General features: G+C 34.8%; 1 protein-coding gene and 1 long non-coding RNA gene across 2 annotated transcripts; one reads left to right on the top strand and one right to left on the bottom strand.

Moving 5' to 3' along the window:
• The first annotated feature begins 60,584 nt into the window (after positions 1 to 60,584).
• Positions 60,585 to 69,441, top strand: LOC148788380 (uncharacterized). Its single transcript, XR_016065279.1, has 5 exons — positions 60,585 to 60,869; positions 60,996 to 61,094; positions 68,206 to 68,261; positions 68,379 to 68,602; positions 68,714 to 69,441. It is a non-coding gene; the product is annotated as an uncharacterized LOC148788380 (long non-coding RNA).
• A 25,654-nt stretch (positions 69,442 to 95,095) lies between these two features.
• Positions 95,096 to 112,791, bottom strand: UNG (uracil dna glycosylase). The gene is made up of 7 exons (XM_011076989.3): positions 112,450 to 112,791; positions 111,334 to 111,551; positions 110,548 to 110,706; positions 109,606 to 109,636; positions 98,148 to 98,283; positions 96,699 to 96,782; positions 95,096 to 95,332 (listed from the first exon to the last, which is right to left on the bottom strand). Exons 1-7 carry the CDS (start codon positions 112,691 to 112,693, stop codon positions 95,266 to 95,268), a joined length of 939 nt encoding a protein of 312 aa, XP_011075291.1. The 5' UTR covers positions 112,694 to 112,791; the 3' UTR covers positions 95,096 to 95,265.
• Between the last annotated feature and the right edge of the window lie 31,388 nt (positions 112,792 to 144,179).

Raw genomic sequence — 144,179 nt, 5'->3', positions numbered from 1 at the left:
CTAGTTTTGTCGTTGGTTTTAGACTGTCCACCCTGCGGAGAACTAAGTCTCCTACTTGAAAGTTATGGGCATTTACCCTCTTATTGTGAGCATTGATCATCATATTTTTGTATCTTGTTATGTGAAGGAAAGAATTTTCCTTAATTCTTTGACAAGGTCAAGGTTTTCCTTGAGGAGTCAATTGATATTTTTCTCTAAATAATGTGAAATCCTATGAGAAGGCATTCCCAGCTCGGCAGTCATGATGACCTCTATTCCATATACCAAGGTAAATGCACTTTTACCTGTAGAACCAGTGGGGGTGGTTCAATATGTTTATAAGATACTAGTTAATAATCCTCCTAATTCCCTCCTACAGGGTCTAATCTTCTTGTGATTCCTTGCAATGCGGTTAGGACTTCTACTTGCCCAATTACCATGGGTGAGATATTGAAGTGAATTTCTATTTTATGTGCAGGTTCTTGTACTAATTTTGTATCTTGCGCCCTTGGAACTATCGGCCGCTATTCAAAATTATTTTCGATGGAAGCCCAAAGCAACAGATGATGTTTTTCAACATAAATTTCATAACTTCTCCTTTTGTATTTCATGCGAGTGGCTTTGTTTCTACCCATTTTGTAAGATAATCAATGGCTATTATGAGGATCTTTCCATGACCTGGGGCCATAGAGGTTCTACTATATCCATGCCCCACTGGGAGAAGGGGCATGACTATGGAATTTTGGTAAGAGGTTTCGCCGATTGATGTATAAGAGTAGAATATTTTTGGCACCATTGCTATGCCTACCACTTGTTTGGCATCTTATTTCGTGGTATGCCAGAAGTAACTAATCTTTAAGTCCTTGTTAGCCAGAGCCCAGGTTCCTGCATGAGCTCTACAACGTCCATTGTGAATCTCCTTCAGTACATGCATGCTTTCTTCTTAGGATAAAATCTGAGCAGAGGATGTGTGAGGGGCTTTTTGTATAAGATGTCCCCTTGTGTCAAGAAGTGGGCTTCTCGAGCCTTCAGCTTGGTGGCCTCCCATCAGTTCTCAAAGAGATGTCCTTCATTCAACCATGCTACTATGGGTGTCCTCCAGTTTTACCTGGGAGGACAATTTGAACTTCTAGGGGGGTTCCAGGCCTTAGTAGAAGTTGTATATTGACTTTTGGGTTTAGTAATCACCCAAGGCACTTGCCAATTTGGATAAGTAGTCCGCCTTGGTATTTTCTTCCTAGCGGATTTGTATAAGTTGGAAACTTTCACACTTCATTTTGAATTCTTCTATTTGATGTAGATGTTGCACCATGTTTTCTTCTTTGGCTTCATATGTTTTGTCCATCTGTCTGACCATAAGCTAGTAATCTGAATAAGCTATTAGGTGTCTAGCTCCAACTTCATAAGCCATTCTCATGCTGGTTGCAAGAGATTCGTACTCACCTTCATTATTTTGAAGATTTAAAATCATACTCACAGTAAATTCCATGTCTTCCCCTTGGGGGGATGTGATGACTAAGTCAGCTCTACTTCCCTAAAAGTTAGCTCGCCTATCTATATGGAGTAGCTATACTTCTTTCCTAGGGTATTCCTCTTGAGAAGGACTTGTCATTTTGGAGACGAAATTGGCTAAGGCCTAAGCTTTAATGGCTGTTTGTGGTAGATAAGAGGTGTCATACTTGCTTACTTCTATTGCCCACTTTATCTACTTGCTTGAGCCATTAGGTTAGCCCACGTTTGCTTTAGAGAGAGGGTGGTCCTTATCCTCATGGGGCGTGAAAGGACATACAGATGTAGTCTTCTGCCCATGACCTCTAGGGCAAGCGCCATCTTTCCCAAGGGAGTATACTGTCGTTCTGCGCCATAGGTATCTACCTCCTAGCGTCCTCGGAGAAGGATAGAGCTGACAGTCCTGGAAAGGGGGTGCGGAAATGTAGAGATATAAGGTATCCCCCGACGACAGCTTAACCACCAACGGGAGTTTGGCTAAGTATTTTTTGAGTTCCTCAAATGCTAGTTGATAATCGGCATTCTATTCAAAATTTTTGACTTTCTTAATATCTTGAAAAATGGTAAGCTTTTTTCGGTTGATTTAGATCTAAAACGATTGAGAGCCGTTATCCTTCTCGTCAATCACCGTATTTCTTTGATATTGATTGGGGCCTTCAAATGTAGGATAGATTTAATTTTGAGGGGGTTTGCCCACTCTCAGTTACCATGAATCCAGGAACAGTCCTCCTTGAACCCTGAATGGACATTTGGCTGGATTAAGCTTTAATTTATATTTTCTCAAGACTTCGAATGTCTCCTCAAGGTATGCTATGTGATCTTTAACTTTATTTTTTTTCGATAAATATAAATTTTATTAAGTAAAAAGAGTACACAAGATATAATACATCAAACGTCATCCATGTGTATTTTCCATAGTCTATATACAGCTATAGTACTAATATTATAATGGAAATCCGAGCTCAAAATACGTTGTATGATTTCTTCAACCACAAGTGCCGCAACTATGGGCGCTCCTCTCTGATTGCTGGAATCTCCTGCAGTTACGTTCTTTGCAGATGTGATAGACCAATAATGCTAACAGTGCTCGATAGGCAGCATTCACGACATGCTTCCCTTTCCATCTGTCGGCCACCCAGATAATGATGTCCTCCGAGGTGCGGTGGGGGATCTACAGTCGCACCTGTCGCTTGATAGTTGCAAGACAATGGCGTGAATACTGATAGTTCAAAAATTGATGGCAGTGAGATTCTAACTGTCCACCATTGCAAAGAATACACTCCTTGTTTGCCACATTCAACCACGGTTTATCCAAATATGGATAACCTTCTCAATATTGCTAGCCAAAGTATGAAGATGCTGCGGGGATCTTCAAAGGCCCTAGTAGTAGTGAACCCCAATCTACTCTAGGGCCTGAAGGGCGAAAGAGGGAGTATGCTATGAGTTGTAGAGAAAGTGCTTCCATAGAATGTCCAGTTAATCATGTCAGGACCTCCTAGTAGATTTGGAAGGGTCTGTGTGATCTCCAAACACTCTATATTAGTGACAGGTGGCCATTGCCACACGCCATTATTGATTGTTGTACTAACTCTCGAGTCCAGGCGGATGCCCATAGCCTATGGTCCCCTAGGGAAATGAACAATGAGAATCCCTAATGCATGCCATGGATGGCGCCATAAGAAAGTCGTGACACTGTCCCTATAAAATATTCAATGTGAGGTTGTATAGTAGGCGTACAAGTTTTCACCAACTCCAAGAACCTACTGTCGCATTAATCGTTCAAATTGAGTTATCTTTAATACGGTACTGCCAAGTCCAGCTTACCTATATCAACGTCGTCCCTCGCGTTATGACGGCCCATAAGTGCTTACTCATCAGGCCCGAATTAAGTGCTTGTTAGTCACGAATGCCTATTCTCCTTCCTGCAAAGGAAGGGTGAGTTGGCTTCACGTTTGTTTTGCATATCCTGTCTCCGAGTGCCTCTTCTAGAGGAATCTTCTCATACGCTTCGCAATTTCCTTGATGACACCTTTCGGGAAAATAAATGCTGAGCCCCAATAGACATGGAACGCCATGATGACTGTCTTTAGCTTTCTTACGCTTCACAGACATATCATCAACATAAACTTCAATGTTTCATCCCAACTGATGACGGAATATCTTGTCCACCAAGCTTTGGTATGTGGCCCTTTTTTTTTAAGCCAAAGGGCATGGCAACGTAGCAAAAAGTGCCAGTGGACATGATGAAGCTGACCTTTTTATGGTCTTCAGGTGCTAGCATGATCTGATGATACCCTGAGAGGCATTCATCATACTTAAATAACTCACAATTGGACGTGGAATCTACTAGCTGATCAATTCTTGGTAATGATTAGAACTCCTTGGGAGAGACTTTATTGAGGTCTCGAAATTCTACGCATATTCTCCATTTGCCCCCTAGTTTAGGGACTAGCACAACGCTAGACAACCACTCTCGGAATTATATATCCTTGATGTGCTTGGCTACCATGAGTTTGTTTACTTCTGCTTGGATGATTTTATCCTTCTCGGGTATAAAATACCTCTTTTTTTGTTTGACCGGTTTCATACTAAGGTCTGTATATAAGTGATGCATAATTACGTCTGGATCTATTCCTTCTAAATCTTGTAGGGTCCATGCGAAAACATCTGCATTTTGTCGGAGACATCTGATCAGTTCTTCTTTGATTGGTTCTTCTAATTGAGATTTGATCGAGTAATCTTTTCAGATTTCTAGGTGATAACCCTACAACGAGCAATTCTTCGTGGATTGAACTTTGACTAGCTCGTCCTTATGGGTAGGGTAGTGTCTTTCTCCACGGGTATGGGCTCTTTCCCCCGTCTTTTCTGGAATTCTTTTATTGGTTGATCTTCCAGAGTTAGGTTTTGCCCCTTCTTGATCAACTCTACATAGCATTTGTGGGATTACAACTGACCTCCCTATACTTCCACTACACAAACAAAACTAAAACGGGGTTTATAGTAAAATTAAAATGAGAAGTGCAAGAAATGTAAATCAAGGATTACCTTTTTCATGATTTGTTTCGAACTTCTTTTGGTTGATTCATTCGCACAATACTTCAACGTAGAAGTCCTCTAAAGATATTCCACAATAGATCGGAATATGGGATCCCTTAATTCAATTTTCTAGAAAAGAACAAGGGAGAAAAAAACACCAAGTGTGCTTGGAGAAGGGGGCGGCTAATTTAGTGCCTAGGGTAAAAAATTAATTTGTTCGGCTAAGTAGTGAAACTATTCAAGCAGGTTCGCGTCGTTGGCAGGGCACGACCGTGGGTTATTTCCTCAGTAAACGGCCTTATTCTCATCATCTTGATAAATTTGTTCGTACAACTTGGCCATGCATTAAGAATGTCACGGGATTTTACTTCTTCCAACTTAAAATGGAGGCGGCTATGGAAGAAGTTATCGAAGGTGGGCCATGGTTGTTTCAAGGAGAACCGATAGTTCTATAGCGATGGGAACCGGGCATGGCACTTCATAAACTTTCCCATACTCAAGTTCTGGTGTAGATTAAGCTCCGACACTTATCGATGGAATTGTGGACCATAGGAGGCTTGAGTACAGTCGCTAGTGGTGTTGGGAAACCCCTCTATCCAGATAGCATCACCATGGCATGCATGAGACTGCACTTTGCTCGTGTTCGTGTCATGCTTGATGTCTCCTCTAAGTTGCCTAACATCTCATTATTATGGCGCCAGATAAGGAGGGGGGCGAGACCCCGTGTAAGATCGATGTGGAGTATGAATGGTTACCACCAAAGTGTACTCACTACACCACTTTGGGTCATTCTAAGACATCTTGCCCTACAACTAAGCCACCTTCAATGAAGCTGGTGCATGTCTATGTTCCAAAGCTGCGGTCTGAGCCGCCTCCTGCTGCTCCGCCTAAACTAATAGTGCAATCGAGGGAGGTGGAGTGGGAGCCTCCGGAGCCGAATAACTGAGGTACTGAGGTAGTCCTTCATAATGCGTGTAATGCTCTTCTGTTTGACGATACTATTGCAGAATATTCCTTGAGGGGTCCTAATCAATGCAGCCCCACACCGCTTGATGATAATTACTGTAGCAGTGTGGAATGTGTAGGGCCTGAATCGCCATGACCATCAGTTATCCGTTAGTGACCTTGTTACTGATTATCGTTCGGCTTTTGTGGGTTTATTGGAAACTAGGGTGACTGCTCCTAATAGTACTTGCATTCAAATGCAGTTGCTTCCTCGTTGGAAATGGTTTATTAATTATACAGGTCCTGATACTCGTATCTGGATAGCTTTGGATGATGATTTTGGGCTGATTGTGAGGTACTAGATGTTGGGACTCAACATATACACTGTCGCATTCTTATTCGTTTGTTGAATATACATGTGCTATTTACCATTGCTTATGGTGCAAATGATTTGGGCATGTGTTTAGAGTTGTGGCAGGATCTCGGTCGCCTAGCCCAAGGAATTGATGAGTCTCCCTGGCTGGTTGGTGGCGACTTTAACACTGTCCTTGATATAAGTGAAGTGTGTGGCAATTTAGGTGACATAGGGTTAGCCATGGCAGATTTCCTCGAGTGCCTTCACGACAAGGGTCTTCTCAATCTTCCTATGCAGGGGGAGACATTCACATGGCACAACTGTAGCATTGACAGTCGCGGTCTCTAGAAGAGACCAGATCGGTTTCTAGTCAATGATCGGTGGTTGGCGCAGTGGCCTTCTGCGCATTATGAATATCTTACACCACGTACATCTGACTATTCTCCATTGGTTATACGTGGTACTCCTGCTCAATCTACGGTAAGTATGTTTCGGTTAGATAATTATCTAGCTCTATCTTCAGAATTCACCCCTTCTGTGCAGAATGTGTGGTGGCACAACATTGTGGGAAGTGTTATGTATGTGGTAACCCGGAAATTGAAGGCCTTTAAACCTATCTTCCGAAAGCAACGAAGGAACAAGGGGGATCTGGCGGCTAACGTCCATATGGGAAGAGCTTTTCTCCATATAGCCTAATCTCTCTTGCAGTTAGACCGTCATGATTCGCTGTTACTTCAATTGGAGCACTGTTGGAAGTTGATTTTACTATTAGCTACTTGGCTTGAAAAACATATGTTACAGCAACATGCAAAGATGGATTGACTGAAAGGTGGTGATCAATGCTCTCAGAATTTTCTTCTGAATAGTGGCATCACGAAGATCTGCCAAACGTTTCCTCCAAATTACGAGCCAAGGGGGGTACATTATTGACGGATCAGACAATAGTTACGCATGAATTTGTTGATTTCTACCAGCGGCTTGTGGGAGGGGGTAGACAGAACTAAGCTTTTGATTCACAACACTTATGTCTGTGGGCTCGACGCCTGTTGTCGGATGCAGAAAGCCATGAATTGATGGCTATTTTTGAGGTTAAAATGGCGATTTTTGATATTGTAGAAGACAAAGCGCCTGGTCTAGATGGCTATACTTCTGGATTCTTTAAAGTGGCTTGGCCGGTAGTGGGGTAGGAGATCACCAGTGCAGTTATGGAGTTCTTTCGCAACGAAAAACTTCTCAAACAAGTGAATGCAACGTTGCTCGCACTTATTTCTAAGGTAAGCAATCCCAGCACGGTTGCTGAATTTCGGCCTATCTCTTGTTGCAATGTGCTATATAAGGTGATTACAAAGATTATAGTACAACATCTGCATGTCGTCCTGGATGATTTAATTAGTCCCTCGCAGAACACGTTCGTGCCAGGCAGATCGATTGGTGACAATGTTCTGCTAGCCCATGAACCTTTTTCTAGCTATAAGCAACAACGCCTTCCACCGAGATGTGCACTGAAGGTGGACTTATGAAAGGCATAGATACAGTAGAGTGGGACTTCTTACTGGCTGTGCTGCATCTGTTTGGATTTTAGGGAAACTTATCAGTTGGATGGAGGAGTGTTTCACCACGCTTGCTTATTCAGCCTGTCTCAATGGCACAACACACGGCTACTTCAAAGGGGAGTGAGGGTTGCGCCAAGGGGACCCTATGTCCCCTTATTTATTTATCCTTGTTATGGAGGTACTACGGATGATTGTACAACAACTTATTGATCAGGAAGGCGGGTTCTTGTTTCATTGGAAGTGTGAGGCGATGGGCCTATTTCAACTTTGCTTTGCTGATGACCTTATTCTCTTTTGTAGGGCCGATGAATCATCTATCAGGTTGTTTAAAAAGGGTTTGGACACGTTTGCAATGCTTTCCGGGTTATGTGTTAACCCACAGAAAAGCCACATTATTATCTCCAATGCGGCACACGGACTCCGCGACAAGTTAGTCTCCCTCCTATCATTCCAAGAGGGAGAACTCCCTCTTTGTTACCTTGGCGTCCCCCTTATTTCCTCTTGTATCACGATCAGGGACTACACTCCACTCTTGGAAAAAATTGTTAACTGAATTCGAGGATGTGAAGGAATTCGATTAACATTTGCCGGTAGGCTACAACTGATCAAATCGGTACTGATGTTGTTTCACACCTATTGGGCAGCGACATTTATCTTACCAAAGACGGTGCTTCGTGAGATTGAGAAACGCTTTATTTTTTGTAAATATAAATTTCATTAATAAATAGTAGTACATCGGTACAATACAATATGAAAGGCTAGGCAATCACCTCGACAGGTCAAGGGATCCGCCATAAATGAAAAAGTTGACAAGTACTAGTAGAAAGAGGTAAATCAACACTAAGTATCCATTGTCGAACATCTCCAATAATAAATTTTTCTACGGAAGGTGCCCCACGTATTTTTTCATCAAATCATCGAAGAGATTTGAGATACGCTTGTCGTACCTTTCTTTGGAAGGGTAGCACAGGAACGAGCTATCTGAAGGTCTCTTCGATACTTATTTATAGGCCAGTGGAGGAGGGGTGTCTTAGTCTTAGAGATATTTTAGCCCTAAATCGAGCTCCCATGTGCAAGCATTTGGAAGATTATTGTGTGACAACAGGACTCCATCTAGGTTGATTGGTTATTCCATACCCGGCTTGGAGCTAACACTATATGGATAGTCAGTGATAGAAGGGGCCATGGGGGTAGCGGTAGATTCTTTCTCTCTGACCAAGGCTATTATCTTATATCGACTTTTGGGTTGGTAATGGGGACCCTTGGCATCAATTAGGGCCATTGATTCATCACTTTCCAATTAGCCCGACCATTACGCACATCCCCCCGGCTACATTTCTACACTCGATCATTGCGAATGGGGAATGGAGCTGGCCGCTAATCATTAATGAATTCGTGGCGATCATTCACCTTTTGCCTATCATCCATGGTGGGGAAAATCATGTTATTTGGCGCTTGAATGGCTGTATTTTAACAACGGCGGCAGTGTACCACCTCTTTTGTCCTCAAGAACCTAAGGTAGGCAGGATTTCACTATTCTTGGGTCCTTTCAAGATTCCCTGAAACCATTTATCTTATAGATTATCATTTTGGGGAAGTTATCTACTCTTGAGAAACCATGGCTGCACCACACCGGTGGGGCATGTGTCCTTTGCCAAGATGGGATCTCTAAGACACATGAGCATTTATTCTTTCAGTGCCATTATGTTCATTAGTGCATTGCAAATATTCGGGGGATTGTATAGGTTCGATGGCGTCTTCGATCGTGGAATATTTCCGTAGAGTGGATGTCGCTTAATTTGAGGGGGAAACACGTTATCAACGCCTCATACTGCACACTGTTGGCTTCGTTAGTGTATCACTTGTGGCACAAATGGAATCAACGGGTCTTTCAGCATACTAGTCGTACATATGACACACTTGCTAGGATTGTAGTTGAGGAGATTAGACATTTCATACTTAGTTACACCCTCCCCTCAGTAGTTAGTACACCTGCTCTTTACCAGCTTTGGAGGATCCCTTGGTTTGACGGCGCTTTGACTGCTTGAACTGTGTTGTTATATTTCTCTTTTTATCTATTTATGCAATTTACTTTATCGGGTAAAAAATTAATTTTTTTGTATTGTGTTATGTTATTAGTTATTCCAAATAACTAATATATATACCTTATATGGATGTATAAAATGTGTATAGGTTCATTCCACAATCCATAAGGAAATAAATCCTTTATTCCAAATAAAGAATGACCAAATTAGAACTTTCCAAAAGTGATAATTGTTAGTCACCAATTTCCTTTCCTAAAATTTTCCAACAATCTTAATTAGGGGTGCTTTGGCCAAATTTATGGAGATAAAAATGCAAGGTCCAACTAATTTTAATTAAAAATCCACCTAATTAAACCCATCATGTCCGAGGACTAATCTAGTACTATCGGAACCAAGAATTCCATGGCGGTTCCTGCGAGTCAGGTCATTCAGTTGACTATCTTGCCAACTAACCCACTAGAATTGCAAAAACGACCTATATTACACTATTGAATATATTGTCAAACACATTTCTCTCAATGTGATGACATCAAGATTGTGTCGTATCAGATGCGTCCCCCAGTACTTGAGCTCCCAAAAGATGCTTTTCTTTGTCCACTTATGTTCGCTAATGTAGTTGGGTGGGAATGGCAACAGTATTTCAATTGCAGGTTTCACTCTGCAACCCAATCGAAGATCTGTTCTCCCGTCAATCTTGGATGTGCAACCTTCCTTTCTACTTAATTCTTAGTGAATGCTTTCTTGTTTCTACGATACGAATGGTCCTAGGGGAGGAACTGTCTATGGCAGTTAAAGTAGTACGCCTTCCTTATGTTCTACGAATAGAATGCACGTGTGTCATCCATACAAACTAGACACCTCATAACACTAGCAGTACTACATCCAGATGTTATCCCATAGACGGGTAGGTTATTCACGGTTCACATCAACGCATCGTGAATGTTTTGTTCTTTGCGTTGTCATGTGTCAATACACCCACATGCCACGAATTCTGCAACTCCTCGATCAGCAACTCCAGATAAACATCAATGAGATGTTTCGGATTGGAAGGGCCAAGGATCACCATCATCAGGAACAGATATTCAGAACTTATGCACATTCCCAGTGGGAGATTATATGGTGTAAGTATAACGGGCCAGCATGATACGTACGACCATACTGCCTATGTAGTGCGAACCCATTCGTGCACAAATCCAGTCTAACATTGTAGGGCTCTATTGCAAAATCGCGATATGTCCGGTCAAAATGTCTCCATGCCTCTAGATCAGATGAATTCACATGGATCCCTCCTCCGTTTGATGGTTGGCATGCCACGTCATTTGCTCAGTAGTCACTTCTGAAGCATACAACCTTTGCAAGCGAGGGGTAAACGACAACTACCTAAGAATGACATGCAGGATCTTCTTGCGGTTAGGATTTTGCTCCCTGGTAAGCTTGTACCTACATTCTCCAGAAAACTTGCAGTAGTTCAGATCAATGTCGTCCTTCCACTACAACAAACAACCATTTTACATGCATCAATCTGATCAACAGGTAAACCTAAGTCCCTTATCAACTTCTTCGTACTATAGTAATCTAGAGATAGGGTGTGGTCTTGGAAAATATATATTATTAGCCCAATGCAATATTTGATCATATGTTCACTCAGAAAAATGAGCCTCGACCTTGATATCTACCAATTCGTCAATAGATGCCAATTGAGATTGGGTGCAACCATTCCACAACAACTATTTGACAACATGCACTACATCGTAAAATTAATCTGCCAACCTAAACACATAATCATAGGGCCCCCCATCATAGAATGAACTAGGCCCGACATCAGTAGGACAAGACCGCGTACCATCATTATGTGCACCATGCTCGTTATATTTAAACTAGAAATTCGGCCCAGATGCAAGGGTTTAGGCCTACTTTTGGTTCAAGTTTCGTGGAATTTTGAGAATGCTAAAAAATTAGCTGTTTTACACGGCTTTATTCAAGAAAGTTTGTTTCCCTTTCATACTGACTTTGTGTTATTACTACGCTTAGAAACTTTACCATACAAATGCAAGGGTTTATGCCTACTCTTGGTTCAAGTCTCATGGAAAATTTTGAAAGCATTCAAAACTTAGATGTTTTACGCGGTTTTAATAAAGAAAGTTTGTTTCCCTTCCATACTAACTTCTTGTTATTATTATGCATAGAAATTTTATCATACAAATGCAAGGGTTAGGCATACTTTTGGTTCATGTTTCGTGAAATTTTGAAAACATTCAAAATTTAGCTGTTTTACGCGGTTTTATTAAAGAAATTGTGTATCACTTTCATACTAACTTGTTGTTATTATTATGCTTATAAATTTACCATACAAATGCAGGGGTTTAGGCCTACTTTTGGTTCAAGTTTCGTGGAATTCTGAGAACGTTCAAATTTTAGCTCTTTTACATGGTTTTATTCAAGAAAGTTTGTTTCCCTTTCATACTGACTTTGTGTTATTACTACACTTGGAAATTTTACCATACAAATGCAAGGGAGACCTACTTTTGGTTCACGTTACGTGGAAAATTCTGAAAGCATTGAAAAGTTAGCTGTTTTATGCGGTTTATTAAAGAAAGCTTGTTTTTCTTTCATACTAATTTCTTGTTATCATTGGTTAGAAATTTTACCATATAAATGGAAAGGTTTAGGCGTACTTTTGGTTCATGTTTCGTGGAATTTTGATAACATTGATTTAGCTATTTTACGCATTTTAATTAAAGAAAGTTTGTTTCTTTTTCATACTAATTTTTTGTTATTATTACGCTCGTAAAATTGCCATACAAATGTAGGGGTTTAGGCCTACTTTGGGTTCAAATTTCGTGGAATTTTGAGAACACTCAGAATTTAGCTGTTTTACGCGGTTTATTAAAGAAAGTTTGTTTGCCTTTCATACTAACTTCTTGTTATTATTACACTTGGATAATTTACCATACAAATGCAAAGATTTAGTCCTACTTTTGTTTCAAGTTTCGAAGCAATTCTGAGAACGTTCGAATTTTAGCTGTTTTACGCGATTTATTAAATAAAGTTTGTTTCCCTTGTATATTAACTTGTAGTTAATATTACTCTTAGAACATTTACCCTACAAATGCAAGGGTTTAGACCTATGTTTGGTTCAAGTTCCGTCAAATTTTGAAAATGTTCAAAATTTAGCTGTTTTACGAGGTTTTTATGAAAGAAAAGTTTGTTAACATTTTATACTAACTTGTAGTTATTATTACACTTAGAAAATTTACCATACAAATACATGGGTTTAGACCTATGTTTGGTTAAAGTTTCGTGCAATTCTGAGAACATTCAAATTTTAGTTGTTTTACGTGGTTTTATTAAAGAAAGTTCGTTTCCCTTTCATACAAACTTATTGTTATTATTACGCTTACAAATTTTACCATACAAATGCAAAGGTTTACGCCTACTTTTGGTTCAAGTTTCATGGAATTCTGAGAACGTTAAAAAATTTAGCTGTTTTACATGGTTTTATTCAAGAGAGTTTGTTTCCCTTTCATACTGACTTTGTTTTATTACTACGCTTAGAAATTTTACCATACAAATGCAAGGGTTTAAGCCTAGTTTTGGTTCATGTTTCGTGGAAAATTCTGAAAGCATTCAAAAGTTAGTTGTTTTACGCGGTTTTATTAAAGAAAATTAGTTTCTCTTTCATACTAACTTCTTGTTATTATTATGCTTAGAAATTTTACCATACAAATGCAAGGGTTTAGGCATACTTTTGGTTCATGTTTCGTGGAATTTTGAGAACGTTTAAAATTTAGCTGTTTTACGCGGTTTATTAAAGAAAGTTTGTTTCCGTTTCATAATAACTTTTTGTTATTATGACGCTTGTAAATTTACCATACAAATGCAGGGGTTTAGGCCTACTTTTGGTTCAAGTTTCATGGAATTCTTGGAACACTCAATATTTAGTTGTTTTACGCGGTTTATTAAAGAAAGTTCGTTTCCCTTTCATACTAACTTATTGTTATTATTACGCTTACAAATTTTGCCATACTAATGCAAGGGTTTACGCCTACTTTTGGTTCAAGTTTAGTGAAATTCTGAGAATGTTCAAAATTTAGCTTTTTTACACGGTTTTATTCAAGAAAGTTTGTTTCCCTTTCATACTGACTTTGTTTTATTATTACGCTTAGAAATTTTACCATACAAATGCAAGGGTTTAGGCCTACTTTTGGTTCAAGTTTCATGGATATTTCTGAAAGCATTCAAAAATAGCTGTTTTACGCGGTTTCATTAAAGAAAATTAGTTTCCCTTTCATACTAACTTCTTGTTATTATTATGCTTAGAAATTTTACGATACAAATGCAAGGGTTTAGGCATACTTTTGGTTCATGTTTCGTGAAATTTTGAGAATGTTTAAAATTTAGCTGTTTTGCGCGGTTTATTAAAGAAAGTTTGTTTCCATTTCATAATAACTTTTTGTTATTATGACGCTTTTAAATTTACCATAAAATGCAGGGGTTTAGGCCTACTTTTGGTTCAAGTTTCGTGGAATTCTGGGAACACTCAAAATGTAGCTGGTTTACGCGGTTGATCAAAGAAAATTTGTTTCCCTTTCATACTAACTTATTGTTATTATTACGCTTGTAGATTTACCATAGAAATGTTGGGGTTTAGGCCTACTTTTGGTTCATGTTTCGTGAAATTCTCAGAACACTCAAAATTTAGCTGTTTTACGCGGTTTATTAGAGAAAGTTTGTTTCCTTTTATACAAACTTGTAGTTAATATTGCGCTTAGAACATTTACCATCCAAATGAATGGGTTTAGAACTATGTTTCGTTTAAGTTTCGTCGAATTCTGATAACGTTAAAATTTAACTGTTTTACGAGATTTTATGAAAGAAAAGTTTGTTGACCTTTCATACTAACTTGTAGTTATTATTACACTTAGAAAAATTTACCAACAAATACATGGGTTTAGACCTATGCATGGTTCAACGTTTAAATTTTAGTTGTTTTACCTGGTTTTATTAAATAATGTTCGTTTCTCTTTTATACTAACCTGTTGTTATTAAACATTACCAAACAAATGCAAGGGTTTATACCTACTTTTGGTTCAACTTTCGTGGAAAATTCTGAAAGCATTAAAAAGTTAGCTGTTTTATGCGGTTTTATTAAAGAAAGATTGTTTTCCTTTCATACTAACTTTTTGTTATTATTACGCTTATAAATTTTACCATACAAATGCAAAGCTTTAGGCCTACATTTAGTACATGTTTCGTGGAATTTTGATAACATTAAAAATTTAGCTATTTTACGCGGTTCAATTAAAGAAAGTTTGTTTCTATTTCATACTATCTTGTTGTTATTATTACGCTCTTAAATTGGCCATACAAATGCAGGGGTTTAGGCCTACTTTTGGTTCAATTTTTGTGAAATTCTAAGAAAACTCAAAATTTAGCTGTTTTACGCGGTTTATTAAAGAAAGTTTGTTTTTCTTTCATACTAACTTGTTGTTATTATTACGCTTGGATAATTTACCACACAAATGCAAGGATTTAGTCCTACTTTTGTTTCAAGTTTCGTGCAATTTTGAGAATGTTCGGGTTTTAGATGTTTTACGCGGTTTATTAAATAAAGTTTGTTTCCCTTTTATATTAACTTGTAGTTAATATTACACTTAGCATATTTACCATACAAATGCAAGGGTTTAGACCAATGTTTGGTTCAAGTTCCGTCGAATTCTGTTAACGTTCAAAATTTAGTTATTTTACGAGGTTTTATGACAGAAAAGTTTGTTAACCTTTCATACTAACTTGTAGTTATTATAACACTTAGAAAATTTACCAACAAATACATGGGTTTAGACCTATGCTTGGTTCAAATTTCGTGCAATTCTGAGAAAGTTTAAATTTTAGCTGTTTTACGTGGTTTTATTAAATAAAGTTCGTTTCCCTTTTGTACTAACTTGTTGTTATTAAACATTACCAAACGAATGCAAAGGTTTAGACCTACTTTTTGTTCAAGTTTCATGGAAAAATTCTGAAAGCATTAAAAAGTTAGCTGTTTTATGCGTCTTTTATTAAAGAAAGATTGTTTTCCTTTCATATTAACTTTTTGTTAGTGTTACACTTAGAAATTTTACCATACAAATGCAAAGGTTTAGGCCTACTTTTGGTACATGTTTCGTGGATTTTGATAACATTAAAAATTTAGCTGTTTTACGCGGTTTAATTAAAGAAAGTTTGTTTCTATTTCATACTAACTTGTTGTTATTGTTACGCTGTTAAATTGGCCATACAAATGCAGGGGTTTAGGCCTACTTTTGGTTCAAATATTTTGAAATTCTAAGAAAACTCAAAATTTAGCTGTTTTACGCGGTTTATTAAAGAAAGTTTGTTTTTCTTTTGTACTAACTTGTTGTTATTATTACGCTTGGATAATTTACCATACAAATGCAAGGATTTAGTCCTACTTTTGTTTCAAGTTTCGTGCAATTTTGAGAATGTTCAAGTTTTAGATGTTTTACGCGGTTTATTAAATAAAGTTTGTTTTCCTTTTATATTAACTTGTAGTTAATGTTACCCTTAGCATATTTACCCTACAAATGCATGGGTTTAGACCTATGTTTGGTTCAAGTTCCGTCGAATTCTGTTAACGTTCAAAATTTAGCTGTTTTACGAGGTTTTATGACAGAAAAGTTTGTTGACCTTTCATACTAACTTGTAGTTATTATAACACTTAGAAAATTTACCAACAAATACATGGGTTTAGACCTATGCTTGGTTCAAATTTCGTGCAATTCTGAGAACGTTTAAATTTTAGCTGTTTTGCGTGGTTTTATTAAATAAAGTTCGTTTCCCTTTTATACTAACTTGTTGTTATTAAACATTACCAAACAAATGCAAAGGTTTAGACCTACTTTTTGTTCAAGTTTCGTGGAAAAATTCTGAAAGCATTAAAAAGTTAGCTGTTTTATGCGTCTTTTATTAAAGAAAGATTGTTTTCCTTTCATATTAACTTTTTGTTATTATTACACTTAGAAATTTTACCATACAAATGCAAAGCTTTAGGCCTACTTTTGGTACATGTTTCGTGGAATTTTGATAACATTAAAAATTTAGCTGTTTTACGCGGTTTAATTAAAGAAAGTTTGTTTCTATTTCATACTAACTTGTTGTTATTGTTACGTTGTTAAATTGGCCATACAAATGCAGCGGTTTAGGCCTACTTTTGGTTCAAATTTTGTGAAATTCTAAGAAAACTCAAAATTTAGCTGTTTTACGCGGTTTATTAAAGAAAGTTTATTTTTCTTTTGTACTAACTTGTTGTTATTATTACGCTTGGATAATTTGCCATACAAATGCAAGGATTTAGTCCTACTTTTGTTTCAAGTTTCGTGCAATTTTGAGAATGTTCCAGTTTTAGATGTTTTACGCGGTTTATTAAATAAAGTTTGTTTCCCTTTTATATTAACTTGTAGTTAATTTTATCCTTAGCATATTTACCCTACAAATGCAAGGGTTTAGACCTATGTTTGGTTCAAGTTCCGTCGAATTCTATTAACGTTCAAAATTTAGCTGTTTTACGAGGTTTTATAACAGAAAAGTTTGTTGACCTTTCATACTAACTTGTAGTTATTATAACACTTAGAAAATTTACCAACAAATACATGGGTTTAGACCTATGCTTGGTTCAAATTTCGTGCAATTCTGAGAATGTTTAAATTTTAGCTGTTTTACGTGGTTTTATTAAATAAAGTTCGTTTTCCTTATATACTAACTTGTTGTTATTAAACATTACCAAACAAATGCAAAGGTTTAGACCTACTTTTTGTTCAAGTTTCGTGGAACAATTCTGAAAGCATTAAAAAGTTAGTTGTTTTATGCGGTTTTATTAGAGAAAGATTGTTTTCCTTTCATACTAACTTTTTGTTGTTGTTACGCTTAGAAATTTTACCATACAAATGCAAAGGTTTTGGCCTACTTTTGGTACATGTTTCGTGGAATTTTGATAACATTAAAAATTTAGCTGTTTTACGCGGTTTAATTAAAGAAAGTTTGTTTCTATTTCATACTAACTTGTTGTTATTGTTACGCTGTTAAATTGGCCATACAAATGCAGGTGTTTAGGCCTACTTTTGGTTCAAATTTTGTGAAATTCTAAGAAAACTCAAAATTTAGCGGTTTTACGCGGTTTATTAAAGAAAGTTTGTTTTTCTTTCATACTAACTTGTTGTTATTATTACGCTTGGATAATTTACCATACAAATGCAAGGATTTAGTCCTACTTTTGTTTCAAGTTTCGTGCAATTTTGAGAATGTTCAAGTTTTAGATGTTTTACACTATTTATTAAATAAAGTTTGTTTCCCTTTTATATTAACTTGTAGTTAATTTTATCCTTAGCATATTTACCCTACAAATGCAAGGGTTTAGACCTATGTTTGGTTCAAGTTCCGTCGAATTCTATTAACGTTCAATATTTAGCTGTTTTACGAGGTTTTATGACAGAAAAGTTTGTTGACCTTTCATACTAACTTGTAGTTATTATAACACTTAGAAAATTTACCAACAAATACATGGGTTTAGACCTATGCTTGGTTCAAATTTCGTGCAATTCTGAGAACGTTTAAATTTTAGCTGTTTTGCGTGGTTTTATTAAATAAAGTTCGTTTCCCTTTTATACTAACTTGTTGTTATTAAACATTACCAAACAAATGCAAAGGTTTAGACCTACTTTTTGTTCAAGTTTCGTGGAAAAATTCTGAAAGCATTAAAAAGTTAGCTGTTTTATGCGTCTTTTATTAAAGAAAGATTGTTTTCCTTTCATATTAACTTTTTGTTATTATTACACTTAGAAATTTTACCATACAAATGCAAAGCTTTAGGCCTACTTTTGGTACATGTTTCGTGGAATTTTGATAACATTAAAAATTTAGCTGTTTTACGCGGTTTAATTAAAGAAAGTTTGTTTCTATTTCATACTAACTTGTTGTTATTGTTACGTTGTTAAATTGGCCATACAAATGCAGCGGTTTAGGCCTACTTTTGGTTCAAATTTTGTGAAATTCTAAGAAAACTCAAAATTTAGCTGTTTTACGCGGTTTATTAAAGAAAGTTTATTTTTCTTTTGTACTAACTTGTTGTTATTATTACGCTTGGATAATTTGCCATACAAATGCAAGGATTTAGTCCTACTTTTGTTTCAAGTTTCGTGCAATTTTGAGAATGTTCCAGTTTTAGATGTTTTACGCGGTTTATTAAATAAAGTTTGTTTCCCTTTTATATTAACTTGTAGTTAATTTTATCCTTAGCATATTTACCCTACAAATGCAAGGGTTTAGACCTATGTTTGGTTCAAGTTCCGTCGAATTCTATTAACGTTCAAAATTTAGCTGTTTTACGAGGTTTTATAACAGAAAAGTTTGTTGACCTTTCATACTAACTTGTAGTTATTATAACACTTAGAAAATTTACCAACAAATACATGGGTTTAGACCTATGCTTGGTTCAAATTTCGTGCAATTCTGAGAATGTTTAAATTTTAGCTGTTTTACGTGGTTTTATTAAATAAAGTTCGTTTTCCTTATATACTAACTTGTTGTTATTAAACATTACCAAACAAATGCAAAGGTTTAGACCTACTTTTTGTTCAAGTTTCGTGGAACAATTCTGAAAGCATTAAAAAGTTAGTTGTTTTATGCGGTTTTATTAGAGAAAGATTGTTTTCCTTTCATACTAACTTTTTGTTGTTGTTACGCTTAGAAATTTTACCATACAAATGCAAAGGTTTTGGCCTACTTTTGGTACATGTTTCGTGGAATTTTGATAACATTAAAAATTTAGCTGTTTTACGCGGTTTAATTAAAGAAAGTTTGTTTCTATTTCATACTAACTTGTTGTTATTGTTACGCTGTTAAATTGGCCATACAAATGCAGGTGTTTAGGCCTACTTTTGGTTCAAATTTTGTGAAATTCTAAGAAAACTCAAAATTTAGCGGTTTTACGCGGTTTATTAAAGAAAGTTTGTTTTTCTTTCATACTAACTTGTTGTTATTATTACGCTTGGATAATTTACCATACAAATGCAAGGATTTAGTCCTACTTTTGTTTCAAGTTTCGTGCAATTTTGAGAATGTTCAAGTTTTAGATGTTTTACACTATTTATTAAATAAAGTTTGTTTCCCTTTTATATTAACTTGTAGTTAATATTACACTTGCATATTTACCCTACAAATGCAAGGGTTTAGACCTATGTTTAGTTCAAGTTCCGTCGAATTCTGTTAACGTTCAAAATTTAGCTGTTTTACGAGGTTTTATGACAGAAAAGTTTGTTGACCTTTCATACTAACTTGTAGTTATTATAACACATACAAAATTTACCAACAAATACATGGGTTTAGACCTATGCTTGGTTCAAATTTCGTGCAATTATGAGAACGTTTAAATTTTAGCTGTTTTACGTGGTTTTATTAAATAAAGTTCGTTTTCTTTTATACTAACTTATAGTTATGAAACATTACCAAACAAATGCAAAGGTTTGGACCTACTTTTGGTTCAAGTTTCATGGAAAAATTCTGAAAGCATTAAAAAGTTAGCTGTTTTATGCGTCTTTTATTAAAGAAACATTGTTTTCCTTTCATATTAACTTTTTGTTATTATTACACTTAGAAATTTTACCATACAAATGCAAAGGTTTAGGCCTACTTTTGGTACATGTTTCGTGAAATTTTGATAACATTAAAAATTTAGTTGTTTTACGCGGTTTAATTAAAGAAAGTTTGTTTCTATTTCATACTAACTTGTTGTTATTGTTACGCTGTTAAATTGGCCATACAAATGCAGGGGTTTAGGCCTACTTTTGGTTCAAATTTTGTGAAATTCTAAGAAAACTCAAAATTTAGCTGTTTTACGCGATTTATTAAAGAAAGTTTGTGTTTCTTTTGTACTAACTTGTTGTTATTATTACGCTTGGATAATTTACCATACAAATGCAAGGATTTAGTCCTACTTTTATTTCAAGTTTCGTGCAATTTTGAGAATGTTGAAGTTTTAGATGTTTTACGCGGTTTATTAAATAAAGTTTGTTTCCCTTTTATATTAACTTGTAGTTAATATTACCCTTAGCATATTTACCCTACAAATGCATGGGTTTAGACCTATGTTTGGTTCAAGTTCCGTCGAATTCTGTTAACGTTCAAAATTTAGCTGTTTTACGAGGTTTTATGACAGAAAAGTTTGTTGACCTTTCATACTAACTTGTAGTTATTATAACACTTAGAAAATTTACCAACAAATACATGGGTTTAGACCTATGCTTGGTTCAAATTTCGTGCAATTCTGAGAATGTTTAAATTTTAACTGTTTTACGTGGTTTTATTAAATAAAGTTCGTTTTCTTTTATACTAACTTGTTGTTATGAAACATTACCAAACAAATGCAAAGGTTTGGACCTACTTTTGGTTCAAGTTTCATGGAAAAATTCTGAAAGCATTAAAAAGTTAGCTGTTTTATGCGGTTTTATTAAAGAAAGATTGTTTTCCTTTCATACTAACTTTTTGTTGTTGTTACGCTTAGAAATTTTACCATACAAATGCAAAGGTTTTGGCCTACTTTTGGTACATGTTTCGTGGAATTTTGATAACATTAAAAATTTAGCTGTTTTACGCGGTTTAATTAAAGAAAGTTTGTTTCTATTTCATACTAACTTGTTGTTATTGTTACGCTGTTAAATTGGCCATACAAATGCAGGTGTTTAGGCCTACTTTTGGTTCAAATTTTGTGAAATTCTAAGAAAACTCAAAATTAAGCTGTTTTACGCGGTTTATTAAAGAAAGTTTGTTTTTCTTTCATACTAACTTGTTGTTATTATTACGCTTGGATAATTTACCATACAAATGCAAGGATTTAGGCCTACTTTTGATTCAAGTTTCGTGCAATTTTGAGAATGTTCAAGTTTTAGATGTTTTACACTATTTATTGAATAAAGTTTGTTTCCCTTTCATATTAACTTGTAGTTAATATTACACTTAGCACATTCACCCTACAAATGCAAGGGTTTAGACCTATGTTTGGTTCAAGTTCCGTCGAATTCTGTTAACGTTCAAAATTTAGCTGTTTTACGAGTTTTTTATGACAGAAAAGTTTGTTGACCTTTCATACTAACTTGTAATTATTATAACACATAGAAAATTTACCAACAAATACATGGGTTTAGACCTATGCTTGGTTCAAATTTCGTGCAATTCTGAGAACGTTTAAATTTTAGCTGTTTTACGTGGTTTTATTAAATAAAGTTCGTTTCTTTTTATACTAACTTGTTGTTATGAAACATTACAAAACAAATGAAAAGGTTTAGACCTACTTTTGGTTCAAGTTTCATGGAAAAATTCTGAAAGCATTAAAAAGTTAGCTGTTTTATGCGGTTTTATTAAAGAAAGATTGTTTTCCTTTCATACTAACTTTTTGTTATTGTTACACTTAGAAATTTTACCATACAAATGCAAAGGTCTAGGCCTACTTTTGGTACATGTTTCGTGGAATTTTGATAACATTAAAAATTTAGCTGTTTTACGCGGTTTAATTAAAGAAAGTTTGTTTCTATTTCATACTAACTTGTTGTTATTATTACGCTCGTAAATTGGTCATACAAATGCAGGGGTTTAGGCCTACTTTTGTTTCAAATTTTGTGAAATTCTAAGAAAACTCAAAATTTAGCTGTTTTACGCGGTTTATTAAAGAAAGTTTGTTTTTCTTTCATACTAACTTGTTGTTATTATTACGTTTGGATAATTTACCATACAAATGCAAGGATTTAGGCCTACTTTTGTTTCAAGTTTCGTGCAATTTTGAGAATGTCCCAGTTTTAAATGTTTTACGCTATTTATTAAATAAAGTTTGTTTTCCTTTTATATTAACTTGTAGTTAATATTACACTTAGCATATTTACCCTACAAATGCAAGGGTTTAGACCTATGTTTTGTTCAAGTTCTGTCGAATTCTGTTAACGTTCAAAATTTAGCTGTTTTACGAGGTTTTATGACAGAAAAGTTTGTTGACTTTTCATACTAACTTGTAGTTATTATAACACTTAGAAAATTTACCAACAAATACATGGGTTTAGACCTATGCTTGGTTCAAATTTCGTGCAATTCTGACAATGTTTAAATTTTAGCTGTTTTACGTGGTTTAATTAAATAAAGTTCGTTTTCCTTATATACTAACTTGTTGTTATTAAACATTACCAACCAAATGCAAAGGTTTAGACCTACTTTTTGTTCAAGTTTCGTGGAACAATTCTGAAAGCATTAAAAAGTTAGTTGTTTTATGCGGTTTTATTAAAGAAAGATTGTTTTCCTTTCATACTAACTTTTTGTTATTGTTATACTTAGAAATTTTACCATACAAATGCAAAGGTTTAGGCCTACATTTGGTACATGTTTCGTTGAATTTTGATAACATTAAAAATTTAGCTGTTTTACGCGGTTTAATTAAAGAAAGTTTGTTTCTATTTCCTACTAACTTGTTGTTATTATTACGCTCTTAAATTGGCCATACAAATACAGGGGTTTAGGCCTACTTTTGGTTCAAATTTTGTGAAATTCTAAGAAAACTCAAAATTTAGCTGTTTTACGCGATTTATTAAAGAAAGTTTGTTTTTTTTGCATACTAACTTGTTGTTATTATTACGTCTGGATAATTTACCATACAAATGCAAGGATTTAGTCCTACTTTTGTTTCAAGTTTCGTGCAATTATGAGAACGTTCGAATTTTAGATGTTTTACATGATTTACTAAATAATGTTTGTTTACCTTTTATATTAACTTGTAGTTAATATTACGCTTAGAACATTTACCCTACAAATGCAAGGGTTTAGACCTATGTTTGGTTCAAGTTCCGTCGAATTCTGTTAACGTTCAAAATTTAGCTGTTTTACGAGGTTTTATGAAAGAAAAGTTTGTTGACCTTTCATACTAACTTGTAGTTATTATTACACTTAGAAAATTAACCATACAAATACATGGGTTTAGACCTATGTTTGGTTCAAGTTTCGTGCAATTTTGAGAACGTTCAAATTTTATCTGTTTTACGGGTTTTATTAAAGAAAGCTCGTTTCCCTTTCATACTAACTGATTGTAATTATTACGCTTACAAATTTTACCATACAAATGGAAGGGTTTACGCCTACTTTTGGTTCAAGTTTCGTGCAATTCTGAGAAAACATTCAATATTTAGCTGTTTTACACGGTTTTACTCAAGAAAGTTTGTTTCCCTTAGATACTAACTTTGTGTTATAACCACGCTTAGAAACTTTACCATACAAATGCAAGGGTTTAGGCCTACTTTTTGTTCAAGTTTCGTGGAAAATTCTGAAAGCATTCAAAACTTAGTTGTTTTACGCAGTTCTATTAAAGAAAGTTTGTTCCCTTTCAGACTAACTTCTTGTTATAATTATGCATAGAAATTTTACCATACAAATGCAAGGGTTTACGCATACTTTTGGTTCATGTTTCGTGGAATTTTGACAACGTTCAAAATTTAGCTGTTTTACGTTGTTTATTAAAAAATGTTTGTTTTCCTTTCATAATAACTTGTTGTTTTTATTACGCTTTTAAATTTATATACAAATGCAGTGGTGTAGGCCTACCTTTCGTTCAAGTTTCGTGGAATTCTGAGAACACTCAAAATTTAGCTGTTTTACGTGGTTTATTAAAGAAATTTGTTTCCCTTTCATACTAACTTGTCGTTATTATTACACTTGTAAATTTTTACCATACAAATGCAGGGGTTTAGGCCTACTTTTGGTTTAAGGTTCGTGAAATTCTAAGAACACTCAAAATTTAGTTGTTTTATCCAGTTTATTAAAGAACGTTTATTTACCTTTCATACTAACTTGTTGTTATTATTACGCTTGAACAATTTACCATACAAATACAAGGGTTTAGGCCTACTTTTGTTTTAAGTTTCGTGCAATTCTGAGAACGTTCGAATTTTAGCAGTTTTATGCGGTTTATTAAAGAGAGTTTGTTTCCCGTTTATACTAACTTATAGTTAATATTACGCTTAGAACATTTACCATACAAATGTAAGGGTTTAGACCTATGTTTGGTCCAAATATTATCGAATTCTGATAACGTTCAAAATTTAGCTGTTTTACGACGTTTTATAAAAGAAAAGTTTGTTGACCTTTCGTATTAACTTTTAGTTATTATTACACTTAGAAAATTCACCAACAAATACATGGGTTTAGACCTTTGTTTGGTTCAAGTTTCGTGCAATTCTCAGAATGTTCAAATTTTAACTGTTTTACTCGGTTTTATTAAATAAAGTTCGTTTCCCTTTCATACTAACTTGTTGTTATTATTACACATACCAATTTTACCATAGAAATACAAGGGTTTATGCCTAATTTCCATTCAATTTCATGGAATTCTAAGAACGTTCAAAATTTACCTGTTTTACGAGGTTTTATGAAAGAAAAGTTTGTTGACCTTTCATACTAAATTGTAGTTATTATTACACTTAAAAAATTAACCATACAAATACATGGGTTTAGACCTATGTTTGGTTCATGTTTCGTGCAATTTTGAGAACATTCAAATTTTAGCTGTTTTACGGGGTTTTATTAAAGAATGTTCGTTTCCCTTTAATAGTAACTGATTGTAATTATTACGCTTACAAATTTTACCATACAAATGCAAGGGTTTACGCCTACTTTTGGTTCAAGTTTCGTGGAATTACGAGAAAACGTTCAAAATATAGTTGTTTTACAGTTTTATTCAACAAAGTTTGTTTCCCTTTCACAGTAACTTTGTGTTATTACTACGCTTAGAAACTTTACCATTCAAATGCAAGGGTTTAGGCCTACTTTTGGTTCAAGTTTCATGGAAAATTCTGAAAGCATTCAAAAGTTGGTTGTTTTATGCAGTTTATTAAAGAAAGTGTCTTCCCTTTCGTACTAAATTCTTGTTATTATTATGCTTAGAAATTTTACGATACAAATGCAAGGGTTTAGGCATACTTTTGGTTCTTGTTTCGTGGAATTTTGAGAATGTTCAAAATTTAGCTGTTTTACGCGGTTTATTAAAGAAAGTTTGTTTCCCTTTCATAATAACTTGTTGTAATTATTACGCTTGTAAATTTACCATAAAAATGCAGGGGTGTAGGCCTACTTTTGGTTCAAGTTTCGTGTAATTATGAGAACACTCAAATTTAGTTGTTTTACGCGGTTTATTAAACAAAGTTTGTTTCCCTTTCATACTAACTTGTTATTATTAAGTTTGTAAATTTACCATACAAATGCAGGGGTTTAGGCCTACTTTTTGTTTAAGTTTCGTGAAATTCTGAGAACACTCAAAATTTAGTTGTTTTACGCAGTTTATTAGAGAACGTTTGTTTCCCTTTCATACTAACTTCTTGTTATTATTACGCTTGAATAATTTACCATAAAATGCAATGGTTTAGGCCTACTTTTGTTTCACGTTTCATGCAATTCTGAGAACGTTCGGATTTTAGCAGTTTTATGCGGTTTATTAAAAAGAGTTTGTTTCCCTTTTATACTAACTTGTAGTTAATATTACGCTTAGAACATTTACCATACAATTGCAAGGGTTTAGACCTATGTTTGGTCCAAATTTCGTCGAATTCTGATAACGTTCAAAATTTAGCTGTTTTACGACGTTTTATGAAAGAAAAGTTTGTTGACCTTTCATACTAACTTGTAGTTATTATTAAACTTAGAAAATTTAGCAACAAATACATGGGTTTAGACCTATGTTTGGTTCAAGTTTAGTGCAATTCTGAGAACGTTCAAATTTTAGCTGTTTTACGCAGTTTTATTAGATAAAGTTCGTTTTTCTTTCATACTAACTTGTTGTTATTATTACACATTCAAATTTTACCATAGAAATTCAAGGGTTACGCCTACTTTTGGTTCAAGTTTCGTGGAATTCTGAGAACGTTCAAAATTTAGTTGTTCTACACGGTTTTATTCAAGAAAGTTAGTTTCCCTTTCATACCGACTTTATGTTATTACTATACTTAGAAACTTTACCAAATAAATGCAAGGGTTTAGGCCTACTTTTACCTCAAGTTTCGTGGAAAATTCTGAAAGCATTAAAACCGTCACCTGTTTTATGTTGTTTTATTAAAAAAAGTTTGTTTCTCGTTCATACTAACTTCTTGTTATTATTATGCTTAGAAATTTAACCATACAAATGTAAAGGTTTAGGCCTACTTTTGGTTCATGTTTTGTGGAATTTTGATAACATTCAATAGCTGTTTTATGCGGTTTAATTAAAGAAAGTTTGTTTCCTTTTCATAGTAACTTGTTGTTATTATTACGCTCGTAAATTTGCCATACAAATGCAGGGGTTTAGGCCTACTTTTGGTTCAAGTTTCGTGGAATTCTGAGAACAGTCAAAATTTAGCTGTTTTATGCGGTTTATTAAAGAAAGTTTGTTTCGTTTTCATACTAACTTGTTGTTATTATTACGCTTGAATAATTTACCATACAAAGGGAAGGGTTTAGCCCTACTTTTGTTTCAAGTTTCGTGCAATTCTGAGAATGTTCGAATTTTAGCAGTTTTATGCGGTTTATTAAAGAAAGTTTATTTTCCTTTTATACCAACTTGTAGTTAATATTACGCTTAGAATATTTACTATACAAATGCAAGGGTTTAGACCTATGTTTGGTCCAAGTTTCGTGGAATTCTGATAACGTTCAAAATTTAGTTGTTTTACGACGTTTTATGAAAGAAAAGTTTGTTGACCCTTCATACTAACTTGTAGTTATTATTACACTTAGAAAATTTACCAATAAATACATGGGTTCAGACCTATGTTTGGTTCAAGTTTCGTGCAATTCTGAGAACGTCCAAATTTTAACTGTTTTACGCAGTTTTATTAAATAAAGTTCGTTTTTCTTTCATACTAACTTGTTGTTATTATTACACATACAAATTTTACCATAGAATTACAAGGGTTTGTGCCTACTTTTGGTTCAAGTTTCGTGGAATTCTGAGAACGTTAAAAATTTAGCTGTTTTACACGATTGTATTCAAGAAACAAAACATGATTGTATTCAAGAAAGTTTGTTTCCCTTTCATACTGACTTTATGTTATTACTACGCTTAGAAACTTTACCAAACAAATGCAAGGGTTTAGGCCTACTTTTGGCTCAAGTTTCGTGGAAAATTCTGAAAGCGTTAAAAACGTCAGCTGTTTTATGCTGTTTTATTAAAGAAAGTTTGTTTCCCGTTCATACTAACTTCTTGTTATTATTACGCTTAGAAATTTAACCATACAAATGTAAAGGTTTAGGCCTACTTTTGGTTCATGTTTTGTGGAATTTTGATAACATTCAATAGCTGTTTTATGCGGTTTAATTAAAGAAAGTTTGTTTCCTTTTCATACTAACTTGTTGTTATTATTACGCTCGTAAATTTGCCATACAAATGCAGGGGTTTAGGCCTACTTTTGGTTCAAGTTTCGTGAAATTCTAAGAACACTCAAAATTTAGCTCTTTTACGCGGTTTATTAAAGAAAGTTTGTTTCGTTTTCATACTAACTTGTTGTTATTATTACGCTTGAATAATTTACCATACAAAGGGAAGGGTTTAGCCCTGCTTTTGTTTCAAGTTTCGTGCAATTCTGAGAATGTTCGAATTTTAGCAGTTTTATGCGGTTTATTAAAGAAAGTTTATTTTCCTTTTATACCAACTTGTAGTTAATATTACGCTTAGAATATTTACTATACAAATGCAAGGGTTTAGACCTATGTTTGGTCCAAGTTTCGTCGAATTCTGATAACGTTCAAAATTTAGTTGTTTTACGACGTTTTATGAAAGAAAAGTTTGTTGACCCTTCATACTAACTTGTAGTTATTATTACACTTAGAAAATTTACCAATAAATACATGGGTTCAGACCTATGTTTGGTTCAAGTTTCGTGCAATTCTGAGAACGTCCAAATTTTAACTGTTTTACGCAGTTTTATTAAATAAAGTTCGTTTTTCTTTCATACTAACTTGTTGTTATTATTACACATACAAATTTTACCATAGAATTACAAGGGTTTGTGCCTACTTTTGGTTCAAGTTTCGTGGAATTCTGAGAACGTTTAAAATTTAGCTGTTTTACACGATTGTATTCGAGAAACAAAACACGATTGTATTCAAGAAAGTTTGTTTCCCTTTCATACTGACTTTATGTTATTACTACGCTTAGAAACTTTACCAAACAAATGCAAGGGTTTAGGCCTACTTTTGGCTCAAGTTTCGTGGAAAATTCTGAAAGCATTAAAAACGTCAACTGTTTTATGTTGTTTTATTAAAGAAAGTTTGTTTCCCGTTCATACTAACTTCTTGTTATTATTACGCTTAGAAATTTAACCATACAAATGTAAAGGTTTAGGCCTACTTTTGGTTCATGTTTTGTGGAATTTTGATAACATTCAATAGCTGTTTTATGCAGTTTAATTAAAGAAAGTTTGTTTCCTTTTCATACTAACTTGTTGTTATTATTACGCTCGTAAATTTGCCATACAAATGCAGGGGTTTAGGCCTACTTTTGGTTCAAGTTTTGTGGAATTCGGAGAACACTCAAAAAGTTAGCTGTTTTACGCGGTTTATTAAAGAAAGTTTGTTTCGTTTTCATACTAACTTGTTGTTATTATTACGCTTGAATAATTTACCATACAAAGGCAAGGGTTTAGCCCTACTTTTGTTTCAAGTTTCGTGCAATTCTGAGAATGTTCGAATTTTAGCAGTTTTATGCGGTTTATTAAAGAAAGTTTATTTTCCTTTTACACCAACTTGTAGTTAATATTACGCTTAGAATATTTACTATACAAATGCAAGGGTTTAGACCTATGTTTGGTCCAAGTTTCGTCGAATTCTGATAACGTTCAAAATTTAGTTGTTTTACGACGTTTTATGAAAGAAAAGTTTGTTGACCCTTCGTACAAACTTGTAGTTATTATTACACTTAGAAAATTTACCAATAAATACATGGGTTCAGACCTATGTTTGGTTCAAGTTTCGTGCAATTCTGAGAACGTCCAAATTTTAACTGTTTTACGCAGTTTTATTAAATAAAGTTCGTTTTTCTTTCATACTAACTTGTTGTTATTATTACACATACAAATTTTACCATAGAATTACAAGGGTTTGTGCCTACTTTTGGTTCAAGTTTCGTGGAATTATGAGAACGTTTAAAATTTAGCTGTTTTACACGATTGTATTCGAGAAACAAAACACGATTGTTTTCAAGAAAGTTTGTTTCCCTTTCATACTGACTTTATGTTATTACTACGCTTAGAAACTTTACCAAACAAATGCAAGGGTTTAGGCCTACTTTTGGCTCAAGTTTCGTGGAAAATTCTGAAAGCGTTAAAAACGTCAGCTGTTTTATGCTGTTTTATTAAAGAAAGTTTGTTTCCCGTTCATACTAACTTCTTGTTATTATTACGCTTAGAAATTTAACCATACAAATGTAAAGGTTTAGGCCTACTTTTGGTTCATGTTTTGTGGAATTTTGATAACATTCAATAGCTGTTTTATGCGGTTTAATTAAAGAAAGTTTGTTTCCTTTTCATACTAACTTGTTGTTATTATTACGCTCGTAAATTTGCCATACAAATGCAGGGGTTTAGGCCTACTTTTGGTTCAAGTTTCGTGAAATTCTAAGAACACTCAAAATTTAGCTCTTTTACGCGGTTTATTAAAGAAAGTTTGTTTCGTTTTCATACTAACTTGTTGTTATTATTACGCTTGAATAATTTACCATACAAAGGGAAGGGTTTAGCCCTGCTTTTGTTTCAAGTTTCGTGCAATTCTGAGAATGTTCGAATTTTAGCAGTTTTATGCGGTTTATTAAAGAAAGTTTATTTTCCTTTTATACCAACTTGTAGTTAATATTACGCTTAGAATATTTACTATACAAATGCAAGGGTTTAGACCTATGTTTGGTCCAAGTTTCGTCGAATTCTGATAACGTTCAAAATTTAGTTGTTTTACGACGTTTTATGAAAGAAAAGTTTGTTGACCCTTCATACTAACTTGTAGTTATTATTACACTTAGAAAATTTACCAATAAATACATGGGTTCAGACCTATGTTTGGTTCAAGTTTCGTGCAATTCTGAGAACGTCCAAATTTTAACTGTTTTACGCAGTTTTATTAAATAAAGTTCGTTTTTCTTTCATACTAACTTGTTGTTATTATTACACATACAAATTTTACCATAGAATTACAAGGGTTTGTGCCTACTTTTGGTTCAAGTTTCGTGGAATTCTGAGAACGTTTAAAATTTAGCTGTTTTACACGATTGTATTCGAGAAACAAAACACGATTGTATTCAAGAAAGTTTGTTTCCCTTTCATACTGACTTTATGTTATTACTACGCTTAGAAACTTTACCAAACAAATGCAAGGGTTTAGGCCTACTTTTGGCTCAAGTTTCGTGGAAAATTCTGAAAGCATTAAAAACGTCAACTGTTTTATGTTGTTTTATTAAAGAAAGTTTGTTTCCCGTTCATACTAACTTCTTGTTATTATTACGCTTAGAAATTTAACCATACAAATGTAAAGGTTTAGGCCTACTTTTGGTTCATGTTTTGTGGAATTTTGATAACATTCAATAGCTGTTTTATGCAGTTTAATTAAAGAAAGTTTGTTTCCTTTTCATACTAACTTGTTGTTATTATTACGCTCGTAAATTTGCCATACAAATGCAGGGGTTTAGGCCTACTTTTGGTTCAAGTTTTGTGGAATTCGGAGAACACTCAAAAAGTTAGCTGTTTTACGCGGTTTATTAAAGAAAGTTTGTTTCGTTTTCATACTAACTTGTTGTTATTATTACGCTTGAATAATTTACCATACAAAGGCAAGGGTTTAGCCCTACTTTTGTTTCAAGTTTCGTGCAATTCTGAGAATGTTCGAATTTTAGCAGTTTTATGCGGTTTATTAAAGAAAGTTTATTTTCCTTTTACACCAACTTGTAGTTAATATTACGCTTAGAATATTTACTATACAAATGCAAGGGTTTAGACCTATGTTTGGTCCAAGTTTCGTCGAATTCTGATAACGTTCAAAATTTAGTTGTTTTACGACGTTTTATGAAAGAAAAGTTTGTTGACCCTTCGTACAAACTTGTAGTTATTATTACACTTAGAAAATTTACCAATAAATACATGGGTTCAGACCTATGTTTGGTTCAAGTTTCGTGCAATTCTGAGAACGTCCAAATTTTAACTGTTTTACGCAGTTTTATTAAATAAAGTTCGTTTTTCTTTCATACTAACTTGTTGTTATTATTACACATACAAATTTTACCATAGAATTACAAGGGTTTGTGCCTACTTTTGGTTCAAGTTTCGTGGAATTATGAGAACGTTTAAAATTTAGCTGTTTTACACGATTGTATTCGAGAAACAAAACACGATTGTTTTCAAGAAAGTTTGTTTCCCTTTCATACTGACTTTATGTTATTACTACGCTTAGAAACTTTACTAAACAAATGCAAGGGTTTAGGCCTACTTTTGGCTCAAGTTTCGTGAAAAATTCTGAAAGCGTTAAAAACGTCAGCTGTTTTATGCTGTTTTATTAAAGAAAGTTTGTTTCCCGTTCATACTAACTTCTTGTTATTATTACGCTTAGAAATTTAACCATACAAATGTAAAGGTTTAGGCCTACTTTTGGTTCATGTTTTGTGGAATTTTGATAACATTCAATAGCTGTTTTATGCGGTTTAATTAAAGAAAGTTTGTTTCCTTTTCATACTAACTTGTTGTTATTATTACGCTCGTAAATTTGCCATACAAATGCAGGGTTTTAGGCCTACTTTTGGTTCAAGTTTCGTGGAATTTTGAGAACACTCAAAATTTAGCTGTTTTACGCGGTTTATTAAAGAAAGTTTTTTTCGTTTTCATACTAACTTGTTGTTATTATTACGCTTGAATAATTTACCATACAAAGGCAAGGGCTTAGCCCTACTTTTGTTTCAAGTTTCGTGCAATTCTGAGAATGTTCGAATTTTAGTAGTTTTATGCGGTTTATTAAAGAAAGTTTATTTTCCTTTTATACCAACTTGTAGTTAATATTACGCTTAGAATATTTACTATACAAATGCAAGGGTTTAGACCTATGTTTGGTCCAAGTTTCGTCGAATTCTGATAACGTTCAAAATTTAGTTGTTTTACGACGTTTTATGAAAGAATAGTTTGTTGACCCTTCATACTAACTTGTAGTTATTATTACACTTAGAAAATTTACCAATAAATACATGGGTTCAGACCTATGTTTGGTTCAAGTTTCGTGCAATTCTGAGAACGTCCAAATTTTAACTGTTTTACGCAGTTTTATTAAATAAAGTTCGTTTTTCTTTCATACTAACTTGTTGTTATTATTACACATACAAATTTTACCATAGAATTACAAGGGTTTGTGCCTACTTTTGGTTCAAGTTTCGTGGAATTATGAGAACGTTTAAAATTTAGCTGTTTTACACGATTGTATTCAAGAAACAAAACACGATTGTATTCAAGAAAGTTTGTTTTCCTTTCATACTGACTTTATGTTATTACTACGCTTAGAAACTTTACCAAACAAATGCAAGGGTTTAGGCCTACTTTTGGCTCAAGTTTCGTGGAAAATTCTGAAAGCGTTAAAAACGTCAGCTGTTTTATGCTGTTTTATTAAAGAAAGTTTGTTTCCCGTTCATACTAACTTCTTGTTATTATTACGCTTAGAAATTTAACCATACAAATGTAAAGGTTTAGGCCTACTTTTGGTTCATGTTTTGTGGAATTTTGATAACATTCAATAGCTGTTTTATGCGGTTTAATTAAAGAAAGTTTGTTTCCCTTTCATACTAACTTGTTGTTATTATTACGCTCGTAAATTTGCCATACAAATGCAGGGGTTTAGGCCTACTTTTGGTTCAAGTTTCGTGAAATTCTAAGAACACTCAAAATTTAGCTGTTTTACGCGGTTTATTAAAGAAAGTTTGTTTCGTTTTCATACTAACTTGTTGTTATTATTACGCTTGAATAATTTACCATACAAAGGGAAGGGTTTAGCCCATCTTTTGTTTCAAGTTTCGTGCAATTCTGAGAATGTTCGAATTTTAGCAGTTTTATGCGGTTTATTAAAGAAAGTTTATTTTCCTTTTATACCAACTTGTAGTTAATATTACGCTTAGAATATTTACTATACAAATGCAAGGGTTTAGACCTATGTTTGGTCCAAGTTTCGTCAAATTCTGATAACGTTCAAAATTTAGTTGTTTTGCGACGTTTTATGAAAGAAAAGTTTGTTGACCCTTCATACTAACTTGTAGTTATTATTACACTTAGAAAATTTACCAATAAATACATGGGTTCAGACCTATGTTTGGTTCAAGTTTCGTGCAATTCTGAGAACGTCCAAATTTTAACTGTTTTACGCAGTTTTATTAAATAAAGTTCGTTTTTCTTTCATACTAACTTGTTGTTATTATTACACATACAAATTTTACCATAGAATTACAAGGGTTTGTGCCTACTTTTGGTTCAAGTTTCGTGGAATTCTGAGAACGTTTAAAATTTAGCTGTTTTACACGATTGTATTCGAGAAACAAAACACGATTGTATTCAAGAAAGTTTGTTTCCCTTTCATACTGACTTTATGTTATTACTACGCTTAGAAACTTTACCAAACAAATGCAAGGGTTTAGGCCTACTTCTGGCTCAAGTTTCGTGGAAAATTCTGAAAGCATTAAAAACGTCAACTGTTTTATGTTGTTTTATTAAAGAAAGTTTGTTTCCCGTTCATACTAACTTCTTGTTATTATTACGCTTAGAAATTTAACCATACAAATGTAAAGGTTTAGGCCTACTTTTGGTTCATGTTTTGTGGAATTTTGATAACATTCAATAGCTGTTTTATGCAGTTTAATTAAAGAAAGTTTGTTTCCTTTTCATACTAACTTGTTGTTATTATTACGCTCGTAAATTTGCCATACAAATGCAGGGGTTTAGGCCTACTTTTGGTTCAAGTTTCGTGGAATTCGGAGAACACTCAAAATTTAGCCGTTTTACGCGGTTTATTAAAGAAAGTTTATTTCGTTTTCATACTAACTTGTTGTTATTATTACGCTTGAATAATTTACCATACAAAGGCAAGGGTTTAGCCCTACTTTTGTTTCAAGTTTCGTGCAATTCTGAGAATGTTCGAATTTTAGCAGTTTTATGCGGTTTATTAAAGAAAGTTTATTTTCCTTTTACACCAACTTGTAGTTAATATTACACTTAGAATATTTACTATACAAATGCAAGGGTTTAGACCTATGTTTGGTCCAAGTTTCGTCGAATTCTGATAACGTTCAAAATTTAGTTGTTTTACGACGTTTTATGAAAGAAAAGTTTGTTGACTCTTCGTACAAACTTGTAGTTATTATTACACTTAGAAAATTTACCAATAAATACATGGGTTCAGACCTATGTTTGGTTCAAGTTTCGTGCAATTCTGAGAACGTCCAAATTTTAACTGTTTTACGCAGTTTTATTAAATAAAGTTCGTTTTTCTTTCATACTAACTTGTTGTTATTATTACACATACAAATTTTACCATAGAATTACAAGGGTTTGTGCCTACTTTTGGTTCAAGTTTCGTGGAATTATGAGAACGTTTAAAATTTAGCTGTTTTACACGATTGTATTCGAGAAACAAAACACGATTGTATTCAAGAAAGTTTGTTTCCCTTTCATACTGACTTTATGTTATTACTACGCTTAGAAACTTTACCAAACAAATGCAAGGGTTTAGGCCTACTTTTGGCTCAAGTTTCGTGGAAAATTCTGAAAGCGTTAAAATCGTCAGCTGTTTTATGCTGTTTTATTAAAGAAAGTTTGTTTCCCGTTCATACTAACTTCTTGTTATTATTACGCTTAGAAATTTAACCATACAAATGTAAAGGTTTAGGCCTACTTTTGGTTCATGTTTTGTGGAATTTTGATAAAATTCAATAGCTGTTTTATGCGGTTTAATTAAAGAAAGTTTGTTTCCTTTTCATACTAACTTGTTGTTATTATTACGCTCGTAAATTTGCCATACAAATGCAGGGGTTTAGGCCTACTTTTGGTTCAAGTTTCGTGAAATTCTAAGAACACTCAAAATTTAGCTCTTTTACGCGGTTTATTAAAGAAAGTTTGTTTCGTTTTCATACTAACTTGTTGTTATTATTACGCTTGAATAATTTACCATACAAAGGGAAGGGTTTAGCCCTGCTTTTGTTTCAAGTTTCGTGCAATTCTGAGAATGTTCGAATTTTAGCAGTTTTATGCGGTTTATTAAAGAAAGTTTATTTTCCTTTTATACCAACTTGTAGTTAATATTACGCTTAGAATATTTACTATACAAATGCAAGGGTTTAGACCTATGTTTGGTCCAAGTTTCGTCGAATTCTGATAACGTTCAAAATTTAGTTGTTTTACGACGTTTTATGAAAGAAAAGTTTGTTGACCCTTCATACTAACTTGTAGTTATTATTACACTTAGAAAATTTACCAATAAATACATGGGTTCAGACCTATGTTTGGTTCAAGTTTCGTGCAATTCTGAGAACGTCCAAATTTTAACTGTTTTACGCAGTTTTATTAAATAAAGTTCGTTTTTCTTTCATACTAACTTGTTGTTATTATTACACATACAAATTTTACCATAGAATTACAAGGGTTTGTGCCTACTTTTGGTTCAAGTTTCGTGGAATTCTGAGAACGTTTAAAATTTAGCTGTTTTACACGATTGTATTCGAGAAACAAAACACGATTGTATTCAAGAAAGTTTGTTTCCCTTTCATACTGACTTTATGTTATTACTACGCTTAGAAACTTTACCAAACAAATGCAAGGGTTTAGGCCTACTTTTGGCTCAAGTTTCGTGGAAAATTCTGAAAGCATTAAAAACGTCAACTGTTTTATGTTGTTTTATTAAAGAAAGTTTGTTTCCCGTTCATACTAACTTCTTGTTATTATTACGCTTAGAAATTTAACCATACAAATGTAAAGGTTTAGGCCTACTTTTGGTTCATGTTTTGTGGAATTTTGATAACATTCAATAGCTGTTTTATGCAGTTTAATTAAAGAAAGTTTGTTTCCTTTTCATACTAACTTGTTGTTATTATTACGCTCGTAAATTTGCCATACAAATGCAGGGGTTTAGGCCGACTTTTGGTTCAAGTTTCGTGGAATTCGGAGAACACTCAAAATTTAGCTGTTTTACGCGGTTTATTAAAGAAAGTTTGTTTCGTTTTCATACTAACTTGTTGTTATTATTACGCTTGAATAATTTACCATACAAAGGGAAGGGTTTAGCCCTACTTTTGTTTCAAGTTTCGTGCAATTCTGAGAATGTTCGAATTTTAGCAGTTTTATGCGGTTTATTAAAGAAAGTTTATTTTCCTTTTACACCAACTTGTAGTTAATATTACGCTTAGAATATTTACTATACAAATGCAAGGGTTTAGACCTATGTTTGGTCCAAGTTTCGTCGAATTCTGATAACGTTCAAAATTTAGTTGTTTTACGACGTTTTATGAAAGAAAAGTTTGTTGACCCTTCGTACAAACTTGTAGTTATTATTACACTTAGAAAATTTACCAATAAATACATGGGTTCAGACCTATGTTTGGTTCAAGTTTCGTGCAATTCTGAGAACATTTAAATTTTAGCTGTTTTACGCGGTTTTATTATATAAAGTTCGTTTCCCTTTCATACTAACTTATTGTTATTATTACACATTCAAATTTTACCATAGAAATACAAGGGTTTACACCTACTCTTTTTTCAAGTTTCGTGAATTTCTGAGAACATTCAAAATTTAGCTGTTTTACTGGATTTTATTCAAGAAAGTTTGTTTTCCTTTCATACTGACTTTATGTTATTACTACGCTTAGAAACTTTACCAAACAAATGCAAAGGTTTAGGCCTACTTTTGGCTCAAGTTTCGTGCAAAATTCTGAAAGCATTAAAAACGTCAGCTGTTTTATGTTGTTTTATTAAAGAAAGTTTCTTTCCCTTTCATACTAACTTCTTGCTATTATTACGCTTAGAAACATTACCATACAAATGAAAAGGTTTCGGCCTACTTTTGGTTCATGTTTCGTGGATAATTTTGAAAACATTCAAAATTTATCTATTGTATGCGGTTTAATTAAAGAAAGTTCATTTTCTTTTCATACTAACTTGTTGTTATTATTGCGCTCGTAAATTTGCCATACAAATGCAGGGGTTTAGGCCTACTTTTGGTTCAAGTTTCGTGAAATTCTGAGAACACTCAAAATTTAGCTGTTTTACGCTGTTTATCAAAGAAAGTTTGTTTCCCTTTCATACTAACTTGTTGTTATTATTACTCTTGAATAATTTACCATACAAATACAAGGGTTTAATCCTACTTTTATTTCGAGTTTCGTGCAATGTTGAGAACGTTCGAATTTTAGCTGTTTTACGCTGTTTATTAAAGAAAGTTTGTTTTCCTTTTATACTAACTTGTAGTTAATATTACGCTTAGAATATTTACCATACAAATGCAAGGGTTTAGACCTATGTTTGGTTCCAGTTTCGTTGAATTCTGATAACGTTCGAAATTTAGCTATTTTACGAGGTTTTATGAAAGAAAAGTTTGTTGATCTTTCATACTAACTTGTAGTTATTATTACACTTAGAAAATTTACCATACACATGGGTTTAGACCTATGTTTGTTTCAAGTTTCGTGCGATTCTGAGAACATTCAAATTTTAGTTGTTTTACGCGATTTTATTAAAGAAAGTTCGTTTTCCTTTCATACTAACTTGTTATTATTACGCTTAAAAATTTTACTATACAAATGCAAGGGTTTACGCCTACTTTCGGTACAAGTTTCGTGCAATTCTGAAAACGTTCGAAATTTAGCTGTTTTACACGATTTTATTCAAGAAAGTTTGTTTTCCTTTCATAATGACTTTGTTTTATTACTACGCTTATAAATTTTACCATACAAATGCAAGGGTTTAGGCCTACTTTTGGTTTAAGTTTCGTGAAAAATTCTGAAAGCATTCAAATGTTAGCTGTTTTACGCGGTTTTATTAAAGAAAGTTTGTTTCTCATTCGTACTACTTCTTGTTATTATTATGATTAGAAATTTTACCATACAAATGCAAGGGTTTAGGCATACTTTTGGTTCATGTTTCGTCGAATTTGGATAACGTTCAAAATTTAGCTGTTTTACGCGGTTTATTAAAGAAAGTGTGTTTCCCTTTCATACTAACTTGGTATTGAATACCTCCCACAAGGCTTTTACTATGTAAATCGTAATAGTGGGGCATGAAAAATTCGCTTGTGGATCCCAAGCCCACTAGGAAAGGCTATTCCGGAAACTCCATTTGAGAGTGATGGGTTTTTGTATAAATAGTTGGAGAGTTATAGACTAAAGACTATATCGTTAAGCTTAATCGTAATATTACAATCATTCGCTGATTTCTGTTTAATTTTCTATTGTCAAGAAAATGCCTAAGAATCTTTTAACCATATTAATGGAGACTAATAAATTCAATGGCACAAACTACAACGACTGGATGCGAAATTTGAGGATTATTCTAGATTTCGCGAACTAGGGTTATGTCTTAAACAAGCCACTGCCAACGGCCTTGCTGGAACGGCCCTCACCCAAAGAACCTGTCAAGTTCGAGAAGTGGTTCGGGACAACCGCTAGGTCCGGAGTATCATATTGGCTTCGATGTCCAATGACATCCAAAAGCAATATGATAGGGTGGATGATGCTCCCTCGATAATGCTCAACATGAAGGAAGTTTATGCGGTTCCTGATAGGCATATTAGATATGCCGCCACAAAAGCATTCTTCAGGACCAAGATGGCCGAAGGATCATCTGTACAAAGTCTTGGGATTAAGATGCTATCCCTAGTGGAGAAGCTCGAAGACCTTTAAGCTGGGCTTGATAATGACACGTACATTGATGTGATTCTTCAGTCACTTCCTCCATCCTACGATCCGTTTATTATTAACTACAACATGAACGAACTTGAAAAGTCTCTTCATGAGTTAATTAATATGTTGGTCCAATACGAGGCAACGACCCAAAAGGTAATTCTTGATTTACGATTTTTGTTCCTTTCATTTTTCATTATACCAATAGCTCGGTAATTTTATTTTTGTTTAATTTTAATAACTACATCGAATGTCCGAGAGCTCCAAGGGTACACCCCTTAGAATCATGGTTTCATTGCGATTTCAATTTATTTTACGCAATTTATTTTAACCGCTTCTGCTTGCGCATTCCCGCGTTGATCCACTCGCACCTGGCGGTGCCTTTCACCATTAAGCTAATTACCCATGTCACTCAGAACCTTCTGAGTATGAGCAATCTATGATATTGGCTCACTTTTGTGGGTCTATATTTTCTACTGGGTCTAAATTGTGACGCCCCAAAGATTATAATATATAATTGAGGGATTAATTAGTAAATTTTTATAAAACTTAATTAATTGGTAAATAAATTATAGGTCATAATTGGAATATAATAAAATTTGAACGAATTAAATTGAAGTTCGTTATAATATTTGGGGACAACTTACATTAATTAAGAAAATTCAGGAGGGACGTGATGGGTATTTTGAGAAAAAATTTAATTAATTAAATAAAATAATAATATTATTATATATATGTAAATAATTACATATGTATATTACTAACTAATATAATATATATAAGTATATATATATTAGGAGGTAATATAATATTATATAGATAAATATATGAGAATTAGAGGGAAGACCCACCAGCCCACCGCCTCACCTCTTCATTTTTCTTTCTTTCTTCTTTAATAACACACGTACACAACACAATGCAGTAAATTGCGATTCTTTGGGGGAAAAAGAAAAAGAGACAGAGGTAAGAAAATTATAATTATAATTTTTATTAATTTATATAATTATATTATTTAGTTAGTCTGCTTATTAAATATTTTTTATACGAAGCGATGTACTATTTAACCGGAATATTTCACGAGTTTGGCTATTTAAAATAGTATCGAATTAAATATCAAATCAGATATAAAAATATATCGTTGGTTAATTAGATTATTAAATTTATTAGATTTGAGTATTGATATAGCTGATTTATACAATTTCATCGAAATTATTAATCAAATACGCAATTCTGTGTATTATTGTTTAATTAAATTATATAATAGCGAGAAAGTGATAGAAAATCATAGAAATATTCCGAAAATTATATTTAAGAAATGGTATGTTAATAAAGAGGAAAAATGAAGATTTGTATTTTGATAGAAATGGAATATTAAAGAATTATTAGAAATTGTACGAATAATATTCAATATTATATTTAAAAGAAATTATGATATTCTCGATATATTAATTGTATGTGGTATAACTCATTATAGGATACGGGGTAAAGTGAAAAGACTGAACCACTACCTATTGGATAGATAAAAGCGTTGTAAGGTCGAGGTAAGTAAATAATTAGTATTATCTATATATGTCCCCTTTATATATGGTATTATTGTTATATTAATTTTTTGTTCATGTTGACATTGATTTATCTGAAAGTATATGAGTGATGGATGATTTGATTTGATTGACGGTATTGTGTACGTAGAATGAGGAAATGCGTTGAAATATTATGTTTGTTGTTTGATGTGTTGTGGATGTCTGGAATGAGAATATGTTGATATATTGTTTTACGTTACTAGTTGCTTACAAGAATGGTGATATGTGGAAAGGAGAGAGTGGTGGAAATTGAATATAATTGCGGTGTGAATACCCCTTGATGTGTTGAAAAGCCTATAAGGCGAAAATATGATATGAAAATAGCAATGTTGCGATATGAAAAAGATGTGATATGAAAGAGCTATGTGCGAAATGAGATTGATAAGCTGGTTGTCAAGGGGATTCACTTAAATTTATGTAACGGTGAGATTGAGTTGATGAAAAAAAGATGATATCACCTTTTGGTAAGCAAACTAGGAAAAAGGAAGTTTAATTGATTGTCTTATGTGAGATAGCTATGTGGTGTATACAGTTGATTATGTTGAAATTGAATTGACTGTATTCCATGCATGTTGCCTACTTATCTTATTTTGGGTTGTATTTGATATACATATATAGATAGGGCTGGTTATTTATTTACTGAGTGGCAGGCTCATTCCTCTGCTGACATTTTCTTTCAGTAGTAGATTTTGAGGTGTATGACTGTTGAAAAATAAGTCTACGCGTTATACTCAGGCAGGTCGGGCCAGTATGCCGTTTTCTCCTCTTTGTCAGTTAGAGTACAAAATCATATTTTGTTTGTATAGAGAGAATATAAGCGTACGGATTACTTGTGATGAATCACCTTGTGGTGTTTGATGTGCATATATGATGTTATAGGTTGATTACGCCTGTTATGACGTTGGGGCTACGTATGCATATGGATTAGATTATTATGTGCATTTATATATATAAACACAAGGATTACTATAATTATGACGTTTAGGGTAGATATAGCCCTTGTAGCGAAGGGGTGCTGCATACATGGTCTAACTGTATATTTCCTTCATCATTACTTCTTGTAAATGGTTGTTATTGTTAGAAATGGTGACTAGAAAGCCAATTGGATTGACAATTTTGGGAACCATTTAGTAATCTTTATGAATGTAATATTATCTTGATGAATGTAGAAAGCATTCATCTGTGGCACAATGTGTTTATTGTGCTTACTATTTTCGCTGAGTGGTGTTTTAACGTCAAAAAATGCGCACAAACCAATTGAATAACCCATATAGTTGGGCTGCGCATTGGATGGCAGCTATGGAACCAACTTTTGGGGGTTGGTTTGAAACGTTTCAAGTCGAGGACCTCGAGACTAGGCATCGAGAGTCCTAAGGAGACTTGCACTAAGTATTTGATTCATTAGATGAGTATCGTGTTTCATCGACGACAAACATGGGATGTCTATGGAATTTTAGTGGATTAGTTAACTAGGTTGTTAATTGATTGAACTGACTTGCGGGAACCGTCATATGGAAGCCTTGGAGGCATGGTCGGTATAACTTGAATTCCTGGTTTCGATAGTATAGGATTAGTCCTTGAACTTGAGAAATCATGACAGTCGCATGCATATGATGGCTATATCCCGGATCTGGCGAGAGATGACTGTGTCTTTGATGTGGTCATTATAAGCCTTGTCCAGTGAGTCGGATTATGTATCGAGGATGATGGATATCAAGATAGAATCCATCCCCTGTCAGTATATGATCGATATATCTCCTATGCTCTGAGATGGTTTAAACTCTCAAGTCGATGGTCATAGCAATTGGTCGAATAAAAAATAGTTTCCTTTGTGGATCAATAGAGTAAAAGCATATCAAATATTCAACGTAGTTGCCTTGTCCAAGATGGGAACCGATGCCCAATTCCATTCCTAGACTAAAGTCAGGAGAAGGTCGGCGGAATGAACGTACCTATATGGAACTCGAGAACCTATTCCCCTAGTCTCTAGTGCCATGGACCATTGCTAAACGGTCAGCCATGATGACGGGCGTGTCCGACTAATGGTTAATTGAAAATAATTATTTAAATTAGATTTAATTAATTATTTGTGTTTGACATAATGTCCAAGTCTAGCTGAGGGTGAACCAAAAGAGTCACACACAAATCACTATGAAATTGGTGTAATTAATTTAGAATCAATTCGAGAAGAAACAAATTAATTTTTTTGGATTACATTAATTCAAAGAGAATATATAAATGATTGAATCATTTATTTAACAGTCCATTTGATGAATGGCTCAAGAATTAATTGGATTAATTAATTTTGGGCCTAATACCTTTAAATTAATTGAATCAATTTATTTGGTTTAGCTTAATTAATTGATTGGATCAATTAATTAGAGTTTGTGCTTAGATTTATTTAATTGGATTAAATGAATCTTTGTACTTAATTGGGATAAAATTAATTTAATTAATTATTATCCAATGGACTTTGATTATGCTTAATTTAATTTGATTAAATCAAGTTTGGTCCACACTTGAAGTCCAAACCCATTTGAGGGAGGCTGGAGCAAGTTAAGAAGGAGTTTAAACTCAATACATGACGAAGATAATGGAGTGGTTATTTCATCATGGTTGAAAGCTATATGCATGTGTGTGAATAGGTTGCCTTAGAGGCAAGCGTGGTAGTTATTGAATTTTGAATTTAATTGTATGTTATATACAAAATTACACACATATCATGCATAACCAACACCTAAGCCCCGAAATTTGCTCTCTTTTCTTTCCAAAAATGTTCTCCTTTTTGTTCTATATTGAAATGGATTCAATTTAGAACATAAAATATTTCAAAAGCACTAAACAACAGTGTTAGTTTGGAATTATTTTTCTTCTTGTTCTTTATTCTATCTAGCAATAGAAAAAGAACTATATCTATTCCTTAGTGTGGTATGGACAAATTAGAGGAGTTCTAATTTTGGATCCTAAAGTGAATGGGAGAACGTAAAGAGAACAACGCACGTTGTTGCTCAACTATGGAAACAAAAAAGGTAAAGCTTCATATTTTGTTTCTATGGTTTTTGTTTCGCTCTCTAGCCACTTGTCTAGCATGTTTATACGTTTATGATTATGTTTTTGATAAACACCGAACGTGTAGCACCCCATACTCACTACATTCAATTGTCACTATTTCATTCTTTCCTTAATTAGAACTCATTCTATAAGTAATTTCTTTTCAACCCCATAAAATAAATTCTAATTTATCAATATAATATATATAGCACAAAAGATAATAGATACCACCAAAAGTTTATATTTACCCTCACTAGATGTCCTCATGTACATAACCTCAAGAAAAATAGTATCACAATTCTAAACATAAACCCGATAAAAGACTAGAATATTTAACAACCAAACAGCTAAAAACTTTGGCTTTAGATGTCACGGCTGACCCACCTAATAAAGACCACGGCACACCTCGATGTTCGATGTGGCTAGTCAATGTGACCTATCTCCTGAAAAGTACGTGGCAAGGAATGAGTTGCCTACACAATAAGTATAGCTAACCAGTCTATATATATACACGTAGACCGCAAGTCATGTACAATGCAATCACATCAATTAACAATTATTTGTCATATAGCAACAGCAAATATAAAGAGTAATGCATGTCCACGATTGTACATCAACGCACGATATAATATTTGACGCTATCGCTTATTAAATAAGGGCCCTACTTACTCTAATTGGAGTAGATTAGTCAATGGTTTTACTGGCCATCATCATCTCATCAACGTCATATCATATATAGCACAGGATACCCGTTGTATGTGATATCCCCACACTCTCTACTCCAGTATGTAGCAATATCAGGACAGGATATCACAACAAGTATGGCATCCCCACACCACCCCAGTGTGTAACTAATAGCACACGATATTTCCCGCTACCCGGAATACCCCTATATCTTAGGCGCCACGGTACCTAGCTTAGTTCATATATTTTTCGTATTACATCATCAATCACATTATCGTAAACTATTGACTATGTTCTCAATTAGGTAAGCACCATCTTTTATTTCAATTCACGATATCATTGTATTCTTTATAATAACCTCAATAACAACTCCCAATTTGATTTCATACAACAATCAATTATACGATCATCACATAATCATATCCAGCATGTCCCTACATTACAATCACACAACACATAGTAACAATTTTTCTGATATTATGGTAATCTGACAAATATTCCACAACTAATTATATAAATAATCAATAAATGAAATCCTCGTATATAAATATAAAGTTCACGATTAAATATAAGAAACCATTATATATAATGTATAATACTAAACATATCACTATATATATATAAATCCAATTAACTATACTTACCTTAAATCTCAAAATGCTTCGATTTCAGGAGGGATTGCTCAACCCTCTACTTTGTCGTCACGTCCTATAATAGAATATAATACGTATAATCAATATATTTAGAACATTATAAACTCTAAATAAATATTATTTAATGATCGTATATTTTCCACCAATCCTTTAATATTCCATTTATATTTGAATTGCAACCTCTGTTTCCTTTTATTTCGGACAAAATGCATAAAATCCCCCTGTGTTTTAGAAAGTATGCAAAAAACACCCTCCTGTTTTCAGAATAGGCTAAAACCCCCCTCCTGTTTTGTTTTAGTCAGCAAAGAACCCCCATTCTGTTAGCAACTAACAGGAAGTGGAGGAGAAGTGCGTCTACTGCGTTTGGTAGTCATTTTCTGTGGCTGAGGTTCATATTTAATGACACTTTGGACTAAAATACCCCTCTATGGGTCTATATAACATACAAAGGGCTTTTTGGCTTGTTTTGTGTGTTCCTTTTGTCATTTCTCACCTTAAAAAACAAATTAAATTTTGCCATATTAAATTTAAATTGTAATATTAAATTAAATTATATTTAAATTCAAATAATTTTATAGTTGTTAATTATTAAATCTAACTATTAATTTTAATTAATTAAATATATGTTTAATTACAATAATTATTATTAATTAGCCAAAATATTTAATTATTATAATTATTTAAAATATTCTTAATTAACTAAAATGTATTTTAATTAATATACTTAAAATTAATTAAAAAATTAAAAAAATGGAAAAATCGCGATTTTCGTTCCTTTTTCGCCGGAAACTTAGCCGTCCAGTACGAATTTTCGACGGCCAATGGTACCATTCGAATCCTCTCTTCAAGACAAATTTTTTCATACCTTAAATTTGAGTTTTCGTCAACATAGAGAGTGGGCTCAAGTCACAATCTTCGAAAATATTTGCCATCAATTCATCTCCGTCTGGTCGAATCTTGGTCTCAAACCACCACCATCAGACTTGTCTCTTCAAGACGATTCTAACGAGACCGGCCTCACTCAATTTGGTAAAAAATTTACGGAGATATGACGATTTTAATAAATATTAGGCATCGACGACGAGAATTGGGGGCGAAGCCAAGGTGTGGGGGTGGGGGTGGGGGTGGGGGGGCTATGGGGCTAGGGTGGGTAATTAGTTTTTTTTTTAAATATATAATAATAATATATTTTTAAAATTTTAAATTATTTATATATAATATAAGTTAAATAATTTGTTGAATCTAGACCTTTTATTTTTTTAAAAATCTAACAATTGAGATTAATTGATCAGATCTAACGATCAATATTTGATCAAAGAAGATCCAACGGTCATTAATATAATAAATAATATATAACAAGTAAGGGTATAGCGGTCATTTTTTAAACAATTAACACTGTTAGTTGGATTTAATAGAGAGGGGGCGATTGAGCTGAGTTTTATAAAACACAGGGGGACTTTTAGCCTATTCTCATAATAAGAGGGTTTATTTTGCAGACTTTTTAAAACAAATGGGGGTTTTATGCATTTTGTCCCTTTTATTTTAGATAACTAGACGTTCTAAACTTCCCAAACATATATTTAATTTATCAACTAATTCATAAGAATTCATTTAATCAAACACCTTATATATTTATAACTATCGTTTTAATAACGTCCGTAAATTATATTACCATTGAAACCTCATTTTCCCTCTTTAATAACATAATATTTCTTAAATATACTTTTTGAAAGATTTCTATGAATTTTCTACCAATTTATCGTTACTATATAATTTAAATAAAAGACAATACGTAGAATTACATATTTGGTTAATGATTCCGATGGAATTTTGTATATTAACTATAATAATAATTAAATCTAACAAATCTAATATTTTAATTAACCAACTATATCATTTTTATATCAAATGTGATATTTAATTCAACACTAATTTAAATAGCCAAACCCGTAAAATATTTCGGTTAAATAGTATATCGCTCACTATAAACAATATTTAATAAAAGAATTAATTAAATAATTTAATTATATAAATTAATATAAATTAAAATCAAAATTTCATACCTGAAATATGATGGTACTGTGTGTGTAAATGTGTGTGTGAATGTGAGTATTCCACTTTCCCAAGCATGTTACATATATATATACATATTTTTTTTAGGGGGGGGGGGGGGAGGCGGTGCCAACTCTCCCTCTTTTATATATTGTATCCATATATTTATATTTTTATTATTATTATTATTATTATTATTATTATTATTATATATTTAGTTTAAACTTTTTTAAATACCTTTCATGTCCCTCCTAATTTTCTTAGTTAATATAATTTGCCCCCAAATATTACAACGAACTCCAATTTAATCCAAATATCATCTCCAAAATTCAATTTATAATTTATTTACTAATTAAATTTAAATTCTTAAGTAATTACCAATAGTCTCCCAATTATATGAAAAATTCTACGGACGTCACAAAACGCCCGGGAATTTCAAAGGGATCACCCTTTTGAATCGTTTCAAATTATTTTTTATTTCACGCTTCCGCCGCGTTCTCGAGCCATACCGATTCTTTTACTATGCACTTGGAGATGCGTCTACGCTCTATAAAGCTGTGGCCACAATCATTGATTGAATAGGAAGAAGAGGTTCCTATGTTGAGCAATTTGGGTAACATGATTTCAAGTATTAAGCATACACGCCTAGTCCAAAATGAGAACCGAAGCCCAATTCCATGCCCTAGACTAAGGCCGGGAGAAGGTGTACGGAAGGACCGTACCCTTATATACTTGGGAGCCTAAAAGTTCACATGAAAATTCGGCTTGTTTCTAGTGCCATGGACCGTTGCTAGACGGCCACCCATGGTAATGGATTTCTTGATCAATTGTTGGTCGAGAATTATTAATGAAACTGAATTTAATTAATAATAGTGTTGGATACTAGCCCAAGTCTAGTTGAAAGGTGAACCTAAAGAGTCACACACAAATCACTAAAAAAGGTTAATTGGGAATTAATTTCATAAGTAATTGGATTACTTATATATAAGAGTTATCCATTGGATTGATAAGCCCAAGGATAAATTAATTGGATTAATTTATATTGGGTTTGCCCTTATTATTTAATAAGTTGGACTTATTATTTAATAAACGGTTATTAGACTCATATATTTAATTGGATTAAATATATGATGGGCTTAATTAAGTGGACTTTAATTAAATTGAATTTAATTAATAGGGTCTTGTATTTTAATTGATTAAAATCAGGCCAAGTCCATTAATTAAGTTGGTGAAAATTATTAGAAAAGAAAATTATTGACTAACAAATTCACTTTAGGAAAGTGCCATATTAGTCATTCTTTATTTAGAATAAAGGATTTTATTACCTTATGGATTGTTAAATGAACCTAAATATATTTTAATGCATACATTCAATATATATATATATATGTTTTTAGTCGTTTGCAATGACTAATGAATGAACACACAATACAAGAAAATAATTTCCTACTCTCTAATTTCCACTCGGCCGCCCCTCTTGTATGCGCACTTGGTGTGTATTTTTTTCCTAATTTTCTTCTAGAAAAGAGAACTGGGGGATCCCAATTCCGGTGTGGTGTGGACGCAAATTTAGAGGGCTTCTACTTTGAAGCCTTGCATGAATGGATCAAAATGAATGTGGTTCGAGGTAAATTAAAGAAAGAGGTAATTCTTGATTTACGTTTTTGTTCCTCTTGTTTTTCATTCTACCCATAGCCCCATTAATTTTATTGTCGTTTAATTTTATTAACTATATCGAATGCTCGGGAACTCCAAGGGTACACCCCTTGGAATTATGGTTTCATTGCGATTTCGTTTTAGTTTACGCAATTTATTTTAACTGCTTCCGCTTGAGCGTTCTTGGACCGATCCACTCGCACCTTGCAGTGCCTTTCAAAATGTTGTTCAGTTGAGGCTCCAATGCAGGAACCCTCTAATTCGTCCACACTACACCAGAATCGGAATCTCGATGTTCTTTTTGCTAGAAGAGTACAAGAGAAAAAATACTCCAAGAGTAGGAGAGAGGGGCGGCCGAGAGGTAGCTGGGGAAGGAGGGGAACTTTTTTTTGTTGTGTAATAATGTGATAATTATTTCTCAAATAATTATATAACATATATATATATCTTATATTGATAGATAAGAATGCGTCTAAATACATTTTTTTTATCTAGATGGTATATTTTTCTTTATTCCAAATAAAGAGATCACCAACAATGACTAAAATTGCACTTTTCAAAATTGTAATTTGCTAGCCATTTATTTTCTTATATGGAATTTTCAATAGGCTCAAAATAGGGGCTTGGCCGATTTTTAATAAATAAAATACAAGCCCAATAATTTTTTATTTAAATCTAATTTTAATATAATTTCATTTAATTGTGCCCAACTTGTATTTAATATAATTAAATACATAAACTCATATTGTCTTTATTAATTAATAAGATCCAACTTATCAAATAATAAGGACAAGCCCAATATAAATTAATGTCATTAATTTATTTTTGGGTCTTTTCCATCCAATGAATTTATCTTTTGTAAGTAATCTTATTACTTGTGGAATTAATTCCAAATTAATTCTTTATTCCTTTCCGATGATTTGTGTGTGACTCTTTACGTTCACCTTTCAGCTAAACTTAGGCTAGTATCTAACACTATTATTAATTTAAATCTAATTTAATTAATAATTGTTGATTAACTCTTAATCAAGAAAGCCGTCACCATGGGTGGTCGTCTAGCAACGGTCCATGGCACTAGAGACTAGGTGAATTTCTGTTTGAATATTTAGGCTTTCGATTCCGTACGAGTACAGTCCGTCTATCGTCTCCCAGCCTTAGTCTGGGGCATGAAATTAGGTGGTAGTTCTCATCCTGGACTAGGTGTCTATGGTTAATACATGAAATCGCGTTACACCAAGTTTGTAGACATAGGAGCCTCTTTTTCTATTCGATCAATGACTTTGGCCATAGGTTTATAGAGCATGAACGCATCTCCAAGTGCATAGAAAATACCTCTGTCACATACTAACATGGGACGTATCCTTTTCTTAGAACTCACCGTCCTCACTACACACTCCGATTACACTAGACAAGGATTATGGTGATCATGTCTGTGACACAATCACCTCCCAAGTAGATTCAAGGTACAATCATCTAATGAACGTGATTGTCGTGATTCCTCAAGTCTAAGGACTACTCCTATACTATCGAAGCCTAGGATTCGAGTCATACCAACCAAGCCTCCAAGGTTTCCATGTGACGATCATCTTGAGTCGGTTCAATTGATTCGACACCCAGTCAATCAACCCACCAAGATCGCATAGACACCTCGCCTCTGGCATCGATGAAACACGGTACTCACTAATTGAATGGGACTCTTAGTGCAAGTCTCCATAGGACTCTCAATGTCTATTCTGGAGGTCCTCGACTTGGAAATTTCAAATCCAACCTTTTGGCAATTAGTTTCATGATCGCCACTCAATGCGCGGCACAACTGCATGGTTGCTAATTGGTCTGTGGGTTTTGTTGTGATGTTCAAGCAAATACAAACATACAAAATGAGCATAACAAAACAAGCGAATACTCATTTTATTCTCTTGAAATAATATTACATAATATTGATTAAGTATCAGAATCGAATACATCCAAGCCAATGTAATTAGCTTTTTGGTCATCCATCCTAACAATCTCCCACTTAAACTAAAACCAATCACTGATCGAACTCAAGCCCATCTTATCAAGATGTTGAGCAATTTGTGACACCGATTTAGATAGTGGATCTGTTGTGTTTTCTGTTGAGTTGACTCGGTCCACCTGCACGTCACCTCTACTCACCATCTCTCTAAGCAGATGGTAGCATCTAAGTATGTGTTTGGAATGGTGATGAGATCTCGGTTTCTTATTTGAACTGTTGCCCCGTTGTTATCGCCAAAAGATAACTATTAATTCCGCAATGCTAGGCACTGCACCCAATTCTTGGATGTAGTTTTTCATCTAAACCGCTTTCTTAGCTGCTTCTGAAAGCGCAGAAGCAGCTATGTATTCAGCTTTCGTGCTAGAATCCAATGTGGTAGTTTGCTTGGAAATTTTCCAAGTAACCGCCCCACCATTTAGCTTGAATACAAAACCTGATTGAGACTTGGCATCATCATCGTCGGATTGGAAGCTAGCGTCGCTATATCCTTCCAATATCAATTCTCGACCACTGTAGATCAAGAACATATCTTTAGTTTTTTTTTCAGGTACTTAAGTATGGTCTTGACTGAGCTCCCGTGTGCTTCACTAGCACACGCTTGATACCTACTCATTATGCTTAAAGTGTATGCGACATTGGGCCTAGTACATTGGACAACATACTGAATACTACCCATGGCTAAAAGCATAGGGGATGCCCGACATTCGTTTAACCCTCATCAGTCTCGGGAGACAGTTTCATGGACAGCTGAATCACATGCCTCATTGGAAGGATCCTCGTTTTGAGTTTTCCATCTTGAATCTCTTCAAGACTTTCTCAATGCTCGGGGATTGGGTTAATCCTAACATCCTTTTGCATCTATTCCTTTAGATCTTGATGCGAAGGATGTAGGAAGCATCACCCTTATCCATCATGGAAAATTGAGTGGACAATCATGCTTTTATGTTTCTCAATATCTTGACATCATTCACAATGAGCAAAATGTCATCAACATAAAGCATAAGGTACGTAACTAAGTTCCCACTGGTCTTCTTGTATACACAAGGATCAGATTCATTTTTGATGAAATCATATCCCCGTATGACTTCATCAAAATGTGTGTTCCGAATTCGAAAAGCTTCTTTGAGGCCATAGATGGACCTTTGGAGACGATAGACATTCTATTTTTCTCCAGCGGAGATGAAACCTTCCGACTAATCCATGTAGATATCTTCCTCAACAAAACCATTCAAGAAGGTTGTTTTCACATCTATCTGCCATAATTTATAGTCATACCATGCTGCTATTTCGAGCAATATCTGAATGGACTTGGCCATTGCAACGGGCGGATAGGTTTCCTCAAAGTCGACCTCACGTTGACTGTACCCTTTTGTCACAAGCCTAGCCTTGAAGGCAGTAACCTCTCCTTTAGCTCCAAGCTTACGTTTGTAGACCCATTTGGAACCAACTAGCTTAATGCCTTTAGGTGGATCCACAATGATCCAAACTTAATTTAATCCCATTGAGTCAATTTCGGATCCCATAGCCTCAAGCCACTTATCTAACTTGATGCCCGACATCGCTTCTCCATATGTTCTTAGATCATTATCCAAGTGGTTAGTCAAGCCTAAGAATCCATACCTATCAGGTTGTTGTGATATTCTAGTTGACCTATAGAGAACTGGAGCACTATTACTGGGAACTGTAGGTACAAAAAGGTGTTACATTATCTTGATGAGGTATCTCTCTGGACATTTCAAGCAGTTTCTTATCACGTCGGCTATCCGTAGGAAAACCCTTAACCAAGAATGTTGTGTTCCTCAAGAAAAAATCTTTTGTTTCGATGGGCCATAGAAATAGTGCCCCTGTACTTTCTTTCAAATATCCAACAAACCTGCATAAACTAGGCATTGATTCTAGTTTGTCTCCCACTAGCCTCTTGACGTATGCTACCCCACACTCCCAAGTACTTGTAGGATGCAGGCTTGTCGTGCCATATCCCATAGCTGTTTGGGACACGGCTTTAGATGGCGCCATGTTGAGCAACTTGGCTTCTGTCTCAATAGCGTATCCCCATAAGAATAGGGGGCAATTCGGTAAAACGCATCATAGATTGAACCATGTCCAACACGGTTCGATTTCTCCTTTCGGCCATGCCGTTAAGCTGCGGCCTTCTACGAGGAGTCCATTCAAAGAGAATTCCATTCTCTTTTAGATAATCCATGAACTCACCACTTAAATATTCCGCACCTCGATCTGACCAAAAGGTTTTGATCTTATGGCTAGTTTGATTCTCTACTTCAAGTCTGAATTTCTTAAACCTTCCAAAGGCCTCAGACTTATACCTCATAAGGTAAATATAACCATACCGCGAGTGATCATTGGTAATGGTTTAAAAGTATGAGTATCTTCCTTTAGCTGGAGTATTTAGTGGTCCGCAGACGTCTGTGTGGCTTATCCAACAGCTCAGTGGCAAGCGTACTTTGTCCAACAAAAGGTTTCTTGGTTATTTTTTCTTTTAGACAGGATTTGCAAGTTGATAGTTTATCCAAGTCGTCTACCTCTAGACTCCTTAACTCTACCAACTCCCTCATCCTTCTTATAGAGATATGACCTAACCTCGCATCTCAAATCTATGCGTTTTCATGATCATCGAATTTTTGTTTATGTTGGGTAGTCATAATCCAATTTGACTATTGGAGAATGTAAAGACCGTTCGTTAATGAACCAAACAGATGAAAGTTATCATCCATCATCAAATAAAAATAATTTTTATTGATCTTAAATGCATAACCATCATTGTCTAAAACTGGAATAGAAATAATGTTATTGATCATGCTCGATGCATAATAACAATTCTTTAATTCTATTCAAATATAATCACTAATAGCTAAGTTGAGAGATCCTACGACTTTCGCTGCAATGGCCTTTCCATCATCAAACCTCAGGATCATCTCATCCTTACTTAACCTGTTGCTTCTTTCAAGCACCTGCAAATTATTGCAGATGTGAGCTCCACATTCGGTATCCAATAACCAAGATGCAGAATTAGTTGTCATATTTACTTCAATCACAAACATACTTGGGATGGAGAGGAGTTGTGGGTACTCCCTCTTTCGATGCCCATTCTGATGGAAATGAATGCAAATATCGTTTGCCCTCGATCGTTGTAAACCGTCATTCATCCCTTTCCATTTGCCCTTTCCTACTGGAGCAACAGGGGCGCTCGGAGCACTAGCAGTGGCTGCGACAACCTTTTCCTTTTCCTTTTTCCTCTTCCAGCGTCCGACCCTCTTTCCTTTCGCCTTAGAGGTCCAAGCCTCTCCTATGAATACTGCAGGCGCATACTTGTGGGTTGTTACCTTGTATTGGACTAGCATATTAATTAACCAAATAAACTTCTCAAGTTCATTGATGTTGTAGTTAATGATGAATGGGTCATAGAAGGGAGGAAGTGACTGGAGGATCACATCGATGTACGTGTCATTATCAAGTCCAGCCTTGAGGTCTTCGAACTTCTCCACGAGGGATAGCATCTTGACCCCATGACTTTGCACAGAAGATCCTTCAATCATCTTGGTTCCGAAAAATGTTTTTTGTGGCGGCATATCTAATATGCCTATCAGGAATTGCATAAACTTCCTTCATGCGAAGCATTATCGAGGGAACGTCTTCCAACCTATCATACTGCTTTTTGATGTCATTTGTCATCAAAGCCAATACGACACTATGGACCCTGTGGATGTCCTCATGCCACTTTTCATACATCACATGTTCTTCAGGCAAGGACCCTTCTGGCAAGGTGGTCCGGAGCAGCTTGTCTAAGACATAACCCTGGTTTTCAAAATCTAGGACAATCCTTAGATTTCACAGTTATTTGTTGTAGTTCGTGCGATTGAATTTATTAGTCTCAATTATCAGGGTTAAGGGGTTCTTAGAAATTTTCTACATAATAGAATTAAACAGGAATCAACAGACGATAGTAATATTATTGATAAGTTCAAAACATGGTCTTTAGTCTTTACCTCTCCCACTATTCATACGAAAGCCCTCCACTCTCAAACGGGGTTTCAAAAAAGCATTTCTTAGTAGACTTAGGATCTACAAGAACAATTTACCATGCTCCGCTTTTACGATTCACATGAAAAAAGTCTTGTGGGAGGCAACAGATGTCATTCTCATTCCATGACACTCCCAAGATATTTTGCCTCACCTCTTCACATGATCCTGAAGACTCCAAGTGAATCATGTTACATACTGTTTGGCCCGACCCATCAACCAAATCACACTTCAGCCGTTGCCCCCACGACTCGTGAGACAAGGAAGCGCTGAACGTGCTCTTTGTTCCCAACAATGATGCAGCTTTCCTCTATTCCAAGTGTGCCACGACTCATGAGACAACAATTGGGTAGTGGCAGCTTCCTCACCATATTGTTGTTGATGGAAGGCTTGGACAATCTTGATCCAAGTTTATTTGGGCCTAATATTCAACTTGGTCCAACCAAGTGAGAGTTATATTTGGGTGTCTGACTGAGACCTCATCAAATAATCATATTGCCTGCATAAACATCAAATGCTTAAAGCAACAAAAAAATCACTGCATGCAACAAAATTTAGCATACCTCTGTTGGATTATCACGAGCCCAACCTATGCGACTCACTGATTACGTAGTGAGTCTATGGTCAGTCTAAGTTGGCCCTATACTTTTACAAAAAATAATTTACCCATCAACATGTAGATGGGCCTTGTAACTTCTCCATGGGCCTCATTCTCCACGGACCTCTTCTCCATGGGCTTGTATTAAAATAAAAAACCTCATCAAAAACCCTACGCTACTCTCATTACAACTAAAAAGAAATCACGATCAGAATTCGGAGGGAGTACGTAATGAGGGAGATAGCAAGACTTATTATTCCAAAGCAAAAAAATGAGAGGGAGAGAGAGGAAAACGTTACAAGGGCATACGAGCCCAACCACAAACATACAAGACATCATGGGCTTCATGACCATCCATCCATACATCACATAATATACGTCCCATGTAATATTATAATCCATGATATCCAATATCATAAAACTTAATTATACAAAGAAAACAAAAGCTCGAAATTTACAAAATCAAAAGGATGATAAAAAAATATGTGTATCCAATGCACATAATAAATCCATTTAATCATGCAATTTTAGTTTTAGAAAAAAATCAATTCAATTCAAAAAAATTAAAACAACATAATTAATAATAAAAAAATTTCAGAAAATCAAATTTCGAGAAAACAACAAAAACTGGTCCACTGTCGTCCCTGCCCGTGCACGCGTATGCGGCCTACCGGAGCTAGCGCACACTGCGTGCCTACAACGATAGTGCTGCTGCAATTTTCTTCCTTTTTCTGTGTTTATTATTTTATAGCAAAAAAAAAGCATAGTACAAAAAATTCTAAATTTTCACATGCTTGAATCATCCAATTAATTGCAGAAATCAAACGAGCTATTTTCACCATCTAATACCAAACGAAAAGCGATAAAACATGTTCAAAAATTTTAAAGAGCACGTTAACATGCTAATATCACATAACCATCAGCCCCTACATCGAATCGGCCTCCGATACCACTTGAAGTGGGAGTAGTCCTCAGACTTGATGAATCACGGCAGTCACGTGTGTATGATGACTGTATCTTGGATTTGTGCGAGAGGTGATCGTGTTAAAGACATAGTCATCATAAGCCTTGTCTAATGCAGTCAAAGCATGTAACGAGGACGATGAGTTTTAAGAAGAGGATCCGTCCTCTGTCAATACGTGACAGAAGTATCTCCTATGCACTTGAAGATGCGTTCACGCTCTATAAACCTGTTGCCACAGTCATTGGTCGAATAGGAAAAGGAGGTCTCTATGTTGACCAATTTGATGTAACGCGATCTCAAGTATTAAGCATAGACGCCTAGTCCAGGATAGGAGCTGACACCCAATTTCATGCTTAGATTAAGTTCGAGAGATGGTAGACGGAAGGACCATACCCGTATGGATTTGAGAGGCTAAAAGTTCACATGGATATTCACCTAGTCTCTAGTGCTATGGACCGTTGCTAGACGGTCACCCATGGTGATGGGCTTTCTTGATCAGAAGTTGATCGAGAATTATTAATTAAATCAGATTTAATTAATAATAGTATTTGACACTCTAGCTTAAAGGTGAACATAAAGAGTCACACACAAATCACCAAGAAGGGACGAGGAATTAATTCCATAAGTAATTGGATTATTTACAAATGAGAGAGATTCATTGGATGGAGGAGTGCAAAGATAAATTAATAGAATTAATTTATATTAGGTTTGCCCTTATTATTTAATAAGTTAGACTTATTAATTAATAAAGGCTTATTGGGTTCACGTATTTAATTGTATTAAAAAATTATTCCTAACCTAGGACACTCCAAATCGGCCGCCCCCTCCCTCAACACATTTGGTATGTTTTTTCTCCCTTGTTCTCTTCCAGCAAAGGGAATTAAGGGAATCCTTCATTTACGTTTCTTGCATTTTTCGTTTTAATTTAACCATAAGCCCCAGCTTAGTTTCTATTGCTTATTTTATAAACTACATCGAACGCCTGGGAACTCCAAGGATACACCCCTTGGAATCATGGTTTTATTTTATTAGGTTTTTAATTTATGATTTTTTATTTACTGATTCGAATTGCACGTCTCGGGTCGATCCACTTGCATCTTTTATTGCTTTCACAGCTAACCCACTAAAACTGCACAGACGACCTACATCTCCTGCCGACAAGACATGGCTACAGTACTTAATTTAATTTTCTATAGGACTCTCGATGTCTTGTCTCAAGGTCTACAACTTGGAACATTTTAGATTGACCCTCAAGAGTTGATTTCGTAGCTGCCAAACCTATACGTAACCCAACTCACGGGTTTAACCTTTCGATCTATGGGTACTTGGTTGTGAAATTGAAAACCAGTTCAACATCAGTGGTAAGTAGAGCAAAACACACTGTCGACTTTATGAACACTTGGTTATGAAATTGAAAACCAGTTCAACAGCAGTGGTAAGTAGAACAAAACACACTGTCGGCTTTATGAATTCTTACCGTATTCATCTATTCAATATTATTTGATAAAGTTTGACAAATGGTAAAACAGCCAATCCAATTGACTTTTAGTTACCCATTCCAATATCTCACACATCTTTCTGTTTTACCCATTAGTCTTGGGAGACTAAGTTTTGGAAAACTTAATCCCATGTCCCATGGGAAGGAACCCCTTTTCGAGTTTTTCATCTTAAACCTCTTCAAGACTTTCTCGATATATGAGGTCTGAGTCATTCCTAATATCCTTTTAGATCTATCTCTACAAATTTTGATGCCAATGATGTAGGAAGCATCACTCAAATCCTTCATAAGGAATTGCATAAAAAGCATTTTTTTATGTCACCCACCATCTTGGCATCATTCCCAATGAGCAATATCCATGTAAAGCATGTGAAAGGGAAACTAAGCCCCTAGTGACCTTCATATATACACATGCGTCAAACTCGTTCATAATAACATCATTACCTATTTATGACTTTGTCAAAATGAATATTCCAACTTCGGAAAGCTTGTTTGAGTCCATAAATGGACATATGGAGACAACAAACCTTTTACTCTTCTCCAATGGATATAAAACCCACCGACTGATCCATATAGATATCTTCCTCAACAAAATAGTTAAGAAATATCTTTTTCACATCCATCTGTCATATCTCATTGCTATAATATGCAGATATAACAAGTAAAATTTGAATGGATATTTTCCTCAACAAAATAGATAAGGAGTATCGTTTTCACATCCATGTGTCATATCACATTACTATAATATGCAAATAACTAGTAAAATTTGAATGGACTTGGTCATTGCTACAAGCAAATATGTTTCCTCAAAATCCACACTAGAGCTCTTAGTATAACACTTCTTAACTAGTCTGGCTTTGTAGATACTCACCTGCTCATCAGCTTCAAGCTTTTGCTTGTAGACCCATTTACACTAATGGATTTGAAGTCGTTAGGTGGGTCTTCCAACTGTATGGAAGATCGCCAAGTGTTTCAAGTGTTTGTTAGAGATTGATAGACGACTCAATTATTTCCAAAGACGTAAGGTTTAATTCTGTAAAAATGACTCAAATTTTTTGGGCAGAAATAACTAGGGCTGACAAACGAGCAGCTGGGTCAGGTCAGTGGTAAACATCTCTTTATATTTAATGTTCAAAATATTCAAATTTTAGATGATAAAAAGATGATCATTTTTTAATATAATTAAATTTGTATTATTCATTATTTTTAGAAAATAATCATGTACATTACAAATTCATTTATTAAATTATTAAATTAAAAAGTCATACATAAAATACTGCATTTATCAAAATAAATCATGAGTACAATCAACTTCTTCATAATTATTTATATAATTGAATTGAGAATTTTTAATTGTAATAATAATAGTTATTTCTCTATATTAATCGTACATGTTAATTTATTATCAATTATTATTAAATATTAATATTTAATATATGCATTGAAAATTATAATATATATGTATATTATGAATTTACTTATAAAAAAAATTTACATGGTTACATATGAAATTCAAATTGTTACTATTTTATAAAATCCAAACCATTTTCCTTTTGTTAGTACTCGCCATATGAAATGCAAATTTTACCATCATTTACTGTCATTTGTGAGTGTGGAGGATCTTTTCTTTTTATATTAATATAAATTAATTTGAAAACTGATAACTTATTAAATATATTTTGAGAAATTTATTTCTCATAAAAAGTAGAAGAAGTTAGTTATATATAGTACGATGAAATTAACGATGAATTTAAAAAATTAAGGCATGGATTAGACATATTTACGATCCATCACCAACCTATGGATGACTTGTAGTCAATAATACTTAATTATCTTAAAAATACTTAATATGTTTGGTAAATTTGTTTCTTATAAAAAACTCTGAAGAAAATTTAGAAAAATGAAAGTAGTTCGTAATATGAAGTCAACTTAATAAATAAAAAATTTAATTAATTAAACCATGAGTTAGACACATTTAGGACCATCATGAACTCATATAAAACTTATCATCAATTCATATTGGACCCATAATGTAATAAAATTTAATTAAATTCAACCCATTTAATGAAATACAGCTCATGTTGAACTCATTATTATATATACTAGTATCTTTCATTAATTTTGTTATATTATTGAAAATAAATTTTGATATTTTAATAGAAAATTTAACATGAATACCCCATTATAGAAACCATTAAAACCCATACAAGTCCCATAGTTTATTAAATTTGTCTAAATAAACCTATATTAGACCCATATTAAAAAATATTAAATCCAACCCACCTCAAAATTAGATAAGTTGAGTTATTAATTTTAACCTATATTACCACATCCTAGAAAAAACTAATGGTTCCCGAGCATTCATCACGTGTAATTTTAAACCATGTTTACTATGTGGGATTAAGCAGCATATCCACCTCAATCCACGTATTAGTGTGTTTACTTATGAAATGTGTGGCCCGGTATAATTCGGGATGAACCTGCTTCCACGATCCAGCGCTAAAGGCATGGATAGCAATCCCAACCCACTATCCTATCATTTACGTAGAATTGTTTTGCCATTAATACCCTCAAAACAGCCATATGAAATGATGGATTTGGCCTTCTAAACGTACCAAATTAATCTGTTGTCATCGACTTCAAACACACTGTCTTCTCCACCGGTGCAAATAGAGGCAGAAAAGGGAAGGGCTTAGATAGAACAAACCTCTTTGTGGCCCTTAGGTGAGTTCATTGTGGCCCCTGACTTGGGTATTCGTGACATTGTTTTTGTATAGCTTCGTATTTTACCCTCTACTTATCTAATGTAGAAATTTATTTTCAAGCCAAGTGTTTTTTTTTTTTGGCAAGAATCCTCGTCGGAGCTGCCATTAACATTGTTGCTGCCGGTCTGCTTCGCATTAAGTTGTGTTGTTTGTCGTTAGCTCGAGAATCCGTCGAGATCTGAAGGTGAGTTATGCTAAATGCCTCTGTTACTTTTTGGCTGGTTTGGTGCATCCTTTTCAGTAATCTTGTGATATACAGTGTAATATTGGCAAATCTTGGCTGGTTTGGTTCATCCCACTATTTTTTTTAAACAACGGTTGTGTAATTTTGACCAAAGTATTAAACGGCTGTGTAGTTCTACTTTATACCCCATTCATGTAATAAATATGAAAATGTGACATGAAATATTGCAAATTAATTATCCCTTCATTGCACTTTGTGTTGACAATACTGCTTTTTGATGGGTGTCGATTCCACAAAAAATAATTCCTACGAACACTTTTGTAGAAGTGTGAGTAGGGTCGAATCCACAGGGATTGGTTTTAAATTAATTCCTTCAAAAATGAAAATAATTAGGGGGAGTTTTGATTGTTAAGAAGAATAAAACTAAAAAATCTAATAAAATTAGAAGAGATAAATATAAGAGAAAAGTATTCCAGTTAAAAACAGGATCACGCTTAATTCCACGGTTGATCATAGATGCAAAGATAACAATTATTCATGATAGATAAATTGGTTATAGCCATTGGTACGACCTAACGACCTCACCTTTTCTTACCTTATGGATAGTCAAGGAACGTCCGTTGACTAAATCCCTAATCAGTAAACAACCTTGGAAACGTCCTCAAGATTTAATTTACCGATAGCATTAAAAACTAGAAAGGCCCAATTCTAACCAATAAATTCCTACGAGGATTTTTTTAAGTTAGATTGTGCATTCCCCATAACATAATCGAAAACTTCTACATAATCAATTATGCTATCTTACCACTAGTTATCGAACTAAACAAATAATTACGGATTTGGAAGTTCAATTGGCTAGACAAATATTCTTGACAATAAATCAGATTATTTGTAATAAAAGCACAGAGAACAACACAAATACCAATATGAATAAAAGTAGAAAGCATAAATTAGATCTCACAACTCGTCGGATTTAAGCGTTCACCAAGTTTTCAATCGGAATAAGAAAACTAGCTAGACATGCTAATGGAAAAGCACATGAAAAGCAAAGTAAGAAAATATTATAAAAACGTAGAGAAATAGAAGAGTTCAAAAGTTTTTCTCTTAAAGTGAATTACATCACCTATTTATAATAGCTAAATACCTAGTTCTACTAGGATTAGAAGTAGATTTCTAGTTGAACTAAAAGACTTATATAGATAAAATTATAATTCTAGTTAAACTCTTCCTTCATCAGAGGTAGAACAAGAAGCTCCAAACTCTTGCCAAAAATTGAGTTTGAGTCTTGTTTGAATTTCCATTTTTGTGCTTTTCTTCATTTTCCAATTCTTTTGTCCTAATGCTGCAAAATAATATTTAATTAGGAGCATTTGGTCACAAAATAGGCTAAAATATTATATGAAATAAGCACAAAATGCGATTCTATCAAATATCCCCCCACTTAACCCTTTGCTCGTCTTCGATGCAAAGAAATAGAGATAAACTAGTTGAAGAATTTCATTCCAAACTTTATGGATCGCAAAGGAAAGTAACAAGCAAGAATCTAGTTAAGTGTTCAAAGAATGGTACATCATATGATAAAAGACAATTCAACAAGCTTCAAACAAGTTTTCACAAGGTGATCTTCATCAAAACTAAGCATGAAAAATAAGTGGACTATGCTCTCATATCTCCCAATCTCTCAAGTATTTTTGGTTGTTGAGTGTTTCGCTCAAATGCTTATGAAAATGCTTCACCATAGGCTTGATTATACACCAAAATCTCCACCACTTATAAATATGCACACACTTGAATCAAGAGGTCTTATATTTTGGTTGTAATGGGGCTTTGGTTTATGGGTAGAAAGAATAAGGAAAAATGAGGTGAAAACTCAAGAAACTACATTAGAGCACCAAGTAATAGATGTAGGAATCCAAACTTTTCAAAATTGATTTATCTCATGCTCTTTCATGTCCAACTTTTCTCAACTTGAGCTATGCCTTTTTTTTTTTTTTTTTCAAAGAGAGTATTTTTTTTCTCTCGATTCTTTTCTTTCTTTTCTTTTCCCCTGTTTTTTCTCTTTTTTTTTTTATTAAGGCATAGAACAAGATTTTCATGTGACATGTTAGCTCATAAACGTCCTTTACAATAATTGAGATATCCCCCCACTTAATGTCAAAACATATACTTAGAATACATCTTTATTTCCTTGACGCTCTACTAGTCCTTGGAAGGGCCAAACAAGGATAATAAAAAGACGGTAGAGTTTGTTTATACTTGAGGTTGCATAACAAGGAATGAAGGCTTATAAGACTCAAATAGGCTTACTAAGGGGAGTTGTATGTAGGTGGTCTTTTTAAGCTTAAAGGATTTTTATCCTAGTGCCTTTATCATTTTCAAGTGTATGCATAAAGATGTGGCCTCGATATGGTTCAAAGCAAGTTCTAGGAAGACAAAATCATGAAGCATTATCTGTCAAGAAAAGAAAAATTGTAGATTTTTATGAGTGTATAGGCTCAAAATTCCTCTCAGGTAGGTTATGTCCACCAATTTTCCACATTCAATTTTCAAATTAAGTCACCATTTGCAAAAATAAGTTTTAAACCGTAAGTTGTCAAGAGTCATTAGATGCACACCCTTATCACATATTACCAAATTATTACTTGATTAGCCTAAGTCTTTGATAATAAAGCTAGCATGAGGACAAGAGAAAAAAAATGGGCTCACAAATATGAAAGGAGTAGCAGGCATCAATCAAAACAATTAATTCACCAAGACTCATTTTTTCTATCAAAGCAATCATCAAAGAACCTCCCCCCACTTAATTCCACATTGTCCCTGATGTGGTAAGCATGTATATCTAGGATGATAAAATAAGAGAAAGGGAGAAAGAGAGCGTCCCTTAGTGATTCGGGGGTAGGTGGTGGAACTGCTGGAGCTCGAGAATTGTGAGACCTTGAATGAGAGGGAGAGTTCCTTGTGGATGCTCATACCTTTTGACCTGCAAAAATCGATTGTAATGGTATCACATCATTCACAAGAAGTTAGAGGAAAAAAAAATTGAGAAAAAGAGGACATGGGTTGCCTCCCAAGAAGCGTCTTTCTTTAGCGTCTTTGGCTAGACGTTGTTGTGCCTTAACTCAAATGAGTTGGATACTCTAAATCCACACTTCTATGTAATGCACCCGGTGATGGTGTGGATTTAGGAGAACTTGGCGGTCCATGAATGACTTCTTCCTTGAACTTATTTTGTCATGAAAGACTTTGTTCTTATAAGTTCTTGGACTCGAGGTGAGGCTTTTGGTAATTGTTGTCTTAAATGCTCCTCCACCATCGAACATAGTATTTTTTTGCACCAAATGATCAAGAAAATCAATAAAAAAAATAGAATGCACATCATTAGAATATTTCATGGCACCACCAATTCTAAAACTCATAACCTCATTATCAAATTTCATAGAGAGAATTCCAGCATCAACATCAATTTTGGTTTTTGAGGTTTTAAGGAATGGTCTTCCTAGCAAGATGGATGTAGAGTTGGGAGAAATATCCCCCTTCATATCAAGCACATAAAATTCAGCAGGAAAAACCAATTCATTAACTTGCACAAGAACATCCTCAAGAACTCCTTTGGGGTAAACTACGGAATGATCGGCGAGTTGAAGAATGACCCCCGTTTTTTTCAATGGGCCAACATTCAAAGATTCATAAATGGTAAGAGGCATAATATTAAATGAAGCACCCAAATCACACATTGTTTTTTCTATTCCAATCTTTCCAATTTTACAAGGATAGAAAACGTACCTGGATCATTGCATTTAGGAGGTAGTTTTCTTTGAAAAATGGCACATACATTTTCTCCCATACTTACCCTTTCATTATCTCTCAATTTGGATTTGTTGGTACACAATTCCTTGAGAAATTTTGAATAGCGAGGTATTTGTTTAATTGCATTGAGTAGGGGAATATTTACCTCAACTTTGAGTAAAGTTGTAAGAATCTCCTTTTCCTCTTCCTCCTCTTTGGACTTGGCGAATCTCTCCGGGAAGGGAGGTTTGGGCATGGACACCTTGGGACTGTCTTCGCTGACTTGGTTGGGTTTTCCAACTTGTTTTGGATGAATTTTGAGTGCATCCTCTGTTTTGCCCTGCTGTACGAGCCCACGCCTAGTGCTATTTTCGAGTTGTAGCTCTTTTTCACTGCATAAGGTAATAGCACTAACATTTTTTTTAGGATTAATAATAGTTTGGGAGGGAAACATACCTTGAGACTCCAATCCGAAGTTGGCTCATTTGGGATTCCAAATTTTGTATGCTTAAGCGGGTTTCTTGTTGGAATTTGTGAGTTTCTTGTTGGAATTGTTGGGTGCTCAAGGCGAGTGTCTTCACGATATCCTCCAAGGGCATACCATTATTGGGATTGGTTTGAGGTGGTGGTGGTGATTGTTGGTGTGGAACCCTTTGAAAATTTTGAGGTTGATTACCATACCTCAAATTTGGGTGATCTCTCCATTCGGGATTATAGGTATTGGAAAATGGGTCATATGTCCTTTGTTCTTGCCCAGAAAATCCACCAACGACGTCAGCATGTTCGGTTGATTCTTCGTGAAGTGTAGGACAAGCGTCGGTGTAATGCCCCGAAGATGTACATATCCCACAAGTCTTGACTTGTTGAATGCTTCCCCCTATAAACTTTTCAACAAGAGAAGTAAGTTTATCTAAACGTTCATCAATAGAAGTACTTACCTCGTTTACCCTTTGTGGGGGGTTGTCGTTTCTACTACCAAATTGTTGATTATTAGCCGTCATGGTTGTGATTAGCTTCCGTGCTTCAATAGGAGTTTTGTCATACACCTCCACTAGCTGCATCCACCAAGCTTCTGTTTGCCTCAGACAACCCTTCATAAAATATTGAATTAGAAGATGGTCGGGAATTTGGTGATGAGGACAACTCTCCACCAATTGCTTGAATCTCCCCCAATACTCATAGAAACTTTCACTGGAGAATTGGCGTATTCCACTTATTTCCTTTCGAATGTTTGTAGTCTTTAAAGCGGGGAAGTAGTTCTCAAGAAATTGTTTCTTGAGCTCGTTCCAACTAACAATAGATCCCGAAGGTAAGGAGTAGAACCAATCTTTTGCTTTGTCGCCCAATGTGAATGGAAAGGCCCTTAACTTGACTTGTTTTCAGTGACTCCTTGAGGTCTCATGCTGGAACACACCACATGGAATTGTTTGAGGTGTTTGTGTGGGTCTTCACCTGCAAGGCCACGAAAAATAGGAAGTAAATGAATTAGGCCAGATTTAAGTTCAAAATCAACATTTAAATTAGGAAATTCAATGTAGAGTGGTTGTTAATTTAAGTCAAAGGAAGTCATCTCTTTGATCGTTCATTCCAGATTTTGAGCCATGACTTCGTCTTTAGAGTTATTAGACGTGGACACGTCTAACTCAGAGTCTGCTGCTGGTTTGGAAGAACCTCTTGTAGGATCGAATCCACAGGGATTGGTTTTAAATTAATTCCTTCAAAAATGAAAATAATTAGGGGGAGTTTTGATTGTGAAGAAGAATAAAACTAAAAAGCTAATAAAATTAGAAGAGATAAATATAAGAGAAGAGTATTCCAGTTAAAAACAGGATCACGCTTAATTCCACGGTTGATCATAGATGCAAAGATAACAATTATTCATGATAGATAAATCTGTTATGGCCATTGGTACGACCTAACGACCTCACCTTTCCTTACCTTGTGGATAGTCAAGGAACGTCCGTTGACTAAATCTCTAATCAGTAAACAACCTTGGGAACGTCCTCAAGATTTAATTTACCGACAGCATTAAAAACTAGAAAGGCCCAATTCTAACCAATAAATTCCTACGAGAATTTATTTAAGTTAGATTGTGCATTCCCCATAACATAATCGAAAACTTCTACATAATCAATTATACTATGTTACCACTAGTTATTGAACTAAGCAAATAATTACAGATTTGGAAGTTCAATTGGCTAGGCAAATATTCTTGACAATAAATCAAATTATTTGTAATAAAAGCACAGAGAACAACACAAATACCAATATGAATAAAAGTAGAAAGCATAAATTAGATCTCACAACTCGTTGGATTTAAGCGTTCACCAAGTCTTCAACCGGAATAAGAGAACTAGCTAGACATGCTAATGGAAAAGAGCATGAAAAGCAAAGTAAGAAAATATTATAAAAACGTAGAGAAATAGAAGAGTTCAAAAGTTTTTCTCTTAAAGTGAATTACATCACCTATTTATAATAGCTAGATACCTAGTTCTACTAGGATTAGAAGTAGATTTCTCGTTGAACTAAAAGACTTATATAGAAAAAATTATAATCCTAGTTAAACTCTTCCTTCATCAGAGGTAGAACAAGCAGCTCCAAACTCTTGCCAAAAATTGAGTTTGAGTCTTGTTTGAATTTCCATTTTGGTGTTTTTCTTCATTTTCCAATTCTTTTGTTCTGCTGCAAAATAATATTTAATTAGGAGCATTTGATCACAAAATAGGCTAAAATATTATATTAAATAAGCACAAAATGCGATCCTATCAACTGCTTTTTTTTTTGCAAAATGTGTCACACAGAAAATGTGTGGGAAGTATGGATGCTCTTAGGTATTGCGATCGTGAAAAGTTTTTGTACTGTGAATAAATATTTTTTTGCTATTTAGGATGAGGTCAATTCAAAAAGTTACATTGGCTTTAATAGTTTTACAGCAAATCATGGACGAGGTTGCAGTCGCTCTGACTATATTTACTTCTGTTATAAAATACCTCACCTTCGAAAACCCTACTGATGATCGGTCTCGGCGTTGGAGATACACAATCAATACTAGGATACTAGACCAGGTTGGCCACCTGCATAGGCTACTTTCTGTTTTCGATGAGTCTTGCCTGCGTAACCTACGTATGGACCATAACGCCTTCGGACGGTTATGCTATCTACTTGAGTATTTTGGAGGCATTTCACAAACCAAACATCTTACAATACCAGATAAAGTTGTGATATTGTGTGGTGAAGCATGATTTTCTACGTTCTGGTCGCACGATTAGCAAATATTTTCACCGTGTGCTAAATTCAATAATTAAATTATACAATGTCCTGCTAGCTCGGCCGACTCCGACTACAGAAGAATGTGTGGACCCCCGCTAGCGATGGTTTAAGGTACTACTACTATTATATATTTCTTTCTCGATTAAGAAGACCTTGTAATATGCCTATTTGTACTTAGATGTTCTCATTATATTTAATTATAATTTCTGATTGTAATCCATACGATAGGGATGTCTCAGTGCTTTAGATGGTACGTTCATTGATGTACGAGTTCCCGAACATGAAAAGAGACAGTATCAAACACGCAAAGGTCAAGTGGCCGTGAACGTAATTGGGATGCAATCCCAATATGCAATTCATATACGTCCTTACCAGCTTGGATGGGAGCGTAGCGGATAGTCGTGTTTTATGTGATGCCATCCACAAACCTGGTGGTCTAAGAGTTCCTACAAGTATGACTCTGCTCCTTACATGCTTGCAAATTTGTGTATATTACTTAATATGTGCGTTGGGTATTGCAAGTAATAAAATTATTGCGTAACGTACGCTTATACCATGCGTAGGAAATCACTACTTATGTGATAATGGCGATGCGAATGTCGAAGGCTTCTTAACTCCATACAGAGGTGTTCGCTACCATCTAAGAGAATGGGACATTGGTACCGGAAGACCTTAAAACTATCAAGAGTTGTTCAACATCAAGCACTCTTCTGCACGTAACGTCATTGAGAAAACGTTTGGTCTACTTAAAATTCGATGTAGTATTTTACGGAGTCAATCATTCTACCCCATCAAGGTGCAAAACTAGATAATCTTGGCTTGTTGCCTGTTGCACAAATTTTTAAGGAATGAAATGCCTGATGATCCGCTAGAAAATGACTTACAAAGTCATGGTGATGCTGGGACCGATGCTGAGGTTGACTGTGTGTCAACTATTGACCGTAACCCCTCATGGTCGACTTGGAGGGATATAATGGCCACATCCATACACAACGAGTGGACTAGTCGCCTTTGATGTCACATGCAACTCATTAACATATATCCTGATCTCATTGCTTATGGTCATAAGTCTAATGATGCGCGTGAGATGTATTATTCCGGAGGTTAATTGTAATCAGTGTTATGTTAGCCCCTTATGTGTACCGAAAGTTGTCTGGAGACTTTGTATGATTCCTCAAGGACCCGTGTTTTAGAATGACTCGTTTCAATTGTAGCTATGTTGAAGTCCAATTGTTGCAAACGACATTACTATGATCCCCTTTCTACAAGTGCGTTTTATTTTTTGTTTGACATCATTCTCTGCACAATATTTACAGCATTTGTACATGGTGTGTCCTAGTGAATTATATATTTGGATTTACCTATTTATCCAACACATATACTTTTTGGTGCAGGTTTTACCCAACTAAGCCGATTCGATTGTCCCTTGAAAGATGGAGCTCAGACCTGATGAGGTAGCAGCAGGCCGCGTTGGCAGGGAGGGAACAAATATAGACCTTTTCGTTGCCGAACGTGGACGATTATGGAAGAGGAATGTCTTATAGCAGGACTTAAGCATTTGGTTGTAACTGGTTGGAAATGTGAGAATGGCTTTAGGAATGGTTATCTCGCACAATTGGAGGCTCATATGGCCAAGAATTTTCCACAATGTGATATTAAAGTGGAACCACATATTACTTCTAAACTGTAGTCTGGAAGAAGCACTACTCGACACTGACCACTATGATAACGAAGTCGGGATTGGGGTTGGGATGAGAGCCGAAATATGGTAACAGTGGAAGACGATAATGCCTGGGATGATTACGTGAAGGTATGAAATAAAAACTGCCATATTTATTACTTTTCAACAAAAATGGATCTTTTTATTTATACTGTTATTAGCTTACTATATGTGCGGTTTCAGATGGATTCTAACGCAAAGGGGATGTGTTATAAGATACGGCCTTTCTTTAGCTCATGGAGAGAAATCTTTGGGAAGGACCATGCGATTGGGGATCATGGTGCAGACCCTTATAAGGATGCAAATGACATTAGAAATGAGGAAATGGCCGACACGCAAGATTGTTATATCCTCAACACTGAATGCAATCCAGACATAGGGTTTCTCGGGCTGGAGGAGGAGCCAACATCCATTCAATGTGAACGTCGATCCCACGGTGAACTCATCTAGTGCAACGAAACATATGGGCAGCACTTCAAGAAAATGCAAGATACGCGATACCAGTGGAGATATCCCAAAGTTGGTTGAAATGGTGTCTACCTTTTGTCAGTCAGCCAACACGCGCTTAGGAACGTTGACTAGGGTGCTTGAAAATGAATTTGGAGACCCGAAACATCTCGCGTTAGTCCTGCAGCATGTTAGAGATTTAGAAGCATATGATGAGAACAAATACTTGATGGTGGCAAATAGGCTTGTGAAGGACCCCAAAGGAAATGGAGCTTTTCCTGGGTTTGTCAAACGATTCTCGGGTGAAGATGGTGAGACTAATGCTTGTCGGTAAGATTTAATGACTGATCATCCCATAACAGTCCCTTACCTAATATTATTAATAGTTTGCTAAATATCAACGTACGCCTCTACACAAATACTGCCAAGGCCTAACCATGATTTGGTATCAGGAATTTTGTTTGGTGTAATCTTGTGTACTGAACAAGCTGTGTGAAGTGGTTATCTTCATACCGATCATTTATATATTCGTTAGTTTTATTATTGCTTTGTTATTGATTTATTTGTATGTTTCGTTTGTTCTTTTTTTAATATTCAATTATTCATCCGCAAGAATAACCTGCAATTTCAATTATAATGTTTAATATTTCACACTGTAAATGATTTTTTTATTACTGACATTTGCAAATTTCGACTGCTGAAAAACTAAGATAAAAAAAAATTGGGACAAAATGCATAAAACCTTCCTGTGTTTTAAAAAGTATGCAAAAAACACCCCATATTTTCAGAATAAGCTATAAAAACACCCTCCTGTTTTGTTTCAGTCAGCAAAAAACCCCCATTCTGTTAGCAACTAATGGGAAGTGGAGGAGCGTGTGTCGCTGCATTTGGTAGTCATTTTCTGCGGTTTAGGTTCATATTTAATGACACTTTGAATTAAAATACGCCTCTATAGGTCTATATAACATACAAAGGGCCTTTTAGCTTGTTTTGTGCCTTCCTTTTGCCATTTCTCACTCCAAAACTCAAGAATTAAATTTTGCCATATTTAAATCTAAATTAAAATATTAAATTAATTTAATTTATTTAATATTAAATATTAAATTAAATTATATTTAAATTCAAAGAATTTTATATTTTTTAATTGTTAAATCTAAAATTATTTTAATTAATTAAAATATAAATAATTACAATAATTATCCAGTATAATTATTCTTAATTAGTTAAAATATTTAATTATTGTAATTATTTAAAATATTCTTAATTAACTAAAATATATTTTAATTAATATAATTATAATTAATTTAAAAAAATTAAAAAAAAAGGTCAGACGGCAAAGTAATGGTGGTGGTACGCGACCTGAAAATTTAGATGTATGTATAGAGTTGATGAAAATCGGTGGCACGGGACTCATTCGATTCGCAAGGAGGACGCGAAGCAATTGGTGTTGTCTTGCGACTGTGGGTCGCTCCGGTGACGGCGAATCGACGGTGGAAAGCTTCGGTGGTCGTGGTGGTAGCCCAGCGTGTATGGTTGATGAAATTCTAAATTGGTAGTCGTGACGGGAGACGTGACGGGAGTTCTCCGACGGTCGGCCGGTGGCAGCGGGGGAAGGGGTGGGGGTGGGGTGGGGGATAGTGAGTTTTTTTTATATATATAATAATAATATATTTTTTAATTTTAACTTAATTTTTTTAAAATCTAACGATTGAGATTAATTGATTAGATCTAATAATCAGTATTTGATCAAAGAAGACCCAACGGTCATTAAAATAAGAAATAATATATATTAAATAAGGGTATAACGACCATTTTCTAAAAAATTAACACCGTTAGTTGGATTTAACGGAGAGGAGGCGATTGAGCTGAGTTTTACAAAATACAGGAAGGCTTTAAACCTATTCTCATAACAAGAGGGTATTTTTTGTAAACTTTTTAAAACACAGGGGAATTTTATGCATTTTGTCCAAAAAATTATGAAATATTTTTACTATGCTAAAACAATAAAACATAGGATCCCTGAATAGAAAAAAACGAAAACCATTATTACATTAGTTTTTTTGGTCACGAAGTCAACCTAATTATAATTTTTACAAAATAATAGTAATTATTAAAATCCATAAAATTTGTTAAAGTGAATAACTAAATATTCTTATCACTAAATATATATAATTAGTAACAATATTAAAAGTCGTCATTTAATTTTTTTTGTCACTAATCTTCTATTGTTTTGCATTGATTTCCTAACAACTTAATAAAATCAAACAAAAACATCACCACGGAAGAAAATGCTTATTTCTAATGGGTTTTTGCGATGGATTATAAATAAAAAAAAAAAAAACTATCATGCACAAATTTAATATCCCGACAGGATTTCCAATAGCAAGATATTAATTTAAATTATCACCCAAATGCATCAAAAAAAATGTCACAAAAACCGTCCAGATTTTTGTAATGAAACCCATTGTGAAAATGGTTCCAAAATATTTTGGTACATATTGAACTAGCATTGACCCCGTGGATATGCACGATTACATATTTTTAATTTTTTAAATTAAATAAATTTATTTAGAATATATTATGCTATAAAATGAAACCTTTACATAAACTAAAAATTTTCATTTTTAATGGATAAAATATAGCAGTTTGAATTTTTAATCTAATTTGATTATTATTGACAAACATAAATTTCCTAACAACAATAATAATTTTTACATTAAAGTGAACTTTTACGGAATTGGACTAAAAATGCCGAAACAGTCATCTTCATTTTCATCTCCATGGTGAATTGGTGGTGGTGAATCTTCCTTGTCACTTTGAATTTCCTCAAGAATTTTCTGCATTTCTTTAGTTGTTGTTGCTTTTGCAATTCTTGCGGACAAATTGTTTTTCTTCAATAAAAATTGTTCCTGCTCTGAATTGAATTCTTTACCAAGAATTGTTGTCGTTTTGCACATCATAGGATTTTGCTTGAACCACTCCAATATTGTTGTTTGCTCAAAGGTTTCTGTGTTCATTTTGTCCCACCATTTTACACAATATTTTTTCCCTAAGGAAAATATGATTGTATCTTCATCAATTTGAATGGGCTTGAATTGGGGCTCAATTTTCAGAATCCAGGTCAGATTAAATTAGACATAGAACTTGAGTAAATTGGGGAGATGTTTTCCTGGAAACATACTGGTTTTGAGATTTTCTTTGAAGAATTGGAATGCATCTTGGACTGGTTTAGGAAGAATATGTGGTTCTGGGCCAAAATATTACCACCATCTGACAAACCAGTTTGGAATTTTTTCGGGAGAAATTTTGGTGCCAAAAAGGAAATAAAAGGACATGGTATTTTTCTCATTTTGTTTTAGAAGGAAATGTTGGAAGGCTTTGATATAGTCCCAATAAGATATCAAAGGATATTTTTTATTTGGTATGTTTTTGAGCTCATAGGGACTTTTTCCCTAATCTGTCAAAGAAAGGATGGAGTTTATGAAAATTTTCGGTAGCCAATTTGTGAGGAGTTGGCTGGGGCTCCTTTGGGAGGCATATTTTGAATAAAGATGGATCTGGTAGAGACAAGAATGTCGTCATAGAATTGTTGGGTTTTTTGAGGATCTTCATAAATCCTGTTGTGATCTTCATCAAGAATCATTGTTGCCATTAAAACAGGATTGTCTTGGGTTTGGTCATTTATCCACTCATCCTCAATTATGCAATCGAGGTGGAAATCTGTTTTCTCAAAATATGGGGAAATTGGTGAATTTGATTGGGAACTGATAGGCCTAGCAGTAGAAGTACCTGCTATGTCTTTATAGGTTTGAGTAAGTTTGGAAGGTGCCAAAGGAATGGTTTTCCCAACGGGGTAAATCTGTTGACAATTTGAATGGGAGTTTGTGTTTTTTGGGTTGTTTGAGCAAGACTTTGTGTTTTTGGTTGGAGAGATGGGAGTAAAATTCGTAATGGTTTTGGATTTTGTGGGATTTGTGGCTTTGAAATTTGAAGATTTTGGGGTCTCAATTGGGTCTTCTCTGGTGTTAGAGAAGGGTATTCTAATTTGAGAATTTGGGTGTTGGTTTTTGCTAAAGGACTTACCTTTAGCTTCGAATCTTCTCCTGATTTCGACATCCCTGCAAAAACTCTCTTGTCAAGTAGTCAGGAATGTGATTATGAACTCCTTTAATATATTCAATATCAAAATCAAATACAGATAGTAAAGCTTGCCATCTTGCAAAAATTTGTTTTGAAACTAGATTTTTAACATCTTTTGTAAGTACATCTTTTGCAGCTCGACAATCAAATTTTTAGAAGAAATTTTTTATTTAACAAATCGTCTTGGAATTTAGAAATGCACAATACAATAGATAATATTTCTTTTTTTTATTGTAGGATAATTTTTCTGAGCTGTAGTTTTCCAAACTCCAGAATAATATCTTATTATTGTTTCTTTATTGTTAATAATTTGACTAAGAATACCTCAATATCCTAGTTCGGATGCATCTGTTTGTACAATTTTTGGTGCATTTGGATGACATATACTTAGACAAGGAATTTCTTTAATTTCTATTTTTAATTTTTTCACTAAATCTGTGTGGACTTGGGTCCAAGGAGGTGGTGGAGTTTTTAATCTCTCATATAATGGTTTACATATTTGTCTAAGATTTGGATAAAAATCTGAAATATAATTTAGACTTCCTAAGAATCTTTGTAATTGAGTTTTGTCTAAGATTTGATTTGGGAAATTTTCTCCAAAAGTTAGAGATCTTTGAATTGGGACAATGGTTCCCTGATGGATTTGGTGTCCTAAAAATCTGATATTAGTTTGGAAGAGTTTTATTTTAGGGGCTGATACAACTAAGCCATTGTCTTTAATAAGTTTAAGAAATATTTGTAAATGTTTCCAGTGTTTTTCTATATTTTCACTGAAGACTAAAACATCATCAATATAAACAATGGTAAATGAAGTATATGGAGTGAAAATATCATTCATAATTTTTTGGAATTTTGAAGGAGCATTTTTTAACCCAAATGGCATAACATTCCACTCAAATTGACCAAAAGGGAGAGTGAAGGCTGTTTTATATCTATCTTTTTCATCAATTTGAATTTGCCAGAATCCAAATTTCATATCAAATTTAAAAATATTTTTGCATTATATAATCTTTTAAGAAGATCTGTTTTATTAGGTATAGGATACCTAATCCAGCTTACTGCTTTATTCAAGGATTTATAATTTATAACCAGTCTAGGCGTCCCTCTTTCCAATTCTGCATTTTTCTGAACATAAAAAGCTGGACAAGACCAAGGGGACTTTGAGGGGCGAATCAATTTTTTATTAAGAAGATCTTGAATTTCTTTTTTGCAATATTCTAATAATTCTTGGTTCATTTGTATTGGCCTAGCTTTAGTAAGGATTTGTCTTTCATCAAAATCTGTTTCATAAGGGAGAGTAATAACATGTTTTTTTTCTTTCCCAAAATGCATTTGGCAGTTCTGAACAGATTTGTTTTTGGATTTGATTTTGAAATTCAAGAATTTTCTTTTGAATGAAAGGTGCAGAAATTTGTTCTTCGATTTTTTATGAGAAATTTCATCTTTTAGGAAGAGAATTTGTTTTTCTTTATTACTGATTTCTTGATATATAAAAGTATCTTGTACTACTTTAATATCTCTTTGGGTTACAGGGAATTGGAATTGAAATAGAATATCTTTTCCCATGGTTTTAGTTCTAATCCCTTCAGAATTTACATTAATTGGATAGAGCATTTGGAGAAAAGGATTTCCTAAAATTATTGGAGTATTAAGATCTTTTACAAACACAAAACTAGTTTTGAAACAAATTCCGTCATTGCACACATGGGCTTTGGAAAGCTTGAAGTTAATTTTAAGACTAGCTGAATTAGCAGCTGAGAGTTTTTCTTTAGTTTTTTCAAAATATTTAGTGGGGATTAATCCTTCTTGATTACAATTCAGTTTGCTCCTGAATCTATTAAAGCTATAGCATTTAGTTTAAAATCTTCAATAACTAAATTAATTTTTACATACCATTTCTGATAAGCAATCCTGGATATTGTATTAACGAATGTTTCTTCTTCTTCAGAAACTTTAGATGGAGATATTTTATTAGAATTTTGTTTGGAAATTTGATTTTGGAGTTTTATGATTAAAATTTCCTGTTGTAATTGATCATGGTTTTCTTTTAAAGTCTTAACTTCCTTTTTTAATTGTCTAACTTCATGTTTAAGGTCAGATATTGAAACTTTAGAATTGGAAGAATCAAACATATCCATAATTTCTGAGAAATCTGTTTTATAGGGGGTTTTATTTTCTGAGGATTTTCGTTTGAGATTAATTCTTGAAGTTTATGGAGGTAAATTTCTTTATCTTCCGGATTTTGGATTTTATCAATAAGGTCTAAGATTAAGGAAAATTGGTTAGTTAAGGTAGCTATTTGTTTATTACAAAGACATAATTCTGGTGAACAACTGGTATATTCATTATTGTTTTCTGAATTAGAGTTTTGGGATTCTTCTTCTGAGGAGGAATATCCTTCATCTGTTTGAATTTGATCTAGTTGTTCTTCTAGGCTAGAATTATCAATTTCAAATATTTTTAAGTCTTCTTCATCTAGAATTCTTAATAATTGATTTGTTAATTCTTCTCCGAAACTTAATTCATAAATTTTCTTTCTCATTCTACAACTACTGGCATAATGACTTGGTTTTTGGCACTTATGACATATACTGAGTTATGGACACTAGAATACCTTTTCTTTTGGAAATTCTTCTTTTGGAAATTCGATTTAGAAAAGGGTTTATTAGTAGATTTAAAAGGAGTTTTCTTTGTTGATCTATGTCTATGATTGTTATAATGTTTTGGCTTTGATGAAGATGATGGTGACCTTATTTTTTTAAATCCAAATTGTTCACACCAACTTCCTAATTCTTTTCTAGTTGTGAGATTTTGTTTCTTCAATTGGGCTTTTAGGGTAAAATCATTACACAATTGTAATCCTACTAAATTAACATGATTTATAATTTCCCCATAAGAAAGGGATGCAATATTTTCGTATTTTTCTTTGATTTTTTCACGAACTTTTTCTGCAAATGATTTAGGTAATCCTGAAATAAATTTTTCTTTCCAAAAGTAACTATCTGCATCATTTCTTTCATAGATTTTGGACAAGAAGACATCTTTATACCATCTAAAATCATGGAGTTTTCTACATTTTAAATTTTGTAAAAATTATGTATTCCTTTCTTGATATATTTGAGGATTTCCTATAAAATGAATAATAATTGTATATATTAGAGAAGATATTGCATTAGAAATGGGTCTCCCTTCATCATTATTAATGATATTTCCTTCTTGATCTTTTTTAACACTAGAAAGAATTTGATTTTTGGCTTCAGGTGTTATAGTATTATCCCACCAACCTTTCAATTATCCATTGAATCCTAATATAAGATTTTTAGCAGCATCTTCATCTGTTAACCCTGCTCTTTCTTTGTAAATATTTGATACCATAACCATTTGTTTACATAAGCTAAGAATTTGATATTCGGACAATGTATCTAGATTCCATTCATATATTGAATTTCCATTAAAAGACCTAAAATTTTGGACTTCCTCTATTTTTAGATCTGGGGGAGTTGGTTTATAATAATTTTTATAAGGTGATAAATGTTGGACAGGGTTAATAAAATTTAAATTTTGTTCATTATCAGAATTTTCAAGATTTTGTTCAATTGTATTAATGACTTTGTCTATTCCTAGATCTCTCAATCTATCTTGAATTCCTAAGAGAATAGATTTTTCTGAGTTTAATTTTGGTATATAATCAGAAATTTGGAAAGGGAGATTATTAGCATTAATATGAAAAGTTTGATCTTTAGATGTTATTAGAGAAGATGATGAAGGCTCTTTCTTTTCTAATCTTTCTTCAATTTTGTTTTCTATTCGATCTAACTGTCTTCCTATGGAATGGAGGATTAAATTTGAAAAATTATTTTGTTTAATTTGTACAGTGCTAGTTTCACTAGTAGATGGTTCACTAACTGGAAGACATTTGATGATTTGGCCTTTTATAGAGATACCGGATTCCTCTAAAGGTGGATGTTCACTCGAGATTATTGACCCATCAAGCTTTGTCCATTTTTTGAGAGTTTTTTGAATGACTGCTAATTTGTCATTTCCATATGTTTGGAATAGATAGGAGAAAAAAGGAATATTTTGTTTAGTATATGAAATGTACTCATACCATTCAGATATGATGTTTGCTCTTTGGGGTTCAGAGAAATTATTCATGAACCATTTTCTATTAGAAATATTTTCTTCAGAAAGAAAGTCTTTTTTAAGAAATTCTTTATCTATTAGAAATTCTTTGGTAATGGTAAGAATTTGCGATGGTGCGGAATTTGGGGAACCAGTTTCCTCATAATCTTGATATATTGGTTGTGCAAGGTTTTGATCTATTCTTATTCCTTGAAATTTTGAGGTGGTAGGTCTAATTGTTTCAGATGTTGAGTGTCTGGAGGGGGTGATAGGATGAGAGAAGGATGTTCTATTTGTTTTTAATGAATTTTGTCTACAAAATTTTATTCTTACGGATCCATCTTGATGTTGGGTAATTTGATCAATTTCTGAATTTTCTATGGGTTGAATCGGGGGAATTGATCCTGGTGGTAAATTTCATGTTTCTGGTAAAGTAACATTTTTCCATTCTATAGTTTTTGGAACTAAAAGATTATATTTGGCTCTATTGATTTCCCAAAATATTTTTTGATCTGGTGATTTAGTGTGTGATATGGCTTGAATATCTAGGCCAGTATTAGTAATTTTGTAGTGTAGCCTATAGAATATTTCATAGATATGAGATCCAGATTTCATGTTATAATTATAGTTTTTTACATTTAAAGTTAAAATATCCAAAATATGAGGATCATTAAGGGAAATAGTGAAATTTGGAAAAGAATTGAAATAAATTGGGCCATTACAGAGAGTAGTTTCTACTAGACCGAGTAAGGAATCATAAAAATCTAAGTGTCGACAGTCTCTTAAGGCTAGAAACACACTGGTGTCTAATCCTTCTCTTGTTAAAGGTTTTATAGCAATTTGAACAAGACCAATATGCAGAAATTTATATCCATTTTTAATATGTTTAATAATAGAAGATTTTGAAAATAAATGTAATGTTTGTTGGTCAGATACCAGGGGTAAAACTTGTTCTTCTGTTTTTATAGTATAAGCTGACTTAAAATCAATAAACAATTTTTTATAAATTTTTTTAGTATTGATTTTGGGAGGTTTCCAATCAAATAGATCTCTGTCTTCCCACAGTGTCTCTCCTGTGGTAATTATATTCGAGTTTTCTTGGTTGTCCCCTGATGATGAGGCTCCAGAATTCATGCTTTTTATGAATTTATCCATAATATTAGATTTTCATATTTTGATCTTTCGAATCAGACAACGATTTATTGCGGCACAATAAAGTCAAGTAAGCCGATTTATAACGTGTCGAAGTTCGATTCACAAACTATGAACTTCTATATATGGATATACTCAAGATTTGCATGGCTCTGATATACCCAAGAAGTTGAAGGTCGAGGTTAAGCCGACTTATATATATATATATATATATATATATATATATATATCTCCTAAGGACTTACTACCAACCTATACCTCAAGGACTTACCTACCAACCTTAACCTCGACCTTCAACTTCTCTCAGTCAATCTTTTTCAAGGGAGTTCTATTGGATGTAGAAGAGCCCACTTGGCCTTTAGATTTACGGTAGGAGGGCTCTCACAATTCGGAAGCTTCGGCTTCTTTTGGGAGCTTGGCACGCCAGGTAGAGGCAACACTGAGTCGGCATCTGACTGACATCCATAAAATTCATCCATGAAGTTCCACGAAGATGAACTAGACGACGAGCTATCTGATACATAAGCAAACGGGCAAGGATCGTTTGGAACTTCTCTTGATACTTTAGTTGTTTCAACCAAAGCAGGAGCATCAGGCCCTTTCTCTGACTTAACTTCGTTCAATTCGCTCTCAGGTTCCCCCACTGTTCCTAAATAAGAATCAACCGGTTGCGCGAACAACTGACAGAGTTCCTCCAACATGTCTTCGTACGTGTTCACATAGCATTTCCAATACGCGATTCCTAGAATACCATATTATGAAAGAAAAAAATATGTGGCAAAACAGTATCAGACTTTTAGCCGCAACAAACATATTATAATTTGTAGATCGATTGGTTTAAATTGAGAAATCACCTTACAGAACTCCTTTCAGGTACCATCTAGAGCAGTGACGAATCTGAGATGCTTATTCTAAACGACGTCGCGTCAGCTGAAGAGCTTACTGAAAACATCGTGCCTTTCCCGAAGGAACTTGAGCACGTATTTTTCCCACCCGAAATCAATTTTACCATCGTGGCACTTAACCACTTCATCTAAAGAATCAGAAATAGCAAATTTATTTTCAGGATTCGAGTGAAAACGACCCTTTTTGACATGATCCAGCAATTTATGAACAAAGATTGTTTCCCATCTCTTTGGTCCACTTAGAACAGTAGAACATGTATCGTTAGTAGTAGTACCCATCAGGCCACATGTTTAGTTATTTTTAGAAAAAGTAGTGTGGGGTGGACCAGTAATGCTGCAGGTGTTGTTGCAAATGCAAATAATGCAAATGCGCTGACATTGGAAGGGGAATGGAAGTAAATCTAATTGCATGCTTTGGCCAATCAACTTCCACAACTGTTTGTTTATAATGATGTATGCCACTGGTACATTGGCATTAATTTAGGTATTTTCTTCTACTAAATCCGGTAGGTGTGATGAATTAATCCATATTTGTGGCAGTTGGTTGGGATTGGACGTTTGTTAGCGGTAAATGCTTGGGCTGAAAATGGACAGAGTGGGATGTTGCCTCCATTCTGTCCACGTTGATACCATTTATAAATGCTGACAGACAGGGAATTAATGTTGACTGTTTTGTCAACATTAATGAAGTAGGTGGAGATTGGGTAGTTGAAATATAAATGAGTCACAGCAGTTTTTTTCAGTTTGTGGTAAACACGGACCGAATTAATGTACTACAACTTATAATTATATACTTATGTATGAAATCGTGTATGAGGCAAACACCAAACATTGTGGAAAATCATCCCTACAAACATTACAATTGAACATCAATGACATGCTAGGGGTGGCAGGTGAGTCGAGCGGGCTCACGAGCTCAGCGAGCCGGCTCGACTTTGAGTCGACTCGAGCTCGAGTCGAGCCAGCTCGAGCTGGGTTTTTGTTGTTCACCAGCTCGCGAGCTGGTGAATATATATATATTTATTTTATATTTTTATTTTTAAATTTTTTATATATTTAATTTTATATTTAATATTTGATCAGTTTTATAATTTAAATTGACCATATATTATAATTATTAATTAATATCATACATTTTATCTTGAATAATAATAAATTATGGTACTTTTATTTATACATTTAATCTTTATATAAAAATAAATTTAATCAACAACTTAGTAAATTATAATTTTTTTTATAATTAAATTATTATAATATCTTTATGTTATATTTTAATATATATTTGTATTATGTTATACATTTTTTAAATTGACAAGTAATTCACTTATGATTTTTTATCATTTATAAATTTATGTCAAAATTTAGTAATTCCTATGAATTAAGCTAAAAATCATAATAATAATAATAATAATATCAACAACAATATTAATAATAATGATGATGATGATGATGGTTGAACTTCTAATTATTATTTTATTATATATATAATGAGATTAAAAAATTTAATCAATAATTACAATATCTTAAAATCCGGACTCCTGATTCATACGAAATTTAAATATATACAAGACTGTGTCCATTAGATCATATCAGACAGTATGATTTAAAATCACATGGCCTGATTCAACTATATACCGTCTTGAACAATTACTCTTACATTTCGAGTATGATATCTTGACATCCGTATGTCCAATAAGTTTAAAACTTTACGAAATGTATTTTTTTGTAAGTTTTATCATATCTAACGGTCGGATCTAAATTTTGATGGCCCGATTAACCCATGTTGTTCAACAATGTAAGATGATAGTTAAATCAATGTTATACTAACATTTATTAATATATACATTTTGCAAATTGTGAACATATATTAATTTCAATTATATCTATCTAAAAATTTTATGATTTGATCTGATGATTTAAAATAATAATAATAATAATAGTTGTAATAATAATAATAATAATAATAGTTGTAATAATAAAAATAATAATAATAGTTGCAATAGTAATAATAATAATAATAATAATAATAATAATAATAATAGTAATACAAAAAGTCAAAATCAAAACCCATCACTTTCTCTCTCTTGTTCTCGTTTCTTCTTCCTCTTTTCTTTCTCTCTTTCTGTTTCTTCCCCATTCTCTCCTCTCAAATTCTCAATTCTTCCCCAAACCCATCTCTTAGATCCCTAACCCAAAACTCACGGCAACAAGAACGGCAGGTCGGCAACGAGTAAGGCGACGAGTACGCCGACGATCTTTCTCCTCATTTCTTCCCCAAACCCATCTCTTAGAACCCTAGTCCCAAACTCACGGCAACAAGGACGGTAAGTCGGCAACGAGGACGGCGACGAGTACTGCTTTAAGGTAATCCTTCTCTCCGTTGCATTTTGCTCGTTCTTCTTTTTCTTGGGTTTGGGTGTCTTTTTAGCATCTTCTTTAATATTTTTTCTTGGGTTTGGTTGCGTTTTAAGGGGATTTGTTTAATTCTTGTTTTTCTTGGGTTTTTAGGGGATTTTTTTTCTTGGATTTGGGTGTGTTTTTAGCATCTTCTTTAATTTTTTTTCTTGGGTTTGGTTGTGTTTTTAGCGGATTTGTTTAATTCTTGTTGTTAGATTCCTTTCCAGCCTTAGTTCCTTACACTTTTGTTTGCTCTGAGAGTTATTTGTAAAAGAGTTGTAATGTTGTAAGAAAGACCATTATCAATTAGTAACATTTCTGAATTTCCTATCGTCTCTTTCTTCTCTCCTTCCCACCTCCATTCTGCTGCAATGTTAAATTTTTCTGCTACAATTTTCTGGAACAAGTGCTCGAGCTCGACAAATCGAGCTCGAGTTCGAGCTCGAGCTCGAGCTCAAAAATGCTGCATCGAGCTCGAGCTCGAGTTCGACAAAAATGGTCGAGCTCGACTCGTTGACAGCTCTAGTACGCACAACACAAAAGAACATTGGTCACAAATAGGTGAAAGAAGTGGATACACATGTAAGCAAAAACGACACACTTGGATTCATACACAATTACAATTACACGACTAACTTATCAATTGTACCGCACATGAAAAGGTGTACAAGTAAATAACTACGACAGGGACCAAATATCTCAACAATAAACAAAATATACTAACAACGACGGATTGAACAAAGTTAACCCTTGATAGCAAATGAAAGGGTGAATCGCCAAACAACTAGTAAGATGATATAATACTTCTGTAAACTACGCCAATGCGTCTGCTTAGCTTCGAGACGTTCATTGACACATTTAATGCGAGTTTCATATTCAGAGATTCTGTTAAGCAGTCCGGGAATTATCTCTTTGGACCTACGGCACATGGCGGGCTCAACCCATTGGAATGTGCCACAGTAACGGCCATAAATATAAAATAATGTTATGTGATATATGTACCTATCCTCAATTAGACAAGCGCAACAAATGTAAAAATTATTCGTTGACACTGTGGCTAACCAATAACAGTTATCGGCCTACTATTTTTTGGAGATCATTACATTATTGTAGAATGAATCTCACTACCAGGGAAACCGCGAAATCTTCTCCATGGATTTAGACCAGTCCATGAAGTACGTAGAATGAAATCCTTACCGCAAGTGCAAAAGCGCACAACATCGTCGGATGACCCAGAGGAACATTGCTTACTGGTCGATCTACCCCCAGAATTTGTACTACTGAAATTATGTGTGAACTCAACATTCTCCATGTATTATTCATATAGAATAATTGCAGGGATGCAATATTACGATCATAATATGGAAGATATTAGATGGCCCTGAGTGATTTCTGTTAGAAATGATGACCAGAAAGCCAATTGGATTGGTGGTTTTGGGAACCATGTAGCAATTTTTATAAATGTAATATTATCTTGATTAATGTAGTAAGCATTGACACCATGTGTTTGTTGTGCTTACTATTTACGTTGAACGAGGTTTTAACTTCATAACAAATGCCCACAGACTAATTGAATAACCCATATAGTTGGGCTGCCCATTGAATGACAACTGTGAAACCAACTTCTGAGGGTTGGTCTGAAACATTCCAAGTCCAGGACCTCAAGACTAGGCATCGAGAGTCCTATAGAGACTTCCACTCAGTATTGCATTCATTGGATGATTACTGTGTTTCATCGGCAACTGACATGAGATGTCTATGCAATTTTAGTGGATTAGTTTACAAGGTTGTTAACTAATTGAACTGACTCGCGAGAATCGACATATGGAAGCCTTGGAGGCTTGGTCGGTATGACTTGAATGCCCGGCTTCGATAATACAGGATCAGTCCTTGGACTTAAGGAATCATGGCAGTCGCATGCATATGATGGCTATATCTTGGATCTGGCGAGAGATGATTGTGTCTTAGATGTGGTCATTATAAACCTTTTTCAGTGTAGTTGGATTATGTATTAAGAATGGTGGATTTCAAGATAGAAATCGTCCCCTATCAATATATAATAGATATATCTCCTATGCGCTCTCAGATGGTTTAGACTCTCTAAGTTTATGGCCATAGCAATTGGTCGAATAGAAAATGGTTTCCTTTGTCGATTAATAGAGAAAACGCATCTCAAGTACTCAGCATAGTTGCCTGATCCAGGATAGGAACCGACGCCCAATTCCATGCCCTAGACTAAGGCCGGGAGATGGCCGACGGAAGGACCGTACCTGTATGGAACTCGAGAACCTAAATGTTCACACCAACATTCACCTAGTCTCTAGTGCCATGGACCGTTGCTAGACGACCACCCATGGTGACGGGCATTTTTTATTAATGGTTAATTGAAAATAATTAATTAAATTAGATTAAATTAATTATTTGTGTTGGATATAATACCCAAGTCTAGTTGAGAGTAAACCTAAAGAGTCACACACAAATCACTATGAAATTGGTGGAATTAATTTAAAATTAATTCGAGAAGAAACGAATTAATTTAATTGGATTAAATTAATTCAAGGAGAATATATAAATAATTGGATCATTTATTTAATAATCCATTTGATGAATGACTCAAGAATTAATTAATTTGGATTAATTAAGTTTTGGCCTGACACCTTTAAATTAATTGAATTAATTTATTTGGTTTGGCTTAATTAATTGATTGGATCAATTAATTAGAGTTTGGGCTTAGATTTATTTAATTGGATTAAATGAATCTTTGGACTTAGTTGGGCTAAAAATAATTTAATTAATTATTGTCAAATGGACTTTGGTTGGGCTCGATCCATACTTGAAGTCCAAGCCCATTTGAGAGAGGTTGAAGCAAGTTAAGGAGTAGAAACACCTCAACATGATGAACATAATGGAGTGGTTATTTCATCATGGTTGGAGTTTATATGCATGTTTGTGTATAGTTGCCTTGGAGGCAAACTTGGTGGTTATTGAATTTTGAATTCAATTGTATGTAATATATAAAAACTACACACATATCATGCATAACCAACTACCTAAGCCACGAAAATTTGCTCTCTTTTCTCTCCAAAAATGTTCTCCTTTTTGTTTTATATTGAATTGTATTCAATTTAGAACATAAAACACTTCAAAATCACTAATCAATAGTGTTAGTTTGGAGTTATTTTTCTTCTTGATTTTTGTTCTATCTAGCAATGGAAAAAGAACTATATCTCTTCCTTAGTGTGGTGTGGAAAAATTAGAGGAATTCTAATTTGGATCGTAAAGTGAACGGGAGAACGAAAAGGGAAACAACGTGCATTGCTGCTCATTTGTAGAAATAAAAGGTAAAGTTACATGTTGTATGTCTATACTTTTGTTTCATCCTTTAGCCACATGTCTAGCATGCTTATTTCATTTATTATTATGTTTTTTACGAACACCGAACGCCCAGTAATTTCGAAGGAAACACTCCTTTGAACCGTTTTAAATAATTTTTTATTTCACGCTTCCGCTGCGTTCCCGGGCCATACCGATTCTTTTAGTGGTATCAGAGCCAGTTCGGTGTTTTGGCTTTAGGATTAACATGTTATTATTTGTTGAGCATGAACACGTGTTTAATATGCTTTTGGAAAACATGTTTAATGGCTTTGAAGCATGGTTATGTATTTAGATAATACGTATTAATTTTGCTGTTAAATTATATAATTCTACGCATTTTTTAAAATTGGATTTTTTGTAAATTCATGATTTTATTTTAGTTTTTAATTGCAGAAATTCAAAAATAAAAAAAAATTGAAAAGCGAAGTTGTAGGGCCGTTGCTGCCCTGCCGGCCGGTCACTGGCCAGTAGGGCGCGCGGCCGAGAGCGCACAAGTAGTGGCCTGCACGCCGCCTGGAGGGCACCCCTCGTGCGTGCAGTGTGCGAGCATAGTCGCGCGCGCCAGCAGTAGACAGTCGTCTGCTGTCCGAACAGCTGGGCCGTTTTGTGTCGTTTTTTTTGAAAAATTTGGATTTTCCTGGTTTCTGCAATTTTTCTGATATTATTAATTTTGGCTAATTTTAATTTTAGTTAAATTGAATTTTTCTAAAATTAAATTGTGCCTTAAATTAATTTGAAAATGGTTTCCAAACAAACAAAAAGAAAATAGTACATTGGATGTATGGTTGATATCTAGTTTTTAATTGCATTATTAGTATGTTATTTTTTGCATTTAATTATCTTTTTTGTATTAGATATTGGATATATATTATCAAATACATGGATTGATGTTTAACATGTTTATATTTGATATAAATGTTAGTTACTGTTTATTGGATAAACAATGGGAATGATCACAAAGCCCATTGGCCGAATGCATGGTTTAATATTATGTTAGGTGAGGCCTGTGCGCCTCTTTGTTTTAATTTCTTCTTTTGTTTTTAGCCGTGAAATAATAAGGTTTGCTTTCTCCCTTCTTTTGTCCTCTCCAAACTTTTGATTGGGGTTTTCAATTTCAATTGTAATGAGTGTAGTTAGGAAAGTGAGGTTTTATTTATTTTGAATAAATGTAAGCTTCCAAGGAGAGGAAGACCTAGGCCCGTTGGACGGAGCTCACAACGGAAGAAGAAGAAGAAAGAGGAGGCCTATTAGAATGATAATGGATTACTATTTTGTAATAGTTAGGGCCACACCCTAGATTGACCATAGACTCACTGCGGGCTCAATGGGTCACTTAGGATTGGGCTTGTGATCATCTAACAGGGGCGTGCTAAGCTTGTTTTTGCATGTGGCGTATGTTTTAATATTTGGAGTATGATATATTTGGAATGCATATGTTTATACTCAATGATTAAAACTAATGCACGCAAAATCTTATAACGATGAGGTCTTAGTTACAACAAACTTAACTCTCACTTGGATGGTTCAAGTTAAATATTAGGTCCATGATAGATTAAAATTCAAATAGTTTGATTAAATTCAAGCCTTCCATCCACAACAATGTGGTTTGGATGCTACTTTCACCCATTCGTAGTCTCACGAGTCGTGGTACACTTGGAATGGAAGAAAGCTACACTATTATTGTGAATGAATGGAATATACTCCTGTTTTCCTATCTCACCAGTCGTGGGGGGCGGAAGTCGAGATATTCGTTTGGTTGATGGGTCGGGACTAACGCTAAGTAGCGTGATTCGCTTGGAGTCCTCGGGATCACGTGAAGAGGCAAGGCAAAATAACTTAGGGATCTCATTAGATGAGAATGGTATAGGTTACCTCCCACAAAACTTTTTTTTCATGTAAATCGTAATAGCAGGGCATGGAGAATTTCGTTTGTGGACTCCAAGCCACTAGGAAATGGTTTCCGTAAACCCCACTTGAGAGTGGTGGGCTTTAAGAAATAGTGGGACGAGTTAATGACTGAAGACCAAGTCTTAAACTTGATGTATAATATTACAATAATCTACAAAATTTCTGTTTACATTTGATGTAAATGTCTAAGAATCCACTCACTGTAATTCTCGAGACTAATAAATTTAATGGAATAAACTACAATGATTGGCTGTGAAATCTTAGGATTGTTCTTGATTTTGAGAATCAGACCTATGATCTGGATAATTCTCTTCCTCGGGCCATGCCGGAAGGGTCCACATGCGACGAACATTTGACGTTAGAGAAGTGGCATGTGGACAATTGAAAGTTCGCAGTATCATATTGGCACTAATGACCAATGACATCCAGAAATAGTACAATAGGCATGATGATGTCCATCGATAATGCTCCGAATAAGTTAGGTTTATATGGTTATCGGACTGGCATATTAGATATGCTGCGATAAAAGAATTTTTTCGTTGCCAAGATTATTGAAGGGTCTTCTGTACAGGAGTATGGGGTAAGATGATATCCCTTGTCGAGAAGTTCAAGGACCTTAAGGCTGACTTGAAATAGAGGCGTACATTGACGTGATTCTTTAGTCTCTTCCTCCCTCCTTTGACCCATTCATGAGTTGATAAACATGTTAGTCTAGTATGAGGCAACGATTGAAAAGTCTGCACCGTCAATATTGGTACGGGAGGCTTCAACCTCAGAAGCAAAAGGCAAAGGGGTCGGACGTTGGAGGAGGTAGAAGGGTAAGACAGAATCAGCTATTGCAAGTGCTCAAAGCGCTCCTGTTGCCCAGTTAGGCATAGGCAAAGGGAAGAGAAAGGCGGTTCAGCAGTCATGGATTCCAAAAGATGTTTGTATTAATTGTCATGAAAAGGGGCAATAGAAGAAAGAGTGTCCATCCTCTATAATAATGTATAATTTATTATTAAGCCTTAACATGACTACTACTACACTTCTTGGGTATTGAATACCAGCTGTAAAGTGCAAATCTGCAAATGGTTTGCAGGTGGTGAAAATGAGTAGAAGGCTGAGATAAACGGTCCTGAAACTTAGCAATAGCAAGGTTGTTGCTACTGTGGTTAAAGGACTAGATAGTCTTAGCTATTAGTGATCATGTTAGGATAAAGTTGATAGGACATAATTATGTAACATGACATGATCAAATTATGTTTCTCCATTATTCGACAAATTAGATTACATGATTTCGATCAATGATAGTTAATTCATTTGACAAAGAATGGTTATTCTTGTCTGCTAGGTTGTTTACGTAATTATTTCAACACTATCTCATAATTGGATTATGAATGCTCAAAACAAATGGTCAAATGGATAATCAAGATAAACTCATAGATCTGGCATGCAAAGGTAGGTCACATTTCTCTAGTTAGGATAAGAAAGTTGGTGAATTCAACGAGTCTAGAAATAGACGAGTTGAGTCTACAAGCTTGCAAGTCCTTCTTGAGCAAAATGAGGACCGAGAAGCACTTTGTAGGACAAAGTGTGGTTACCAATGGTCTATTGGATTAGATCCAATTAGACATCTATGAGTCATTGAATACACAGAGCCAGAAGGGGGTTAACAAGTCTAAGACCCTTTGGAAGGTTCGGAGAATTAGACTTGAAATGGAGAACCAAACTGGTTGCAAAATTAAATCCTTCAATTAAATTGATGTATTGTGTATTTAGTGGGAGTTCTTGAAATATCTGACGAGAATGGAATTCTCACTCAATGGAGTTTTTCCTTAGAGCACCACAATTGAACGTTGTTTCTAATAAGGGAGGGATCGAACCTTCTTGGGCTTGGTTCGATTGTTCTTTCACTGAACTACTTTGGCCCATGTAGCATGGCAAGCCTGTTCCACAATTACTTTAGTATATGGGATGGTCCTGTATACATTAAGGGACTAGTGGGAGGCAAACTTGGTTTGTACAAGTTTATTTGTTATCCTAAGAAAAATTGGATTTCATTGGATAACTGACGTGAAGAGTAGCTCCTTGAGGAATCAAATGAAGAGACACCTCAGTCAAATGTAGCAAACATCATTTGTAATCAAATTCTTCCACTAACTCACTATAATCCAGCCTCCTGATGGATGACTAAAACACATTAGTTTACCTAATAGGTACAGGTTTCTGTTTGACCAGTCAATTGGATTATGATCCAAAGACATTAAAGAGAAGCGATGTAGGACATCGAGTTGGATGAATAGCTTGGAGCCATGAGATTCGACATGGAGTACAAATTAGGTTTGAAACTTCCTATATCTGGAATATTTTTCTAGACAAGGTCATGGAGGGTATGACTCAAGTCGAGAATGAGTTAGAGGTTAGTTGGAGTTTAGTTTTGTTCCTAGTGTTTTAGGTGTGAACGTCTTACTCATCTGGAATGATATGAAGATGTTGGAAAACACTGAAGCACAAACATTATTCACGCAATTCTCCATGAAGGAATTGGATTCTTTCCCTTATCATAAGATTAAGCCATCCAAGACTCAGTCTTCGAGGACTGATGAGGAGATTAGAAAGATGCTTGACATCCCCTATGTCTTTTTTCGATGACAACATAAGTATGTGGTCCAATGCACTAGACCAAATGTTGTGTATGCTTTGTGCACAGTAATGGATATCGGGCGTATATCGAGAAGGCACTGCGTAGGAATCAAGATTACTCTTTAGTACCTGAATAAGGATTAAAGAAGTGTTCTTGATGCAAGTCAATGGAGAGTTGATTCTGGAAGGCTATGGCGATACTAGCTTCCACTTATATGTGAATGGTGACTAGTCTCAATTTGAATGTACATGATGTGGTGGCTTGGAATGATTTCGAGTGGGATGCCATAATGGTTTTTACCATGAAAGTCAAATGTATAGTGACTTTAAAGTTGCTCAGAAGTGTTTTCAATGAAAATCCACATCCAATGGTTGAATGTGGAGCCTAGCACAGCCAAACCAGTAGTTACCTAGAGGATAACAACTAGGCAATGGCACAAGCAAAAGAGCCGAGATCTCATCATAGATCCAAGGAATATTCTTAGACGCCACCATCAGTTTGAAATGATGGTAGAAAGAGGTGACGTGCGGTTGGACCTCATCATTTCTGTAGAAAATATGGTAGACCCCTGAGACCGAGTAGGTACCGCAGATTGCTTACTCAGATAGGTCTGAGGGGTATGGAAAATTGGCTTTAGGTCAAGTGGGAGATTGCTAGAAATGGTGACCTGAAAGCCAATTGGATTGGTGGTTTTAGGAACCATTTAGCAATCTTTATGAATGTGATATTATCTTGATGAATGTAGAAAGCATTCATCTGTGGCACCATGTGTTTATTGTGCTTACTATTTACGTTGAACGGGATTTTAACGTCACAACAAATGCCCACAGACCAATTGAAGAATCCATGTAGTTCGGTTGCACATTGGATGGCAGCTACGAAACCAACTTCTGAGGGTTGGTCTGAAACGTTCCAAGTCGAGGACCTCGAGGCTGGGCATCGAGAGTCCTATAGAGACTTGCACTAACTATTGTATTCAATGGATGAGTGTCGGGTTTCATCAGCAAACAGACATGGGATGTCTATGCAAGTTTAGTGGATTAATTGACAAGGTTGTAATTGATTGAACTGACTCGCGAGAATCGTCATATGGAAGCCTTGGAGGCTTGATGGGTATGACTTGAATTTTTGATTTCGATAGTACAGAATTAGTCCTTGGACTTGAGGAATCATGGCAGTCGCGTGCATATGATGGCTATATCTTGGATCTGGCGAGAGATGACTGTGTCTTCAATGTGGTCATTATAAGCCTTTTTCCAGTATAGTTGGATTATGTGTTGAGGACAGTGGATTTCAAGATAGAATCCATCCCTTCTCAGTATATGATAGAGATCTCTCCTATGCGCTCTGAGATGGTTTAGATTCTCTAAGTCTATGGCCATAGCAATTTGTCGAATAGGAAATGATTTTCTTTGTCGATCAATAGAGTAAACGCATCTCAAGTACTCAACATAGTTGCCTAGTCTAGGATGGGAACGACGCCCAATTTCATGCCCTAGACTAAGGCCGGAAGATGGTCGACGGAAGGACCGTACTTGTATGAAACTCGAGCGCCTAATTGTTTACGCCAACATTCACCTAGTCTCTAGTGATGTGGATCGTTGCTAGACGACTACTCATAGTGACGACATTTATAATTAATGGTAAATTAAAAATAATTAATAAAATTAGATTTAATTAATTATTTGTGTTAGACACAATGCCCAAGTCTAGCTGAAGGTGAACCTAAAGATTCACACACAAATCACTATGAAATTAGTGGAATTAATTTGAAATTAATTTGAGAAGAAACGAATTGATTTAATTGAATTTAATTAATTCAAGGAGAATATATAAATGATTGGATCATTTATTTAATAGTTCATTTGATGGACGGCTCAAGAATTAATTAATTAGATTAATTAATTTTAGGCCTAACACCTTTAAAATAATTAGATTAATTTATTTGGTTTGGCTTAATTAATTGATTCGATCAATTAATTAAAGTTTGGGCTTACATTATTTAATTGGATTCAATGAATCTTTGGACTTAGTTGGGCTAAAACTGATTTAATTAATTATTGTCCAATGGACTTTGGTTGGGCTTAATTTAATTTCATTAAATCAAGCCCAATCCATACTCGAAGTCCAAGTCCATTTGAGGGAGGTTGGAGCAAGTTAAGGAGTTGAAACTCCTCACCATGATAAATATAATGGAGTGGTTATTTCATCATGATTGGAGATTATATGCATGTGTGTGTATAGGTTGCTTTGGAGGCAAACTTGGTGGTTATTGAATTTTGAATCCAATTATATGTAATATACAAAAACTACACACATATCATGCATAACCAACTATCTAAGCCACGAAAATTTGCTCTCTTTTCTCTCCAAAAATGTTCTCCTTTTTGTTCTATATTGAATTGGATTCGATTTACTTTATATTACTCTCAATTATATGAATGTAAAGCTAATCAGCTGCAACCTAAAATGTATTCAGGCCTCAATCTGGAGGAGGACAGTGTAAAATACCCATTAACCTAACTTATGGTGTACTCTCAACCAAATGAATGTAAAATTAGCTGCAACCTAAAATGTATTCAAGCCTCAATTTGGAGGAGAACAGTGTAAAATACCCATTATACCTAACTTATGGTGTACTACAAGACAATCGAAAGCACGAAGAGTGGTGAAACAGACACAGTTACAAATAACATTAGTGTAAAGGTATTGTGTAGGCTGATAGTGCATAACGATGTATAACAAGGTAAATCCAGAATGTTTGGTATATTATCGCGCATAAAACAGAGTATGCTAAAATAAATTGAGACTCAAATTACAATCTACATGTCAACCAATTCTAGAAATTACGAGTAACAAGCAGTGATAAATTGACTTACAGTGCTTGAACGGTGGAAGAACTACTATCGATTAACCCTAGATTTCAAAAAAGGAGAATTGCAAAAAATTACCACCGGTAAATGAGTTAAGAAATGGTTGCAAACCGAGAAGGTGTTGTCGTTACTTACCTCGAAGATTGTTGTCGACGTCGTGTCGTTAGTCTGTACAGGCAGATGCTCCGGCTTCGCCTGAATAGGTGAATGGGAATAAACAGGAATGGGAGAATGAGGAGAAATACGAAATAGGGCGAAAGCAAAGATAAGGTGGATTTTCAAATTCGAAGGGTACAAAAAAGTAATTTCACATTCAAAGTATCCCAATTAATCTGAGACAGTAAACATGTTTTGGCGGATAAAATGTGTACTGTGTATGGCCAAGTAAGCTTCGGTCTACCCTGTTCCATTTGGGACAATCCATCGCACTGTCCCAAATCAATCCCAGAATGAGATATCCATCTCATCCAGTAAATACCGCCTTACAGTTCGGTACTACCGTCCTAACTAGCATCTAACGAGCGGAAGGACGCTTCAGCAACTTAGAAAGCAGGAATATGATTAACGTCCACTGATTAGTTAATTGTGAAACATTCTAAAATTTTAATTTAATTGATTATTTTTAACTCCTCTTCTGTTAAGATTTTTCCCTCATGTATATTTTGATTTCTCCAACATTATTTATTATTATTGTTTGCAACATTTTTTTATAAATCAAATATTATTGTATTAACATATTTATTTAGGTACTGTTTTTTCTATAAATATTTCTAATACAATTTCAATAAATATTTCATTTTAATTCAATTTTGAAAACTATGCACATACCAAACTTATTAGTACTATATATTTTCAAATTGCTTTATTTTCGAACAGCAAATGCTAGTCACACTATTGGTTCCAACAAAGCAAATTTAGTAATTATTAAACTTGAGGATAACAAAGGTATTACCACGAAAAAATTCAAATCTCAAGCTCGAAGAAGTGGTTATGCAATAAAAAGAACTACCTGTCATATAACTGTTACATTGAAAAATATACCTTTAAATGAGTATGAAGAGATAAATTCGTTAAAAAAACCAAGATGGAAAAAGAAGAAAAAACAACCCTTTAGTGTCTTCCTTTTTTCAGTCTGCTTTCTTCTTTCATATTTAATTTATTTTTTATTTATTTATCTGACTTCTCATTACCTCACTGTCTTTATATAGATAGTTTTTTTCATGTATTTTTTTTATCACCACTTGTGAATATAAAATTAACATATTAATATTTTGTGGATATTTATTAAATAATAAAAAAGTCTATTTAGTATTTTTAAAAATATTAAAAAAGATTATATATACATAGAGTGTGCCACAAATAAAACACGCGTTTTTGTTAGTTGATAACTTTATATATAACATCGACTTGCCCCTGGAATGACAAAATAGGGGAATAGTCCTCAGCCGCACTACAACTGCCATTCTATTGGAGATATTCCCAATTTCTCCAGGATCTGGTTTGTCCGAGAAAAGTGCCTGTGCCATGAGTTCAAAAATTTCCATTAGTAACAAGAAAAAGTAATTTCCTCTCTGGTTACCTGATTATCCGTTTATAATCTTTCTTTGGAAGAAAAACATACACAAACATATTACAGAAGACAATACATGGGCAATGGGCGGTATCTTTATGTCATAGTGGAAGACAGCACAAAAGTTAATTAACATTGGCAGATTGTCAAATACAATGGTATCAAACTGCACGAGACTTCCTAAAATGACCTAGGATATGGAACTGTCCCAAGTATTGTAATATTTCAAACAGTGCTGATTTTATCAACCTCTTCATTCCATTGCATTTTACTTATCTTCCGTTCATGGAGAAGGGTACACTCAACAGCATATAATCCTACCATGTGATGTATCAAAATCCTTGCTAATAGCCTATAGTCTAGAAATAACAGGTATCAAACTTTTGAATTTCTACGTGTTACAATGGTGGTAAAAAAAGGATGCAATTGAACCAGATATGTGATTTCCAATTAGCTGATCCCTTCTAGACTCTTACGATGTGATCCGGTCTAGATTGGGGTGGAGATTGCTGTAGCATATGTTTTTCTCTCAGACTCAAATTATGTGTTAATGGATTCAACTATTTATTCCTGAACTGATAGTTAATGGAGCCAGGTATTTGAAAATAAGCTCCTCAATCACTTTTTCTCTAGGAATCATAAGAAAAATCTACTGTTGGTAGAGTGGGGCGCCTTAATGAGAACTAGAAATTAGAAAGCCATATAAAAAAATTTACCAATTAAAAGATGCTACAATCTTCATCTAACAATTCGTAAAGCATACCACACCACAACTAATTCTCAAAACTTAACGTCCATCCTTCAACCAATGAAGTCAGATAAATGCCAATACAAGCTGAATACCTCACAAAACTCCAAATTGCCCCAGATGACTTGTGAAGACACGAGTATCATTTTCCCTTTGTAAATCATGAACCAGATCAATTCTAGACATTAGAGATAAATCCTCAAGTCTCAGAGAAGAGAGGGTTCAATTCTCAATTCCTTGCGTATTGTTACTCAGACATTCTTATGCAGGAAATGCAAATGATGAAAATATGCCAGCCACGCTCATCCTGAAAATTGCGAAATGACCAAGCTCACCTTTATGATCTAATTAGATTTATTTAAATGGCTCTGACTAATAATCCTTGACACCGAAACTCTCTTCTGATTATTACTAATTTGGTTTACGCAATTTAAATCACATGGTCCAAACCCAACTCCAATCAAGTTTGCATATCTATCCTTTCCTTTAAAACCAGTCCTATATAGTACAAACACTGGAGTCATATATTATACAAAGGTAAATTTTACAGTAATTAGAAACAAACCTGCATCCAAAGAAGCCCCTGTTTGCAGATAAACCAGAAGGATGTGCTGATCTGAGAACATAGTGCTTTGATTCATCTATCAACCTGCATAAACAATTTCAACAGAACATGTAATATAATAAATTTGCTATCAACTTCCACATACCATAATTCTCTTACACTAGGTTGACATTATTACTTATTATAAAAGAACTCTCAGGCCTAAATAGAGATTTCTAGCTAATAACACTTTCCACCAAATTAGGCCAGTTTAAAGTCAGAGTTGGTCAATGAAATCTTTAAGCAATTTTATTGTGCGTAAGAGTTTCAATAAATTCATCGGTGCATGCAGATTTGGGAAGTAGTACGAAATGACCCACAGGTGATCATGTCCAGACCGCTAGTTGTCCAGATAAAGATGGTCCAGAAATACAACATAGCTTCATGCCTACATTAGATGATTATCTACTATGCTGTCCAGTACATCAATCATACACATAATGATGGCGTAAAGAAAGGTCTGGAAATGGAACAGAGCACGAGAATAAGGTAGATGATTTATATTACCTACATGCAAAAAGTAACCAATTATCAAAATGCTATAGCAACCTCACAAACTATTATCAACACGATTTCCACAGTTCAGTAACCTAAGTTCACATCAAGGAAAGCCACCGAAAAGATCCTCTTTTTTACAACATTTAGACTTGAGTAATAATCTGGAGTTGCTGGCAAGTGCTTAACACTTGTCTGGGGCTTCTCCTCATATGTATAGCCCTTCCAGTAACAAAACTTTATTGTATCTAATATGATCCCTAACAAAATTTAGCTTCACTCAACAAAATTGATTTTCTTACACGATCACAGTTTCCAGATTCATAACTATCTTCCATCACGCAAGGTTAATTGCACTCTCCAAATATTCATTTAGCTTTCAAATGAAGGATTCATCTCCGGGCATGCAGGAAATTTGCCCTCTTACTTTGACCATACGAGTTATCAAGGATCTTCCTCGTGTTTTTATCACATGAATCCCTATTTTGTCAATTCAATTGTTTTCAACTGTTCCTAGGATAATTGTGTTCGAACAATTCGATGATAATTCCACCCCAAGTTAGCTTCTCTATCAGTCTGTGATATATCATGCAAGAATAGACAAGATAAAAATCAGGATGACATTTTTTTGGTCTACAGGCAAGAAAATTATTCAGGATTAAGTTTCGCTTATCTTGCAAGTTTTGGAAGGACCCCATTCCCAATTTGGGAGAAAAGTTTTCTCCCTCATGCAAGGTAAACTTTAACCACAAAATTCTCAGTGATCATAGATAGGATTCTCATAGTATTAGACAGAGTCAAAAACTTCTACGGCAGTTGACAACTTAACAAGGCCATTCATCAAAACCATGTTGCCCAGTTACACATGTATAACAGAATAACTACCACGAAGGCATGTATAACAGAATAAACTACCGGGATTTGGCTTGTGCGTAGTTTCCCCAAAGAAGAAAAACAACTCCTTTTCTTTTCTGAGAAATTGCTCCAATTACAGCATCAGTGAACTGCTCCCACCCTCTTTTAGCATGAGAATTTGCTTGATGTTGTCTAACTGGAAAGTCAGAATGGAATTTATGTCAGACTTGGAAAGTTCAATATAAAATGACAATGTACTGCACGTAAATTTCAAACTCATCTTTTCAAAAATAAGAATAAACAAAGAGGTTTCTGTCAACGCTCTCCTTTCTCTTTGGAAAGTTGATCCAATTCTTAAGGGTTCCTCAACAAGTAAGAACTCCAAAAGGTGTCCCTCAATCAATATCATCTCTCACTCTAATATGCTTGGGCTATGAGTTAAGCCTGCCTAATAGTGAGAAATATCCTCATTCTCTCATTCTCCCTACTTTACATAAGTAACTCAGTCTTAAAGGAAGCTGCCCATGTGCCTAAGGCCGTTTTGCAGGAGACCCCCTTGATGACACTACACCCATTGGACCGCCCCAACAGGGCTCGCACCTATTTTAGGGTCTTAGGTCGTCTTTTTGTGTCTTGACTTGTAACAATAATAAGGTAAATACAGGGGGTTGTGCACCTCTTGGGTGCAACATCTACAGCTGTTAGTAGGATTATTATTTTTAAGACTATCGCGGCGGGGTGGGGGGGGGGGGGGGGTAGGGGGCGTCCCGTTGCCAATTGTAATAATATGTTGCTTTCAATCAATGCAATTAGTTGCTTCTTTAAATTCTCTCGCAATCTAATGCACTGTTGTTGTCGCTATTATCTTTGTTGGCACCCATCGAGCGTGTTGATAGGAATTCATCGTTGGCTTTCCCGACACAAGTGATTGTTCACTGCTAGACTAACAGCCCAATGGTCCCCTTTCCCTGCCTTGCGAAAGTCACTTAAAGGGAAGTGTATTAAGCCTCAATTCCTAAGCCGTACGACCGAAGTGGTTTTCTATGACCCACAATTTCCACAAAAATGTAAGCCAAGATGCTAAGGCCGTGAGACGGGTCATGATGCCCAATGAAACACTGTTGTCCGAGAGGATGAGAACTCCAAGTTGCAAGATGTCATGACGGCTTTCGAGAAGGTCAAAAGTATGGACTACGAGATCACTGTATCGAATAACCAAATGGACGAGTGTCTAAGAGTGAGCTGGAGCCTTGAGGGCAAGTAACATTGTTGAAATGAGGCTAGAAATGGAGCAAATTGACATGCTTCAACGAGTAGTGAGCAATACCATGTTGTTGCTCCTGATCCTAGTGTTAGGCTTCAAATTCCTGAGCTCAAGGTCTATATCGATGCTCGTGATGCAAAAAAGTCAAGAACTTCCTTTTTTGACATGAAATAGTACTACTTGCATATTGAGTATGAGTGAGAAAGGTATCAACTACTAAGATGTACCTGACTAATGGCACACCAAGCATGCAAATATTCAAGTAAAAACGATGCATCTAAACACCTGTGGCTTTTTTGAAGAGGCAACAGATGGGTATTAGAGCATATATGTGCTCCGTTAGAGATTATGTAAAGCGTTCTTCGCACTCATGTTGAACATTTGGTACATCACAGAGATAAAGCTCTTTATATTACTGGATTGTTTAAAACTATGAACACAAAAATCCAACTACAGCACCAGAAAGTATAGACTTGCGTTTGACGATGACGCGGTTGAAGGCTTCATGTATTACAATCCGAGTCCTATAGAGAAAGACAAACGACATCTGACCTGCACAAAATACGGTGGCACGGGCAAAATCCTTCATAAGCAATTCAAACAAAGGTGGAGGAGACTGACAGCTTCATATGCAGGGCAGTCCTTAGACTAGTTCAAGTCAAAACAAACCCAAGGAGAATAAATAATGACATGACAGTAGGGTGAAGGGCGACAGGTGCTTTGTGTGCGATAGCCTCATTGATATAGAGACTGTTCAAAGAAAAAAGAAACAACTTTTGAAAGCACTAGCGAGCCTCACTAACTATTATGAGGAAGAAGCACCGCTCTTATGTAGAAGTCAACCCTTTGTTCGTGATGCTTTCAATGCGACGACCAACATCAATACATAAACTGTAAAAAAATCTCTTGCCACTATAAAGAGAAAGCACCATAGTAGTTAAAGGCGCACGATGCATGGCTCGAAGGTCCCTAGAGTTATGGCCAGTTTGCCTTTCTAAAGCATGGCACCAAAAACAAATTATATATTTATACATTAATATCATTTAACATCAGTATTGCAGAAACAATTAAAAATTGTTAAAATATTAATTTGGAGATTTATGTATAACAACATACTTGTAGTTGCTATATTTGGTACATAAATATTATTACACGATTGATTAGGAAATTTGTGTACATCTGTTGGTGACCAAAAAGCCAATTGGATTAGCTTTTCTTGTTTGTCAATCTTTATCAAAATAATATTGAATTGATAAATATGGTAAGAATTCATCAAACTGGCATTGTTTTTGTTGTGCTTACCACTTACGTCGAACGATGGTCAATGTCACAACGAAATGCCCATCCACCAAAAGGTTGAACCAATGGAGTTGGGTTGTTTATAAGTTTGGCAGTTATGAAACCAACTTTTCAGGGTTGGTCTGAAACGTTCCAAGTCGAGGACCTCGAGACAGGGCATCAAGTGCTATATAAGTATTGCAACCCTGTTTCGTCGGCATGAAATGTAAGTCATCTATGCAATTTTATTGGGTTAGTTGGCAAGGTAATCGACTGACTTTATTGACTCGCGGGAGTCATCATATGGAAGCCTTAAAGGTTTGGTCGGTATGACTAGGATTCCCAATTCCGATAGTACGAGATTAGTCCTTGGACTTGACTGAGTAACCATGACAGTCATGTGCATATGAAAACTATATCTTGATATGGCGAGGTGGTTGTGCCGTGAGGCATAGTCATCATAAGCATTATCCAATGCAGTCACATTATGTAGCGAGGACGGTGGATTTCAAGATAGAATCCGTCCCTGACAGTAATGTGACAATAGTGTCTCCTATACGCTCTGGGACCCGTTTATGCCAAAATCTTTAACCACAGTGACTGAATGAATGGGATAAGTTTCTCAGTTCAATCAGTATGGTAAATGAGGACTCGAGTTATAAGTATACATATCTAGTCCAGGATGAGAATCGAGGCTCAATTCCGTGTTGGGAGACGGTTGACAGTAGAACCGTACTCGTATGAAACTCAATGCCTAAATGTTCACGCCACTATTCACCTAGTTTCTAGTGCTATGGACTGGCCACCATGATAACAGGCTATTTCTGGTTATTGGATAATTGAAAATAATTAATTAAACTTAATTTAATTAATTGTATTGATCACAGACGCCCAAGTCTAGTTGAGGGTGAACCTAAATAGTCACACTATACCACTAGAATGGGATGGAATTAAGTTGAAACTAATTCCAGAAGAATCGAATCAATTTAATTGGATTAAATTAATTTTTGGAGGGAATAAATGATTAGATCACTTATTTAGACCAATCTAATAGATGGATGACTTGAAATTTAATTAATTGAAATTTTAAATTAGTCCTTAAATTAATTGGATTAATTTATTTGGGCTTGGTCCAATTTATAAGTTGGATTTACAAATTGAAAGAGAGAAAAATGGGCTTAGATCTTTTAATTGGATTAAAACATATGGAATTTATTGATGGGCTTGTAATCAAATTTGATTTAATTGAAGTCCATTAGATATTGGTTTGATTTAATTTTAATTAGTCGAGCTCTATCCATTAAACACAAGCCCAAGGCCTTAGAGGACCTTGGCTAGGTCAAGAAGGAATGAACCTCCTCCTTTGGAGAGTGGTTGACTAATTTTTTAATCTAGAAAAATAGGCCACATGCCCTTTTTTAATGAGGATTGGTTGGTTGGTTGGAGCTAACTAGGTTATCTCATTTGTGTATGTGACTTGGTCGTATATATCACACATAAAAACCCTAGCCGACTAGACTACATGCACAACACACTCTCTACTTGTCAATCCAGCCTCTCTCTCTTTCTCTCCACACTCTCTCTTAGTCTTAGAGATCAAAGAGATTCAAGAAGATCGAGCATTAATTCAATAATGTTTGTTCGATTTCTTGTTGTTCCGTGATCATTCTTGCTAGCACGAGAAGATCACATCCTAGTGGGAGCGTGGATATCTCTGGAGGATCTCTACGTAGAGATATAGATTTGAGGAAGAGAATCAACGCTTATAGCTGATTCAAGAAATCAATGAGTGTAATGTTCTCGATTTATTTACTCGTTCCTTTATGGTATTCTTGGCCTATGCAATCGGATTATTTTAGACACCAAACACCTTGGAAAGATCAAAGGAACACGCCTCTTGATTGGTATTTACGTATGTGTTCTCGATTAATTTCAATTTTTTGCACTTCCGCCGCGCGTCCCTAGCCGATCTGCTTCCTACAAGATCGTTGTTGATATTTTTGGTAGATAGAGCAATCATATCAATAAATGTTGTTAGAAAATTGATTAGGAGAGTTGTGTATATTTACTTTATTTGTAGTTTATATTTTTGGTAGATAAATCAATCATAACAAATATTTTTAGAAGATAGCTCAGGAGATTTGTGTATATTTACCTTATTCGTAGTTCATATTTTTTGTGAGAATCAATCATATCCATACAATATTTGTAGTTCTTGTTGGAATGAATGACCAAAAGCCAATTGGATTGAGTGTTCGCGATTAGCCAATCTTTCTCAAATAATATTAAATTGATGAATACGATAATAATTCATCAAGTTGGCTTTGTGTGTATTGTTGTGCTTACCACTATAGTTGAATAGGATTTCTATATCACAACAAAATGCCCATAGACCAAAAGGTTAACCTGTGGAGTTAGGTCGCGCATAGGTTTAGCAGTTACGAAACCAATTCCTGAGGGCCGGTCTGAAACGTTCCAAGACAAGGACCCCAGACAAGCATCGAGGGTCCTATAGAGACTTGCACTAAGTACTGCAGGCGTATTTTGTCAACAGAAGACATAGGTCGTCTGTACAGTTTTAGTAGGTTAGTTGGCAAGGTAGTCGACTGATTAAACTGTGTCGCCGGAATTGTCATATGGAAGCCTCTTAAGGCTTGGTCGATATGACTGGATTCCTAATTCCGATAGTACGAGATTGGTCCTCGAACTTGAGGAATCATGGCAATCATGTGCATAAGAAGACTATGTCATGGATATGGCGAGTGGTGACTGTGTCGTGAGGCATGGTCATCATAAGCCTTATCCAGTGCAATTGGAGTATGTAACGAGGACGGTGGATTCCAATAAAAAATTTGTCCCCTGTCAGTATGTGACACTGAGATCTCTTACACATTCTGAGATGGTTTGGACTCCAATAGTCTTTGGCCAAAGCAATTGATCAATAAGGGATAGTTTTCCTAGATTGGATCAATAAATGAATCTCGAGTATTAAGCATAGTTACCCAATCAAGGATGGGAACCGATGCCCAATTTCATGCCCTAGACTAAGGCCGACAAACGATTGCAGTAGGACAGTATCGTATGAATTCGGAGCCTAAATGTTCATGTAGTTATTCACCTAGTCTTTAGTGTCATGGACTGTTGTTGCTAGACGACCACCCATGCTAACGGGCTATTTCTGGCTATGGGATAATCAGAAATAATTATTTTAGATTAATTAATTATGTTAGTCACACACACCCAAGTCTAGCTAAGGGTGAAAGTAAATAGTCACAAGATACCGCTATAACGAGATGGAATTAATTTGGGATTAATTCCAGAAGAGTTGAATGAATTTAATTGGATTAAATTAACTCATAGAGAGAATAAATGATTGGATCATTTATTTAGAGCAATCCATTGGAGGGATGACTTGAAATTTAATTAATTAGAATTTTAAGTTAGCCATTAATTAATTGAATTAATTTTATTACGCTTGGTCCAATTTATAAATCAAAAGAGAGATAATAAAAGGTTTAAATCCTTTTCTTAGATTAAAGAATGTTTTAATGTTAGGCTTGTAACTAAACTAGGTTTAATTAAAGTCCATTAGACGTAGACTTGATTTAATTTTAATTAATCCAGTCCGATCCATTAGATACAAGCCCAAGGCCTTGGTTAGAACTTAGCTAGGTCAAGGAGGATATTTTGAAGAGACAAGGCTGATTTTGGAGGCTCAAATTCATCCATGATAGGTTGCTAGGTTAGGGTATGTATGACTAGGTCATATATATAGTTACATTAAACCCTCGCCACACACAACATATACTAGCCTCTCACACTCTCAAACTCGTCCTCTCTGTTTCTCTCTACTCTCCATCTTTTTAGTTTTGCCTTTTGGTCTTAGAAATAAAAAAAAAACAAAAGAAAATCAAAACACGTTAGTTGATAGTGGTTGTTTTAAACTATACTCTTATGTAATCATTCTTACTACCACGAGAAGATCATGTCCTTGTAGTGGGAAGGTGGACGATTTTAGAGGATCTCATAGTCAAGATCTATCCATGAACGGACCCTACAACGAGGAATCAATGCTTGTAGCCGTGCAAGAAAAACGATAAGGGTATAATTTCTATTTATAATTCCACTTGTTTATTATTCTTGTGATTCTATGGCCATTGTTTATTTTTATTATACATAGAAGGCTCGGGAAAAGATCAAGGGTACACCCCTTGATCAAGTTTATTGCATGCTTGAATTGTTAATTTTTTATTTTTTGCGCTTCCGCCACGCTTCCCGGGCTAATCACTCCCTTTAACTCGTAACAGAGCCCGATTCAGTGTCCAGGCCTAGAATCTAAGATGTTTTGCATGAATCAGCATGTTGACATGTTTTAATCAGCTTTGGAAGCATTATTCATGTGTGTAATTGCATATCTAGATTTAGGGTTTATATCATTAATTTTGGGCAAGAGAAACTTCTTGAAGTTTGGGATTTCTAAATTTAATTGATTTTTGTTTGTTTCAAAAACTACAGGAAAAAAAAAACAGGAAGTTTCAGAGAAATGAGGAAAAAAACGTAGGAGACTGCCGCTACCAACTGGCAGGGGCACAAGCATGAAGGCCTAAGCACGCAAAGGTTTGCACTCCACATCGGGCCGCACACGTGCGCAGGCTCTGGCAGGGACACGACCGCGGCAAGCAGGGGTGCCTGAGCACGCGCGTGACTGGCTAGTGACTGGCCTGTCGTGTGGACCAATTTTTTCTATTCTTTTCAAAAAATTTCTGTATATTTTTCTGAAACAATTGATTTTGATGAATTTAATTTTGGTTGAGATTTGGTATTTTTCAAAATAAAATCACTAAATTAATATGAATTGGTTTTTCAAACAAGAGTTAATTTTGCTTAGGTTGCATTTATGTCCATAATTAAGTTGCATTATTTTACATAAAATTCCTTAGATTGGATATCTGATTATCTTATGATATTGAATATCATGTTGGTGCATAATTATTTGGAATATTTCATGCTATTTTGTTAATTGGATTAACATGGATGATCACAAAGCCCATTGGACCTTATGGATGATTTATTTTCTGTTGGATCAGGGCCTGCGTGCCTCGTTATTTTTCCTTATCTCATCGTTTTTAGCCTAATTTATTAAGACTTGCTTTCTCCCTATTTATGTACTCCCCCCAACTATTGTTTAGGGTTTCTTTTCAATTGTAATGAGTGTAATAGGTCAGAGAGAGGTTTAGTTTTTGTTGTATAACATTTGCAAAGAGCAAACACAAACGATAGAGGCGCATGGAGGTGACATGGGTTAGCCCATGGAGATCAATGGAGAAGAGGCCTAAGGGACGGAGCCCACAATGGAGATGAAGAAAATAAAGAGAGATTACAAGGCCCTATAACATGTTAAGCTACTCTTAGAGTCCTAGAGTGACCATAGATCCACTACAGGCTCAGTGGATAGTATAGGTACTTGGGCTTGTGATACAAGGGCGTACTAGGCATTTATTTTGCAGGCGATGCATTTTAGTTGATGCTTTTAATATGTATAATATTAAGCGTGCAAAATACTAAAATGTGATGAGGTCTCGATCATAATAAATTAATAACTCTCACTTGGTTGGACCAAGTTGATAATTAGACTACGGGGTGTAAACAAGTCGAGCTCGAGCCCAGCTCAACCATTTATGATGAGCTTGAACTTGAGCTCGCTTTTAAGGTTTGAGCTCGAGCTCGACGAGCTCTTAAGGTTTGAGCTCAAGCTCGACGAGCTCTTAAGGTTTGAGCTTGAGCTCGAATTACATGTAGTGAGCTCGAGCTGCCTCCGAGCCTTCGCCCAAGGCGGATATGGAGGCAGCGGATGGTGGTGGCATGTGGAGTAGGAAGTACAATAGCAGCGGCAGTAACTGGAGGTGGAGGGTGGGAGAGGTGGTTGTGAGAAGCCATTATTAGTTTCAACTTTTGAGGGAAGGAATCTTTTCAATGTAGTTGTTCTAATGCTACTCCTCCCAATCCCTTTCTCCATCGAAGAGAGGGACCCCTACAAAGGTTGAGCAAAACCTATATCCCTTCCCAAATCCTCAGATTTCTGCCTTACAAGTCGTGCTCCATCTCGCCAATGCTCAGATGCGTTACTCCCCCCCCCCCTCCGAACAAGCCGACTATGCGACCAAGAATATGAGAAGAAATGGCAAACTTGTTTGAGTTCTTGATTGGCCAAGTGCCGGCGCTAGCAATCGACTTCCTCGTCACGTTGGTAGATGGATTTTGCAATAGTTGGTTCGGGGCTAGGGTTTTAGAATTTAGATTTAGGGAGAAAGAAATTGGTGAATGTCAAGTTGCGGAATGGGAAGAGTGAGAAAGAAATTGAGTTTTAGAATTTAGAGTTGTGACTTGTGAGGAAGAAAGAGAAAGCGATATACTACGGTAATCAATGGTACAAGATCAAGGGTACATACAAAAATTTAAAAATAAAAATATATATATAAAAAATTAAAAAAATAAGAAAAGGCTCGCAAGCTTATTAACAAAGGTCATTGATCTCGAGTCAAGCTCAAAATCGAGCCTCGCAAACTGCCTCAACTCATTTGTCACCCCTATATTAGACCTTTAAAATGGAAATAACAAAGGATTGTTATTTCATGTCTTCCATCCACAGTAATGTAGTGGGGAAGCTAATTTCACTCATATGTGGTCTCATGAGTTGTGGCACGTTCCGACTGAAATGAAGCTATACTATTATTGTGAATGTAGTGAATACGCACCTATTTCCGTGTCTCACGAGTCGTAGGGGCGATAGTTTGCGCTATAACTCGGTTGATGGGTCGGGTCTAACACCAAATAATGTGACTCGCTTCGAGTCCTAGGAATCATGCGAAAATGGTGAGTCAAAATATCTTCGGGATCTCGTAGGTCAAGAATAGTATTAGATACCTCCCATTAAAGTTATTTCCATGTGAATCATAAAAGCGGGACATGGGGAACTTCACTTGTGGACCTCAAGCATGCAATAAACCGATCAAGGATTGTACCCTTGATCTTTTCCCAGGCATCGGTGTACAATAAAAATAAACCATGGTCGTAGAATCACAAGAAAAACAAAGAGGCGGAAATATAAATAGAAATTATACCCTCATCATTTTCTTGCATGACTACAAGCGTTGATTCCTCATCTCCGGATCTGTTCACGGGTAGATCTCGATGAGATCCTCTAAAATCGCCCACCCTCCCACTACAAGGACGTGATCTTCTCGTGTTAGCAAGAATGATCACGGAAGAGTAGAGATCAAAACATCCGCTATCAAGTAACGTGTTTTGATCTCCTTTCGTTTTTCTTTGATCTCTAAGACCAAAAGATAAAACTAAGAAGATGGAGAGTAGAAAGAGAGAGGACGAGTATGTGTTGTATGTGTGGCTAGGGTTTAATGTAGGTATATATATGACCAAGTCATACATATACAAGGTCCTAACCTAGTTACACTCCAAAACATCAAAACCTTTACATAGCAACCTCTCATGGACGAATTTGAGCCTCCAAAAAGCCAAATCTCTTCAAATATCCTCCTTGACCTAGCCAAGGTCTAATTAAGGCCTTAGGCTTGTATTTAATGGATCGAGCTTGATTAATTAAAACTAAATCAAGCCTACGTCTAATGGATTTTAATTAAACCTAGTTTAATTACAATGCCAACATTAAGACATCCTTTAATCCAATTAAAAGATTCAAACCTTTTATTATCTCTCTTTCAATTTATAAATCCAATTTATAAATTGGACCAACCTAATAAAATTAATCCAATTAATCTTAATGGCTAACTTAAAATTCTAATTAATCCAATTTTAATTAAAAAAATATTATTTTTTTAATAATACTACCATAACTATATAAATGAGACAATAATATAATTGAAAGCTTATTTTTTTTGTAAGTTTATATGTGCATGTTGTACGCATTGAAATGTTACAAATTTTAGAATGTGTTACTTAAATAAACATTAAAACATTTATAAATTATTTATATGATTATCTTAATTTATAAAATAATTAAGTGCGTCTATAATATGTAAGTATAAATAAATTATACATATTCTTTATAGATGTAGAAATATATATTATTATAAGAATATATAAAATATACAAAATATTAAAAAAATAATAAAGGCAAGTCCGGATCCTAACCAACTATTTTTTTTTAATTTGGACGGTATTAATTTTTTTTATCGTCCCTAACTACTAACTAATTCTATAAGGTGCACAAGTGTGTGATTTCATGCCAAGGTATGCATGAAGTATTAAAAATGACTTGGACTAGAGCTTTCACATTGTAAACTTCTAAAATACATTGACACAAACCTATTAACTCATCCAAGCTACTTGAGTTATCATTAAGTTGCACAAGCAAAAATCCAGAAAGTAATCTAGAATCTAGAATCTCTGGATGTAGCTTCTTAAGCCTATACATTTCCATGCCTCTCATATTAAAGTTAAAGAAGTTGCAATTTAAGTATGCTTTCATCATAAATGAAATGAAAATCCATTCCTGCAACTTAGCAAACATCAACCTAAAATGTCACATTAATGAATCTCAAAATACATCCATGCGTGAGATAATTCACACTAACACGTTAGATTTATGTCTTATTTTCCATCACTCCTTTCTCTTTCCACTTTCTTTCCGTAGACATCAAAAGAACAATATTATAATGTCAACGCTTAGAGGATACAATAATTGTCCTTTATTTTCCATTACTACCTTTTACTTCTCCATCCCTTTTCCCTCCCCCGCCCCACCCCCACCCCAAACGAAAAAAGAATCAAACATTTGAACTAAAGGTGAAAACGACAAAAAATACACATTTAAACTTCTACATTGAGCAACCATCTGTATTTGCAATTATGAATCAAGTTAGATAAAAAGAGAACACTACAATCAAATTAAGAGAAATACCCTCCGTACACATGATAGAGGAGGATAAAAGAGCATACCCGTGAGTACAGCATTTAGAAGGAGAACACCCTAGAAATGATCACAAAGGAGAATTCTCTTAGTAAAGGAGTAAATTCCATATGCATTTAAATTCAATTTTGGTAGAAGATAGTCAAGTAGAATGATGGCATCAATAGAAACTTGACTAAATCAAAAAACGAATTGCAATAAACAAACTAGACCAATTTCTTTCTGCAGCTTATTTCAGAATTGGACACTGATGATGATTATGCTATGGCATTGCAACTACTTGACTCTTTATGTCCGTCAAGAGACTCAAGATTCATTCCTAAGTTTGAAGTCTGGTAATATATTCTTCAGTCAAAGAAACAATTTTTTGCTCATTCCATTTCAAAATTCAGCTCTGCGCTCCATGGAACTAGCAAAGAAGGTTAAGGCTCTTCCATTGCACACAGAATAGTGAAAAAATATAGGCTATCCATGCAGTCAAGTACAGAAATGAAAACATGCTTCTAGGAGACATGTTTTGTTTGGAATATCAAGAAATCTGGTAATGGATCCAAAGAGTAAACCTTATTCCAAACAGACACTAACTTACACCCTGTTTTCCAATATCTATTTATTACCTAAAAACAAGTATAGCAAATGTGTATCTCAACTGAAATGCCAAACCAACCAAATCACCCGGAAAACTTTGTAATTACTTAAACAAACACATTTCAATTTAAAACATTTCCCAAGGGAATATTTTGAAAGCATTTGGAGAAAGATTTCACAAAATGAAAAATTAAAACTAATCCAAACACAATCGATATTTTTCACAACAAATACATTTACAATCAGTTTATTTAACCTTTCTTAAAACAACAACAATTATTAACATGCATTTCTGAATGGGACAAATTAGAAGAACTTGGACATCATGGGTGCTAAGATAGCACGAGATAATGTGTACCAGGTATATGGAAAGCAAACATTACCTGTACTGCCCATTTTTCCAGATTCCCATTAGATGGAATCGTACATCCCACATCTTGTTGAAGCTCTTTATATATGTTTGCAAGACTTGAAGGGACTTTGATGCCATCCGGAACTGAGAAAGAGAGGCCCATTGCCTGACCTGGCCCATGATATGGGTCCTAAAAAGAAAGTTTCACAGAGACCATCCATCATTTGTTGAATAGGTAATTAGGCATCTAGAGCCAAATAGAAGCCATAAAAAAACTCAAGAACAACTTGGAAAAATGGACATGTAAATAACTGAACTTTTAAGAGAAAGTTAATAGAAAACTGAGTTCAATAGACAGCAACAAGTTGCTCAAATGGAAGCAAAGATTCGGTGAATATCATGGAGATAGGAGCAGCAATATAAGTTTCCATCTATGGCATTTCAAATAGCAAAGAGACAGAAAACGATTAAAACTTATTACGAGCCAGCAGCGACCAAAGATAACACTACCACTAAAACTTATCAGATAATATCCCACTATAATCCATGGACAAACTAAACTACCCAAGTATCAAATTTATATGTCCGTTTTCCTTTTAGGCCATATATCAAAGAGCAAGTTAACCCATAATCAATGATGTGTAGTAGCAATTATGCTAAAGTCGAGATAATGAAATTAATAAAGAACCATCTTACTTATGAGTGTTATACATATGAGAAAGCATCCATAATCAAATTCAATGTCATCATATCTCTCGATACTTTTGTCTATATATAGATACTGTGAGATTCATTGCCAATCAAACATAACGTGTACCTGTCCAATAATAACTGCCTTAACCCAATCAAATGGAGTTGTATTAAGTGCATTGAAAATCAGATGCTGAGGAGGGTAGATTGGCGTGCTGCCATGGCATATTTCACTCTCCACAAATTCACTCAGCTTCAGTGCATAAGGCTTCTGCAGCTCTCCAGAGAGCACTTCCAACCATGATTCCTCTACCAATAGCTCCTCTAACTTTACATACCCAACTCCTTCATTATCCATAGCAAACAATCAATGCAGTCTTAACATTAAAGATATGATATGCACCAATCTGTACTAAATTAAAAATGTACGAGTAAAATTACTTTAACATAAAAACAATCATGATTTTGCAAACAGAAAAAGGGAAATACTAAAAGACATAAATACTGAAGAATGATAGAAGAACCAGATAATCTATTGCAAACATCAACACAGACTATTATGTAGAACTACAATATGATGGAAGGATATGAAAAAGAATATGAGATGTTACATAGAACACCACTCGGAGGTAGCAACAAAGAAAGCCAACTCGAGCTTGATTCAAACTCAGACGATACGAGTACGCAAACATCTAGCACTGGTACCAATTCAAAGGAAAAGATAAACATAGTGGAGAAAATGCGAATCAGCCGGAAGAATTCTACATTCAACCAACATTTCACCCTACCTATTCATAAAGCTTCTTTGGTCATAGATTTTGCAGACCTGAAGTAACAATGCTACTACAATCTCCTCCATCAATGGTTTCTCCAACTCCCAGGACTCCAGTCCATTTCGAATAGAATTTCACAGAATCATGAGCAGTCTCAGCATACTAAACTATGATGACTTCATATCAATAAATGGTATCAAAATGAAAAGCTGACGAGTGAAATCTCTTCAACATACATAGAATCAAACCGTTCTTATATGCAATGAACGGAAGAAAGTCAGCAACTTCTTATAGTACAGTATCAAATAAGAAATAACAAAATTCAAATGAAATGAAGAATAATAAATACTGCGTAGGCAGCAGGGAATTATGGAATAGGGAAATAAGAAAATCATGGAATAAAGGATCAGGAGACCTCATTTAATCTATGACTAGATAACTAAAAATGAAAATGAGAAGCATATGTTCACCTGCAGCAATTGCTTTAGAGACTTTCTCAGAGCACAGTTTTAGGTTTCTCTTGGACAAGGCGAGGGCTTTGTTGAATTCCATTCTCCGCTTCTGCTCCAAGGAAATGGTTGTTGTTGACAAGGAGGAAGCAGCGGAGTCGTTCAGTGACGAGAGGGGGCTTCGGGGCGGCGACGAGACTCTTTTGAGGCGCTTCGCCGACGGTTGCTGGAAGAAATCCATTAGGGTTTTGGAAGGAGCCGCCATTACTGCTGAGTTCTTGTGCTGTTGTGGCGGGAACAACTGCTATGAGATGGACGCTTCACATTTCGTTTTTCTTTATTCATTTTTTTTTTAAATTAAACCACCGAAGATTGGAAGCTTTTCATATTCCCCAATTTTTTTATATTAATTGAAAATTTGAAATAATTACAACAGAGAGTATTACTTTTCTAGATTTACTTGAAGAGTTATAAATAAGGATCCCTACTCCGTTACAATTGTTTTTATTTATGTTATTCTTTTTTACTTTCACATCTAATTATACTCAGGATTTAATTAGACTTTGCCCCCAATTCAAATGTCATATCAAGAAATTGCCGCTCTATGTTTTGTGGGTGTGATAATTTCATTTTCTGTAAAGTATATCTTTTTTTTAAAGTACATTAGGTTTTCAAATCATGAGACTTAGTATTTAAAGTTTTTAATTTTCATCCACATGAATACCTTTCGTTAAATTGATTGTTAAAACAACCGGCCAACCCAATTTTGGAGGAAAAATTAGGCGAGATCTTATCTATATAAGAGCATGTTTGGTTGCTAGTTTATTCAATACTCAAAAAGATTTATTTTTATTTTAATTTTATAATTGAGGACAATAATGTAAAAATATATATTTAACCCAATTTCTATAAAAAAGAAGTACTAATTCGAATTGTTTTGAAAATACCAATTCAAATTAATATGGAAATAAAAGCGCATACTAAATGCGTAGTAATGTAGAGACAATCAACTACTAATAATTCAAGAAAACTAACAGAGTCTTATGTTCAATTACCATTCGCATTGTTCGCAAAAAAATAAATAGAAAAAATCGAATAAATCACCCAAAGGATGTCAATGTACTTTTGAGTCAAATAAAATTATATATCCATACTTTAATATATTATACCGTTGTTTGTGCACAAAATAAGAAATACATTTCAATTATTATTTTTGGCTGAGAAAATTTTGTTTATAAATTTATTAAAACTTTCTATTTCACTAGTCACAAAAAGAAAGCCAAAAAATTTATTTGTTAAAAAATTAAAAGAAAAGTATGAAAAATTATAGCATAAACCCTCGAGAAATAAAATATGACAACATTTGCATTGTGGCTAAGCAAAAAAAAAAAGAAAAAAAAAAGTGCTTTTTCAGTAAATTTGATATTTTTTTATAGAAATTGGATTAAATATGTATATTTTTTTTAAATTATTGCCATTCACTATAACATTAAAATCGAAATGAATCAAAATAGAAAATTTTTTGTGTGTTGAATAAAATAGAAGCTAAACATGCCCTTGCATAAAACAAATTCCCACCTAATTTTTCCTCCAAAGTTGGGTTGATCGTTTTTAATGATTAACTTAATAGAAGATACTCAATCAGATAAAAATCAAAAACTTCGGATACCAAGCAAGCTGACTTGGAAAGTTGAGGCATTAAAACAGAAAAAAGGGTATACTTTGTGTGTGAAAATTGAAACTCTTCATTTCTTGGATTAAATGCATTTGGCCGTTTAATAAAAATAGTTCTAAAAAGATGACAAAATGGCGGAGTTTTGAACTTTCGGAAAACTTGGGAAGATCGTGAAAAGAATTGCAATTTTAAAAAGAAAAATTTGAAAACCAATAAAAAAGATGACACTTGAAGTAAATAAATTAATTAATAAATCACAGAACTACTCTTACAAAACGAAACCAAGCTTAGTTATACACTAAAAACACGCACCAAAAGAGAAAAAAAAAAAAAAAAACCAAACGACAACAGCAGTATGGCTTTTAGATGGGGGAAGGGGGTTGCAAACCTGCACCCCATATAAAATTTTAGAAAACAAAATTATAATTGGATAATTTATTTTTTTATTTTAAAAATTAAAATGTATTGACGGAGAAAAGAAATATGAGAAAATCAAGGGTTGACATATCAGAAAAGAAAGGTATTGAAAAAGAATATGAATCAAAGAGAAAAGGAAATGTTGGTACTATCATAAAAAAAAAGGTATTGAATATGGAAGGAAATTGAAAGAAAAAGGAAATGTTGACTTACCAAATCGACTTGAATGTAGTAAATTACTGAAATGATTTTGACCAATTAATTCTGATTATTTAATAGGGGTAGGTGACGGATAAAGTAGTACTTCACCTTTACCTACCTAATTAGTGTAATCGTGTATTAGTATAAATACCACATCCTCATTGAGAGGAGGGGGAGGGGCAAAAAAAGCCTTGTATTGAACTCTATTGTAATAGTGTTGAATTGCACCCTAATTAATAAAATTTAGTTGATCTCATTTTTTATACCATCAATTGAAGGGAAGAAAGTGGATCGGCCAAGGAATGCGCTAGTGAAAGCAAGATAAATAAAAAAGAAAGTGATGAGCATAAAATACGCATAATTTAAATTAATTCTAAAACCAACTAAAGGGTGTACACTTGGTCTTTTCGGGCGTTCCATGTAGTATGTGGATTAAGAAAATAAAGAAACAAATCTCAACATACAAGGTTATAGATAAATGAACAAAAGAGATGCGGTATTTAAAATTTACCTCTTTCCTTTTTCATTTCAACCAGCGATGCATGTTCGATCCCTTGTTCTCCAACGAGAAGCCCTCTAGAGATGATGTACAACACACCATGGCAAGATGGTTTTGATCTCTTTAATAGAAAAAATCAAAATCGATTGGAAGATAATGAAAGAGAATTACACTATTAATTAGTGTATTTTGCTCACAAAAAATTCTCTACAATTCTACACTTGATCCTAGATCAATGTGAGTTAGAGAGATGAGAGGGAGAAAAAGAGAGAGGGGCTAATGTTTCTTGCTTGGAGGAGGGATGAAGTGTGTGTTTTCTACATTTAACTATATGTTGTCATATGAATAATATACATCACACTTATATCTATGCTTTGTACGGGAAAGTGAAAATTTTTCTAGAAACATTTCACCTACCTACAAGGCAACCCCTTCCTATATGGTATGATAATCATGCCATATAGTGAAGTGCTCCAATTATGGTTCGGTTTGCACTTTTAAAAATTGCAACTTGGTCAACCCTCCTTTCAATAATAGTAGTCAACCCGTTGGCTAATATGCTTTAATTTAGTGGATCGAGTTTCATTTTAATTAAACTAAAATAAATCCAAAGCGCAGTGAATTTAATTATATCCAATTTAATAAAATCCAAACTAAATTAAGCTCAATATCACATAATCCAATTAAAGATATAAGCTCAATCTCCCTAATTAATAAATTCATTTTATTATATTATGATAAACCCAATTAATTTAATTTTGGGCTATCCATCCAATGGTGCATCCCACGTGTAAATAATCAAATTATTTACATATTCTGGAATTAATTCTAAATTAATTTCTTGTCCTTCCAAAGTGATTTGTGTGTGACTCTTTAGGTTCATATTTCAGCTAGACTAGGCTAGTGCCCAACACAACTGATTATTTAAATCTAATTTAATTATCATTCCTAATCAACTATTGATCAGGAAAGCCCGCTACCTTGGCTGGCCGTCTAGCAATGGTCCATGGCACTAAAGACTAGGTGAATATTTTTGTGAATATTTAGACTCTCGAATGCGAAACGGGTATGATCCTTTCATCTATTGTCCCGGTCTTAGTTTAGAGCATAAATTTTGGTGTCGATTCCCATCTTGGACTAGGCATCTATGCTTTAATACTTGAGACTGCGTTTCGATAAATTGTTCAACATAGGAAACCATTTTCTATTCAATCAATCACTATAGCTACAGAGTTATGAGGCATGAACGCATCTCCAATTGTTTAGAAGATATCGCTATCACATATTGACAGTGGATGGATCCTCTTCTTAAACACCGTCTTCACTGCACATTTTGACAGCACTGGACAAGACTTATAATGATCATGTTTGCGACATAATCACCTCTTGCCAGATCCAAGATACAACCATCATGTGCACGTGACTGCCATGATTTCTCAAGTTTGAGGACTACTCCCACACTATTGAAGTTGGGGAATTTAGTCATACCGACCAAGCCCGCAAAGCTTCCATGTGACGATTCCCCACGAGTCAGTTCAATCAGCTGTCTAGCTTGTCAACTAACCTACTGAAATTGCATAGACGTTCAACGTCTGTTGCCGATAAAATATGAAACTTATCCAATAAAAAGGAATCGGATAGAATGTAATGTGTATTCTAAAAAAATATAAATTATAATAAATTAAAGTAAAATATTAATAATATATGTATATATAAATATATATATATATATATATATTAAGGATATGGGTGGTTCGTCATTATCCTCACCGCCTCATCGTTTAACACACACACACATATATATGTTGTTGGAAATAAGCTTTAAAATTTTCTACATTGTCAAATTATTTTCAACACATTATTTGATCTTAATGTGCCAGTTTAATTTGATATTTATTTGAGGTTTATGGCCCCATTATTATGATGATTTAATTGTGAATTTATAAGGTCTAATAAGTATTTGACCGTTACATTTTATATATTTATGTGACCTATTTATAAGTGTATTTATTATAATATTATGAGTTTCAATTAGACCACTTAATATTTTATAACGGTCAAATTTTTACAACTATTTAAAGGGCCATAGCTTTTTTCATTTGGTACATTGAGAGAGATATATATTTTGTATAGCTTATGTTTCGAGAAATATTTTATACTTCCATAAGTATTTGTAGAGTTTTGCAACGTGACTGTGGACTGGTTCCTAGTCTCCTCGTGGTCATGCACATAGGATGAGGCACTACTGAGAGCTAATGGGGTTTTATCCTGAAGTCATGGTCAACTGTTAAAACCTGCACGTAGGGAGACAATCATGGCTTTAGATCAACAACAAGTGCCGTGACTCTCCATCGATACAGATTTTTTAATTTCTAAATTTATTTCGTTTATTTTCGTACTATATGTAATTGTCATAATATGTATAATGATATTTTATATTTTAATGTTATTTTGAGATATGATTATAAACACAAATCACATCATTTTCCACAACAATCTAAAGCCATGAATATGATTATGATTTGTGTTGATTAAGTGCATGGTTGTACTACTTCTTGATTTTGTGTTATGCGAGGAATATTTCGAGAAATATACATTCTATCAAGGATTTATCAAAACAAAAACATGTAGTGATGGAGAATTATACTAATTGTCTTCATCGGATGATTATACTTGAAAATGGTATTCTGGTATTTCTCTTAATCCAATCAAAGGTATGGTTTCCTTTTTCTACTATGATCTAATTATAGTTTTTCTAAGATGATATCTATGTCTCTCAATAAACAAAAGAAGAATTATTCTTCTTGTTTTAATTATCTATAGCCTAGTTTAATGCATAAGGCTATACTTTGTTTGGTGTGGGAGATATAATATTCGATAAACTATATATTGAGCCTTTGACCGAGTCTTCATCAATGATGAAAAAAAAAAACAAAATTCTTTGTAAATAATTAGCTAGCATTTCATGAGTTTAATTCTGTCGCATTATATAGTAGTTATATGAGACTACTTTGAGATTATGCGTATTATCTCGATTGGTTGATTGAAATGGTATCCATCCGTCATGTTGTCATGATGCTAAAATATTTACACTATGAGGTTTAATTTTATTGAAAATTTTCATTTATTAAGTATTTATATGAATATTCATTATTGTTGATTTATTTTGGACAAGATGCATAAAACCCCTCTGTGTTTTAAAAAGTCTGCAAAAAGCACCTTCTTGTTTTCAGAATAGGCTAAAAGCTCCCATGTGTTTTGTAAAACTCAGCTCAACCGCCCCCTCTCCGTTAAATCCAACTAACGGTGTTAATTTTTTAGAAAATGACCGTTATACTCTTACTTAATATATATTATTTCTTATTCTAATGACCGTTGGATCTTTTTTGATCAAATATTGATCGTTAGATCTAATCAATTAATCTCAACAGTTAGATTTTGAAAAAATAAAAGGTCTAGATTCAACATATTATTTAATTTATATTATATATAAATAATTTAAATTTTTAAAAATATATTATTATTATATATTAAAAAAAATAACTAACTACCCCACCCACCCCCTTCCCCCACCCCCACCCCCACCCCCTTTACCCCGGCTTCCCCCCCATCTCGTCGCTGGCGATAAGATTTCGATTAAATCATCATATCTCCATAAATTCTTTACCAAATTGAGTGAGGCTGGTCTCGTTAGAATCGTTTTGAAGAGACGAGTTTGATGGTGCTAGTTTGAGACCGAGATTCGATCGACGGAGACGAATCGATGGAAAATATGTTCGGCGATCGTTGCTTGAGCCCACTCTCTATAATCGACGAAAACTCAAATTGAAGGTATGGAAATATTGGTCTTGAAGACAGGATTCTAATGGTTTCATTGGGCGTCGGAAATTCATCCGGACGGCGTCGAAAAATTGTTTCGAAGTTTCCGGCGAAAATGGATGAAATACCAGATTTTCTTTCTTTCTTTTTTTTTAATTAATTTTAATTATATTAGTTAAAATATATTTTAGTAAATTAAGAATATATTATATTAGTTAAAATATATTTTAGTAAATTAAGAATATTTTAGATAATTATAATAATTAAATATTTTGGCTAATTAATAATAATTATAATGATAATTATTGTAATTAAATATATATTTTAATTAATTAAAAATAATAGTTAGATTTAATATTTTAATTAATTAAAAATAATAGTTAGATTTAATAATTAACAATTACAAAATTATTTGAATTTAAATATAATTTAATTTAATATGCCAAAATTTAATTTATTTTTTAAGGTGAAAAATGACAAAAAGAATACACAAAACAAGCAAAAAACCCCTTTGTGTGTTATATAGACCCATATAGGGGTATTTTGATCCAAAAAATCATTAAATATCAACCTAAATCACAGAAAAAGACTACCAAATGCAGCAGACGCGCGTCTTCTCCACTTCCCGTTAGTTGCTAATAGAATGGGGGTTTTTTGCTGACTAAAACAAAACATAAGGGGGGTTTTAGCCTATTCTGAAAACAGGGAGGTGCTTTTTGCAGACTTTTTAAAATACAGGGGGATTTTATGCATTTTGTCCGATTTATTTTAGTAATGTATGAATTAAATTCTATAACGGCTAGTTCTCAATCCATTTAATTAGTAATAAATTTTATTTTGTTAATTATGTTAGTTTAATTGTGGAATAGTGTAAAACTAGTATGTGATAATGCTCTTAAAACAATATAATATATTTAACTAATATTTTGTAACTGTTGTGCATAAAGAAATTATATTGTGACATAAAATATCATCCAACTAAGATATATACAAAATGAGATATGTACCATTAAATGAGTTGGTGAAAATTTTATAATAGTTGAATGACTAGAAAATTCATTATTATAATCAAGAATTTTAATTGATATCGGTATAAGTTACATGTGTTCTCATGCATGACATATAATTATGATATTATTATCATAAAATATTTTGTAACAACTAGTTGGATATTTGAAGACTATCACTTAATGTATTTAAGTGTTGTCATAAACTTTATACATTTATATGGAAGTTACGTATCATTACATCCATATTTATTACCTAGTTGGGTATTTATTTTATTTAAATATATATATATATGTATATATATTAAAGTAAATCAATTAATCATATTTGCTAATTGACTAAAAATAGTCAGGCTCAAATTAGAATAATCATGTGGATTTTTCACATTAAAATGGATTAGATGTATATTATTGAATTGATGTGAAGTCTCATGAATTTTGGTACAACCGTCGTTATTCTTGATTTAGCATTAGTTCTAATGGAGTTACTTCTAACGGCTAGTAAAATATCTTAAATAAATGAGATTAAACTACTTATTTTAATTAATAGTGTTAATGTCTATTTAAAACTTATATACATATGCTTCTTAAATTAAATTTAATTGAACGGTTATTTTATTTGATTAATGAGGATATTTAAAATTGAAGAGTTATTATTAAATTGCTAAATATAACTTTTGAAGGTATTAAAGTAGCAAGAGCTACTACACCTAGATCTGGATTTTGAGTACTTGAAAAGTAATCTAAACTTTAATTTGTGGTATAAGATGAAATATGGGGATTCATATCCATAAATATATATTAAGAGATAAATTCTCATCCTAGTCATATTGAAGTGTGGGGGTTTAATCCATAGTTAATGAAACAATTTTCAATATGATCAATAAAAAATGGTAGAACTCTTTTTAGTAAGTGGCATGCATGATAAATGTGGTGTTATGATAACCCTTATGTGACATCTATTTTGTGTTTGATAAAAATTGATAGACCTAATAAAATGTGGGGGTTTTAACTATGAATTTTCAAAATAATTATTTTGAAATGTGAATGTGCAAGAGCTACACATGAAAATAAAGAGATGTGAAATTTGCTTTCATGATGGAGAAATTATTTTTTCTTTGAATTATAAATGCAGAGAGAGTATGCAATAAAAATTAGAAAGAATAAAAAGACCTGTGAATTATTATATGCAGGTTATGCGCTTGACATGATAATGAGAAAATAGACAAAAAAAAAAAAATGATAGAAAAAAAAAGAGGCATGTGATATAATATTTCATGTGATGTAAAGTGCTTTAGGGGACTAGCGCAGAGGCGATCCTTTATCATCGAGGGGAATGGGCTAAACCCGTAAGGAAGCCACCTCCGGGAGTAACCCAACCTTTGTGATTGGAGACCCCATGAAGAAGGTTCAATGGATAGAAACAACCCGTACTGTGTGACTTATATATAACACATTATTTTGAGGAGAGAGTATTAAAAAAAAAATACAATGATCTCCTTCCCATCCCTAAGGTGAAGTGCTATAAAAATGTGATGTTAGGTTGGGCTTTGACCCTTAACGAGACCAAATGCGGGATTTCCGCGAGGTATGGGTCGCACATACCTTTGGAGGGCTCACCTAAGTGAGAGTTGCCGTGGGCCGTGGCTATGGTTTTGGGCTAACCCTAGAGACCTCACGAGAATAGAGCGTAGGGCCATTAACGCGCTCACCCGCTATAACCATGTCCTAAAGTCAATATCGTGTGTGTGGCAATTAAAGTTTGGCTTAAGGGGCATAATTCAAGGCGAAGTCCATTATTGCTCCTTCAAATGAATTTCCAACACTAAATGTATGTTCAAGCCCGAAAGGCACATACAGCGATTGCACGGTATAAGTTACCAATAATTTTATTTCATATTTTTATTTCGAAGATTTTAAACCTTGTGGGGGATTGTTGGAAATAAGCTTTAAAATTTTCTACACTGTCAAATTATTTCCAACACTTTATTTGATCTTAATGTACCAGTTTAATTTGATATTTATTTGAGGTTTATGACCCCATTATTATGATAATTTAATTGTGAATTTATAAGATTTAATAAGTATTTGACCATTATATTTTATATATTTATGTGACCTATTTATAATTGGATTTATTATAATATTATGAGTTTTAAATAGACCACTTAATATTTTATAACGGTCAAATTTTTACAACTATTTAAGGGGCCATTAGCTTTTTTTATTTGGCACATTGAGAGAGATAAATATTTTGTATAGCTTATGTTTCGAGAAACATTTTATATTCCCACAAGTATTTGTAGAGTTTTGCGACGTGACTGTGGACTCCTCGTGGTAGTGCACATGGGATGAGGCACTGCTGAGAGCTAATGGAGTTTTATCCTGAAGTCATGGTCAACCGTTAAAACCTGCACGTAGTGAGGTAATCATGGCTTTAGGTCAGCGACAAGTGTTGTGACTCTCCATCGGTGCAGCTTTTCTAATTTCTAAATTTATTTCGTTCATTTCCGTACTATATGTAATTATCATAATATGTATAATAATATTTTATATTTTAATGTTATTTTGATATATGATTATAAACACATATCACATCATTTTCCACAACATATGCATGTATATTACACAATTGCAAATCCACACGCACTCTCACACACTAAATACACACACACACACACGTTTGCATATTTTACAGACATACACATTTGCGTAAACGGGAAAACAGGTAAGGAAATTTTACATTTTAGTTTATATTAATTTATAAATTGTATTATTTAATTATTCCATTTATTAAATTTAGTTTATATTATTCGATGTACTGTTCAATCAGAAAATTTTATGAGTTTGACTATTTAAATTACTGTTGAATTAAATATCCTATTTAATTGAAAAATATTATAGTTGGTTAATTAAATATTTAGATTTATTAGATTTAATCATTAGAATAGTTAATTTACTCAATTTCATTGGGCCTATTAACCAAATGCGTAATTATATGTATTGGTGTTTCATTAAATTATATAGTAGCGAGAAATTGATTGAAAATTCATAGAAATATTGGAAAACTATATTTAAGAAATATTAGAAAATTATTTTGAGAAGTATTATGGTTATTAGAAAGAAAAATGAGATATCTCGTGATAATTCAATTTAGGAATATTATTAAGAACGATAGTTACAAAGATATAAGGGGTTGATTAAATGAATTCCTATGAGTTAGTTTACAAATTAAAAAGATACATGGAAGCTTAGAAAATTTAGTTGTTTAGGAGAAAACGTAAGGGACGTTTGAATTTCAATATAAATGAAATATTAAAACTGACGAAAATGTACGAATATTATTTAATATTTTATTTAACATTTATGATATTCTCAATATATTGATTATACATATAATACTTTAATATAGGACGTGACAATAAAGTAAAGGGTTGAGCAGCTCCTTGTGTTAACTAAATCTTTTTTGAGAATTGAAGTAAGTATAGCTAATTGAATTTATATATATGTATATATATATATATATATATATATGGATTTATATATTTAATCATGGACTGAAATTATTATTATATATTATATGTAGTTGTATTATATGAATGTAAATGAATGATTATGCGATCGTATAATTGGTTGATGAATAATCGAATGGGAAAGTTATTGATGGGAAAATAATTATTAAATAAAATTGAATGATGAAGTTAATGATGTTGTTGTTGTGAATTGGAATAAAAGATGGCTTATCTAATTGGGAGGGCACATACTGCAATGGCTTATGATGATATGATTAATGATGAGTTGTGTGCTATCATTGATTAGTGAAGATGATGTGGTATACCATACGAACTGTGTGATGTGGGATATGAGTGATGATGGGATATAATACGAGTTGTGTGCTGTGTGGTATTAGTGTTGATAAGGTATCATACGAGCCGTATATTATGTGATATCGAGAAAAAAAAATATTGTGATTGATATGATGTGATAGCTGGCAAAGCCATTAAGTGATGCACTCCATTTTGGTTAAGTAGGGCCCTAAGAAAATAAACTAAAATGTCATTATTGTGTCGTAAGCTGATATAATTATGGTCATATGTTATTTCTTATATCTGCTACTATTGTATGATGAATACTGGTCTGTTGGCATGATTGTTTTATGCTTGACTTGTTGCATCTATAAATGTCTATAGACTGATTGGCTACACTTATTAAGTAGGCATTTCATCTATTACCACATACTTTTTAGGAGATAGGTTACACTGACTAACCACATTAGATTTTGACTCGTGTTATTTTTCTTATTAGGTGGGTCAGCCGTAACATCTGAGTCGAGACTTTTGGCTGTGTAATATAATTAAATATACTAGTCTTTTACTAGGTTTGTGCTTAAAACTTTATACAACTGGTTGCTGCATTATTTTCCTTTTAGGTTGTGTATGTAAGAACATCCGAGGAGAGTAAATATTCACTTTTGACTATGTCTACTATCTTGTATGGCATTTATATAATATATATATAAATAGACTGTATTTTACTGGTAGAATGAAATTTTCTTATAAAATAAGTTGGAGTTAAGGAAAGGGTATAAATGCGTTGAAGGGAGCCGATTGGCCTGGGAAACAAGGCGAAAGTGCGAAAAATAAAAAATTAACAATTAAACATTCAATTAAATCCCAATCAAAGGGTGTACCCTTGATTTTTTTAGGGCATTTGGTATACAAATAAAATAAACCGAGGCCATGAATCGCAAGAAAACACAAAAACAGGAGAAAACATAAACAGAAGTTACCCTCGTCATTTTTCTTGCACGGCTACAAGCGTTGATTCCTTCGTCCTCCAACTCCTTTTCAGATTCGTTCATGGATAGATCTCAACAATGGGACCCTTTGAAAACGTCCACCCTCCCACTTCAAGGACGTGGTCTTCTCGGGCTAGCAAGAACGACCACGAAAGAGTGGGGATCAAAGTGTGTGCTGCTGCTGAATTGGGCTTGGGTAGGTTTCCTTAGATTTAAATATGACCTAGTAATAGTATAGCAAGGAGTCTTGACCTAGCAAGACGCCAACAACCAACCCTAGCCTATAAGCCACATTGTGGCTGAACTTGGTGCACCCTAGGGCACAAATTCGGCCACACACACCCTAGGAGGAGTTTGGCTCATCCTCAACCTAGCTAAGATCTAACCAAGGCCTTGGGCTTGTATTTAATGTACGGGGCTTAATTAATTACAACTAAATTAGGCCCACGTCAATTGGACTTTAACTAAATTTAGTTTAATTGCAAACTCAACATTAAAATCCCTTAATCTAATTAAGAGATCCAAGCCTTTCCATCTCTACATCAATTTATGAATCCAAATCATAAATTGAACCAAACCCAATAAAATTAATCCAATTAACTGTAATGGCTAGATTAAAATTCTAATTACTCCACTAATTAGATTTCTAATCATCCATCCAATGGATTTGCCTAAATAAATGATCCAATTATTTATTCTCTCCAAAACTTAATTTAATCCAATTAAATTATTTTTGGACTCTTTTGGAATTAATTCCATCCAATTATGGTGGTAGGTTTTGACTGTTTTAGTTCACAATTAGCTAGACTTGGGCGTGTTCCCAACACAACTAATAAAATCCAATTTAATTAATTATTTTCGCCCTTAACCAGAAATAGCCCATTACCATTGATGTTCGTCTAACAACAATCCATGACACTAGAGACTAGGTGAATATAGATGAACATTCAGGCAATCAAATTCATCAAGTAGGGCCATTCCATCTACCATTTTTCAGCTTTAGTCTAGAGCATAAAATTGAGCTTCGATTGCCATCCTAGATAGGCATATATACTTAATAACTCGAGACCACCAGTTTACCCTACTGAATTGTCATGGTGAAGCCTATCCCACTTTATTCAGTCAATGTGGCCACAAATTATTAGGAAAATGTGTCTTAGAGCGTATAGGAGATGCTACTGTCACGATATTGATAGGAGACGGATTCTTTCTTAGCACACCATCCTCACTACACATTCTGATGACACTAGATATAACATATAATGTTCGTATCTTTCGACACAAATACTGCTCGCCAGATTTAAGCTACAACCATCATCTGCATGTGACTCTCATGATTTCTCAAGTTCAAGGACTAATCTCGTACTATTGGAGTGGAGAATCCCAATCATACCGATCAAGCCTTACGAGACTTCCATATGACGATTCCCGCAAGTCAGTTAGTCATTCGACTACCTTGCTATCCTCTTAAATTAATTGTTTGGTCTATGGACTTTCTCATCCGATTAAGTATATTAACACAACAAAGAATCAAGCCATAGTTTGAATATTAGTTTTATTCAGAAACATAAATATAATATTACATCAAAATTGTTAGAAATTGTTTACAAAGACCCAATCAATTGGCTTTCTGGTTAACTATTCTAACAATCTCCCATTTGACCTAAAGCTAATTACTCATTTGCCTCGAGCTCATGTTCCTAAGGTGTTGTACATGAGCGATCTATGACATGGGCTTGGTCAGCGGATCTGTTGTATTTTCTGCTGAGTTGACTTGATCCATCTGAACGTCACTTCTTCCCATCTCTCTAAGCAGATGGTATTGATTGCTAAAATATATATAGATCACTAATAAGTGCACTAGTTATCAAGCAGTATAGTAAATATTGTTCCCATAAGGATTAAATTGAAAAAATTACCGAAACTATGACTAATTTACGGTTATCTGGATGATCGTAAAATAGGTGATAGACTATTACTACTACTACTACTAAAAAAACAATTACGAACGAAAATAAGCTAAACAAACATGTTGGAGAATATTCAAGAATGAGAAAGATGCTAAGGCTATTGGCCCACCTAATTAATCCAATGAATGCAGAAACCCAAATTAATTTAGCAGGCAATATCTCATACACTAATGCTTTTCCAGAGTTAATTCAATATACTCTCTCGAGTTATATCAAACCTATTATTATCAAGGAAATAGTGGATTCCTCCAATATAAAACTCGTGACAATAATGCATTAAGATCTGTGAAAAACCTATGTAACCAGATGGATCAAGTCTATATATGTCTACATATCATTCAATTCATACCATGAATTACCTTTTCCACTATGTCAAATTCCCTTCCAGTTCATCAACATAATTAATTAAATTTAAGAGTTGATCAGGCTCTCAAATTATAAAAACAAGGACACTAACACATAGATATACAAAAACAAAGCTGTTGATTAATTTGATAAAATACTTAAAACATTGTCTCAATTAGGCTTTTCAAAAGCCTTAGCAAAAATTAAATTAGTTCATACTAACTAGATAAACTACAAAAAAGAAAGATCTAGAAAAACTCATGGGACTAAATTGGGCTTGAACTGCTGTTGCTCTAGTGTTAGGTTTACTCCTCCATTCGTCTCCTTATCTTCTCTTCTCTTCGTGCTTTGATGTGAATTTCAAAATTTTGTCTAACTAAAAGAACTGCTTCACCTTCTCTTCCTCCTATTTATAATAGTTCCCAAGATTCCTAAATTTAGTCTAATTCGATTTCTTTCTTCCCTAATCCTATTCCTACAAACTTCCCAAAATAATTACAAAGAAATAAGCTACTCCACATAATATTTTGGCCCAGCAATTATGTTGGGGACTGTTCAATTTTCGCCTAGGGCTCATAACCCATGGGTCATGGGTTACTCTTGATTCAGTTCTCTATTGGACGGATTCCGGATAAACCCATGGGTCCTGGGTTAAACTGACTTCAATCTTCGATCTGCTGACTTTCTAATAACTGGTAGGTCACAGGCTATTTGTTATACACTTTTTGCTGGACTTTTGGACTTTTCTCGCACTTGTGATGTTTTCTGCAAGTTGCTCTTTCTCCATGAAAGCCCTAAAATATAAACTTAAGAATAAGCATCATATGACAATTACATAGGGATATTAGCAACAAACATGTATCATATAATTTTCACTAATCAAATTTCCCTGCACTTAAACCATGCTTGTCTTCAAGCATATTCTATTTCTATTAAATCATCCCCCTTTCAAAGACAATCCCATTCCTTCTAACCCATTTTTGACTCACTTCAACATTGAAAATGAACTTATTGTCAAGGCACAAGGAACAAAAGACTTCATATACAAATTCACAAAAACCACATAATAAATCAATTGTGTTGACAATAGTTTCATAATCAAAACGCAATATGAGTTAACACCCTCACTTAAGATTCACTCAATACACTCAAAGTGTTTAAAGGTGATTCAACAGCAATCAAGCCATGTCGTGAAAAAAATTTACCATATGCTTGCTCTTAATAGTGAATTAGGTGCAAGAATCAAGAGGGTCTTTTTCGGGTTGCAATGGGGCTTTAGGTGAAAGAACCGCGAAATGCGAGTGGATCAGCTCGGGAACGCGCAAGCGAAAGTGGTAATAACAAAATATGTAAATTAAAAATGAAACATATTAAAATCATAATTCCAAGGGGTGTACCCTTGGAGTTCTCGAGCGTTTGATTTAGTTAATAATAAACGACAATAAAATTAATGGGGCTAATGGTTGAATGAAATACGAAAGGTGCATAAATCATAAATCAAGAATTACCTTTTGATTTGATTTACGTCGAACCTCCTTCGTTTGATTCGTTCGCGCAAGGCAAAGACTTCAACGTAGAAACCCTCTAAAGTTGCATCCACACCGCACCAAAATTTGAGATCCCTCAATCCTCTTTGCTAGAAGAAAATTAGAGAGAAAAATACACACAAAGTGTTTATACAAGAGGGGGGCGGGCGAGTGGAGTAAGGTGTGTAGGTAATTATTTTGTGTATTATGTATTCATTCATTATTTATTCCAAATAACTACAACACATATATATATATCTTGTATGTATTCATTAAATATGTCTAGGTTCATTTAACCATCCATCAGGTAATAAAATCCTTAACTCCAAATAAAGGATGACTAACATGGCACTTTTCAAAAGTGAATTTGTTAGTCAATAATTTCCTTTTTTAACAATTTCCACCAACTTAAATATGGGGCTTGGGCTGATTTTAACAATAAATAAAATACAAAGTCCAATTAATTTAATTAAATCTAATTTAATTAGAGCCCACTTAATTAAGTCCATCATATATTTAATCCAATTAAATATATGAGCCAAATAAGCCTTTATTAATTAATAAGTTCAACTTATTAAATAATAAAGGTGAACCCATAATCCTATTAATTTATTCTTGGGCTTATCCATCTAATGGATCCCTCTTATTTACAAGTAATCCAATTACTTATGAAATTAATTCGCAATTAATTTGTCGTTCCTTCTCGGTGATTTGTGTGTGACTCTTTTGGTTCACCTTTCAGCTAGACTTGGGCCAGTGTCAAACACTATTATTAATTAAATCTAATTTAATTAATAATTCTTGATCAGCCATTGATCAAGAAAATCCGTCACCATGGGTGGTTATCTAGCAATGGTTTATGGCACTAGAGACTAGGCGAATATCCATGTGAACTTTTAGGCTCTCGAGTCGATACGGGTACGGTCCTCCATTTACTGTCTCTCGTCCTTAGTTTAGGGCATGAAATTGGGTGTCAGTTCCCATCCTGAACTAGGCGTTTATGCTTAATACTTGAGCCGCATTACGCCAAATTGCTCAATGTAGGAACCACTTTTTCCTATTCGACCAATGGTTGTGGCCACAAATTTACAGGCGCAAAAACGCATCTCCAAGTGCATAGGAGATACCTCTATCACGTTTTAACAGGGGATGGATCCTCTTCTTGGAACTCACCCATCCCCACTACATACTTTGAGTACACTAGACAAGGCTTATGATGACTATATCTGAGACACGATCACCTCTCGCACAAATTTGAGATAAAATCATTGCATGCATGTGACTGCCGTGATTCCTCAAGTCTGAGGACTGGTCTCGTACTATTGGAGCTATGGATTCAAGTCATATCGATCAAGCCTCCAAGGCTTCCATATGATGATCCCCGCGAGTCAACTTAGTCAATTCGATACCTAGCCAATCGATCCACTAAGATCATATAGACTTTCCACATCTATAGTCGATAAAACACGACACTCATCAAATGAATGCGAATCTTAATGCAAGTCTCAGTAGGACTCTCGATGCCCAGTCTCGAGGTCCTCAATTTAGAATATTTCAGACCCAACCCTTAGCAGTTGGTTTCATGACCGCCATCCAATATGCAGTCCAACTGTTGCACGGTTGTTAAAGTAGTTAGTGGGCGTCTGTTGTGACGTCAAAGCAGTGCTTGAAATAATTTAGTAAGCACAACAGATACGTGTGCCGAAGATGAATATTTACCATATTCGTCGGGACAATATTGCTTAAATAAAGATTGCTTGAATGGTCTCAAAACCGCCAATACAATTGGCTTTTGGTCACCTATTCCAACATTAGGTTTGGGTTGGAAGAAGAAAAAGTACGAACACGAAAGGTTTGTTTGCGTTTAAAGGAATTAGATGACAATACTTTGTTGATTGCACACTCCTTTTTTATCTTTCTTTTTTGCATCACATATTTTTCTCCAACTTTTTCTTTTTCAGGAGTTTTCTCATTTTTCTTTCTTCTTTTTCTCTTTTTTTTTGATTTTTTTCATCAACTTCCACAAACTATTTTTCTCTTCCTTCTTTTTCTCCACTTTTTTTTTCAAATGGAGTGGAAATTGTGCATTTAATGTTGGAATAGGTGACCAAAAGCCAATTAGATTGGCAGTTACGAAAACCATTCAAGCAATCTTTATCTAAGCAATATTATCCTGACGAATATGGTAAGTATTCGTCTTTGACACATGTATCTGTTGTGCATACTAAATTACGTTAAGCACTGATTTGACATCACAACAGATGCCCACAAGACCATTTAATAACCCATGTAGTTAGGCTGCGCATTGGATGATGTCTATGAAACCAACTTCTAAGGGTTGGTCTGAAATGTTCCAAGTCAAGGACCTCAAGACTGGGCATCGACAGTCCTACTGAGACTTACATCGAGTATTGTATTCATTGGATGAGTGCCACGTTTTATCGACGACTGGTGTTGGGCGTTTAAGCAATTTCAGTGGGTTAGTTGACAAGGTGGTCAACTGACTGAACTGACTCGCGGGGATCATCATATGGAAGCCTTGGAGGCTTGGTCGGTATGACATGAGTCCCCGGCTTCGATAGTACGGGAGTAGTCCTCAGACTTGAGGAATCACGACAATCACGTGCATACGATGACTGTATCTTGAATCTACACGAGAGGTGATTGTGTCACAGACATGATCATCATAAGCCTTGTCTAGTGCAGTCGGAGTATGTAGCGAAGACAGTGAGTTCCAAGAAGAGGATCCGTCATCTATTAGTATGTGACAGAGGTCTCTCCTATGCGCTTGGAGATGGGTTCATGCTTTATGAATCTATGGCCACAGTCATTGATCGAATATGAAAAGGAGGTTCCTATGTTGATAAACTTGGCGTAACGCAATCTCAAGTATTAAGCATAGACGTCTAGTCCAAAATGGGAAGCGACACCTAATTCTATGCCCTAAACTAAGGCCGGGAAAAGGTAGACGGAAGGACCGTACCCGTATGGACTCGAAAGCCTAAATTTGTTCGCACGGTAATTCACCTAGTCTCTAGTGCCGTGGACCGTTGCTAGACAGCCACCCATGGTAACGGGCTTTCTTGATTAAGGGTCAATTAAGAATTATTAATTAAATTGAATTTAATCAATAATAGTGTTAGACACTAGCCCAAGTCTAGCTAAAAGGTGAACCTAAAGAGTCACACACAAATCACTGAAAAGGAACAAGGAATTAATTTGGAATTAATTTCACAAGTAATGGATTACTTACAAAGAGAAATCCATTGGATGGAAAAAGACCTAATAATAAATTAATGGAATTAATTTATATTGGATTTGTCCTTATAATTTAATAAGTTGGATCTTATTAAATAATAAGGATAAATTTAGGCTTATGTATTGCGCTCAATAAAATTGGATTTTTATTAAATTAGATTTAAATAAAAATCCACTGGGCTTGTATTTTTAAGGATAAAAATCGACCAAGCCCATTATTTTAAGCCCATGAAAAATTCCATGGAAGGAAATAAATGGCTAGCAAATTGCAATTTTAGAAAGTGCAATTCTAGCCATTTTTGAGGGGTCTCTTTATTTGAACATAGAGAAATATGCCTTGTAGATGATAGAATGTATTTAGAAACATTCTTAAGTATCAAACAAAGCATATATATGTGAAATATAATTATTTGAAAAATAATTATAATCATCGTTACACAACACAAAAAATTCCTCTCCTCTCTTCCTAGCCATTCGGCAGCCTCTCTCTCTCAATGCATTTGGTGCATTTTTTTTCTCTTCTTCTCTTCTAGAAAAGAGGACGTAGAGATCCTGACTCCGGTGTGTTGTGGACGAATTAGAGGGCTGCTACATTGGAGCCTCATGTGAGGAGCATTTCAGGCGACCATGAAAAATGAAGGTATCATTTTTCACCCTTATTTTTTTTTTATTTTTATGGGTTTTAGATCAGCCCCATGTTTATTTTTATTTTAGTACATAGAACGCCCTAGAAATCTAAGGACACACCCTTTGGATTCGTTTAATTCTTGCGTATATTTTTTTGTTATTACGCGTTTTATTTCATCGCTTCCGCTAGCACGTTTTCGAGCTGTACCACGCGATCCTTCAAGTGGTATCAGAGCTCGGTTCAATGTAAGAGATGATGGATATGTGATGTTTGCATGTTAACGTGCTTTTACGGCTTTTGAAGCATGTTTTTATCTCTTTTTCTTTAGTAGTTATATGATGAAAATAACTTGTTCAATTTTTGCAATTTTTGGATGATTAAAGCATATAAAAATTTGGAATTTTTGTATTTATGTTTTAGTTTGCTGTTTTGTGTTAAACACACAAAAGAAAAAGGAGAAAAATAGCGGTAACACTGCTGCTGCCGGCGCACAGTGTGCACATGGCCAGAAGCGCGCATAGCAAGCAGGCCGCGCGTGGGCAGGACCTATGCGCAGCGTTGCAGGGGCCGATGGCTGGGCCATTTTGCTCAATTTTTCAAAAATTTGATTTTTTTGAATTTTTTTTCATTATTAACTGTGTTGTTTTTTAATTTTTGGAATAAAATTGGATATTTTTTTCTAAATTAAGATTGCATAATTAATTAGATTTATTATGTACATTAGATGCACACATTTCCAATCATCCTTTAATTCCAAATTACGAACCTATGTTTTCTTCGTAAAACTTATTTTGTGATATTGGAAATCATGGATTGTTGTATTACATGGGATGTATATTACATGGAATATATGGATGGATGATCACGAAGCCTATGACCTCTTCTTTGCTTATGTTTGTGGTTGGAATGCTATCTTCTCCCTCCCTCTCATTTTTAGCCTTGGAATAATAAGGCTTGCTAATCGGGAATTTTTTTTAATTGTAATGAAAGTAGTATAGGAATTTTTGTGAGTTTTTTATTTTTAAGTAAGCTCATGGCGAAGAAGGTCCATGTAGAAGAAGATCCATGGAGGAGGAAACCCACGGAGAAGGAGGCCCATCTATATGTTGATGGGTAAAATATTTTGTAATAGCATAGGGCTACCTTAGACTGACCATAGACTCACTGCGGGCTCACTGAGTCGCATAGGTTGGGCTCGTGATCATCCCATTGGAGTGTGTTTAACTGTGTTGCATGCGATGATTTACTTATTGCTTTAGCATTTGATATTATGCATGCAACACAGTTATGTGATGAGGTCTTGGTCAAACAACTAAAAAAAAATTAAATCAACTCTCACTTAGTTAGACCAAATTAAAGTGTTAGAGCCCAATATGGACTTGGATCAAAATGATTTGGTCCGTCCAAGATTTTTCTCCACAATAATGTGGTGAGGAAGCTGCCACTACCCAAGTGTGGTCTCACGAGCCGTGACACATTTAGACTAGAGGCAAGCTGCACCACTATAGTGAACAAAGGAACGTGCTCACTATTTTCCTGTCTTACGAGTCATAGGGGGCGACAGTTGAGCTGTGATTTGGTTGATGGGTTGAGCCCGACACTAATCATATATTAAGCCTATAATGGACTTGGATCGAAATGCTATTTTGATTTGTCCAGGCCTTCCATTCATGACAATATTATGATGAAGCTACCGCTATCCAAATTTGGTCTCACGACTCGTTGCACATTCGAAATAAAAGGCAAGCTTCATTACTGATATGAACAAAGTAAAAGTCTCGATGTTTCCCTATCTCACGAGTCATGGGGGGCGGCAATTGAGGTGTGATTTGGTTAGGGGTGGGTGAACGGGTCGGGTTAATTGGGTCCCGACCCGACCCGATCGGATAGTAATGAATTGGATCAGGTTTATCGGGTTTTTGCACGGGTTCGGATTAACCCGTAACCCGACTAAGAGTAGTCGGGTTCGGGTTGGGGTTGTAGCACCCTACCCGAAGAACCCGATCGGGATAAAAGAAATAAGTCACAGTTTGTCTTCACACTTCACAGACGGGTTCCTCGGTTCTTTCTCTTCTTTCTCTCTTTCTTCCCCACAATCTTCTTCCTCCAACAGTCCAATCTTCTTCTTCCCTATTCTCGCTGCTGCCGCCAACGACCAAAACTCCAGAACTCCGATGACCGACCCACCACCGCGAGTCTACGACTTCTCCTTCTTCGCCGATAGAGTTCGTCGTCGCTATTTTGCTAGGTAATTTTTTAATAATGGAGTTGTAATCATGTAATGGACCTAATGGTGATGCATATTTTGTGAAATTAGATTAGATTTTTGGTTAGTTGTTGGGTTTGTTTTGCATTTCTATTTGAAGGTACATATCTATCTTTCTATGCATGTTAAGTGTTTGTTGAAATGCCAACTTGAAGTGTTTGTTGATTATGTTTGAAATGCTCTAAATTGAGAGTGACTTTTCTTAGTTATGTTCAACCTATTCTGAGGAGATGAGGAAATCAGTTTAGTAATATACAAAATGGCAACATTACAAGAAAAAGATCTCATTTAAATATGAAATGTAGATGTCAAGAAATTACCAGCAGAAATTGTCAAAGATCATGTTAAACTCACCAGTGGAGCTTGAACCCTGAAACCTCTCTGTCCATAGGAGACCTTTCAATTGTTTGCTCCATAGATATCAAAACTGGAGTCTCACATACATAAAATGGGCACCTTTTTCTTCACAAACTCAGATCAAGATCTCAACAAAAAATTCTGAATAACTCAACAGTTGAGAAGAAAGCCAAAATCTTTACACACCAACCAAACATAACAGAAAAAGAAAACCCCCAAGCCCCAAGAAAGACCCTTTTTTGAGGTCCCTATTTCTTTCTGCTCTGCAAATACAAACAACAAAACTTGGCTTGGGAGTTAGGACTCTACAGCTACTTGAAAACGTGAAGGATATCTAGTTCCTCCTCCTTAGCTGCTCTCTCTACACACCATAAATACACACACACTAAACTAACATATACATACATAAAAACACTCACTAGATAGCAGGATATCATTTGTTCTTGATAATGTTCCATCTGATCTAAGAAGAAGCAATGACACTAAAATCAGAAATCATATAATGCCCTCAGAACTGCAAACAGTTTTTCAATAGAAGGTCATATAAACCACAAAAATCAATACAGAGTTGTCATCTGCTTTATATATATATATATGTGTGAGAGTCCATGAAACAATTTGAAATATCATCTGCTTTATATATATATATATATGTATATTGGATTAAGCTTTACTTTTTTTGTTCTTATACTTTGCAGATTGGAAACACTGATTTCTCAATGGACGAAATTAGAAGTCACTCTCAATATCAGTCTAACTCGTCACCGAATGCCCAAACTGTAAATATGGATGGATTGGAAAATTAGGTTAGTGGTGATCATCTTGAGCATTATATAGATGATAATATTGATAAGGAGTTGGAGGGAGAGGATGAGGAGGAAGATCTTTTAGGTGATTCTATAAAAAGAAAAAAGAGGGTAGTGACTTCTAGATCACCATGGTGGGATCATTTCATTAAATTTCATTGTGAAAAGTAGAGAGATCAAAGCCGATCCAAAAGCACATGAAATTAGACCTTTGAAGAATCATTATGAATCTTGCAAGAAAAAACCCCAAGAAATCACCAGAAATCAAAATAGATTGTCTTTCCAACCAACTCGCATTGGTTATAGAGATGCCCCTCTTGTTAATTGGAGATTTGAGCAAGACAAAACTAGAGAAGCTTTGTGTCACATGCTGGTTGTGGATGAACTTCCATTTAAGTTAGTCGAACATCTTGGATTTAGGCATTTCTTGTTTGTTGCATGCTCGATGTTTGCTATTCCATCAAGAAGAACAATAATGAAAGATATTTTCAATATATATGTGCATGAAAGAGCAAGATTAAAGTCGTTTATTAAAGATCATGCTCAACGGGTTTGCATCACTACAGACACTTAGACATCCATTCAAAAAGTTAATTATATGTGTCTCACTGCTCACTTTATTGATGATGATTGGAACTTGCACAAAAGAATTTTGAACTTTTGTCCAATTATTGGGCATAAAAGTGAAGAAATAGGTAAAGGAGTAGAAAAATCCTTGCTTGATTGGGGTGTTGGCAGGGTTTTCTCTATCACTGTTGATAATGCGTTTTCCAATGATAGGGCTATCGTTTACTTGAAAAAGAAGCTCGAAAATTGGGGGCAAAACATCTTAGGTGGGAGATATGTGCACATGAGGTGTATGGCATATATAGTTAACCTCGTTGTGCAGGATGGTTTTAAGGGTGAGCATGAAACTATCTCTCGTATTAGAGGGGCCATCAGGTATATTAGGAATTCTCCAGCTAGGTACAAGAAATTCGAAGAGTGTGTTGAATTTGAAAATTGAAAATGAAAAAATTGTTATCTCTTGATGTACCTACTAGATAGAACTCCACCTACTTGATATTGGAGACGACTATAAGCCTTAAGATCGCATTTGATGCTTATGAAGATGTAGATCTTGCCTATAAAACTATCTTTCGAGACAACCATTTAATGGGATACCGACTGATTATGATTGGGAGAGGGCAAAGGTATTGGTGAAATTTTTAAGGCACTTTTACAGTCTCACTTTGCGTATTTCGGGTGCCTTGTATGTCATATCTAATCTGGTTTTTCGTGAATGAAGTCTGGCTTCTCAAATATTGGTTAAGTAGTAATGATGTTGAATTAAATGAGATGACAAGAAAGATGAAAGAAAAGTATGACAAATATTGGGGATCAATTAAGAAGATGAATATGATTTTATATTATGCGTGATCCTTGATCCACGTCATAAATTGGAGTTAATTGAATTTAGCTTTGATAAATCGTATGGTGGTACCGAACAAAGCAATGTGATGAAAGAACAAGTGAGAGATGGACTTTACGAGTTGTTTAATGATTATAAGTTGAGATACAGTCATAGTCTTCAAGGAACGCTAGAAAGCCCGGGATCATCATTTAGTTGTGTTTCTTCATCATCTTCCTCTTCAGTTGGGACATCTACGCAATACATTGATTATGAAGCGACTCGTACGTTCACCATAGAACAAGAGTTCAGTATGTACAAATCAGGTGGAAAAGGGGATCGTGTGAAATCAGAATTAGAGAAATATCTTGGTGATTGCGTAGAGACAAATTTGACATACTAAATTGGTGGAGAGTAAACGCCCAAAGGTTTTCCATTCTTTCCAAAATGGCTCGGGATATATAGCAGTTCCAGTCTCAACTGTTGTCTTGGAATCCGTATTTAGTACCGGTAGTCGTGTTCTTGACACTTTTAGGAGCTCTTTGACTCCTAAAATAGTGCAAGCGCTTATTTTGTACTCAAGATTGGATAAGAAAAGACTCCAAACCAATTAGCATTGAGGAGGATTTGAGTGAACTTGAAGTGGTTGAGAAAGGTACTTATTTATTTTTTTTCTTTTATTTTGATTATTGTTCAATTCTATGTATTCTACTTATATATTATACTTGTCTAACTACTTTCTATTTTGTTGTAGAGTTGACTAAGTGGGGGTTGATTCAACAATTATTGACATTTAATGGTGCTAACTGGTACTTGTAAATTTTTGACAAGGTATTAGAACGGTAGAACCTCATTGTGTAATATTAAATTTTTAATCTGTTTGACTTTCTCTAATAGTTCTTCCACTTGGTATGTTTAATGCTTGACAGGTCGAGGACTCGAGGATGAAAATGTGATATGAGCTAGTTGCTTTTTCAGTCTGTAGGCATTAGGATTTGAGCCCTTGGCTTTATTGTTGTTACTGAAATAATTTACAAAAACTTATGATAATTTATGGATGTGATTGAACTCTTTTTTTTTTTGGTATTTATGTAAAGTTTTAAATATTTGTGTCCATAACTTATATTTTAGATTTACATGGAGTGAATTACTTTCATTTTGAAAAATTAACCTGGTACATTTTTTGAAGCTAAAAAACCCGAACCCAACTGTCGGGTACCGGATTGGTCGGGTATTCGACTTAGTTGGGTTGGGGTTCGGGTTCATTTTTCACGTCGGGTACCCAACCCGACGCCCACCCCTAGATTTGGTTGATGGGTTGGACTAAACACTGAGTAACATGATTCACTTGGAGTTTTCGGGATCCTGTGAAGAAGTGAGGCAAAATATCTTGGAAATCTCATGAAATGAGAATGGGATCGACTACTTCCCACAAGGCTTTTTCCATGGAAATTGTAAAAGTGGGGCATGGTAATGGCTGTTGTATGTAGACGGGTCATCCACAACTCAAGGCAGTGGTGCAGGTATAGTCATCATCTCACCCCAAGTAGAAGACTTGGAGTTTTCTGTTAAGTTAGGATTCAAGGCCTCTAACAACGAGGCTGAATACAAAGTGCTTGTAACGGAACTCAAAATGGCGCATGAAGTGAGAGCTAGATATTTAATAGCTTATTCGGATTCTCAATTGATAGTCAAGCAAGTAGAAGGCTCTTACGCAGCCAAGGAAGAAAGCATGATCCAATATATTCAACGTATAGCAGAACTAAAAATGGAATTTGAGAGTTTTCAAATTATCCAAATTCCTAGAGAAGAGAATGTCAATGCCTACTGCCTCTCCAAATTAGTCAGCGCCCTAAAAGATTGCAGAACGAGGTATATCACCATATAATACCTTCCTAAACCAAGAGCTCCAATTCATATTCAAGCTATATCCTCCCTGGAAGATTGGAGGATCCTTGTCATCCGGTGGCTTGAAAGGGGTGCCTTCAAGACAACAAATGGGAGAACACAAGGCTTAAAGTTTGAGTTGCCCGCTTCCTACTACAAGGAGGAATCGTTTACAAGAAATCCTTTGAACACCCTCTACTCCGATGTTTATCCCAATCAGAAGGAGTCCATATCCTTAAATAAATACACAGTGGTTGTTGTGGAGCGCATGTGGGCACCTGGGTTCTCGCTAACAAAGCATTGCGGGTAGGATACTTCTGGCCTTCCAAGAAACAAGACGTAAGGAAATTGGTGATTAAATGTGAGAGATGCTAGAAGCACTCCTCCCTCATACATCAACCTGCGGAGCCCCTAATAACCATGCTATCACCATGTACCTTTGCACAATGGGCGATAGATATCGTGGGACCATTCCCCCTACCTCTTGGCCAAAAGAAGTTCCTTCTAGTAGCCATTGATTACTTTAACAAGTGGATGGAAGCTGAGCCAATCGCCCGCAGCACAGAAATGGAGGTGATGAAATTTATATGGAAAAACATCATTTGTCGCTTTGGGCTCCCACGTGAAATAATCTCTGATAATGGTCGACAATTCCAAGGCCATAAAACATAAGACTGGTGCAAAGGACTGCATATCAAATAGAGATTCACATCAGTGGCACACCCCCAAACCAATGGGCAAGTGGAGGTCACTAACCAAACCCTTGTTCAAAGGATCAAAGACTATTGGAACTAGTAGGTGGAAATTGGACAGAAGAATTAACGAGTGTCTTATGGGCGTATCGCACATCCCTTCGAGGATCAACAGGAGAAAGTCCCCTCACTATGGTGTACGAGATTGAGGCAATCATTCCAGTTGAGTTGGGGGTACACTCTCACAGAATCCTACACTTCTATGAAGATACAATAAGGAGTTTTTGAAAGAAAACTTGAATCTTATTGAAGAATTGAGAGAAGAAGCTTTCATTCGCACTCAAAGACATAAGAACACCATGATCAATGCCCACAACAGGAGGGTAAAAACACGAAGCTTCCAACTGGGAGCCTCGTATTAAGAAGGGTGGATACCTTGAAACCAGTGGGAAAATTAAACCCCACTTGGGAAGGACCTCTTAAAGTCACAGGGGTAATAGGATAGGCACCATATGAGCTTGAAGACCTTGAAGGACGCCTGCTATCACGTCCCTAGAATATTCACAATCTCAAGAAATATTATGCATGAAGAAGGGCGTCCTCATCACGTTCAGAGCATCTTTCAATAAGTCCTCCTGAAGGACTCCTTCTAAAAATGTCCTTATGACGGACACCCGTCAATAAGTCCTCCTAAAGGACCCCTTCTAAAAATATCCTCATGAAGGACACTCATCAATAAGTCCTCATGAAGGACCCCTTCCAAAACTGTCCTCCTGTAGAACACCGGTCAATAAGTCCTTTTGAAGGACGCCTTCTAAAAATGTCCCCCAAAGGACATCCTTCAATAAGTCCTCCTGAAGGACTCCATCTAAAAATGCCCCATTGAAGGACATCTGTTAACAAGCCCTCTTAAAGGAGTCCCTCTACAAAGTTTACACGTGCAAACACCAAAGGTCCTCATTTTCCCCATTGGGGGCATTCCCTTTAAAAAGGTATGGCATATTACATTTCTTGAGGTGAGCCATAGAGACAATATAGGAATAAGTCCTGCCAAAACTCATGCTGGCCTCCATCATTGAAGGAGCCTCCGGGACTCCCATTCTAAGCCCTCATATGCCTCTCACCCATTACTTCTTACACAAAAGTATTTCATGGTATAATGTTTAAGTACTCTGGTGCTAGAAAATTGGGGAGGCATCCCTCAATAAAGATGAAGGGAACCCCCTGCCATGAAACCTTAAGAAGGCATCCTTCAAGAAAGGTGCAAGGACGCCTTACCAAGGAAGTTTGAAAAATATCCCTCAAGAAATCTAAAGGGAACCCTCCTATCAAGAAAATCTAGGGAGGCATCCTTTAAGATAGGCCAAAGGAACCCCCTGCCAAGAAGAAGTGAAGAAGGTGTCCCTTGAGAAATCTGAAGGGAGCCTACCACATCAACAAAGTCTGAAGATCCCATCATATCAAATAGACAGTACCAAGCTCAAGCGAGACATCAAACATAGAAGGAAGGAGTAAAGGCATCGCATTTTAGCCCCAGGCCTAAAACCATGGCTAGGGTTGAGTCAGAAGCAGCACCCATACAAAGCAAGAAAAGTAACTTGTCTCATCCCCATTACAAATGGGGTAAAAAGCAAGCAAAGCAAAGAAAATTAAAGATTTTTCCATCCAGCAGGCATATAAATCAGTCATACTACATCATCGACTTTTTCCCCACAGGCGGGGTCTCCATTCTCTTTCTCGAGGGGTGCATAAAGAGCAGCTATTGGGGTGGGAGGAAGATCAGCATCAACAGCCAAGGGAAGTCCTTCTTCCTTCGATTTTAGGGGCCCTTCACCTTGGAGATCCCCTGATATGGAATCAATTGCTGCTTCATTGGGGGGGGGGGAGGCTCCTCACTTCTGCCTCAATCTCCCCCAATAAGTTATTTAAATCTCTTTCTGCAAAAATGTTACAAGGATACATACAAAGCTGGGAAGGAGTACAACTAGAAAGCCAAGGAGTAAATCAATCTGAACTTGGGGGCAGACCTCCATCTCCTTGGATGGAGGATTGGCAAAGGGATCAGGTGCGTTGTACAGTGTTGTGGTGAGGTCAAGGAATGAAGGCTCCTCTCCTGCAGGGGGTACCCTTGAGCCTGAAATTGCTTCTTATAGGCTGTGAAGCCATGTTCGAAGTAGGATCCCACTATCTTGGCAACCTCCTGCTGATATCCCTTTGATTTCGTGAACTCCTTCAGGCGACTCTCCCAGCAGGCCTCCAAATAATTATTGCCCTCCTCAGAATGGGGGAAATCCAATATTGCCTTCTCCACCTCCTTCTTCAGGGTACTATTATGGCTGGCTGCCTCCTTCTATAACTTCCTGACCTCCCTCTCTAATTGCTGGCAGCGGCCCGTCATCTCCTTCTTTTCCTCCCTCATTTGGCATTTTCGCTACCCAGGCGTTCCATCTTATTCTCCAACTTTTACTTTTAGGCATCGTTTGGGGGAATAGGAGGAACCCCCTGAGGCCTAGTAGAAAGTTCCTCATATACAGAGGGGCCCTACAAAAAGCAAGAACCCTCAATGGAATTGATACAACAAGGGAAGAAAAATATGGAAAGGAAGATACCTTAAAGATGTAATTAGCCCCCATCCTTTCAAGCTCTTCTTTGGAGAGAGGGGACAGGAGCTGCCTCTCCCTATGAGATAAGACTCCTTTCCTCAAGTCTGCCACCAAATCTTCCCCCTCTCTTGATCAAGCAAAGTTGACGGTTGTGGAGGCAGACGGAAGAGGCATGAGAGGACTTGGGAGGAGTATCCATCTCTTCCTTGGAAGGCAAAGCAGGAAGAGGCATAGAGGAAGTACGAAGAGGAGCCCCTATAGAAACTGTGTGGGTTTCTTTGAAGAACATTATACGGACTCAAAATCTTATAGTGACTTAAAAAGATGCATTCAACTTATTCAACAAGGAGGACGAGGTTGTTGTCCTTGGTCCTGCATATACAGAAGGAAGGGCCTCGTAGATCCATTATTTTGGAAAAGGCCAAGCATGAGGAGGGAGGACGTAAATATAACTATTCTTCCAATGTTTGGGAGGATAGGGAGGAGATAACAAGGACACCCCCTTTCGAGGAACAAAACACAATAACCCTTTCTCAGCCTTTTTAAGATAATAACAGTTAGCAAAAAGATGCGCAGTTAAAGCATGACCATGAAAGCGAAGGACTATAAAAAAGCCATCCAAATTCTTGAAAGAATTTGGAACCAACTGGTTCAGGGGAACTTGAAAAATCCTTGCAACTTAAAAATAAGAAAGAAGAACAGGAAATATAAACAAGACTATAATTATGCAGCAAGAAAACATAAACAATTAGGAGCAGGATGGAAAGGGCGACTTGTCGGGGAAGGAGTATATACATCAAATGCGGGAGGAACATGACATTCTTGTAGCAGCTGGTCTATGAGGAGGTTTTCAGAGTGGAAGGCCCCCATTCTGTCGGTGATTAGGGAACCCTCTCCTCCTCTCCCTCCTCCTCCTGAGGGACTATCCTCTCTTCTAGAGCAGGCCCAGACGGCTTGCCCTCCTCAGAGGAAGACTCAGGCGTCCCTGCCTCCTCCACTGGAGACCTCACCTCCCTCTCCTACTCAGGAAAGAACCCTCACCTTCGTTCTTCCTTGCCTCCTCATTCGTATCTTCATCTATCAGGCGTCGGGTGACAGTAGTGGCCTGTCTCAGGCTCCTCTCTAGCCCCTTCGAAAACGAGGTTATCTAGGGGGATCATCGCTTAGAATGGTCTCCTTAAGGAAACACATAGAGTAGCTAGAGGAAGACATTTGTGAAAAAATGATGAAACTCTAAGAAAATGAGAGGAGAATACTTACAAAAAGAGGACAACAGCTTGAGACCATTGTGCTTCGAAAAGAAACTTTTGAAAGAGGAGGAAAGAGGAAACCAAACTGCTGATGAAGGAGTTTTAACACATGTTCTCTTGTTAACCGCTAGGGTGAGGGCGGTTACCACACGTGTGTGAGAGAGGTTACATAACGTGGTTGCAACAGTTACCAAAGGGATGCGCCCTCTTGCCATGATTTCCATCGTCAAATCTATCTGAGAAAAAGGTGGAGATACACTTTCCCCATTGTTAATAAAACCGTGCAAAACAGATAAATTATGAACGTTCTCATAATTCCACGAAACTTGACGCAAACGTTGGTCTAGACCCATGCAT

Source organism: Sesamum indicum, linkage group LG4 (genome assembly GCF_026168435.1).
Source record: "Sesamum indicum cultivar Baizhima isolate 11 linkage group LG4, ASM2616843v1, whole genome shotgun sequence".
Classification (NCBI taxonomy): domain Eukaryota; kingdom Viridiplantae; phylum Streptophyta; class Magnoliopsida; order Lamiales; family Pedaliaceae; genus Sesamum; species Sesamum indicum.
This window is presented reverse-complemented; position numbering and strand designations above follow the sequence as displayed.

Excerpts from the sequence above, each read along its gene's own strand:
- UNG (XM_011076989.3), bottom strand. The coding sequence starts at position 112,693 with ATGGCGGCTCCTTCCAAAACCCTAATGGATTTCTTCCAGCAACCGTCG. Across the intron at positions 111,552-112,449 it reads CTCTAAAGCAATTGCTGCAG|GAGTTGGGTATGTAAAGTTA; the intron begins GTGAACATATGC and ends TGGATAATGAAG. Across the intron at positions 98,284-109,605 it reads TCTAAATGCTGTACTCACGG|TTAGACAACATCAAGCAAAT; the intron begins GTATGCTCTTTT and ends CTGACTTTCCAG.